This window comes from Haemorhous mexicanus, chromosome 21, assembly GCF_027477595.1.
Source record: "Haemorhous mexicanus isolate bHaeMex1 chromosome 21, bHaeMex1.pri, whole genome shotgun sequence".
In the NCBI taxonomy this organism is placed as follows: Eukaryota; Metazoa; Chordata; class Aves; order Passeriformes; family Fringillidae; genus Haemorhous; species Haemorhous mexicanus.
This window is the reverse complement of record NC_082361.1, coordinates 5,911,042-6,035,485: the sequence shown is the minus strand read 5'-3', so window position 1 is coordinate 6,035,485 and position 124,444 is coordinate 5,911,042. Positions and strand designations below refer to the sequence as shown.

The 124,444-nt window shown below is 55.9% G+C and overlaps 12 protein-coding genes across 30 annotated transcripts; 9 read left to right on the top strand and 3 right to left on the bottom strand.

The window, feature by feature from the left end:
• The first annotated feature begins 1,227 nt into the window (after positions 1-1,227).
• On the top strand, positions 1,228-38,350 carry EEIG1 (estrogen-induced osteoclastogenesis regulator 1). 4 transcript variants are annotated; one of them, XM_059864865.1, is made up of 12 exons: positions 1,228-1,385; positions 3,007-3,637; positions 21,985-22,105; positions 22,431-22,460; positions 25,943-26,059; positions 26,537-26,583; positions 29,064-29,209; positions 30,320-30,424; positions 30,680-30,869; positions 31,058-31,179; positions 32,287-32,356; positions 33,242-38,350. In XM_059864865.1, exons 2-12 carry the CDS (start codon positions 3,492-3,494, stop codon positions 33,285-33,287), a joined length of 1,140 nt encoding a protein of 379 aa, XP_059720848.1. In that variant the 5' UTR covers positions 1,228-1,385; positions 3,007-3,491; the 3' UTR covers positions 33,288-38,350. The 4 variants fall into 4 exon arrangements, with proteins under 4 accessions (XP_059720848.1, XP_059720849.1, XP_059720850.1 ...); XM_059864866.1 differs by having other exon boundaries at positions 1,233-1,385; positions 2,943-3,637; XM_059864867.1 differs by lacking the exons at positions 1,228-1,385; positions 3,007-3,637 and adding an exon at positions 10,096-10,151.
• A 1,217-nt stretch (positions 38,351-39,567) lies between these two features.
• DPM2 (dolichyl-phosphate mannosyltransferase subunit 2, regulatory) lies at positions 39,568-42,422 on the top strand. 2 transcript variants are annotated; one of them, XM_059864875.1, is made up of 4 exons: positions 39,568-39,648; positions 40,040-40,129; positions 41,194-41,296; positions 41,577-41,971. In XM_059864875.1, the coding sequence occupies exons 1-4, from the start codon at positions 39,646-39,648 to the stop codon at positions 41,633-41,635; spliced, it is 255 nt and encodes an 84-aa protein (XP_059720858.1). In that variant the 5' UTR covers positions 39,568-39,645; the 3' UTR covers positions 41,636-41,971. The 2 variants fall into 2 exon arrangements, with proteins under 2 accessions (XP_059720858.1, XP_059720857.1); XM_059864874.1 differs by lacking the exon at positions 39,568-39,648 and adding an exon at positions 39,680-39,854 and having other exon boundaries at positions 40,040-40,199; positions 41,577-42,422.
• A 152-nt stretch (positions 42,423-42,574) lies between these two features.
• Positions 42,575-46,078, top strand: ST6GALNAC4 (ST6 N-acetylgalactosaminide alpha-2,6-sialyltransferase 4). 2 transcript variants are annotated; one of them, XM_059864870.1, is made up of 6 exons: positions 42,575-43,065; positions 43,904-43,980; positions 44,211-44,381; positions 44,535-44,947; positions 45,083-45,190; positions 45,272-46,078. In XM_059864870.1, exons 2-6 carry the CDS (start codon positions 43,969-43,971, stop codon positions 45,459-45,461), a joined length of 894 nt encoding a protein of 297 aa, XP_059720853.1. In that variant the 5' UTR covers positions 42,575-43,065; positions 43,904-43,968; the 3' UTR covers positions 45,462-46,078. The 2 variants fall into 2 exon arrangements, with proteins under 2 accessions (XP_059720853.1, XP_059720852.1); XM_059864869.1 differs by lacking the exon at positions 42,575-43,065 and adding an exon at positions 43,495-43,606.
• A 149-nt stretch (positions 46,079-46,227) lies between these two features.
• Positions 46,228-51,024, top strand: ST6GALNAC6 (ST6 N-acetylgalactosaminide alpha-2,6-sialyltransferase 6). 2 transcript variants are annotated; one of them, XM_059864871.1, is made up of 7 exons: positions 46,228-47,331; positions 47,571-47,685; positions 48,531-48,595; positions 48,726-48,905; positions 49,072-49,469; positions 49,660-49,767; positions 49,847-51,024. In XM_059864871.1, exons 3-7 carry the CDS (start codon positions 48,581-48,583, stop codon positions 50,034-50,036), a joined length of 891 nt encoding a protein of 296 aa, XP_059720854.1. In that variant the 5' UTR covers positions 46,228-47,331; positions 47,571-47,685; positions 48,531-48,580; the 3' UTR covers positions 50,037-51,024. The 2 variants fall into 2 exon arrangements, with proteins under 2 accessions (XP_059720854.1, XP_059720856.1); XM_059864873.1 differs by having other exon boundaries at positions 47,571-47,690.
• Positions 51,025-52,640: 1,616 nt separating this feature from the next.
• Positions 52,641-57,472, top strand: AK1 (adenylate kinase 1). 3 transcript variants are annotated; one of them, XM_059865189.1, is made up of 7 exons: positions 52,641-52,747; positions 54,007-54,047; positions 55,180-55,215; positions 55,740-55,903; positions 56,117-56,233; positions 56,755-56,946; positions 57,251-57,472. In XM_059865189.1, exons 2-7 carry the CDS (start codon positions 54,038-54,040, stop codon positions 57,314-57,316), a joined length of 585 nt encoding a protein of 194 aa, XP_059721172.1. In that variant the 5' UTR covers positions 52,641-52,747; positions 54,007-54,037; the 3' UTR covers positions 57,317-57,472. The 3 variants fall into 3 exon arrangements, with proteins under 3 accessions (XP_059721172.1, XP_059721174.1, XP_059721173.1); XM_059865191.1 differs by having other exon boundaries at positions 52,699-52,722; XM_059865190.1 differs by lacking the exon at positions 52,641-52,747 and adding an exon at positions 53,735-53,810.
• Positions 57,473-59,984: 2,512 nt separating this feature from the next.
• Positions 59,985-71,690, top strand: ENG (endoglin). Of its 3 annotated transcripts, none has more exons than XM_059864955.1 (15): positions 59,985-60,143; positions 64,021-64,178; positions 66,273-66,407; positions 66,995-67,160; positions 67,349-67,505; positions 67,676-67,805; positions 68,045-68,216; positions 68,300-68,442; positions 68,575-68,712; positions 69,033-69,077; positions 69,798-69,908; positions 69,998-70,243; positions 70,451-70,514; positions 70,610-70,711; positions 71,079-71,690. In XM_059864955.1, exons 1-15 carry the CDS (start codon positions 60,086-60,088, stop codon positions 71,246-71,248), a joined length of 1,995 nt encoding a protein of 664 aa, XP_059720938.1. In that variant the 5' UTR covers positions 59,985-60,085; the 3' UTR covers positions 71,249-71,690. The 3 variants fall into 3 exon arrangements, with proteins under 3 accessions (XP_059720938.1, XP_059720939.1, XP_059720940.1); XM_059864956.1 differs by having other exon boundaries at positions 71,059-71,690; XM_059864957.1 differs by lacking the exon at positions 71,079-71,690 and adding an exon at positions 70,930-71,056.
• Positions 71,544-77,388, bottom strand: FPGS (folylpolyglutamate synthase). Of its 3 annotated transcripts, none has more exons than XM_059864961.1 (15): positions 77,069-77,388; positions 75,227-75,355; positions 75,068-75,121; positions 74,895-74,959; positions 74,704-74,818; positions 74,540-74,617; positions 74,204-74,265; positions 73,999-74,101; positions 73,823-73,900; positions 73,602-73,749; positions 73,425-73,523; positions 73,097-73,247; positions 72,915-72,990; positions 72,525-72,591; positions 71,544-72,434 (listed from the first exon to the last, which is right to left on the bottom strand). In XM_059864961.1, exons 1-15 carry the CDS (start codon positions 77,084-77,086, stop codon positions 72,007-72,009), a joined length of 1,671 nt encoding a protein of 556 aa, XP_059720944.1. In that variant the 5' UTR covers positions 77,087-77,388; the 3' UTR covers positions 71,544-72,006. The 3 variants fall into 3 exon arrangements, with proteins under 3 accessions (XP_059720944.1, XP_059720941.1, XP_059720942.1); XM_059864958.1 differs by lacking the exon at positions 77,069-77,388 and adding an exon at positions 76,254-76,352; XM_059864959.1 differs by lacking the exon at positions 77,069-77,388 and adding an exon at positions 75,444-75,595.
• A 607-nt stretch (positions 77,389-77,995) lies between these two features.
• Positions 77,996-83,345, bottom strand: CDK9 (cyclin dependent kinase 9). Its single transcript, XM_059864962.1, has 7 exons — positions 83,189-83,345; positions 82,562-82,643; positions 82,048-82,138; positions 80,091-80,257; positions 79,746-79,917; positions 79,515-79,663; positions 77,996-78,634 (listed from the first exon to the last, which is right to left on the bottom strand). Exons 1-7 carry the CDS (start codon positions 83,278-83,280, stop codon positions 78,269-78,271), a joined length of 1,119 nt encoding a protein of 372 aa, XP_059720945.1. The 5' UTR covers positions 83,281-83,345; the 3' UTR covers positions 77,996-78,268.
• Positions 83,346-84,269: 924 nt separating this feature from the next.
• On the top strand, positions 84,270-108,330 carry SH2D3C (SH2 domain containing 3C). Of its 4 annotated transcripts, none has more exons than XM_059864904.1 (12): positions 84,270-84,396; positions 86,295-86,946; positions 91,354-91,393; positions 101,646-101,774; positions 102,065-102,513; positions 104,202-104,326; positions 104,591-105,168; positions 105,409-105,524; positions 105,699-105,870; positions 106,585-106,696; positions 107,328-107,531; positions 107,646-108,330. In XM_059864904.1, the coding sequence occupies exons 1-12, from the start codon at positions 84,357-84,359 to the stop codon at positions 107,819-107,821; spliced, it is 2,793 nt and encodes a 930-aa protein (XP_059720887.1). In that variant the 5' UTR covers positions 84,270-84,356; the 3' UTR covers positions 107,822-108,330. The 4 variants fall into 4 exon arrangements, with proteins under 4 accessions (XP_059720887.1, XP_059720886.1, XP_059720890.1 ...); XM_059864903.1 differs by having other exon boundaries at positions 107,325-107,531; XM_059864907.1 differs by lacking the exons at positions 84,270-84,396; positions 86,295-86,946 and adding an exon at positions 87,907-88,062 and having other exon boundaries at positions 107,325-107,531.
• A 1,166-nt stretch (positions 108,331-109,496) lies between these two features.
• On the top strand, positions 109,497-113,715 carry TOR2A (torsin family 2 member A). The gene is made up of 4 exons (XM_059864908.1): positions 109,497-109,866; positions 110,958-111,133; positions 111,485-111,612; positions 112,149-113,715. Exons 1-4 carry the CDS (start codon positions 109,660-109,662, stop codon positions 112,391-112,393), a joined length of 756 nt encoding a protein of 251 aa, XP_059720891.1. The 5' UTR covers positions 109,497-109,659; the 3' UTR covers positions 112,394-113,715.
• Positions 113,716-114,300: 585 nt separating this feature from the next.
• Positions 114,301-116,746, top strand: PTRH1 (peptidyl-tRNA hydrolase 1 homolog). Of its 4 annotated transcripts, none has more exons than XM_059864912.1 (5): positions 114,301-114,342; positions 114,778-114,997; positions 115,161-115,260; positions 115,883-115,928; positions 116,338-116,746. In XM_059864912.1, the coding sequence occupies exons 1-5, from the start codon at positions 114,328-114,330 to the stop codon at positions 116,521-116,523; spliced, it is 567 nt and encodes a 188-aa protein (XP_059720895.1). In that variant the 5' UTR covers positions 114,301-114,327; the 3' UTR covers positions 116,524-116,746. The 4 variants fall into 4 exon arrangements, with proteins under 4 accessions (XP_059720895.1, XP_059720893.1, XP_059720894.1 ...); XM_059864910.1 differs by having other exon boundaries at positions 114,312-114,393; XM_059864911.1 differs by lacking the exon at positions 114,301-114,342 and having other exon boundaries at positions 114,500-114,997; positions 116,418-116,746.
• Positions 116,747-117,908: 1,162 nt separating this feature from the next.
• On the bottom strand, positions 117,909-124,244 carry CERCAM (cerebral endothelial cell adhesion molecule). Its single transcript, XM_059865195.1, has 13 exons — positions 124,042-124,244; positions 122,391-122,501; positions 122,076-122,193; positions 121,862-121,996; positions 121,569-121,773; positions 121,374-121,493; positions 121,180-121,256; positions 120,893-120,999; positions 120,656-120,788; positions 120,352-120,479; positions 120,072-120,275; positions 118,938-119,174; positions 117,909-118,289 (listed from the first exon to the last, which is right to left on the bottom strand). The coding sequence occupies exons 1-12, from the start codon at positions 124,230-124,232 to the stop codon at positions 118,940-118,942; spliced, it is 1,764 nt and encodes a 587-aa protein (XP_059721178.1). The 5' UTR covers positions 124,233-124,244; the 3' UTR covers positions 117,909-118,289; positions 118,938-118,939.
• Between the last annotated feature and the right edge of the window lie 200 nt (positions 124,245-124,444).

The following is a 124,444-nucleotide window of genomic DNA, read 5'->3' as shown; positions in this document are numbered from 1 at the left end:
TCCCAGCCGCAGCACTGGACGCAGCAGCAGCACATAATAACAGGGAGCCATTTTGATGAAGGGATGTGCCCAGCTGGTTGCCACATCTCACTTGTGGAGGGTGAGATTCCAGCTCTAGGCCCTGCCTCATGCTGCTCCCCAGGGCTCTGTGGTACCTGGGCCTCCCTCCTGCTCGCAGCCAGCCCAGGCACTGCTGGCCTGACCCACAGCCACTCTGTGGTACCCTGAGGGGACAGGATGGCCACAGCGCTGAGTGGCCTGAGGAGCCGTGTGCCTGCAGCCCATGGGACACGCTGATGGGAGGAATGTCACCAGGAGCTGCCTGGGCAAGCCAGGGGAAGAGTTGGCTGTCAGGAGGATGCAGAGATAACATCTGTCACCAAACCACAGAATGGGTCAGGTTGAAAGGGTCCACAGTGGGTCATCTGACCCCATGTTCCTGCTCAAGTAGGGTCATCCCAGAGCACATGGCACAGGATTGTGTCCAGACATCCTGGAATATCTCCAGTGAGGGAGACTCCACAATCTCACTGAGCCAGTGAACAATCACTGCACAGGAAAGAAGTTCTTCCTTATGTTCAGGTAAAACTTTCTGGGCATTGCTTTCTGCCTGTTGCCTGTTGTCCTTGTGGTTGGCACCACTGAGCTGAGCCTAGCTTCATCCTCCAGCAACTCCACTTTAGGTATTTATACACATTAATGAAGTCCCCTCTCAGTTATCTCTTCTCGAGGCTAAACAGGCCCACCTTCCTCAGAGCAGAGATGCTCCAATTCCCTAGTCATCCTTATTGCCCTCCACTGGAGCTCCTTATGTCTCACGACAGATGACTGTGCCATCACTTCGGCCCAAGCAGGGACACCCCAACCGCAGGTCCGTGCCACCTTGGGCTGCTCAGCCTAAAGAAGAGCTCCAAGACACCGTGTGGAGCAGGAAGCCCACCGACCCAACTCCCGCTGAGAGGATACTAAGGACCCGGCTTCCCGCCCACCCCCTCAGGCGGGGGTGGGGCTTATCCAAACCGACAGCCCTCTCCTCCAATCCTCGCACTCTCTTCCCCGCCCCGTGCCGGAACAACCAATCACTACCTCGCAGTGCTCAGCCCGCCTCCTTGCTGCTGCCCAATCGGGCGGCGCCGCTCTCGTTTTCTCGTCTCGAGGGAGGGCGGGTGTTACGTGCCGTCGGTATTCCCAAAGCGCGGCGGCGCCGCTCTCCCCGCGCGCTGCCCGCGCACCGCCTGCGCTATCGGCGTAGCGGCCGCAGTTGGCGTAGCGCTGGCAGAGGCGGCCGTGTCGGGGAGCGGCGGCCGCTGTGCGAGGAGCGGGCTGGAGGAGCGGGCAGGGCCGGGCAGGCACCGGGCCGGGACCGCGCTGGGACCGCGCCGCAGGTCAGTGGAGGGTGCTGGGAAGCGGGCTGAGACCTTCCGTAAGGCAGCTGGTGATGGGGGGCCGGGAGAGGGGTGAGATCGGGCTGCCGCTCGGTGCTCGGGCTGGGAGGGTGCTGAGCTCGGGCTGCAGCCCGGTGCTCGGGCTGTGGGGCCGGAGGGTGCTGTAGCCCGGGCATGGCTCGGTGCTTGGCCCCTGGGGCCGGGCTGCGGGGCAGTCGGGGGTTCGGAGAGCCAAGAGGCGGACTAAGATCTGGGCACAGCTCAGTGCCCGGCTCAGGCAGAGAGCTGGGACCTGGGCACAGCTCAGTGCCCGGCTCGGACAGAGAGCTGGGACCTGGGCACAGCTCAGTGCCCGGCTCGGACAGAGAGCTGGGACCTGGGCACAGCTCAGTGCCCGGCTCGGACAGAGAGCTGGGACCTGGGCACAGCTCAGTGCCCGGCTCGGGCAGAGAGCTGGGACCTGGGCACAGCTCAGTGCCCGGCTCGGGCAGAGAGCTGGGACCTGGGCACAGCTCAGTGCCCGGCTCGGGCAGAGAGCTGGGACCTGGGCACAGCTCAGTGCCCGGCTCGGGCAGAGAGCTGGGACCTGGGCACAGCTCAGTGCCCGGCTCGGACAGAGAGCTGGGACCTGGGCACAGCTCAGTGCCCGGCTCGGACAGAGAGCTAGGTCCTGAATGCCATTCAATGCGTGACCTCGGAGTGCCAGAGGATATGCTATGACCTCACAGTAGCCAAGGCTGAGACCTGGCAGCAGCTCGGTGCAGGTACTGCTCGTGGTGTGGAGCATCGACCTGTCTCCCCTCTCTGCTCCAAGGTGTCTGCGGGACAGCGGAGCCCCCGTGGAGGTGCCCGGGCCCTGGCAGAGCCAGCTGGGTTCTCCCGCAGCCACCGGGCAGGAGAGGGTCTCTAACCACCCACCCACCCACCCACGCAGGCAGCTCCCAGAGTCAGTGAGGATTGTTTACTGCCCGGTGTTCATAACCTTGTCCCTTTGAGATGTTAATCAGCTCCTGCCTCCCTGGTTTAGGTGTTTTGTAAATGTGTAACGAAGTCGCTGTCTCCAGCCCCAGATCTGAGCTGTACAGGGCACGGCTCTGTGCAGAGCCGGTGCCGGGGGGAAGGCAGCGTTCCCGGTGGGCCTGGCCATTGGACAGCCAGATGACCTGATTCGGTTGTTATGCTGTGTAATCTGGAGCAGGCTGCTTGTTTTTTTCCCTCTGCTGCTTTCTCCATTTATAAGATACAGGTGCTAACACTTAAAGCTGGTTGGAAATGCAGGAAAGAAACATATTTTGCATTTCTTGAGACGGCGTTTCCTTCCGCTTATTAGTCTGCACATTAGAATGATCTTGTGCTGTAAACTGCTTCTGAATATGATCACTGAAAATAGAGCAAATTTTTATTAGCTGCTTTGCAAAACAGAAATTACAAGGGGGATGACAACAGTGAAGCTTGCCCTAGGCAAAAAGGGGAAAGAGGATGTTGGGGCTGGGCTAATTGGGGCCATACCTCTTCAGACTGGAATGAGTCTGGACTGAATATTACCTATCCAAACAGGTTTTAGAGCAGGAGGAGGAGCCCAAGACTGGCTGGAACTAATTTACTCATTTCCCTCCCAAAGGCTGACCCAAAGACCTGTATCAAAGAGTTGCACAAGAGATAGAGACTGGAAGCTCTTTGAATGTGCTGCCTGAAGACTTAAGGCCTCTCCTGGGACTTGAGATGACTTCTCACAAGAGATGCTTTCAGGAGGGGCTGTGCTGAAGACGGAGCACTGCAACCTCTAACTGGGACAGCTCCTGCTGGTCTGGAGCTGAGACCCAACTTCCCTCCCTCCCTTTTCCCTTGGAGATGTTGCAGAGATTTAATCTGACCTCTTCCTGCTCACCTGAAGCCTGCCGTGGCGATGATCCCACAGCCAGATCCGACCACCAAAGAGAAGAGAATCGTGCGTTCGAGGCTGGGCCCTCGTTGTAACTGAACTGGAATTTATCCCTGCTTGTGCTCCCACAGCGACTGCCCTTCCTCTGCTTGTCTGTTTGTGCTGTGAGCCAGTTCTCCCTGATCTTGTTTGGAATTCCTGAGCTTTCCACGCTGAATTTGCCCATGGCTTTCTTGATGAAGAAGAAGAAATTCAAGTTTCAGACAAGTTTTACTCTAGAAGAGCTGACTGCCGTCCCCTTTGTCAATGGGGTTCTGTTCTGCAAAATCAGGCTGCTAGATGGAGGAGACTTTGCTAGTTTATCTAGCAGGTAAGACCCTGTCTGCAGACTTGCTGCCTGGCTGTGCTTCTTTCTCTAGTTATTTTTCCCTTGAGTGTTTTAGCATATGGCAACCACTTGCTTACCCCTTGATGGGATTTTAATGTTCTGTTGTAGGGCCCCACATGCCCTATCATTCTCCAGAGCAGGGGAAGTACATAGCTGAGAGCTCTGAACCTGGGTGGTGTTGGCTGATTCGAGCTGGATTGAATTTTTCAGGGATGAGGGGAGGGAGTGGGAGGTCACTGCTCTGAAAGGGGATTAAATCCTCTCTTCTCTTTCCCCCTCCTTGCCCAACTTTTCACACACTGTTTCAAATGCTGTTCTGTATTGCCTTCATGCCTTACTTGAAACTCAACTGTAGGAAACTATGTCTAAGCAAATCAACCCTTCCTAACTTTGCTCTCCCCTTTGATACTGAATTTCTCTTCTTGGTAAGGGTGGAAGTAGTTTGTTTTGTATTGCAAATTGCTGTGCAAGGGAGAACTGCTGCCTGGAGTTAAAGTTGTCAGTGTCAAAGACCCAGTTTATCTCCTTGAACTGATGCCATTGCATTTCCCATTTCAGAGCAGCAGTGTTTTCTATGTCATGTTGGGATCGTTCTGCTACACATATTCTAAGGTTCTGCCATCCTCTATTGGCATTCCTCTGCCTCCTTCAGGCAGGTCTGTCCCCACTCTTGTAACTAATTGCTAATAAAAACTTGCTTTGTTTCCAGCTATGCACACAGATTATCACGAACAGTATGCAAACACAAATTCCATAACAGCCCAGACTTGCTTTCTGCTTCAAAATATGAAGGAAGCCTTCAGTGGCTTTCAAAACTTGTTTTTTTTTACTTTCCTGAGTGACTGCTCAGTTTTAAAGGCACAGAATTAGTTTGTGCTAGCTGTTAACTGCTTTATCCCAGGACTAAGGTCTGGTTTTCCTCTTTGTAGTGCTGTGTACTGAGCTTTCTCATTTCAGAAGAGAAGATTTTATTGGGCAAGCATAAAACATTTCTGTCTTGCAAACAGAAGTGTTAGGGCAGTGCTCAAAGCTTGGTTTTTTTTTTTTACCCAGAGGCACGATGCAACCTCATCTGAAGTCCATAGAAGCCGAGGGTGTGGAACACTTCCAGAAATGGACTTTGAATTAATTTCTCTTTTGAAGAAAATCTATCAAAAGAGCTTTTCCTTAGTGTTCTCCCCTGAGGCTAGATCCTTGGGTTTGGTGGAAGCAGTTTATCTAAGGAATTCAAACGGTTTGTGAACTTGGAAAGAAATTAACCCTTTCACTTCCTGGAGTCATAACAGAGTAAGTGGCACTGGAGGGTGTCTCAGGAAAAGCTGTGCAGAGAAATGTCCATTTCCCTCTCCTTGTTGTCCCTGAAAGCAGCTTCTGGGAGCCATCCCTCGGGTTTGCTGGTGCTGCCAGCCGTGTGGGTTGTTTTCTGAGCTGGCTGGGGTTCAGTAGTTCGCTCAGCGTTGCAGATGTGTTCCAGCAGCAAAATCAACTGTAATTCAAAACCAAACACATACATGGCTCTGAAACGAGCAAAGGCAGGGAGGGCTGGGGGGTTTCCCGCCTTTCCAACCTGTCTGTGCTCTAACTGAAAGCACATGGAAACCTGTTCCTGCTTGAAAAGTTATGGGTCTCAGTGGTATTGAGTCATTTGACCTTTTCCAAATATTTTTCCCTGTTGCAGTTAGAGAAACTTCAAGAGGGATGAATTTCCAGAAGAGTTACTGTGTGAGAGGCTCCCAGGTCATGCCTTGGCTTTGCTCTGTGCTCCTCTCTTCATTTCTATCACCTTTTTGATACTCACTGGGAAAGGTTAAAATACTGTGTATGTGTTCTGTTAGAAATCTGTAGGTTGTTTAGAGTCTATGATTGTTTCTCTGAAATCAGCCACTTCCAGAACTGATTGGGCTCGAGGTTGTAATGTCTGGCAGGTAATCTCTTGCGAGCTGCTTATGTCCAAGATCTGGTGTTTGCTCTGCAATCGATTTGGGCTTCTGTGTTCTGGGCTATTTGGAGGTCTGTGGCTGTGATGGAGCTGAGCTGTAGCTCTTCATGACCATGACTTTTCAGAGAACTGATCTGAATAATGTGTCCCATGTCATCTGGAGTCTGTAAACTGAGGTTAGAAGTAGGTATAGGAACACTTCACAGGAAACGTTAAATCAGTTTTTGTAGTTGTCTTTTGGAGGGAGGAGTGTTATACAGGAACCTCCAGAGACAGATTTTTCAGGTTATTTACAATAAGCTTACTTGACACCTTATGCATGTCTGTGGCAGGAGGTGGGAATATGATATTCCCAATGAGTTCCAGGTGACACTGGAATCATTTTGACCTGGGGCAAGGCGGAAGCAGCGGCCTGTACTGCTGGCTCCCATCAGCCTGTCCTGGTCCCAAGTCCAGCTCAGCCTGGGTTGCACATACAGAGCTGCCACAGCCTGGTGCTCTGGCTCTGGTGGGACACACACTGGGCTTGGGATCCCCTTCCCAGACTGCTCACTCTTCTGCCTGGAGGGGAACCTGTCTGAAATGTGTTCAGACTAAATGCTCTTAGGAATTCAAGGATGTCTGGAAAAGGTTCAGGTCCTGTCAGCACATTCAGCTTTGGGGATCTGCCTCTCCTGGGTTTTCTGGTTTGTTTGGGTTTTTTTAAATTATTATTTTCTTGCAGGCAGGTACTCTTATTTCCAATCTTCCTGTGCTCAGGCCTTGCATTAAACTATAGGTATTTTAATGACTGAAGTTTCAGCTGTAAGTATCTTTTGGCTTGTCCTTTCCTCTCCCTTTGTAAAGTTTCCTTAGGCTATTCTGGGGCTTCTGAGGGATAAAACTCACAGGCTTCACTTTACAGTGCTCTGTGTTAAAAGCATCTATTGTGTCTGTGGGTTTATCACCTTGCAGTTGGATTACAGAAGTTGGGCATCTGAAAAGGCATCTGAGCCCGGTGTAGGCCAGGCAGATGCTGTATTTCCCAATATATTGAGAAGTACCAATATATTCCTTGAATATTTTTAATCCAGATACTTAAATAGCACAACCACTAGTGAATTCAGTTGCCTCCTGAGTATGTTTAAAAATAGCAGGCACAGAGAAGTAGGGATGTATTCATGGCAACCGTTTTTGTGGAGCAGGTGGGCGGCTGCATTTTGTACCAGTCTGAAGCTTTCTGGGGGGTTGTGCAGATTTGTTCCTAGAGAGATGAGACAATAAATTCATCAGGCAGTATCCCATCTGTGGATCAGTGCAGGCAGGAGCCTGGGTGTCCAAAGGAGTGCCTAAAGCTACAGGCTGATGTAGTAAGTTCATGTACATCTTTGGGTATCCCAGAAGAGGAAGACTCAATTAAATTCTCCCTCTCTGCTTACAGTTCATGTTGAGTGACAGCCAGATGCTCTTTGCCTTGGTGCTGAGTGATTTCTGGCTCTGTGTTGGCAGCGAGCGTTGCTGGCACACAGCATGAAGGAAGTGGAAAGCCAGGTGTTATCCACAGACTCCTGACACCTCATCCTACATTGTTCTGTTAGCCTGCCAACAGTTTCACTCTGGTATTTCTGGATTTGAAGGAAGGGATTGTACTCTGAAAGCCCCTGTCTGACTCTAGAGGAAAGACTGTTTTGCATGAGTTGAGCAGCTTTGAGGGCATTTCCCACCTTCCTCATTGTCTTCTGAAGGCACCTCAGACTGTATTTTTTTTTTGAGACCATGCTTTTCCAAGCATCTGCATTGTTTCAGCTTGGTTTTCTGATCCTGGCCCTCGTTGCAGCAGTTTGAAACAATGACTGTAGCTTGTCTCCTGCAGCCCTGCCCTGTTTGCATGTGGGCTGGATCTGGGAAGCCCTGACCCTTTTGGGGTGGTCTGACCTCCAAGTGTGTCAGTGCTGCAGCCTGAACCCACAGTGTTCTTAGCCTGCAGTTTTTAATTGGGTCAGAATGAAAGGCCACTTCCTGCACTGCATATTTGATTTATTTTTTGGGGGTGTAAAGCTTCATCCAGAATACCAGAGAAACACTGATGTTTGGGAAGGCACCTCACACTGACAGCTCCCTGTGCACTGAGGTCAGCTTTTGTGTAAGTGTGGCTCTGTCATCATCGTGTAGGCACAAATGAGCTGAAGCTGCTTGCTTTTGGCAGCTGGTGGGATAAAAAGCATCGTAATACCTTAGTGATAAACAGAACTTATTCAGCAGGGCATAAATAAAGGACAGAAGCATTGCCCTGCTAACACAGGGATGGTGATTCAAAACATTTTGTGAAGGGAGGTGCAAGTTGTGCCACCTCCAGAATGCAGCTCTTGGTGGTGGGAGTTAGAAATCAACTACATCACTGTCTTTACATAAATAGTCATTGTGCCTGACACTTCAGGTAATTAAGCTGACCATGTTTAGCTTTTTCAGACCAGAAAATCGTTAGCTGTTTGTTTAATGTGAGACTGAAAGACAGGTTCAGCCTGGTTGAGATCTGAGTCTTGACTACTGTCTGCCTTAAAAAGCAAGGGTTAGGTAGCTAAATAGTTTCTTCTAGAGTCCCCAAGAGGGAAGAAAACTGGCTGTAGTGAAAAGGGGATCACTTGCTGAGTGCTGCCGTTTGATTCCAGTGGGATTGTCACAGTTTAGTAGAGCAAGGAACTTGATTGTGACTTAAAACCATTCTCCCAGTTCCATATTTTAGGTGAGGATGTGCTTGGCTCTATCCTCTGCTAGAGCATGTGGTTTGTTAACGTATTTTAGAAGTACTTTTGTTGCAAATGTGTCTGGAAATGCAGACCTTCCCTACATGTACAAATACTCCTATTATACAGATCAATAGACTTAGTTTTAATGTTCCAGAGGAGCTTCACATAACATCCTTCCTTCCTGGCAGAGCCTCAGGAATAGGCTGGGGGTGTTAATGAGGAAGTGATTTGAGTACAGCCTCTTGAAGTGATTTGCAATAAAACATTACCTATTTCAAGATAATATTCAAGCATGGTACCTGCAGTGCCTTGCATTCGGAAACAAATACAGAGAAACTAGACAGCAAAGATGAAAAAAAGGGGGTTCATTCCAGGAGTGCAGCTAAATGTAGGTGCAAGTTGTGAGAGCAGAAGCAGTGAATGAGGTTTAACCTCTCACAAGTTGAGAGTGTTGGTAAAATTGCAGAAGTGTTGGAGCGCCGCAAGGTCCCCAGCACAAACCATCTTAAGTTGTGCTCTGAGTTTGCAAAGCACTTCTGTCACCTTTCCTGGCCTCTGGCTGCTACACCTGCGGGGTCTGACAGATGCTTTGGAGCAGGCTGATTTGCTTTGTGCTGTACTTGCCTCTTCCTGTCGCCGGTCACCGCATCGAAGCCTGTCACAAGACTGGCAGAATTACGTTCAAACCTTCCTGCCACAGGAGCTGTATCCTGTTGGGTAAAGAACAGTCTCTGTTCATGGCCTGGCTCTGTCCTGCCTGCTGTGGCTCAGGCAGAGGCTGCTCTGCTGACCAGAAGCTGTGATCTGAAGTGCTGTAATTGATATGCTGTGTGTACAGCATCAGTAAATACGGTCAGATACAGGCAGCTTTCAAACTTCCCCCTCATCGCCGACTCTGAGCTGGCATTGCTTTGACAGCTGACTCTTAGCAACAGCCTTATCTGTGTGACTTAGGCAGCCCTTGGCTCAGAAAAATTACTCATTGAGAATTAATGTTCTACTGGGAAACCCAGGCTCTGTGGCCCACTTAATTTGCAGGGTGACAATACCATCAGTTCTGGCTGAGAATCAGGGTAGGTAGGTGAGAGTGGCCCTGTTCCTTTAAGACATGTATTTTTTCCTGAAATACAGGGAAAGGCCTAAAGGGCTTCCAGTCTCTTTATTCTTTGTGCTTTTGAGCTGCCATTAGTGTTGACTCTAGCTTTGTAGCTGAATTTCTGAGGAATTCATGCGTGCCTTCGGCAGCCTGTGGTCTCTCTGCACAGCAGTTGGTATTTTAATAGGCCATAAGTTGCCAGTGGCAAGTTGTTCTGTTACCAGTTTTTAGATAAATGAGGCAGGTACAGATTTATTTCTTATTATTATTTTATTGCAGGAAACTACATCTGGTAGTGTTTCAGGAAAGAGGCCAATGTCTTCTCAGATCAGAAACCTCCCTCACTTCAGGCCTGGCAGTGTGGGATGGTGAACTGTGCAGCATCCACCTGTGTGTGTGGCTCTGTGAGGCCTCATCCGTGCGAGGACAGGCGGATGTGGCTCTGTGCGTGACCTCCCTTCTTCAAACAGGATATGTTCTGCATCCTCTGTGGGCTGCCAGCTCTTCTCTTGCTTGCAGCCTACTCTGAAATGGATCAGAAATTATTTCATAGCTGGGTTATTGTTTAATAACCAGAAGCCTTTAGAAATTTCCTGGACCAACATTTGGATCTGCTTATTTCTTCTTTATCATCCTGTGAACATGTGTCAGTAATCTGTGCTGCAAAGGTGATCATTTCAGGTGTTATTTCAGGATGTGTCAGCCCACCCCAGTACCAGCTGCTTGCCCTGCAGGGTGAGAGACTTTATTTTTTTCCTCTTGCAGTTTATTCATATTGTGCCAAGTGCACTTGCTGGGAGACACGATGCACGTCGCTGTTGTAACTGCAGACTTGGCATCATGATCCCTCTGGTACCATACAGTGGGACTCAGCATCTCATTTTAGTGCCTGGGTTTGAAAGGCACTTCCCACTAGACAAACAGTTGTGCCAGTGTTCACTGCATGAACAGCCTTCTTGTTTGGTGTATTTTTAATCTGATGAGCAAGAAAGGGAATTGTTGTGCACGACTCGAAATCGCTGATTGTCATGGATGTCATTGTCACATGCTTCACGTGGGTCACCCCTGTAGCTCAGTGGATTAGGCCAAGGAGTTGGGGTGGAGTTATGGGGATGAGGAAGACAATGAAGAGGAAGCACATGGAGACTAAAGGATTAGGAGTAGGCAGGTGTGGAAGAGACAGGATGTTCTACATAAGCAGTAGCATGTATAGAGGCCACATTCCCTGCAGATAGCGAGTAGCTGAGCTGGCAGGAGAGCAGGATTATGCCTTTCCTTTGGCTGGACTTATCCTACCTCATTGGTGGGAGGAGGCCTTGAAGGAGGTCCTATGTTGCAGTAGGAGATAGGATGAAGCTAAAAATACTTTTACTTCTGTATGCTGTACTTTAAATAAGAAATAAACTGTCTGTTCAGCCTGAAAGCACTGTCAGTGCTTACATGGGAGGAAGGAAGAGTGTGTGCATTTACTGTCCTGGAAGGGCTAGAAAGCTGCAGGACTAATTAGCAATGCAGCTTTAGAGACTTACAGAGGTCATGTGGTTGGGTTGTCTTGTTCTCTGTCTGGTCACTTCTGTTTCCAGTCTTTAAGGGATGATATTGTTCATCAAAATAAAAATGTGAATGGCCAGGAGAGGAGGAAGGAAGCACTTCTCTGGAAAAAAAGGCATAGGGAATTTTTTTTAACCTGGCATTGTATCAGACTTTGAGGCTTTATCTATTCTTGAGACAGCGAAGGTAAGGTGGGTACGGCATCATGGTGTTCTGTGGGTTTTTGTTTGCATCTATGTAGGTTGAGGAGAGGGTTTCCAGTTTAGTTGTATTTCCATCATGCCTATTTCTCCTGCTAGTTCCCATTCTTCCCATCCTCACTTAGGCTGTGCCTTCATGTCAGAGAATGTGAGGGAAGCCTGTAGGATATTTATAATTCAGCAGTTTTTCCAGAGCTGTTAATGCTCCATTGCTCCAAGATGAAGCAATACTATTTGCACTTAAGGCAGCCTTGCTGTAACCAGTCAGCTCCAGCTAGTGCAGCCTCCTGCTTCCCCACTAAGCAGTAAGGCTGAGCAGAGGTAGTCTGCTTGCCTGTGTTACAGATTAATTATGCAGTAACCCCTCTGCAGGAAAGCTTTCCCTGGCTTCTGTCAGTGGCCTGTTCTGGTAACACCAGGGTATTGCATTTATATAAATGTCAAATTCTTTCAAGCACAGTGTTGCTCATTTGTACTTCAGTAGCCTGCAGTGCTCTTTGCTGCAAGGGAAACTGTGCTGTGGAGGAGTGTATTTCCTACAACTGTTGCTGTGCTTTGCTGCCTTTCTGCTTTGTTGAACACCCTTTTTGTGCTGGATAGGGAGTAGCTGATGATACCATGGCTCCTGCTCTCTTTACGGTCTGTTTCTGATGTAGGTTTGTTGCGCTGACTTTTCATGCTGTAAGTGCAAGCACATCTGTTCTCTCAAAACAAACCTGTTGTTTTCCCTCCAGAAGTGATGCAGTACATCTCCAATGTCATTTGCTCTCAGCAGGGGAGAATCAAGTGAGCATGTCGGAATACAGCTTGTGGTGACAGCCACGGAGGAGGTAAAGCCTCACTGATCCTCTGAAACCTGCTCCTGCAGTGGGATCCTGTGCTCACATCTCCCAAGGCCTTAACCAGCACTTGCTGCTGACACTAAATGCAGAGCTCTCCCAGATTCTGCTTTTAAACCAGATGTAATTTATGAAACTACCTTTCTCTCATTAGGACAAGTGGCACCATGAGATATTGGTCATTCTTAGAGAATTGTGTTTGTCTGCAGCTCTGGCTCCAGAGGAGAAAAATCAACTCTAGCTGCTGTGTCACAGACTATTTTATCTCCCCTCTTGCTGGTTCTGACACTGAAACTGGGGCAGAAGGGAAGGGAGAGTTGGGAGAGGCTGAGTTAGGAGTGCCAGCCCATTGCCACTAGTACAGTGTTGAGTCAGGGGTCAACAAGCTTTGCTCAGCAGCCTCTTCTCATTTACAAACCTCTCCTGCTGAGTGGCCTTTTTGCTGATAAACACCAGCAGTGATAGATATTGATGGAGGGGACAGAGGTTCAGGGAAAACGTGTTTGAACCTTGCCCATAAAACCAGTCACCTGGTTTGTACTGCTGAATGGTGCCTCTATAAAGGAGCCATCCCAAAACACCTGCGTTGATCCTGGAATGAAGAAGTTGTTGTTAATATATAAAGCCCTTCTCCTGGGCTATTGTATTTGTTTTGAGTAAATGTGTACTCTATAGAAATGACTCATAGGGAAACACGTCTGAGCATGGTTGGGTGTTACCTCTTGGGTAACTAAACCTACTTTTAGCACAGGGTTGACTTGAGGCAGCTTATTTACTGAAAGACTCTTCAGCATGTTCGAGCCAAATTGCAGTGATGTTACATCATACGGTATAAATGAAATTATTCCAGAAATGAACTTGGCCTCATGTGCAGGTTAATTTGCACTATAAAGACCTCTCTGGTACAGCTACATTGGCAAACTCTCCCAGCTGAAGCAGGGTTGATATTGGCAAAAAAAGTCACTTAACTATTCTAGCATCGTTATGTCTTCACGTGCCCTAAACCTGCCTTAGAGGCAAAACCGTTTTGTCTGCACATCACTTGTGTTAGTGATGTTGTTCCTAGTCTTGTGTTGCTTTCCTTCTGTGTTTTCATTTGCCAGTGTTACAATCCCAGCAAAGCCTTGGCCTATTGAATTGACCCATGTCTGGATTTTTCTCAAATTTGGGGGCAAGTATTGAATTTTTTTGGTTTTGAAAGGTAGCTTTTTTTCTTTATAAGTAGCTTTTTCTTCATAAGAGTGTCTTGTGTTCAAAGTTAGCTTTCTTGCAATACAGACTTGTAGCCATGTCTTGTGCCCTGTGAGGTGGGCATGTTATCAGAGTTCTCCTTGGTGGAGTTTACATTGCTGTCTTTCTTCACTGGGAGTTTAAATTTAGTCAGCAAAATCCAAATCTGGAATCTCTCAGAATGACAGCTAACACTTAGGGGATGAAGAAAGTTTATAAATATACACCAGCAATGGATAATCAGCGAATCTTCATGTTACATCTGTGCTCTGCCAGAAGTGAAAAGGCTTTCGAGAAAATCCAAGTTGTGATACATAAACACATATTGGCTCAGAAATTTACTGTATTATTCTACCTTAATCTTGTAACCATCTGTAGAGAGCAAACTTCAGAGTTTTTCTGTAGTGTTTGGGACCTTCTGAAACTTTGTCCTCAATCTGTTAGAACCAAAGAGGAAATTTGAATTGTGATTTGTCCAAAGGGTAAACAGGCCCTGAAAGAGTTGGGTTTTTCTTCACCCTGTTTTAAATTTTGTGGGGTTTACTATATAGTTTATGGTAATGAGCCTGAAGACCCCTCCTTCTGTGCCTTCCACCCCCCAGTAACAGGGAATTCTCTCAGCTTGGTTTTTTTCATGCCCCTGTGAGCTGGCTGGACGGGAGGTGTAGGTTAGAGCTCATAAGAGGTAAGTTAGTTAAGTTGCCCTCATGCCTGTTTTAAGCACATTTGATTGTTCAGTGGTTGTAGTTGTGGAATATTAGATCTAAGAGGTATTTAGACCCAGAGTTAGACAAGTTCTTCAAAGCATGCTGGGTGTGAGCTGCAAGATAGCACAAAGCAGGAGGAACAACACATGTGAGCCGGGCTGGGACCACTGGCATACAAAACCCTGAGTGTGGAGCTGGTGGCTGACCTGGGCAGAGCTGATCTGGTTTCTTCTGAAAGTTAGATCCTGGTGGATTTACTTATGGGAGGAAAGCACTGGTGGTGGGCTTGGCAGCCTGGCACATGGCTCATTCTTGGCTAACCCAGCTCCGACAGAGTCTATCAGAACAATGGAAGTAGGAGTTGTGTGGTGACTCAGTGCACGATGAGAGTTCAAAAAAAGCAAATGCGTCTTTCAGCATTCAATACGCGCATTATTACAGACTTGTGCTTTGGTAACTGAGTCATCTATCCAGTTATTCCTTCCTTTACACTTAGGAGTTTGGTAGTTCTTTGCTTGTGATGTTTTTGCTCCTGGCACACATCCCTGGCCTCAGACCAGAAAGAGCTCGTGCTCTGTAGATGTGGCAAGAAGTCCTTGGATATGTGTTGCTTTGGGTTGGTCTGCCTTAGCACAGTGTGTAACAATAGATTGCATAGCATTTACTGTTACATTCCCTTCTTGGATTTGTTTTCCTGATGTCCAGCTTTTCTTCTTTGCTTCCAGATGACAGAATGTAAATTACAAATACCTCAAAGCAGAGTGTATCTGCTGGGCATGTCCCATCCTTAAAGTGCCATATACCCATCCCTTGCTGCTTGCAGCCAAGTCTGTTAGAATTATTTCTCCGTTCCTTCTCCCTGTTCCACCCTTGCTTACCCTTCCAAAACTTATCTGACTGTTCTATAACTTAAGTTCTAAAGGGTCATTTTTCTGTGACTTACTTTCTCCATTTGGCACAATTTTTGTTTCCTTATGCAGCTTTTCCTGTAGCACTTGGTCACCAGCTGCATGTGATTTTTTTTAATAACCTCCATTGTTTCATTTCTTATAGTATTTTTAACATAATTCATGTTAGGAGGTGCTTAATAGTTTTAAGATTTAGATACAAGGAGTGGTTGGAAATATTTCCTCTAGAATAACTCCCAGTGGTTTGAGAAGCCCTGAATGTACTGGAGAGCCTGGCTGCCTAGTGCAGTGATCTGGAGTACATGGGATGCACTGTGCTGGGAAGCTCTTGCCTGTGGGACATAGTGCATGAGTTGCAGCATTTCATGTCTGTCACTTCCAAAATACATGTCTGGGTTCATGTGACTGGAGTGCAGACGTAACTGAATTCTTTTCAAAGAAGCTGTTAATACATAACTAGGGATGCTGATGCTGGAGGGTTTTGTTCTGACTGACTGCCACTCCCATTCTCCAAGAGGGATTATCACTCCCTGGCTTGTGCTGGTGGACCTTCATCAAGATTGATCACTGCCTTGGAGGGAACTGTAACACACAGTTCCAAAGATGTACTTTACAGAAATAAGCTTTTTCTGGAAATAAGGTTAAAGCCATCAAAAGTCAATCCCTTGCCTGCTAGATACCAGCTTGCTCCTAAGGGTGGTATCTAAATCATTCTTTGAATACTGTTTTTATTTCATGCTTGCCTTATTGTTTTTGCTCCAGTTCTTTCCTCAGCTGCCTTTCACATACTCAGTGCTGTCATCATCATGCCCTGTCCCCTAGTGAAGCTGCCTTGACTGTTCCTTAGCTTGGTTTCTCAGTTGTGGCTGGAGTTTCTTCCATTAGTTTTTGGGGTTTTTTTTCCCTGTACATTTGCCATTAATCCTTTTTCCTGTACTTGTCTCATGTCCAGTCAGGCAGGGATTAGGCAGTCTGTGCTCTTAACTGCATAAGTGGAATCTGGTTTCCTGAGCTGACTTTCCCCTACTCTTCCTTCCCTGTTCACTCCTCCCCAGCTGCCAGTGAGCAGCAGGAGTGAATGTATGTCCATCTCCTGCTGGGAGGTAGGACTGAGACAGCAGGTGAAGCCCTGCAGAAGTTTTGGAGCTTGCCTTGTTCTCCCTCAAAAAAGCTGGGTTGTGCAATTGGGTCATTCTAAAAGCATTGGTGTACATGTTTAGCATTTAGGGAGCCTTTACATATCACTGCTCTGGTGCAAATGAAGAACTGAACAAGTGTCAGCTGATGCCACAAGGGAGATGAGGTGTCCTTCTTCACCAAGGGCCATTGAAATGGGTTTGCTGGGAGTTCAAAAGTTAATTTTGTGAGTAGGTTGGTAGATGCAGTGACCTTACTGCTGAACCCTTGTTTGAAACACTTGCAGTGAAACATCCAAATAAGACTTGTTTCAAGTGACAAAGGCTTGCTTAGTTCTCTCAGTAACACAGTCTGCATCATCTGTCTCTGAGCCATTTTTCCATCATAACTGCTCATGTCTACTGAACAACAACCAGCACTTGTCAGCTGGAGAATACAGGGTTGTTTGCAGAGGGGGAGACGTCCAGCTCCTTGGGTTGGCAGTTGTTCTGGCCAGTGATGTAAGCTCAGGCACAGCAGAGTGACTTTATTGTTGGGAGTTCCCTGCAGCCCTTGCACTGCTTCTGCTCAGGGAAGGCAAAAAACCCCTCTGTGCAAACTTGTAAGGCATAGCCTCCAGGTTAAACTAGGATTTCATGCATTGTGTATCCAGCTGGTTTTGTTGCTGTCCCCCAAGGGATATGGTGTGTCACTTCTCATTCCTGGGATGTGTTCCCACTGAGCTTCCCAGCACCTATTGCTACATGGTGTTTGCTTCTGCTTCCCTGCCTGTGTTTGGCCTCTATGAGCTTGACAGCAAAATCGAGCAGATGCTGGCAGCCCTAAGTTTCACTGATGTGACCTGTTCCTCTGGTGTCTGCCCACAGTGCATTCTCCTCACTGTGGATTCCTCTCCTTTTCCTTGCCAGGCATCTGGATGGCAAAGCCTCAGAGCTGCATTTTTCTTTACTAATGTGTGTACTGCCGTGAAGTGCCCTGTCCTAAACCCATTATTTGGAGATACCTGCAGGTTCTGCTTTGTAACTCTAAACCAGCTAATGGCTAAATGAGGGCTTGCTGTGTATTATATATGTATGTTCACCCACTTTTGTAATTTCTGTGTTTTATAGGCAGTGATTAGGCATTGTTTGTAGCAGGACCTGCTGTGTTTGTAGGATGGGATATATTTTGCTGTGCTGTGAACGATGGGGTGTTCTGGTTCCTGAACATCCTAGAAAGTCAGTTTCAAAACAGGCTTTTCAGGGAATTTTCCTTGCACTTACCAAAGGTCTCTCCTACAGCTTTGCACTAGATAACCTAGTTAAAATAGTAACCATCTTCTCTGGAGCAAAATGCAGGATTGTTCCAGGCTTTTCCAAGCTGCAGGAGCGTCAGTGATTCTGCTCTAATTCAGCCTTTGGAAGGGCTGGGGATTAGATGGGACTGCTTTAACTGTGTCTCTGCAGATGAAAGCAGAGCTCTATGAAGGAATGTTGTAGAAGATGCCTTTCAGGTGCAATATGCTGAAATAATGTGGTATTTTGTTTCTCTGTAATTGAGGGGATTGTACCTGCATTGCAGGGATTGTGTTCCCTTACTCCCCAAAAGACACACTGCTGGTGTGTCAGGGCCCCTTGAAGGGCTGTTTCTCACTGCACTTAAAAGAATCTGAGCTGGGAGTTGGCTTGGCAGCCTCTTTAAAATGCTGTTATCTCTCCTGTGCCTTATCAGATAAGATGCTGCTGCTCCTGCTGCAGTGGTGAACCAGGGAGGAGGGTGCAGAGGACTAGGTCTGCTGAGAGGGGGATTAGTTCTGCTTGAAGGCTCTGACACAGATCCACATCTCAGAGGGGGGACAGTGAGCATGTGGACTGAGCATCAGAAAAAGGAAAGCTTACCCTTCCCCTCTGTGTAAGGAGGAGGAGTAAATCTGAATAAGAAGCTTTGTGTGTGCTTATCTCTATACTGTCCCATTTAGCCTGAGGTTTTCCCACATTTGCCCCAAACATCAGACTGAGACACATTGCTCTAGTGAAATGTTTGACATTAAAAGCTATTTTTTGTTGCTGTAGCCCTTTCAGTAAGGCTGTGGCCCTTTTATGACACTGTCTTATGTGTGACAACTGCCATAAAGCAGGAGTGAAACATCTGCTTTTCTAAATGCTTCAGCAAGGCCAAAGTGTTTCAGCGGGTGGTGTGTTGGAAGGTTGATACCCCCAACTCAGCTCTCAGTCTGTAAATAGAAGTTTTAATCTCTGCTCTAGTGTTTCATTAGCTGGGTTTTCATGTGGGAGAGAGGTTCACAGTAGCCCAAGATAGCATGGGTTGTATATGTGGCCTTTTTCTAGATTGTTTGCTTTACCAACTTGAATTCAGAGTGAGCCTTGTAGCTTTCTGTAATAGTGCTGGTCTGTCCGTGGCACTTACACCACAGCGGGGAGCCATCTCTTCTTTAAGGTCTGTTTGTTGTGTGGTTTTCTGCCTGTCTCCAGAGCTGTGTGTGAGATCTCAACTCAGAGTGGTCTTGGAGGCTTCCCTGAGTTTGCTGGTGCCTCTCCAAAAGCAGGTAGAGCAGTGGGTCCCTGCTGTGCATCATTCCCTTTACCTGAATCCTCACCATGCTATGGTGAAGCATCTGCCAGCTGTTCTTTTCCTGGTGAATCTTCTCTCGAGAGGTGGAATGATGGATGAGGGATGCAAAAAGCTCTTCCTCGAGCTGGAGGTAGATGAGCAGCTCCAGGATTAGAAAACCACACAAAGCTCTTCCCAAAACTCTGCTTTTCACAAAAGCTGCCACAGGATTGCACTGGTTTATTCTGAGGAGGTATATTTAGGTCTGGAAAGTGTAATTACACAGCTTTGAATAAGTCTGAAGTCAGAAGAGGGCAAAGCTTAGCTTGGCAGAGATTCAACCTTCTGGGAATCTTTTTGCAAAATGATACAGACAGCTTTTTTTAAATAAAACTTCTGAAGACCCGTTGAATTGGCACCTAGACCTGGCATTGGTGTGAACTATTTCTGGTTCTCCAAATACAGAGTGAAACTTAAAAATAGACACTTCTGGTTTTAAGCTGTTCATTTCTGCTTTACTTTTAGTTGCCTTGTGATTAGGATGAAAGAAAACTTCTCAGTGCAGCCCTCACCATGCTTCTTGGGTGTTTTTTTGTTTCTGTATGGTGGTTCATAATTGTACATCAGAGAATATTCCAGGGCTAAATACAAAACTGCTCATCATCTGAGTTCTCCTTTTTTTTTTGTCCCTTTTTTAGTGTTCTCTAATTACCAGCCTAACGATAGCTTGAAGGGAGGTGGGTAGGCAAAGCCCATTTCTTCTCCATATGCCATCTTTTGGAAATGTGGAACTAATTTTTTAGAGTTCAGTTTGAAACAATAGAGCTGTTGCTTGTTTGTCTAATCATACAGACCCAGCCCCCACCCTTTAAAATAAAAAACCAAAAAAGGTTGAAAATCATTATTGAATGATTGTGAAACTTGTGACTGGAAAGCAGCTCTGGGTTTTGTCTTCTAAACTCCTTCTTGCCATGTGCAGGCTGTTCCAAAGGCACAAAACCCCTAAGCTGTGTCTGCACCTGCAGCTGAGGTTCATGGTCACAGTGCTGTGGGTAACATAACACCCCCAAATCCTTTTCCTAATCCCTTGCACTGTGTGGTATCTACAGCAGTTCTGGAAAGCCAATGTACATCCTTAATAAGAAGCAGAATGTCTGTTAGGGGAGCTTAGGCTAAAGGCAAATTAGCCATGGAGCTCTGTATTGCTAATCAGTACTTTTTACCACGTTTGGAAGTAATTAGCCTTCATTGGACTTAGCAGCATCCAGCAGATGCTTAATCATGGCTGCATTGTAAAAGGAGCAAGAACTCCTGAGTAAGGAAACTAAACTCACATGCTGGAGCAGTTCTTGATCCCACGGAGGATCCTGCAGCTGTGGGAGCCAGGCATGGGCTCTGGGAGCTGGAGGGAGCATCCCACAAATGCTCTTGTCTGGCAGGAGTTAGAGCTCTGATCAGGGCTGGGAGCAAGGTGTGCTCCAGTGTGCTGCTGTCTGACTGAACAGCTTTCACTTGGAGCTGCCTTCCAGCATTCCCTTGGAGCTCTGGTAGCTCAGTAGTAGCTTTAGCATTAGCCTTGTTTTCTAGAAAACAGCAGTTCCTTCCAAAGGTGACTATAATGCTCCTAAAGTAATTAGTGTTTCCTGCATCCCCCTGTACCTGCCTTGTGTTCCTGAAGCATGTGTTCACAGGTGGTTTTCCATTCTGTTGCCATACCTTTTCTCATCTGTATCTTGAGTTTTTCTTTCCTTTAGGTCATTAAAGATGATTATTATTGAGGCAGGTTTAAGGCACCCATATTTGAAATGTAACATGCCTAATTTGGCTGGCATGGTGAATATTTTATTATAGACAAAACCTTTTTAATCCCTCTGGATGTGTTTCTTCCTCCTGTCTGATAGAGCTGGGGTGAGTTGAGTGAAGTAATGAGAACCAGAGCTCATCTTGAATTAATAATCCTGGATTCAAAGGTATTTTTGGCACTTGGATGTCTCACTTTTTACTGACTTCAATAGTGAGCCTGAGTTCTGTCTGGAAGGGATTTAAGTTCCCTGCCTTGAAGGAATTGTTGCCTTCTGTTTTCTCTTGTTTTAAACAGGGATGATCAGCCTTTATCTGCATTACAGAGGATTACAGGTTTCAGGTTTTTTGTCAGCTACTCCTTTTCTATTCTCTGTGTCTCCCTTGCTTGGCACATTTGGTCCCACAGAATGTCTTGGAGGACCAGCAGGGACCTCCTGGCTCAGGATTGAGTCCCTGGATCTGTCCTCTTGGGCTCACCTCGAGGTTGCCCTAATGGAATGTGAGCTACAGCTTCTTCCCCTTCCTTCCCAGGAAGAGGAGGCACTACCAAAGCTGATCACTCTCCCCTTTGCCACCAGTCCCTTTGGCCTGGGTCAGATGGTGGGAAACCTCCCTTTCCCTGCTAAAGCAAACAGTTTATCAGCTGCCCTTGCACCTTTGTCCTGTGCTAGGAGGAGAGATAAGAGTCAGACTTGCTTGCTCACAGCTGTCAGCAGTGCCTTCCCTTCCTCCCCTGGCCTCATTACTTTGAGAACTGAACTGGCTGAGGGCCAAGCTCTGAGCCATAAATGGATCAGGTCCTGTAGAGGCTCAGCAGGAAACTAGAGCCCTGTGGAAGGACCCACACACCTTGTTTCCAGGCTCCTTTGAACCAGCTTCCTTGGAATTGAAAAATCCAGCTTCCCCTGAGGGCTGTGTGGAAGCCAGTGCTGTAGCTGAAGTGATTCCTGCACTCAGGGAGGCTTCTTCTCTTCCTTCTGCAGGCTCAGGCTAGGCCAGAGCCATGTGTTCTCCACTCAGCCTGGAGATCAGGATGGTCTGCTCAGAAGCTGTGCAAGCAAAACCACCTCTTCCCTGGCTGAGCCCCTGCAGGATTTGAAGCACAGTGTTAGCTTGGTGTGACCCTGTCTGCTTGCACCAGGAGCATTCCCACACGTGTTTGTCTTCCTTCAAGCTGGCCATCCTCACTGGCTTAGTGCCAGCCCAAGGAGCAGGGAGGGACAGGCCATCCAGGACACAGAGCACTTTGCTGTGCAGAGGCTGTACAAACAGACATGCTGGAGGGAGATAAGCTTGTGAACCTTCAGCCTAGTTCAGGTATGGAGATTTGCTCCATGCAGGCTGGACGGTGAATGAGCTAAACCAGCTGAGCAGGAAATGTCAGAGCTTGTGAGAGTTTTAAAGGCAAATTCTGTTGATGAGATGATTAGTATTTCTGTAACCTGGGTGGATTTTACCTGTATTGACTAGTGAAAAGCTTGATGCTAACTTAACACCTTTGTGTGGTTCAGTTTCAGGTTAACCAAGCTGTTGCAGAGGATCTTTATGAGCTGGGATGCCAGTCATTTAAAAAGATACTTAATAGCTGGTCTTGATTTGGCTTTGTACCTTTATTTGAATTTTTTTTTTCCTCATTCTTATAGAGAGGAAGTTCAGGAAAACTGTGTCCGCTGGAAAAAGAAATTCACCTTTGTGTGTAAAATGAGTGCCAACCCTGCCACGGGGCTCCTGGACCCCTGCATCTGCCGAGTGTCTGTCCGGAAGGTGAGCATCCAGCTTTGCTTCTGCCAGGTAGCACCACCAGTGGCATACTGGCAGCTGGTTACTGACTGCTTTTTGGCAGCAAGAAAAATTATGTGGACTGTGGTGGGAAGGAAAGATTGTTTGGGACAGGATATGCTGAAACAGAGCCTCTCTCTCCAAGAAGAGTCCTTGATGGAGGATGGGAGCAACCAAGGTGGTGGTAACCCTTGAGAGAGAGGCTTGTGAATCCTGAGAGCAGATTCCAGAACTGAGTAATGACTTTCCCCCTGTTGCCCCAGCACATATAATAGCTGCTTTTCCTGTTTTGTTTTGTTTCCCAATATAGGAGCTGAAGGGCGGAAAAACCTACTCAAAGGTAAGAGCATAGAAAGGGCAAATGTAGCAGAGTGAAGATGGTCTTGTCTCCTGCTAGTGCTTTACACCCATTAGAAACCAGTGGCTGCTGAGGGGACCAATCTGGAGAGATGTTCATTAGTTCTTAGTTTGAGTTAAGAGATTTCCCAAGAAACTCAACTTGCTGGGACAGGATCCAGATTGCACTGGATATGGATTTGAGATGGGGGTTGGAGAGATGATCTGCATGTCCTCAAACTTTGGGGAAGTTCTGAGTCAGATGTGAACTCTCTGGCTTCTGGCAGCATGTCTCTAAAGAAACAGACTCCAATTCTTTTCTCCAGAGCACAGCAGCCAGCTGGGGCAGGCACCTCACTGCCTCAGGAGAGCAGGCAGGAGCCTTCAGCAGAAATCACTGCCTGCCTGAGCACAGGAGACACCAAGGCAAAAGCCAAATAGATCAGCAGGGATCTTAGTCTTGGTTTCTCTTCCTTGCATTTTCTTGCCTGTGCTATGGGACAGACAATGGGCCACCCCCTTCTCCTCCTTGTGCTGGATCAAGAGACAATGTTGGCTTAGAAGCTGAGCTCACACAGTGCCCAAAATGATGTTTGTTTGAAAATGAGTCACTGCTGCTGGCTTCTAACAAACAGATGCTTTGGTCACACACAACCATGTAAGAATTCCTTCTCATCAAAATCCTTTCTGAGGCCATGGGGGCAACTGGCTGTGAAGGGTCTACTGCACTAGCTCCTGTGTTCTGCTGTGCTGGGTGGGAGAAGGCAGTGTGGCATTGTTCCTTTTTTGTTGCTAATTAGGACATGGTCTCTAGGGCCATTAGTCTCTCACTAAATTCATACTGTGGGAAGATTATTCATTCTGCAGAGCTGCATGTCCAGGGAGAGCAGCATAGCTGGAGGAAGAAACATGGCAAATGCATCAGCCTTTGCCTCCTGCAATGTCCATCCTCAAGCTTTCTGCAGGATTTTGGAAGGCAGAATTAAAGGAAGCCTGAAGGCATGTTTCTATGGTGGATTTAACCTGGAGACCTTATTCAGGTCATGTTCTAACCTACTTCCCTTTTGCTCAGTCTCCAGTTGTGTTTAGTGGTGTTTAAAGGAGACTGACTTCCTCCAGCCCAGAACTGGAGACCACGTCTCAAGTACTTGCTGTCTCTTGGCTGGCATCTTGCTTGGTCTCCTGTGAAAAAGACAGATGTGTTCTCTGAGAAGATGATCTGAGGCAGCTCAGAAATGAGAGATGTCACACCAAACAAGAATGATTGCAATCTTGCCCAGTGGACCAGGCTTGTTCCAGGCAGGTTCTCATGACAGAACTGATTTGGGCTACCTAATGTTTCTGGCAGAAGTTGTGGTGCATGTCCTTGCAGCTATTTTCCCATTTTACACCACGAGTCCCCACCTTTTTAAACTATCTTAATTCAGCTGAGAACTTCTCCAGTCACAGCAGCAGATGTAGAGGAAGATGAAACTTTGAATGCCCTCTGTACTTGGTCCCCCACCAGCAGGGACTGAGGGTGATGGGGCTGTTTGTGCTTCAGGCAGTTTCCAGTGCCTTGCACACCTTGGGGTTTGACGTGAATGTCACCTCGGTGTCAGGGGTGACAGAGCGGAAGACGACAGGAAGGACTGATAAAGCAGAAACTCTTTCCCTGAGCTGGAAGAAACACCATCAGCTGGCTGGAAAACTGAGGAAACTATTCTGAAAGGTTATATCTGAAAACATCCTTTTGTTAAGGGATCTTTCCTCTATATACTGGGAGTCTGCTTCCTGAAAGTGCTTCTGACCTCAGCACACCGTGTGGGCTGCTGGAGGGTTCTCCCACTCTGTGCTCCAGTGTTGATCTCCTCTCAGAATTCAGTGCTGTGATGGAGGAAGAGGGATCTGGGTCTGGGCCACCCCTGTGCCATGCTGTTCTCCTGGTGTGGTGGTGCTGTGTCTTTGTCACAGTGATGGATTGCATCTCCCTCTGTGGCTTTCCTCTGTCCTCTTTATCTCTCTAAGAGATAAAAATTTTTTCCTTATTGGTTGATAATTAGCAAACAGCATAGCCCTTGCTAGAAGAGACAGAGAAATTTCTGCAGCAAGAGCTGAAGAAACTTGCATTAAAGGAAGTCTTAAGTGAGAAGAGAGGGAGAAAGTTTTTTTTTCCCTTCTTTTTTGCTGATAAAAGGTTCCCTCTCTATCCCACTTTTTTTTTATTTGCCATCAGAAGTTCCCCTTTGAGAATGGGATGAAGGAAGCAGCTACATTAATCTTGCTGCTGTTTCCCCCTCAATCATATATCTTGATCAGGCTGTGATTCTTGACTTGGAACAGTGGGAGCCAGTGTTCCTCTGGCAGTGACTGTTTTGTTCTGGTACTCTCTATCAGCTTCCTCAGCTGACAGGGGCACCACAATTCCATAGGATGGTGCTACTGTTGGGGCTCTCTGTTCAGTTGACATCCAGCTGTCAGCAGCAGGGCAGAAGGGATGTGCTGCAGAGCACAGAAGGACCTGCTGCTGCTCCACCTGTGTTCCCTGCTCCCCTGGGAGGTGACCTGCTGCTGCTGTGACGCAGATGCTCCACGCCTGGATGCTTTGGCCACATACCGAGTACAGCATGTCCTGCTGATCAGATGAGATGGGGCACAACTGCCTTCTGTTCCTAAAGCTGTGCATAAAACAAGCTGTAACTTTTTCTTTGAAACACTGTGTTAATACACCAGGGATTAGGGCAGGAAAACAAAGGTGCTCTTCATTGTGTGTGTATTTACTCTGGAGGGATCGGTGCCCTTTTTGAAAATGCATGTGATCTTCAGCTTTGTCACCTTCCCTGTTTGCTTCCCATTTGTTAGAGAAGGTTTAGAGAGCTCACAAATAAATCTCTCCAAATATTTCTCTTTCCTTCTGCCTGTCAAACCAACCCCTTGCTAGTTAAACCTTAGCAGCTCTGAGGAGGAGCTGCCCAGCCCAGCAGCTGCCTCTGAGGGGTGAGGCACAGGCAGTGCCACATGGCCCTGGGCCTCCAGCTCCCCGTGCCCATAGTCTGTTGTTTTTTTCAGGATGGTGTCACTTTCCCCTGTAACAATATCCTTTCATCTCCTGGTTCACATGCTCCACTGCATTCTGGGATGGCCCGATACAAAGAGTGCCTTATTGTGTTTGTGTATGTGTGATTCTGGTTTTTTCCACATTGTTGACCTAGTGCCTTCCATGTCCTTGGTTATGCAATGGCTGCAGGCTGGTTAACACTGTCCTGGCTACCAGCACTACTATACATCCTTCCCCCATGTGGGCTTGGCTTCCTGAAGGCCTCCAAGTGTCCATCCAGCTTGGGATTAGGAATGTGACCCTGTCTGTCCTCAAGAACAGGGAATCTTCACAGCCACCACTCTTTCTTGGCTCCTGTTTTCTCCCTTTGGTCTGTGAGACACTGTGTATCCCTTTATGGAGTAATGTCTGTTCTCTCACCTTCCCCTCCATTGTTTTCTTGGCTGCAGCTGGGCTTTGCTGATCTCAATCTGGCAGAATTTGCAGGCTCTGGATCCACTGTCCGTTGCTGCTTGCTGGAAGGATATGATACTAAGAATACCCGACAGGACAACTCCATCCTAAAGGTACAACAGCTAGAACCTACACAGCAGAAATCCTGCTTAGGGCTTTGGGGAGATCACAGTGCAGTGCCAGGCCTGGGAGAAGGTCCTGTTATGTACAGAGACAGGATTTGGCTCTTTTGCTGCTAGACTGACTTGGGAAGCTTCCCATTATCAGAGTTGCCCTTTGATAATTTGGCATTGATTTGGCCAAGCAGTGACCCTTGACAAAAAAGCCAGGAACAGGAGGGAGGGAGATGTTACAAGGCATTGTCACCATGGCCCAGCTGGTGTCCTGCTGAGCCACTGCCACTTGGAGTTACTGATGCCAGGGATTTGGGGCAGGGAGGGAAATACTTTGCTAAATCCCTGAAGCTGATTTCCCTGGGAAAGGAGCTAGATCTGGCTGATCTTTACACCTAGCCCTTGAGCTCCTGGCTGCTGTGAAGTGAGGAGCTCAGTGCAGCATGGCTGATGATGTGCCTTGTGTCCCCTCTCCAGGTCACGATCGGAATGTCCCTGCTCTCTGGGGACCCCTGCTTCAAAACGTGAGTTCCTGGCTGGTACCCCATTCTGGGCAGACACTAAAATTGATGAAGGGAGGGGAAAAGATGCCCTTGATATTGGAAGTACAGTAAAACTGGTTGAATCAACCAGAAAAGTAGAGCCAGCCTGTGCTGTTGTTTTGTTCTCTGCTCTGGCTTTCCCAGCTCTGATTATTGCTGTGCACAGGATTTTCCCTGCTGGTGCAATTTAGGTTTTAGAAACCAGTAGATTTTGATTACAAACTTCATGTTCTGCATAAAGGATGGAATTTCTCATGGCTCTGGGTTTGGTTTCACTGACCTCCAAGAGGAGAAAGGTCAATGAAGAGAACAGTCTTGGAAGTGGACACGCTTCAGCACATACCATGGGGGATAAAGATCTCAGATTGAAACAGCAACAAAAATACTTCAAGGCTGAATCATTTTAATTTTTTTTTCTACAGGGCTCACAACTTGTATTAATTAGCAGAGAAATTGCAGTAATGTGGGGGTTTTTTAATGCATAATGGTAGGAAAGAATAAGTACAGTTAGGCTGGGGAGCAGTTTTGCTGCTTAAAGAATTGTTGGTTATTCAACAAATATCCTGGCCACATCTTCCCTCCCACCACAGTGTAGCATCACAGTCCCAGCCCTGCTGTGGTGTGCTGGAAGGTGTGTGACTGCACAGCAGGGCTGCCATGTGCCCAAAGGAATATTTCATGTTCTCTCCCAACAGTATGAGAGAAGAAAGCTTTACCTTGAGGCCAACTCTTGTAGATCTAATTTTAGGAGCTAGCTTGGAGTGCATAAATTAGCTCAAATTCTTGTTAAAAATGCTGCATAATTTTTGGTAGCTTTGTTTTGTGAGTGGCTTTTCATAGTGCTGCAGTATTTTCTGACACTTTTGAACCCAACATCAGTGTCATCTGATTCTGAAGAATTTCTGCTTCGGAAGAAAGAAAGTGTAATATAGAAGTTTTGAGTATCTTAAACCATAACTTTATAGCAGTAACAGATGTTCTAAATCTATGGTGCTGGGATGTCTGGTAATAATGTCTTACAAAAATACCTGTTGCTCCTTTGCAATGGAAGCAAGTCCCACTATTAGAATGCTTGAAAATTACACAGAATAGGATATAAATATCCATTTAATGTAAGTAGGCTCAGTCTGAAAGTCAAACCTAATTTTCTTGAAGGATTTTTGCAGTCATTCCCACTTTTCCCTTTTATGTTGATGATGTGCAAATATCTAAAAATAGAAACTTTGCATGTGGAATAGTCCTTGATCAGTAGAGCTTCTGGTAAATGACACTCATTAGAGGGTTAGGCAGGAATTAAACTGTGCTGGGAAATCACTTCCAAGCACTGATTTTTTTTGCTGCACTCCATGAACCTTCTCCTGCTGGGGTTGTTGAAAGGGGCAGAGCAGCTGAGCTGACAGACCAAGGGGCTGCTCCCACAGCTGCTGCAGGAACCCTTTGCTTGCTTAAGGTTGTAAAAGCCTTAAAAACCTGTGAAGTTAAGTCCCCAAAGCACCTGGGTGCATGCAAATCACTGATAAGGTGATTAGGGAGGGTTTTTTCCTGGTGAAGGCATGCTGTGAGTTTCCTGAAAGCTTTATAGCCATTCAGCTGCCCACATTAAATATTCTGTCTTCCAAAATACTGCAAAGATCCCCTCTCATGTAACATCTTCCCTCAAAGCTCTGAGAGAGACAAAAGATTTTATTTCTCACTCTTCACTTAAAATTCATAAAATGATTCTTTAGTTCCAGTTCAGACTTCAGGCTACAGAGGGGTTAGGGCTCCAGCAGGAATATTCACTTTGCCACGCTGCACATGCTGTGGCTTCCACCCAAAAGCACTTCTGCAGGAAGGGAGGGGGCTCCAGGCACTCACAGATCTACCCTGCAGTCAGCATTTACAAAGGGATGTTGCAGGCTCACAGAATAACCAGAAAAATAATTCTGACAGCTGGAAAAACACTTTAGTCTCACTGAAAAGGAGTTTAATAGTCAGTTAAAAAAGGGAAAGGTTATTTGATTGTTGTAAAAGTGCTCTCATAAGGGTACAGGGTTGCTGGGATAAAAGGTTTCATTTTGGCCAAAGAGGTGTAAGAGAAAGGAAGCTGGACTTGAGAGTGGGACAGCAGCAAACTGGTTCCTGTTTGTGAAGCCAGCTGGCCAGTGGACACATGTTGGGGGTGAAAGGGCAGCTCTGGATGGTGTCCTGGAGGACACTGCAAGTTCTGAGCCTGCTGTCCTGGATAAATGAATGAATGGCCCCTTTTTGCCTTAATTTACCTCAAAAGCTTGGTTTTTCGTGTAATGCAGTCCAAGGTAGGGAAGACACCAGTCTTGAATGTGGGCAAACAAAACCCAACATCCCATTTGAGCTGCTGGTCAGAGGGCTGCCAGCTTCCTTCTGCTGAGAAGGTTGGGATGGACAGAATGATGGCTGCTCCCTGCCTGGCAGTCTGTAACCTCCTTCCCTTCTGATTGCAGGCCTCCTTCCACTGCCAAGTCCATCACCATCCCAGGGCAGGACTCCACTCTGCAGCTGACCTGCAAGGGCGAGGGAACCAGCAGCAGCTCCTCCACAATTGGCTCCCTGCGCCAGGCCAAGCCAAGAACTGCCATCCTCAGCTCAGGTCTGAATGCCCCCCTGGAGCCATGCCATGCATGGCTGTGCCTGGACACTCCTTTGTTTTTCCCAGCAGTTGCAAGCACAAAAACTCTTTAATTTTTCATGTTTTCCCACACCCATCCTCAACCCCATTGCTCATTCAGAATATTGAGAATAACAAAGCCATCTAAGTGTAACTGAGAAGAGGAAGGTTGAATATTTGTCATGTGCATATGGCAGTTAGTGGAGATAAAGCAATTTGTTCTTTTTGCTGGGGATTTAATAATTCATGCACTGCACTCATCCCTGCTTTCCACTGTGTTCAATGATACTTACCATTGTTCTGCACTCAGCTATTCTGTTGCTCAGACTTATCTTCTAGAAAAGTTCCTCTGAAAGTTTTAGAGGTTGGTTTAAGGTCTAGTGGCCTGGTTCCAGCTGCTGATGCAGTTCTTTGCCTTCTGTATGAGCCTGTTTTCAAGGGCACTGCATTTTCACATCAGTTTTTTTCCTTCCCAGCACATTCCAAATGTGCAGGCAGATACACTGCACCAAAATAGCACTTGAGCCTCATCCCCTCAGTTGACAGAGCACGTGGTGCAAGTGGTGTTCTTAAAAAGCTGGCTAATGTGTTACATTTGTGCACTTCTGGGTAAGCTTCCTGCAAAAGAGACAAGCAGGGCTAGCAAAGGAGAAGGGCTTATGCTGAAGTGTCTGTATTAAATTCAGAGATTATTTAAATGGTATAGGCTCCCTTACAAGTAATAGAAAGGGAAAGGTGGTAACAGAAGCACCCAGAGGTTGCAATACTTTACTGCCAGTGGCCATCTGATGCTTACTTGGTCTTAGCTTGATGCTTTTAACTATGGCTAGTTTCAGACACTGCTTGTCCTTCTAGATGCTACAAGCCCCCAGAGATGTTTGTAAATTCACGTGCTGGATAGAAATAGTGACAAACTTGACAGCTCACTGTGGTCTTCCCTACTCCCTGGGTGTTTCTAAGCCCTGTGCTGGCCTTTACAGCAGGGCTGTGGCCTGTAGACTGCCCTTTACCTTGATCTGTCATTCCAAGATCAGTCTTCACTCCCAGCTGATCAGTGGTTAGGTGTTAGCAGTGTCCCCTTTTCCTTGGCAGGTGTCCCAGAAGAGTCGGATCAGAACCTGTCCAGCCCAGAGGAAGTTTTCCACTCAGGGCACTCACGGAACTCGAGCTATGCCAGCCAGCAGTCCAAGATCTCTGGTAACCACTGATCCCCACAGCTCTGCCATCCCTTTTCCTTCCTGCAGCAAGCCCCTGTGAGAGTGATTTGCAGCCATCTCTCTCACCCTGCTCTGTAATACCAGCCTCCTGTTCAGTCTCTGCACATGAGCTCACAGATGTCTAAACCTCTGTGTGCAGGAGCAGAAGTGCTGCTGTGGAGCTGCCCTGGCTGTTGGCTGTGCTGCCAGGAGTGGGAGCAGCAGCAGCTGAGGTTTGTGACCCCTGTGTTGGCAGGTTACAGCACAGAGCACTCCCGCTCCTCCAGCATGTCCGACCTGACCCACCGCCGGAACACGTCCACCAGCAGCAGCGCCTCCGGGGGGCTCAGCATGACTGTGGAGTACCCTGAGGGGGAGAGGGAGCACAAACTGGAGAAGCCACCTCGGCCCCCCAGACCACCCCTCCTGCTGGACAGACCCTCCCGGTGAGTAACAGTGGAGCAAAGACCTTTCTCTGGGAAGGAGAGACAGAACCTGCTCCTTTGTCTTCAGGCAGTAGTGGAACAGATTGTGGCCACTGAGGAGGAGGCTGTGGCCAAGAAAAGCAGGGCAGTATGTAGAAGTCTGTGTCTTGAAAAGCTGAGTAAGTTTTTCCTGGATTTCCTCTTGCCAGGAGGAAAAAGGATTCAATGGAGAGTCACCCAACCCGAGTGGATGACACCAGGATCGATGCTGATGATATAGTGGAGAAAATAATGCAGAGTCAGGACTTCACAGATGTCAGCAATACTGAAGGTGAGAGGAGAAGCCTCAGAGGGGATGTCTGGCTTTTTCTTTTGCAGGGCTGCCAAGCGTTTACAGTCAGATCTGATCTGCCATGGGCTCCCTTCTCCTTTTGACAGCTATTTGCTTTCAGTGCTTGCTGGGTGTTTCTGTGGTAGATAAAACATGTGGGTTTGAGAGCTGCACATGTATTTACAGATAGCACTTGCTGTTGTTCCACACATGACAGCAGAGATTGAATAGTAGCTCAGACATGCAGGGAGAGAGAGGAAAAATACTGATTCTCAGTGCAGTGGAGAGCAGTTGCATCAGCTGTCTGCACAGCTCTAGTGGCCTTTGTCCAGGGTCAGGCCAAGGGTATTTATCTAAAGAGGAGAGCACAACTGGAGGGAAGCAGCACATCTCTACAGACCATGTGCTGGTGTTCAGGGCTGTTGCAGAGCTTAAGAAGGAGTTTTCTCCATTGCAGTCACAGCATCTGTTAGAAGAAAACTAATAATGTAACTGCTTTTGTTTTCAGTTTCATTTTCTAGTTTAGCATAGAAATCGACCTTTCATCTGATTTTTTTTTTAATCTGAGGTTTTCTGTTAAGTTTTAGACTTGAGCCTAGCTTGTTATCTGTGCATCATTAATTTACCATTAGTCACCTTAAATTGTTGCACATGGCAGCTCTCTTATCATGTGGGGAGTTCTACCTCACTCAGTGTGGGTTAGAACCAGACTGAATGCAGCTGCCTCTCACCAGCAGAACAGGCTGAGTTTCTCCTCCAGTAACTCTACCAAAACAGTGTGAGGCCCCACATCTTATCTGTTCAGATGTGTATAAGCTGGCCAAGAACTTGCATCCATGGAATTGCCTTAAAAGAGGCAGCTGGAGGCGTATGACTGAATTAATATCTCTGCCTTTATTCTTCCAAAGCTGCATGTTGTGGAGGCTCCCCTTTGGAGCAAGGAAAGGGTTCCCAGGGGCTCCATGACTGTGGGAACACCACCAGAAAGTGTGGATGTGCATCTGCTGAGACACACTTGTTCTATGCTGATTGTGTGTCTGGGAGGGGAGTTCCTGGCAGCCTCAGTAGTTCTGGATTTTGATGTCTGTCTTCCTTTTCCACCTGCAGACAGTAACCTGAGGTTGTTTGTGAGCAGAGACGGAACAACTACGCTGAGTGGTATTCAGCTGGGAAACAGGTAGGTTTCCCAAAAGGCTGGCAGCCAGAGGGGCCCCGGAGAGATTAGTGGGCTCTGTAGCTAGGAAACTTCCACTTTTTGCTACAGGAGGGATTTCCAAACATCATGTGCTACATGGTGGCTTTATTCCCACATTACCAGCCCTGGGATCCCTTTGGTGGCAGGCTGCAGTTGCACTAGAGTATGAGTGCAGTTCTCAGCAGGAGCTCAGAGGGATAATGGGATCCTGGTTGTTAGACCCAGGAACAGAAGTGAGGAGTGAAAGGACAAAATGGTAGAGGCTGGTTCCCGTTTGTTCCTGAAGGAGGGAGCTTTGCCTCCTGCTGGCCTGCAGCAAAACTGCAGCAGAGCGGCGTTTATTGTCCCTTTTCCCTGCCTCTTATTGTCCCTTCTCCCTGCCTCTTCCATAATCATCGAGGGCTTGTTCTCTCATGAAAGCCTTCTGAAGCAATAAAACTTTTTCTTGCCACTACAGCACTTAGCACAGCTCTTGGCCAGTTGTGTTTGAGGCTTTGTTGCATCTTTTCATTGAATTAAAAAGAGCAGTAATGGTAGTACAAAGATGTATCGAGCTGGTAACAAAACTGGGAGCAGAGCAAAGCCAGGCAGGATGGCTGTGTTCTGGATAGGATACTCCCCCTTTGCTGTGTCCTGTACAGAAGGGTTTGAGTGTCACACTCAGCTCTCTCCAGTGCTCTGTTGTTGACTTGCCACCTCTTTGTCCCCTCTGTTCCAAGGACTGACTTCCCACGAGGCTGACTTGTTACTGGCAGTGTTCTGGGTGGGCTTAGAAGATGGTGTTTGAGAGTGGAGAGCACTGAATCACAACTTAGTGGCTAAAATGACTCGAAAATAACCAGCCCCTCTCCCCCTCTGCCTCCCCAGGGTCTCATCTGGAGTTTACGAGCCAGTGGTGATTGAAACCCACTAAATGTGAAGAACAGGGTAGAGCTGCTGGACACAGGCCCCCTACCCAGTCTGCTGCCACCTGGATGCCAACCTTTACCTCTCTTCATGCAGCATTCCAGAAGGGATTTCTCCACACCCCTCCCCGTATGTTTGCACTGCAGAACTACTCCAAGACCACTCCAGAACATGCACTTTCCCTGCATTGGCATTGTCCTTCTCTGCTTCCTGGTCCTTCCAGTGCATGCCTTCCCCTGTTCCTGCTCAGACACAAGGTGTCTGTGGGGCTTATCCTTGGGCTAGTCCCAGAGGATGTTGCTCATCTGCATCCCTCATTCCACCCATTCACTTGCAGCAGGGGACTTCTCAGTTTCTGTCTCCCCAAAACATTGGGTTATACCACTGTGAACTCTTCAAACCACTGGGGGTGGGAAAACCATTCTAACCAAACCCAGAGCTGCTTGTTGGGGACATGGTGACATGGCCACTTGCGGGATGCTTTATTCCATTGACTCTGCAAGGGAACATCACCTCCCAAAGCAATGGTTTTACTGAACAAGGTATGCTGTGGTGTACACTTCACCTTCCTATCCTCACATCCCCAAACAACATCTTCTCATAGGAAATACTTCCCAAAAGTGCATTTCAGAAAACTCTACTGCAATCCAGCTGGGAGTTGGTGAACGGTTAAATGTGAGTGCTCATCACACCACTGACTGCAGCAGCCCTTCCACTGCTGGGCATGGAAGGGGGTGTTCATCAACTAGCATTAGCAGGAGCACTTTAGAGCTTAAAGATTTTACCTGGAGGAGGCTTCTACTCACAATTCCAGGAGTATAATCTGTCTTTACTGGACTAATTCAGCAAATAGTCCAGTTGGAGCTTGGAATACAAAGCCTCTTTCTTTTTTTTTTTTTTTTTTCGTTGTTGTTTCACTGGCTCAGGAAGGGAACTGCCCTTCTTGGACTGTGAAAAGAATCTTGTCTGACAGCCCTTCCCTGGGCCAGAGCTGGATGCAGTTGACTGCAGTGGTCTCTCTATTGAGGTGGTGATGTCAATTGCCTCTCTTGGCCTGGGCCAGTAAGGGATTTGGTGTTGCTTGGCCTTTCTTGCCTTGTCAGCAGAGACCTGTGCCTGTGCTGGTTCCTTTTGGGGCTGGGGAGAAGCTACTGTCTCTGCCTTCAAGGGTAGAGGGGGTGTTGGCTGCTGCATTAGCCACAGCAGCTGTTCTGACCTGCTCTGTGGTGAGTGAACTCTTCTGACAAGGCTTCAAAGTGTTCTCTGGTTGATCTTTCAATTGCTCTTCTTTGGGTTTGGTTTCTGTAGTTGTTTGACACTTTTCCTTGCAGTGTGTAGCAGAGATGTCGATCCCTTTCAGCTCCCACTTGGAGATTTCTCCTGGCAGCTGAATTGCCAGCGAAGATCTGGGCAGCCCCAGGCTGTGGGCCAGCAGCAGGCTGTGCTTGCAGCCCTCCCTGTACAGAGCCCCTCAGCTGATAAGCTATTTCTGTGTAGTGCCCATTCCTCTTTTGCCAGTGTTCTGTGGTAGCACTCAGCAGCCATGCCCTTGGAGCAGTTCCACTCTCCAGGACCTGGCTCCCCTCTGGCACTTGTGTGTGTGTGTGTGTACAGGCACACACTCACTCTGCTCAGCAAGGAAAGACTTGTAACTGATCACGTTGTTCAAATTCTTAGTTATTGTAAAGCCTCTTTTAAAGGAGAAAAAAAAACATTAACTGTGGTCTCTTTGGCCAGAATGCATGCAGATGAGCTGCTGGAAAAGGGAATCTGGCAGAATGAGAAACAAGGAATGAAAGGGCCTTGATTTAGCTTTTTTTTTTTTATCCTTCTAGCTAAGGATGCTGCATGGGGAGGGTGCTCAGCAGTGTGGTAAAACTATACAGTTGCTTACTCTGTTTTGATGGTTTCTCTCTTGGAGTCAAGAGGCTTCTTTCCATGTTTGGACAGACCACATATAGGATATGCATCTTTTCCACCCTTTCCCTTCAAAGGGAATTAGATTTGAATTAGGGTAAAAAGGGGATACAGACAACACCTTGGTTTGGTTTAATGTAGGGGAAAAGTGTTGGATCTTTTGAGACTGTTTAGAACAAAAGCTCTTTCACACTTGCTAGGTTTTTTTTAATGTTGATCTCTTCTTCATTCAGCCTGGGTAGGTTTGGCACTCACTTGCAGGCTGCTGAGCATCCTGCCCTGTTCCTGGGGTGCCACGTGTCTGCTGGAAGGAGAGAACTGCTTGTCTTTCTCTCTCCCTGGGGCAGTGCCAGAGAGCCAGGCCTGGCCTGACCGTGCTCAGGTCAGGGTGAGGGCAGAAGGAGGCTCAGGCAGCAGGGGCTGTTCTGCCTCTCTGTGGATGGCCCTGCAGAGCCCAGGGTCTGGCTGCTCCCCAGGGGCCAACAAAGCCCCTCAGGAAATCAGATCCAACCAGGACTTGAAAGGAGCGAGCATAAGCCAGGAAACAGGCTAAAACCCTGCTCATTTTGCTGCTTTGCTTCTGTTCCCATGAGAAACAATGGCAGTCACTGTCAGAGCAGTTGGGATCCCAGGGCATTCTTCTGGCTTCTCTTGGCCACAGTCGGCTGCTCTGAGGCACTGGCAGCTCGGCGTGTCACGAAATCAGTGGGACAGAGGCAGGAATATCTTCCCAGCAAAGCAAGAGGAGAAGCAGTTGAGCTTTTGAGAGCATTGGTCTCTTCTTCCCAGGCTGGCAGAGGCATAACTTGTTCCACACATCACTGTGGCCAAGCTGGGCATGTCTTTGGCTTCTCTTCCAGTGGCTTGGCACGTCACTGCTTGCATTTCTGATAACTTGTCTCCACATTAGTCCCTCCACAGATTCTGATCTTTGTGTGGCTTTTTAGCTCTCCTGCCCCTGGTTTTGAGTGAGTAAAAGTAGTCCTGGTCATCCAGCCTTGTGCAGCACAGCTGGGGGACCAGGAGCAGACGTGGAGGGAGGAAGGAACAGTCTGTTCCTATTTGTAGATCCCGTGCAGAGCTCCTGCTGTGCATCCAGCACAAGCAGTGCCCAGCAGTCCCTAGGCAGCTGTGGGCACCCAGGGTGGTGGCTGTGGGGGTCATGGCCCTACACATTCACTGCTGCCTCAGGAAGCTGCATCTCATGAGCACTTTTTTCCTTGTGGCATCCCTGCTGCCTCTTCCTTGTTGGACTTTGAACATTTAAGAAGTGAATCAGTTTCCAGACCCAAACCGCTGGCTAGTTTCCTTTGGGTTATTCTTTTTTGTTGTGAAGTTTATGGAATTTTTTTTTTTTTATACAAACCCAGCAGGCTGGTGTTTTTTGACTGCATTATTGTTTCATTGATATTTTATTTCAGGGGGGCTTATGGGGGAATGTTCTTCCCCACACTATTCCCCTTCTCAGGGGATTCAGAGGTGGCTTAAACAAGTAAAAGAACCTTATTGGCAAGACTCTGCATCCCCTGGGTCTCTGATGCTGACGAGCAGGGCTACTCATGCCTGGCTGGCCCTGGAGAGCAGAGCTGGCTCTCTGCTTCAGTCTTGGGATCAGGCAAAACATGGTGGGCTCTGCTCCTTGTTTCTAGACCTTTAGTTGGTGGAAGCACATTGCAAAGCATTAGGAAATTCAGTGTAACTTTTTTACTAACTTCTTTTCTTTTTTTAAAACCAATATAAAACTGAGTGTCCGGAAGAATAGGCTTAGTCATTACTTGGTGAAGGAGATGGATTTCAGTTGGAAATTGTGATGGGAAAAGGGAGGAGAAGGATGTTGCTCCCTCATCATCTTTTGTATGGTCAGCACTTTAAATGGGGGCCTCGTGCTGTTCTGACCCTTGGAGTGATGGGCAGCAGGCATGTGATTTCTCCCCCCCTCATTGCCACATCACTTTGCCCCCTGCAGAAAGGTTAACAAGCCCTTTTAAACGTTTGCTTCAGTTTTTAGAGGGTTCCAAACCAGGTGGAGGTCTGAAGAAATAGTATTTCATTCTCATATGAATAGGAGGGGTTGACTTTTTATTTATTTTGTTGTTGCTGTTTCTTTTTAAGCGGGTGGCAGTGCAGCTGGTCTCTGCACTGCTGCCAGGAACCTCTGGGAAAACCTCACTCCAGGTACGCTAGAGCACCACAGTTAAACCCCTCCTGGTGAGGGGCTCCCCCTCCCCTCCTGGCTGCCTTACCTGGGGGCTGCAGACCCCCCTCCACCCCTCCTGCCCCTCCCTGCTGCCCCACCTGGTCTCTAGCTGAGCTCTTGCTCTGGTGACTGAGCCCTTTGGACAAGGCCAGTCCCCAGGGACAAGTTCCTACAAACTCTGCCTGGTTGCAGGTGTTTGTCCTTGAAAAGCCACTTCCTGGCTGCGGGGAGGGATTGATGAATGCAGAATTCCCCCCACTTCCCTGCTGAGAGCTGTGTCCATCAGCCCCCTCCCTGCGCCCCCATTCCCACTGCCTGCAGAGCAGCAGGAGTGGAAACCTGGGAAAGGAAAAGGAATTTTGGGATGAAGCTCTGAGCGAGGGATGAGCCTGGTGACTTGCCTCAAACACATGGAATAATGGTAGAGCCCATATTTTTGTGGGGGGAGGGAGGGGAAGGGGAGATCATGTTTTATTTTCTTGAAAGTGAATTGAGCTTGGTGACCTTTGGCTGAGGCGCACTCGATTTGTATCAGATTCTATAGAGAGATGGCTGATATTTTTGGAAAGGGAATGGGTCTATGCAAACTTCCAAAATTGCTTGAAAGATAGTTTAACATTTTTTTACTTTGAAAATCTAAAGATAAATCTAACTTTTGTCTTAAAGCAGAAGTGCGTTTAGAAAGAGAAGCTACTTCCACTGCTCTATTTTGATGATGATTCTTGGAAAGTTTGGGCTGGAGGGAATGACTATTTTTCACCATTTCTATCTTGCTTCTCTAGTTTTTTTGTTTCTTTTTCTAACGGAATGCTGTGCCGTCTTTGATTCAACAGATCGTGTTTGTATTTTCTGTATCTGGTTCCTAATGTAGAGAAATAACAAATATATGAGGAAATCAGTATAATGTCAAATGTTGTTATGGTTTGGGGGAAAAATAAAGGTTTTTTGGTACTTCACACTGATTCTTCTTGCTCTGTTTCTTGTTTTAAATGCTATGGGGTGAGAAGGGCATGCTCAGGCCTGGAATAGTTTGGTTTTGCCTTCTCAGATTGCTCTGGCAGCTGAGAGCAGAGATCCCTGCCAGCCCTTCCCTGGAGATGGAGAAGGGGGCTGGAGAGGGCAGCACAGCACCAACCCCGTGGAAGCAGCACTCCCAAGAACGGTGACACTTGCCTGAGTCACCAGCAGTGCCCTGTGCTCTGTCCCAGCCTAGGCTTGGCCTAAACTGCCTCTTCTGCTGGGCCTACCTCACCAGGCTCGCTGGGGGATTGGGGCCACAGCCCAGCAGGACACGAGGAATAAATATCTCTGGATCCTCAGGGCTTGTGCCTGAATAGCCCCTCGCCCACTACAGGCTCACCCTCCCCTTAATGGAGGGTGAGCCAAATTCAGTGCCCAGATACTCATCACTGATGGCTGACAGGGCTGGGGAGGAACAGGAGCCCTGGGAGGAAGCAGCTTTTGCCTCTTCCACCTTCCCAGAGCCTCGGCCACACAAAGGCCAGTGCACCTTTGAGTCCCAAGCACATTCTTCCCTCTTCCCTTGTTTCAGGAAGGGGAGGCAGCCGTATTCTATTATTCTATCTTTTGTGTTTGACCCTTGGCTGTTTGGTCTCGCTTGTTCCTTTTGTCTCGCTGCCCCCGGGTCTGTTTGGAGGAATGGCAGGGGCCTGGGATGTCAGTGTCCCGAGGGCTGGAGCTGGTGTCAGGATCCATCACCACCTCAGGTCCCGGGCACAGGTGCTGGATGCAACCAGAGTGCCCCGTCCGCAGGTGAAGGCAACGGTGCGGGAGCAGCAGGAGCTCGGAGCGGTGACAAGGGTCTCGGGCCCGCGGCTGAGACAAGGAAGGCAAGGAACCCTCCATTAACGGGGTGCTGAGCGCGTTCCCCCGTGCCAGCCCCGCACCCGGACCATCCTCTCCGAGCCCGGCCCGTTCCCGCCTCTCCCCCCCCTCCGTTCCCGCCGCTCTCCCGGGGGACCCGGCCCGTTCCCGCCGCTCTCTCCGGTCCCAGCCCGTTCCCGCCGCTCTCTCCCGTCCCGTCCCGGTCCCGTTCCGATCCCGTCCCGGTCCCGCCGCTCTCTCCCGGGCGTTTCGCGGCTCCGGGAGGTGACGGAGCTCGGGGCGGGGCCTGGCGCGCGCCCCGCCCGCCGCCGCCGATTGGCCGCTGTCGGGGCGGGGTTGGCGGACCGCTCGCTGATTGGTGGTCGCGCCGGAAAGGCGGGGCCGGCGGGGAGGAGGCCGGGGCGCCATGGTGAGTGCGGGCCCGGCCCGGAGCGGGACGGCGCGGCGGGGGAGGGAGGGTCGGTCCCTGCTCGGCCTGGTCCCTGCTCGGCCCGGTCCCTGCTCGGCCCGGTGGCACGGGGGGCTTGGGCCGAATCGCGGTCCGGAGCCCTGGCCAGATTCCCTGACTGGAGAGAGTGGGCCCGGCCGCCGCCCGGGAGCGGTCCCTGGGATGCGGTGTGTGAGCTGGCTCTGGGAGCTGCCTGCGGCACGGCCCGGCCGCCCGCCCGCGGTGCATCATCGCTGGCGGTGCCCCTGCCCCGGGCTGTCCCTGCCCGGCCCCGCGGTCACGCACCCAGCCGCAGGAGCCTTGAGCCGCTCGGGCCCAGGCGTGGGGATCCCGCTCTGTCTCTCCTTTGCAGGCCACAGCGACGGACCAGCTGGTTGGGTTTGGCTTGGTCGCCTTCAGCCTCGTCCTCTTTGTTTACTACACCCTCTGGATCATCGTACTGGTACGGGATTCCTCTGGCCAGTATAAGCCCAGTCACTCCATACTCAGGTGTTTCCCCGCCCTTTGTTCAGGTGATGATGTGTCTGTGTGCCCGAAGGACTCTTGACTTCTGGGGTAAAAATCGTAGGGCACATCTTCCTCAGTGTGCTGGCACTGTCCTTGTCCCATCTGGGTGTTCCTGGCCTTGCCTGGGCAGGACCAAACTTTGACCGTGGTGCCCACCTGCTGTTCCAAGCTGGGCTGACCCAAACAGGGCTGGATGAGCCATTGGGAAGAGCTGAAGCCTGCCTCTGATGGAGGTGTCATCAATGTCCACATCCCCCCGATTCCTGGTTCTGGTGGGAGATGACAGAGGGAGATATAGAAAGACAAATCTTAACAAATCTGGTAGGGCAGACAAGAGTTTGGGGAATGCAGGGCTCTGGGAAAGTGAGGCTGCCCATTTCTGGGGACACGTCAGCTGAGGTTATTGGTGATTTTCTCCCTGGAAAGAAACTCCTCCCCACGAGCTTTCCAGGTGTGAGAGGCCAGGTTCAGCCTTGGACTAATGTTTGAACTCGCACCAGCTTCCCCTCCAACTCCAGGGGTTTGAATTCCCCTCTTGCATTGCTCACTCTGCTGCCCGATCCGTGTCAGTGCTCCCGGCATTCCCAGAGCTGTAGGAGCGTTCCAGTCCTCACAGTGCTCCCTAGTGTCCAGAGCCTTCCACGGCCTCTGCACAGGGATCCTGCTGGGATAACCACGGAGCACGGTGTCAGCTGCTCCCTTCTGCAGGGCAGAGAGACAGGGACAGGGATTTGCTCTGTTCTGCCCCAGCAGCTCTGCCCGCCCCGACTCCCCGGGGCTGTGGGACCCTGTGCCAGCCGCAGAGCCCCTCCTCATTGTCCACGGAACACCAAACCCTTCACTGCCCACCCACTCTTGTCTCTGTGTCCGAGCCCCCTGCAGGTCTGGACACCCTTTTTTAGCCATCTCACATCAGGCATTTCCATGTTTCTCCCAAAACCTCGAGGCTGCACTCGAGGTGCTGTGCCCACCTGCTGACTCCCCTCTGTGTCCCTGCAGCCCTTCATGGACAGTGACCATGGGATCCACCAGTTCTTCCTGCCTCGGGAATATGCAGTTATCATCCCCGTGGCAGCCGGGCTGCTGCTGCTGCTATTTATAGGTGAGAGTTATTTCTGTGGTTCTAATTAGAAACTTCTACAGTAGGAAGAGAGAAGAAGGTTGCTAGGGGTTTAGCTAATGTCTGACACTCTCTGTGGTTACTGTTGCAGCTTAGCCTGGCACGGGGGCTGTGTTTGTGTGTGATTTTTGGCTGTTTGAGCTTCTGGACAGCAGAATTTTCTTGCTCTCCCTGATGAGATTCTTTTTGTCATTGCCAGGTGTTGTAGAAGTGCCTGGAATTAAAAGTTTCCTACCTGAATTGGTTCTCTCTGTCTTGGCAGGTGTTTTTATAATGTTTTTCATGTGGAAGAGCAGGAAACATACCAAGAAATCAGACTGAAGGCCCAGCTGAGGAGATGAGGAGGTGCCCACGCTGCAGCATCATAGCCAGGAACAGACTTTTCCTGCAGCTCCAGGCAGACATCTCCAAGGTGTCAGCACTGAGCTGCTCCCACGTTCCTTCCTGCAGAGACTAAACCTGTAGTTTACAATTCACTGACCAAAGAGAAGCAGGATTCATCCAAGGCTCATCAAGAGAGGGACCAGAGCCCCTGCTGAGGGACCTGCTCCCCAGCTGGGGCTGCCCTGCCCGCTCCCTGGGCACTCCTTCCCTTCAGCTCTGGCTCGGCCCAGTAGTTTGCTCCTTCTGGGAATTTTATTTAAAAGTTTACCTACAGTTTGTGGGGTTTTTTTGATTCTAGTCTGAAAGGAGAGAAATGAGACTTTGGGCTTGGAAAGGACAGGTTTGCCTTCTCCATTTGCTTCTGGAAGGGCTAATCACAGTGCTGGGGGCTCTTGCTCTTCTGAAAAGGGACTCCCATGAGGCTGGGTGTGCAGAGGATGCAGGGACAGTGCTGCTCCCTGTGTCCCACCAAGCTGAGGGGGTGGTGAGATGTCCTGGATCACAGGGAAGTGTTGGGTGTGGTTCCCATCACAGCTCTCAGTCCTGGCTGGATTCTTGCCCTGGACAGGGCTCCATGTGCCAGTCAGGCTGGGGCTGAGCAGGCAGGTGTGGTGGCAGTGTCCTTCCCCTGGGGGGTTCCTCTCCTGGCAGCAGCTGCTGCCCTGGCAGCTCCCCTGGACCATGGCAAGCGGGACCACCCTCAATAAAGGTCTGTAAGGTCTCACTCCCTGTCCTCTGCCCATGCCAAGGGTGCCACAAGCCTGCCAGGGTGGGCTCAGCTGCATGGCCCTGGCAGTGCATGGCATCCTGCTGAGAAGGTCCTGCTGGTGAGGTCAGGCAGGCAAGCACCAGGGACAACCTGGCCAAAAATGCTGGTTCTGCCATGCTTGGGGCTGCTGTACCCTGCCTGGAGAGGGCAGATCTGGGGCACTCCAGCCCTTCTTGCATGTACTGTGAACTTCCTGCCAGCAGCACATCCCACAGTCTCCCATCCTGCTGGTGGCTTGGGACACCCCGAGGGCCACAGCTGAGCCTGGCTGCAGGAGCCAGCAGAGGGTCCAGAGGTAAGGCTCTGGCTGGGGGTTTGTTTCCAGGTCTTGCAGAGGCTGCCAGGCCATGCTGAGCTGTTGAGCCTCTTGCTGCCCTTCCCTGCTGCTCACCTGCTGGCCAGGGCTCAGCCCATCCCACAGGTGTGGTTTGGAGCTGGACAGAAGGAAGCAGAGAGTGGAAGAATTCAGTGGTAAGTGAGCAGCTGCCGGTGTGACGTCCTCCTCTGGCCTTGCTTCCTGTGCAGGAGCCCAGTGCTGTCCCTGTCACTTCCTCTCGTCCCAGGGCTGTTCAGGACAGTGTGGGGGATCGGTTTCAAGGTTACATCTCATGTTTCTTTATCTCCAGTGGGAGAAATCCGATGCCCCCCCAGGCCAGCAGGCAGCTCGCTCTGGGGACACTTCCCATGGCAGGAGGGGCTGCAGGTGATGGGCCTGGGGCCATTGGATGGGGTCTGAGCTACCAGGGTCTCACCTGCCCTGGTCCCACTCCTGAGCCATCCCGGATCTTCGTGGTGTCCCTGGGCTCATCGGGATGTGAGAGAGCCGTGGGGACCGGGAGGCTGCAGGACCCCCCGAGAGGGGGAAAGAGCCGTGGGGACGCTAGCGAGGCACACGGTGGGGAGAGAGGCGGGGATCGGTACCGGGACACACGAGCTGGGTGCCGTGGTCGGTCCCGGTGCGCCGGGCACGAGCCCACGGGCACGGGCGGGCGCGCCCCGGAGGAGCGGGGTCGCGGGGCGGGGCGGGCGGGGGCGGTCCCGGTGCCGGTTCCGGCAGTGCCCGCTCGGCTCCGCCTCCGCCGCGGCCCGGCAGCCCCACTCCGGGCGGGATGCAGGACCCGCCGGTGGATCCCGGCTCGGTGAGTGAGGCCGGCACCGGGAACCGGGGATGCCGCGCCGGGGAGACACCCCGGGCCCGAGCCCTGCCCAGCGGGGCGGGACCCGCGGGGCACGGGGGGAACTGCACACGTGGGGCACTCCGGGGAATGGGAATGGGAAAGGGAATGGGAATGAGGATGGGGGGGGAGATCCCGGTAATGGCCTCGATAATGGTCCCGGCACGAGGCGTGGAATGGAACCCCGGGCGTTGGGGACCGGGGCGATCCCGCTAGGCGGCCTCAGCCCGGGCGCCGCCGCTGAGCCCGGTCCGCTTGCAGGGTGCGAGCCCCCACCCTCCCGGTGACCCCCGGACCCCGCCCGGGGATTCGCCAGCCCCTCGAGGATGAAGACGCTGGTGAGTACCCGCTGGGGCAGGGGGCGAGGGGCCGGGGCAGGCTGTGCCCGGCTGCTGCCGGTGCCCGCGGGCGGCTCGGAGCCCGTAGGGCTGCAGGGAGTGAGCCGGGCCCGGCACCCCGCACTACTCCCCCCAGCACACCTCAACACCCTCCGAGGGGCAGCTCCCTCATGGCCGCGGGGCTGGTGCACGTGGGCAGGCCCGGAGAACTCCCCCCGCTCTGCTCCTAGGTCCGGCTCTTCCTAACGCTGATGTGCGCGGCGGTGGCGGCGGTGCTGTACATCCTGCTCTGCTACCACACCCGCGTACAGCGCTGCTGCTCGGCCCCGGGGCTGCGGGACAGCCCCGCCACGTCCAGCGTCCGCAGCTTCCAGGGCTACAGCCGCGTTCCCGACGGGAAGGTGCGTGGGGATGGGGCAGCGCTGGGGCAGCGCTGGGGCAGCTCGGCCCACCTGTGCCTCAGTTCTCCTTCCTTTGGGAAGGGCAGGCAGGGGCTGTGGTGTATCCAGCTGCGGCGGGAGGGAAGGAGGAGCTGACGGTGTCTCTCCCCACAGCCGCTGGAGCGAGCGCTGTGCCGCCACTGCGCCATCGTCTCCAGCTCGGGGCAGATGCTGGGCTCGCAGCTGGGACAGGCCATCGACAAGCAGGAGTGCGTCCTGCGCATGAACCATGCCCCCACCACCGGCTACGAGCAGGACGTGGGGGCACGCAGCACCATCCGGGTGGTCTCACACACCAGCGTCCCGCTGCTGCTGGGGAACCAGCCCTACTTCTTCCAGCAGTCCCAGGAGACCCTTTACTTCATCTGGGGGCCAGCAAAAAAGATGAACAGGGAGAAGATGGGCTCAACCTACCAGGCACTGGTCAAGGTGATGGAGAAGTACCCTCAGCTGCAGATCTACACCCTGACCGAGGAGAAGATGACATACTGTGACGATGTCTTCCAGAATGAGACAGGGAAGAACAGGTACTGCTGGCTCCTGAGGTCAGGAGGTCTCATCGGGTCCCCCTCACATACCTGTCCCCCATCAAGCACCCATAGTGGTGGCACTACCACGCGGGTGGGTTCCACCCACTCCAGTGTGACCACGATGCTTTGCAGGATGAAATCCGGCTCCTTCCTTAGCACGGGCTGGTTCACCATGATCCTGGCCATGGAGCTGTGCGAGCAGATCTGTGTCTTTGGCATGGTCAGCGACAGCTACTGCAGGTGTGGGGGGGTGGCAGGGGCAGGTGTGGGGTGGTCTGGTGTCCCCCCAAGTCCCACACTCTCTCTGTCCCCTCCTGCCAGGGAAAAGAACCACTCCAGTGTGCCGTACCACTACTTTGAGAAGGGCCGGCTGGACGAGTGCAGGATGTACCTGATGCACGAGCAAGCTCGCCGGGCTGGGCACCGCTTCATCACCGAGAAAGCCATCTTCTCCCGCTGGGCCAAGAGGAGGAACATTGTCTTCAACCACCCATCCTGGGCAGGCAGGTAGGGCGCCAGCCACGGCGTGAGGCGGCAGGAACCTCGGCAGCAGGGCAGCTCTCATCCTGCAGCAACACGTCTCAGCTCTGCCAGTGGCACGGTTGGACACTTTTGCCAAGCCCTGGAGCAGGGAGTCTCCATCTCTGCAGCAGCGGTGCCTGTTTCCCAGCTGGTGGATGGGCTGGAAAGCCCCTGTTGGTACATGGGAGGCATGAGCTGGACCCATGCAGCCCCACCAGCTCCAAACACCTGCCTGGATGGTGCCAGGGAGACCTGGTTTTCTGCTCTCTCTACTAGGAGGAATATTTAATGCAGGATTAGACACACTGCTGGACTCCAGCAGGACATGGGGCAGAAATGCTCAGCCCCTCCAGGGCCACAAACTTGTGCCTCTCACAGGGATGAAGCTCTGCTGTGGTCCTTGCCCCACTTGTGCCCTCTGGACAGTGCTGGGTGTGGGATGCAGGCAGCTGGATCCAGGCTCTGCTTTCTGCTGCTTGGTGCCTGCAGCCCCTCAGCTGGAAGCCCTGGAGCCACCTGTGCCCTAGGGGCTATGAATTGCCTTGTCACAAGTGTCCTTGGATTCAGACCAAAGCAAACGTGGCCATTAAAATTCTTTTTAATTCAGTGGTGCCCCTTGCTGTGCCCCATGCTGTGCCCCTTGTGGCTGCAGGACAGGACAGGGAGTGAGGGAGGGGGGATACTCAACACCTCGTCACAGGCTGACAGGCTATAAATAAGAGGGGGAGGTGACAAGGGGGTAGAGCTGAGCCTAAACTTGGAAGAGGGTGCTGAAAGCAGCTGAGGTTATTTGGAAACCAGCAGCTGCATCTCTCAGGATGGGTGCTGGGTCTGGGGTGATCCTCAGTCCCACAGAACTCAGTGCTGCAGGGCTGTCACAGGGCACTGGCAGCTCCCATGTCACTGGAGAGATGGGACATGCTATGGGCCAGTGCGTGGCCCTGAGCCCACAGCAGCCCTTTGAACATGAAAACAGATGCCACATGTTTGGGAGGGTCTGGTGCTGTCAGAGGGGCCAGGGGCGAGAGGAGGAGCAGAGATGAGAGGGGGTGCAGTGAGGAGCAAGTGGTAGAGGAATTAGGGGTGCTGCCAGGGCTTCTTCCTGCAGGGCAGGGCAGCAGAGGAGCCCATGGAGCTCTTAGCCTGCAACCTCAGCTTCCACGGCTCTATGCAGGGCAAGGCATCACCCGCACAGCAGAGCCAGAATCGCTCTGGATCGGCGTCAGGAATGCAGGTCCCTGCCAGCGGTGGAGCTCTCCCCCTGCCCCACGAAACCCCCCCGAGCGGGGCCCTGAGCTACCGGGCCAGCGCGGGGGAGACCTCGGCATCCCAGCAATGCGCTGCGCCCGGCAGCGGGCAGGCGCGGGGGCTGCTCCTGGCACGGCCGCGCAGCGCTGCCCCCCATCCCCTCTGCCCGCCCCTGTGCCCTGGGGGACCGGGCAATCAGTCCCGGTCTTTCCCGGCGGCTCTCCCGATCCCGAGGGCGGCACTAGGATCTAGCGGCTCTCCCCATCCCCGGAGGGCGGCACTAGGACCCGGCCGTGCTCCCCCATCCCCGGAGGGCGGCACTAGGACCCGGCCTGGGCGGCGGCAGCGGCGCGGTCGGTATCGGCAGCGGTATCAGCAACGGCAGCGATATCAGTAACGGCCGCGGTAACGGTACCGGCATCGGCAGCGGTATCAATATCGGCAGCGGTATCGCTATCAGCACCGGTATCGGGGCGCACTGCGGGCCGGAGCGGCCGGTGGAGCTCTCGCGTCCCCGCCGGGCCCGTTCAGCCGGTGCAGGGGCGGAACGCCCCGTGGCCGGGCGGGAGAGCGGCCCCTGCCCCCGCGGCCGGTGCTCAGGGGATGGAGGGGTAGGAAGGGTCCGGGGATGGAGGGATAGGAAGGGTCCGGCTCCCTCCCGTGTCGCCGCGGCCGGGGATGGGGGGATGCTCCCCGGGGCGGGGGAGGATTCGCACGTAGGAGTGGAGGGATGTTCGCACCCTGGGCCGGGCGGGTTTTCCCTTCCCGGAGGGCGGGAGGGTTCGCGTCCGGGCTGGGGGACCCGCGGCGGAGGAGGGGGCCGGGGGTCTGAAGCAGCCTTCTCCCGCAGAGCGACAATGTGAGCCCCGGTCCCGGCCATGGCCGAGCCCGCCGGTGGGGCTGGGCAGCGCCCGCCGCCCGCGGGGCGCAGGAGGTGACGAACTCCTCATGAGAGCCCCCAGCAGGTAAGGTAAGGCCGCGGGGTCCCGGCGGCGGGACCCCTCCATGGGGTTCCACGTGGCCCGACAGCTATGGAGGGAGTGAAGTGGGATCCGGGAGTGGGGGTCCCACAGCGTCCACAGCCTTTGCACGACGAAACCCCTCAGCATCACCACGCCGAGCGTGGCCTGGGCTCCCCGGGCAGGCTGGTACCTTCTGGCACCACCACCGGCCCTGAGAGCGTTACGAGGTGTCAGCTCCCCCAAGGGGTTGATCTCAGGCTGTTGCATAATTTTCCTTGTGACAATTAGTAAAGAGGCTTCAGTGGTTTTTAATTTCCATTTGCTCGGAGCACTACAGGAATGGCTGGGGCTCACTAACCAGGGCTCCCAGAACTAAACTGGGTCAATCCACTTGGAATGGAAGTTAAAATGGGTTCCAGGGCTGGAGAGGTCCCTGCAGGTCTGCTGGATGTAATCGCATGCATGCACTGAGTGGAGCGGGTCTCACTTCCTTCCATTCCCTCCTGAGCCAAGGCTCCTGTGGCAGTGGTTTTAATGGAATTTTACTGCACGAGCAGCAGGTTGACTCTCCCTAACCCTGCGGTTTGAGTGGTTTCATCCCCAGGAGGGGAGGATAATCCTCCTGGACCCAGCTTAACGTGGGGATTCCCCAGGCTGGGTTTGGCTCTTCCACATCCTTGAGTCTGCCTAGCCTCTGTCAACAGCATTTCTTTCCCCCTCATAAATTCTGGGGGATTGTTCTCCTCTTCAGAGGGGGACATGGTGACTCGTCCTGTGTACCTGTACCCCCACCAGCCTGGCAGCCTGGGGACAATGGGCCAGGCTGAGGGTGACCACATGCCTTGCAGGTGCTCGCGGGTCGCTGGCGATCGCTGTGTGCTGAGGCTGGCACAGAGACATGAGTGGCAGCGCGGTGAGTGCCGGAGAATCACCTCAGGGATGTCCTGGGGACAGCAGGCATCCTGCTGGAGATGCCTTGGGAGAGGGATGGATGTACCCCCGTGGGGTGGGGGCAGCGGCTGATGCTGTCCCCCCGCCCGCAGAGCCAGCGCGCCGCCGCCCTGGGGGTCCTCTTTGCCCTGATCATGTTGCTGATCATCTACAGCTCCGGCAACGGGAGCGAGGTCTTCCCCTACAGCCGCCTGCGGGGCAGAGCCCGCCGGCCCCCCGACCTCAAGAAGTGGGGGGTGAAAAGCGGGTACCTGCCTGTCTGCGGGAACAAGGTACGGGCTGGGCGGCAGGGCTGGGCCCGGGCGGTGACACAGGGTCTGTCCCTCTGCTGGCATCCAGCCCAACTGTCCCCTCCCGAGGACAGCGACTCCGCGGGGAACAGTACCCTGTCCACGGTGACACCAAAAGTCACCTGCTGACGGCACTTGTCATCACCAGACCCTGTCTGCCCGCTGTCACCAATGCGTCATTGTCACCAGCTCCAGCCACCTCCTGGGCACCCACCTGGGCACGGTCATCGACGGGGCTGAGTGCACCATCCGCATGAATGATGCTCCCACCACGGGCTACAGTGCTGATGTGGGCAACAAGACCAGCTTCCGTGTGGTGGCCCACTCCAGCCTCTACCGTGTCCTCAAGCGGCCCCAGGAGTTCGTCAACAAGACCCCAGAGACCATCTTCATCTTCTGGGGGCCGCCCACCAAGATGCAGAAGAGCCTCCTGAAGATCATCCAGCGCGTCTGCGCCTCGTTCCCCAACATGACAGCCTACGTTGTCTCCCCCGGCCGCATGAAGCAGTTTGATGACCTGTTTCGGGGAGAGACAGGGAAGGACAGGTACCTCAGAGCCACCTCTCGTGCTGTGTCCCCCTTTCTGCAGGTTCCCAAGACAGAGCTGACTCTTGGAGCTGCTTCATGGGCTGCAGCATTGAGCTGGGGGTCCCTGAAGCACAATGGGGACACTGAGGGGGTCCATTATCCACATCACCTCTCCCCTTTCATCTTTCCTGTTGTTTTTCCTCTCCAGGGAGAAGTCTCGCTCATGGCTCAGTACTGGCTGGTTCACCATGGTGATCGCGGTGGAGCTGTGCGACGCCATCCACGTCTATGGCATGGTGCCACCCAGCTACTGCGGGTAAGGAGACCCCCAGGGCCCCACCCCAGCGCCCTGACCCCACCATGGGACTCACCCAATGTTTCTTCGCCCCCTGCAGCCGCCACCCCCCACCCCGCCGCCTGCCCTACCACTACTACGAGCCCAAGGGCCCCGACGAGTGCACAACCTACATCCACAACGAGCGGAGCCGCCGGGGCAACCACCACCGCTTCATCACTGAGAAGAGGGTCTTTGCCAGCTGGGCCGGCCTCTACAACATCACCTTCTCCCACCCCACCTGGACCTAGGGGCTGCCCCACGCTGCTGGGCAGCTGGGATGGATGGGGGTTCCCCTGCATCCCCCTGGGAGTGGCGGGATCAGGTGCCACCAGCTGCCTCCCACAGGACCACTGCTGTGTGCATGGTGGCTCCTTGCCCCTGGGATGTGTTGGGTTTTGAGCTGGTTTTTGGGGGCCAGGTGGTGAATGTAAGATCTGGGGTGTCCCCGCTCCATGTGCAGGATACTTGGGTGTGATATCCTGCCCTATCCTGGTCCATGCACATTGCAGCCCCTGTGAGGCTATAAGGGGTTCCAGGTCCCCTCAGCTCAGTTTTGGTTTGCACCACTTCTGGGGTCACCACAGAGACTCTTTCCCCAACTGTCTGGGTGAGGAGACCCCTCTTGGAGCTCAGCCCCCTCCCCTGCCATACCCAGCCCATCATCCCAGTCCTCAGTCATCCTTCCCACAGCAGAGCCCCACAGTTTTTGGTGGGACCCCAAGGGGGTGACATTACCACCCTCCCTGTCCCAGCACCCCAAAAACACCAGCCCTTCCAAGCACTGCTGTGCCCCACACTTCCAAAACCTTTCCTAACTGAAAGATGGGGGTTTTGGGAGCTTTTAGGGGCTTTTGGCTTTTTTCTCCTGCTTCTAATCCTGGGGTTTCTACTTGGGTTTCCTGGGTGAAGGAGTGAGCAGAGGCTGCTCATTAGTGGAAACAAAGGACCAACAGCTGCTTATAAGCAATTTAGAAGTGGGTGGCAGTGGTGCCTCTTGGCACCCTGTGGCTGGGGCACGACTTTGTTACTAATTTCTCAGCAGCAGAGAAGTTGATCTGGGGAAAGCAGCTAAATATGGTGTGTTTGGGTGCTGAGCCTTGGCAGGAATCCATTCCTCAGTTTCCCTCTGGCTGTGGCTGGCGTTTTGGGGGGCTGGGTGCTGGGGGAAGCAGTGGGGCGCCCATGTTTTGTAATTGTTTGTACAGGAATAAATATTGCTGCAGTCTGTTACCTTGAGCCCTGGCTGTGGATGGGTTTTTGGGTATGATGGCAGTGACCCCTGGCAATACTGTCCCTGGGTACTCAGGAGGGGGCAGCAGGGTGACCAGCATGTCCAGGTGGGATCCATGTCCAGTCCCTGACTGACTCCAGCTCTGAGAGTGACAGGTGTCAACTGAGACCTCCCCGGCTTGTGTCACCCCCCGCCAGGTGCCCTGGGGTCACAGGGTCTGAGGAAGGGGTCTCTGCAGCCATAGAGGAGGAGGAAGGGCAGGTAAGTGCCAGGACTGGGAGATCACCATTGCCTCTCTAAAGTCTGGTGACATGGAAGGGCTTTGCCAAGAGATGGGCACAGAAAGGAGCAGCACCATGGCACTGGCTCTGAGCCTGGTCTGGCACATCCTGGCAAGCTGTGGAGGGGCAGCTGCTCATACACGTCACTGGTCAAACAGATCACCCCATCTTATGGGGTAGACAGCATCTGCAACCACTAAAGCTCCTCTCCCCCCTGCTGAATTGTAAGAGGAATTTGAGATAAGATAGAGGCGGTACTACTGTCTGAGAGGAGAAGAATGTGTCACTGAAAATGGACACAAAGAATCCACAAGGAAAGCCAACCAGGTAACTGGTGGATGGGATCAGCTCCAGCTGGGTAGAAGGTAATTCTGGCAGGGAGAGATCACAGCCACGGACTAGACTGGAAGAGAGACTGAGCATGGGATTAATTAGCATTAGAAGAGAGGGAATAATTTAACCAATGGAATAAAGGAACTGTGTAGCCAATGAGCATTAATGCCTTCATTTGCAAAAATGTATAAATAGTGAGAAGTTTTCAACAACCTCGGGACCCCCACCACCACGAAGACCAGGGTGAGGAAGAACCAACGGGATGCTGAGGGATCCAGGGGTGGTGACAATCTTCTGCTTGACCGATCTCTCTCCCCCACATGCAGAATCCCTCTTTTCTATTTATTTCTCTACCTCACATTTTATTGTTAAAAAAATCTGTACTATTGGCTTTGGCATCCAGCATCTCTCACTGAGCAGATGTTAACAAGGACACAACATCCGCGGGGTTTTACACCCCTGGAGCTGAGGGAGAGGGGTGTGTAAGCTGGGGGTGGGGGCATGGGGACATAGGGGTAGGGTGGGGACATAAGGACGTTAGGGACAAGGGGGGTGACACTAGGGATGGGAATGGGGACATGAAGATTGGATGGGGACATTAGGAACGGGCATAGGGATGGGATGGGAGCATGAAGGTATTAGGGACAAGGATAGGGACAGTGGGGACATGAATGGGCACATCAGGGACAGGGATGGGCACTAGGGATAGGGATGGGGACATGAGAACGGAATGGGGGCAGAAAAGGGGAGGCGACACGAGGACAGTGACACGAAGAGCATTCCCGTCCGAGGAGCTGGGGGCGGAGGCGCGGGGCGCCCCGGAGACCCCGGACCCGGCCGGGTGGGGCTCCCCTCGCGGGCGGACCCGCACCCCCGAGCCGTGAGGGTTTAACCGCGCCCTCCCCGGCGCTGCCCGTGCGGGCGGGCGCTGGCACGGCCGTGCCGCCCCCGTGTCCCCGCCCGTCCCTCCCGGTGCCCCCGCGCCGCCCGCTCGCGCCGCCGGTGCCGCGCGCTCCCGGCGTGCCCCGCGCGCCGCCGTGCTCTATAAATAGCGGTACCGGCGGGCCCGGGCGGCGGCGGCGGGGCCAGGTCGGTGCGGGACCCCCGGGGCCAGGTCGGTGCGGGACCCCCGGGACCCGGGCGGGCACCGCGCCAGCGGCGGGCCCGGGGCAGCGCGGGGGGTTTGGCTTGGCGCTTGCCGGGGGTGGCGGGGGCACTGCAGGGGCAATGGAGCAGCCCGGTGCGGGGGCCCGAGTCCCCGGGAGGGGCTGCGGCGCGCATTCCCCTTCCATTCGGTGGGATGGGAGGGGTGGGTTGGAGCTGGCGGTGGGCTGAGATCGCTGGAGCACCCCTCGGTGCAGCCCGCAAGGGCCTTGGCTGGGGAGGCACAGGGCCACCCTGAGCCCCCTCCCCACCCTGTGTCCCCTCCCCAGCCCCAGCCCGAGCGGGTCAGCGCCCCCCCATCGCCTCTGGACCGGTCACCTGCGCACCACCCTCACCTGCACCCATGGGACCGCGCTGGATCAGGCACCCAGCCCGCACTGAGGGCCGCGGCTGCCCGCAGCCCCCTGTCACCCCACCAAGACTGCTGCCAGCTGTCCTGGGGCTCAGCACACCCACAGTTAGGGACCCGGGGGTCCCGCGCTCCCCGAACCCCTGGGGGACATCTCAGGACTTTGTCCCCGCAGCGCCGGTGGGATGTGACCCGGTGCCGGTTTCAGTCCGGCCATTCTTAGCCCCTGCCCTTTCGAGGCTGTAACACGACCTGTCAGTGGCTGCGGGCTCCTGTGGCCACGGGATGCCCCCTCCCTGCACCCCGTCCAGCCGGTTTGGGGTGACGCACCGTAGCCAAGCAGGTCGGGTGCTGCGGGGCTGGGTGTGGGCAGGTGGGGTGGCCAAACACGCCCTCGAGCTCCTGGGGGTGCACTGGGGTGCTGCACCCCCCTCCTTAGGACACCCCCCTAAAGCCAGCCCGTGGGGAGCTGGGGGTGCTGCCTCCATCCCTCGGTGTTGTGGTGGCACCGGGCATCCCAAGCGGGTTTCCTGCTGTCGGGCAGCACCCCAGGCACTGGGATGTGGGCAGGGCAGGGGAGGAAGCCGGCAACGTCACCACGCGTCACCCGGCATGGGGATGCCCTTACCGCAGCCGGATGCGGAGGGTGACTGCTGGGAACCAGGTGAGTGATGGCCGCAGAAGCAGGGATCCCTCAGCACCCTATTCCAAGGCCGAGCCAGGAATTGTGTCTTCTGTCCCATCCCCCCAGTCTAGCCTTGGAGCTGGGCACCATCATGGCCAAAAAGGGAGATCCTTTTTCTCCCCAGACTCTTGGTGACCTGATGTGCTGAGTTGTTTATGCTTCTCTTTCCTGGCAGCCTTAAGTGCTTCTGTGCCTGAACCAGCAGCATGGCGACAGGTGAGTGATCCATCTCCCTGCATGCATTCCAGCTGCCTCCATCCCCTCAGTGTCCCCTGCATCCATTCCCTCTGCATCTCCCTGTTTCCCTTGTATCCTTTCCCTTGGTTGCCCCCTGCATCAATCCCCCCTGGAATTAATCCCCTTGGTCCCCCCTGCACCCATCCCCTCTGCATGCCCCTGTCCCCCTTTTATCCAACCCCTTCGGTCCCCCCTGCATCCATCCCCTTGGCCCCCTGTATCCATCCCCTCTGCATTCCCCTTCCCTCCCTGCCTCTGTCCCCTCTGTCCCCCCTGCATTTGTCCCCATTATGTGCAGCCCTGGTCCTCTTTGCATTCCCCCCCTCCATGTGCCCCTGTGTCCTTGCCTCCCTCTCTTCTGTCCATCCCCCATGTCCCTCCAGCCCCCCCACATGTCCCACATCCCATTGGTCCCTGCCAGACTCTTGGCTCCATCCCCAGCTCTGGGGAGTGCTGGGTGCCAAGGAGTTGAAATTTCATCCAGCTGTAATCAGGAGATGGGAAAGTAGCCCCAGAGCAGCTCAACTTTATTTTTAGCTCTGCTTCCCCCTTTGGCATCACACCCTGGCATCGCCCCACACCACGGCTGGTGCACGGACCCCACAGGTGCTGAGAGCCCTGTGCCAGGTGCTGGGCAGGGGACAGGGCCACTTGCACATCGGCCACCAAGTCCAGGGACCTGCCCTGGGGTCCAGGGACTGCCGAGGTTGTGCCAGGTGCTCGAGGTGGCCGTGCCACCCGAGCCTGCCTCGGCCCCTGTTAGCCCAGCGGGGTGAGGAGCCGGCCACGGGGATGGATGCGGCCAGTCCCTGCCTGCAGTGGAGCCGTGGACAGTGAGCACCTCTGGGACACCACGTGGCACTGGAATTCCAGCCCCATGGTCGAGGTGCCATGAGGTCTTTGTGCTCAGACGTGGCCACACATCCCAACCTGCCCAGGTGACCAGGACACACGTCTGCTTCCCTCTCCATCTTCCCCCCAGGACTCTCCTGGATCGGTCCCCTCTTTCCCCAGGGATGCCTGCCCTGGATCTGGCACCCCCTGGGGACACCTCATGCCCTGATGGACCTCTTGGCTTTTGATAATTTTTTTTTCCCTTTCTCTTTTCCAGAAAAGCTCAAGCAGCACAAAATCATCTTTGTGGTGGGTAAGTCTGTGTCTGGATCCTGTCACTGGTGGGGTCAGCCCAGGCCTTTTCCCTGTACCTCTAGGCTGGGGAAACAGGGCTGGAGGCTGAGACTGGGCTATTCCCAGGCACTGTGGGATGGCTGTGGCTCCAGCTTGGCTCCTCGAGTCCACATGGGGTATGATGGGACCAGGAGTGCATCTCTGGCCAGGCACTGGATGGCAGTGTCTGGGATGATGTGACAGTAAACCACTGGGGGTTGATGTGACAACAAATCCCTGGGAGGAAATGTGACAAAACCCTGAGTGGTGATGCCCTGGGTGCCATCAGGGTGTGGTGCCCACATGCCAATTCCCAGCAGCCCATGTCACCCCCAAGCACTTGGGCAACCTGAAGAGGAGCTCTGTCCATCCACTTGGTGCTGGGCTTGGGGATACCAACTGACATGTCACTGAGCTCTGAGGGCTCGTGCGTGTCTGTGCTGCTGCTCCCATGTACCCCTCCCTCTCCTTACCCATGGCTGGGGGCACACATGTCCCTTGCAGGTGGCCCTGGCTCAGGCAAAGGGACACAGTGTGAGAAGATCGTGCAGAAGTATGGCTACACCCACCTGTCCACGGGGGACCTGCTGCGGGCAGAGGTCAGCTCGGGCTCGGAGCGGGGCAAGAAGCTGCAGGCCATCATGGAGAAGGGAGAGCTGGTGCCCCTGGTAAGTCCCTACCAGCCACCAGCTGTCACATTATGGGGTGTGCAGGGGTGTCAGTGGGGCCACCACAGTAATGGTTGACACATGGCTCAGGCATCTCTGGCCCTGCCATCCCAGGGCGGGGTTTGCAGCAGGGATGCTGCAGGGACCCAGGGATGCTGGGTGGGAGTCCTGTTGTCTCATGTCAGCCGTAGCAGCTCTGTCCTCCCCCTCCAGGACACGGTGCTGGACATGCTGCGGGACGCCATGGTGGCCAAAGCAGACGTGTCCAAGGGCTTCCTGATCGACGGATACCCCCGCGAGGTGAAGCAGGGAGAAGAGTTTGAGAAGAAGGTGAGGACTGGTGCCGTGCTGTGCTATGCTGGGCCGTGTCACACACCAGCTTAGTACAGGGACTCAATCCAGCAGCAGCCTGGGCTCCCCATCCCAGCAGAGATCACATCCCAGAAGGGTCTAAACTGGGCAGCAGGTCCCCCTGCCTTGGGGACAGCCTGTGCCCAAAGCACAGTGGGAGGGACCAGGGTGTCCTCAGGCTGACAGAGCTTGACAACAGTGCTGACATGATGGTGATGGCAGAGAGCCAGGGCTTGGCTGCAGTGTGCCTTTGCCTTCCTCTACATGGCCCTAGAGGCCACTGGAAGAGTCTCCTGGTGTGTCCCAGACCAAAGTGGTGGGAGGCAGGAGACAGTGTGGGGACATCTCTGTGTCCTGCTGGCCCCCAGACCCATGTGGACGGAGGCAGAAGGTGGTGTGAGGACATTTGTGACCCTCATGCTGACCACCACCACTCCCCCAAACCAAACCAGACCCACACTAACTCAGTGTGGTGACAGCCACGTCCCCTCTGTGCGCAGATCGCACCCCCCACGCTGCTGCTGTACGTGGATGCAGGGAAGGACACGATGGTGAAACGCCTGCTGAAGAGAGGAGAGACCAGTGGGAGGGTGGATGACAATGAGGAGACCATCAAGAAGCGTTTGGAGACCTACTACAAGGCCACAGAGCCTGTCATTGCCTTCTACAAGAGCAGAGGCATCGTCCGCCAGGTAAGCGGGAATGTGGCTGATGCCGGCATCCCCAGCCCCACAGCTTGGGGTTTGTGTCCCAGGGGAGGGGAAGTGATGGATGGGGATGATGAGGGAAGCAGGAAAGCTCAATCCTGCCTAGTTTGGGGTGGGCCTGACCCCTCTCATTCCCAACACGACCCACTCCAAGGATGGCCCGCACCCCTTTGCCCTAACTGAGCCCTGATCTCTTCACCCATGGCCAAAATGCATCCTTGGGAGAGATCCAGTTGCTCTCGGATGAGAGCCCTCGGGCAAGCGCCCCAGCTGTTCCCTCTGTACCCAGCTCAACGCCGAGGGCTCTGTGGAGGAGGTTTTCCAGCAGGTCTGCACCCACCTCGACTGCCTGTAAGCGAACCCCCGGCCCCAGTTCCCCCCAGTGCACTCCAGCAGAGACAGCGGAAGCGGCTTTATCCTGTTTTCGTGGACGGAGCCGTGCGGAGGAAATTTCAAGGACATTGTGTTTGGCTCTTTCCCGTCTCTCCCCAGTAAAGTTCACTTTAATGAATCCAGACTTTATCTTTTTCTTCTGTCGCAGGAAATGAGTTTTTCTTTCCAGAGGTTTTTTTGTTTTTTTCTTCTGCCTCTCTGTCCTCCCCCCAGCCCCTCTGGAGCTGATTAAGGGCAGGAAGCGGGTGTTTATCCCGCCGGGGCAGCGGGATGCTGCGCTCAGAGGAAGGGAGGGAGCATCCCGGCCGCTCGCCCCGGCTTCCCAATCCGTGGCCTGCAGGGAGCCTGCGCCTGCATCCTCCAGCCAGTCCCGGCTGCCCTCGCTCTGTCCTGATTGCTGAACCCCCTCGTGTCTGGGTGTGTGTCCGGACACACAGGCAGCATCTGAGTCGAGTGTGTCCTGCACATGCGTCCCAGCTCTCCCTCTGCCTGCCAGGGGCTGGAGGCGACCGGATTTGGGATGGGGATTTCCAGCACTTTCATGCCCTGGCATTTCCTTGTTTCTGTTGGCTGTCAGGGTTTTTTGGGGTACGCAGTGGCTGCACTGTGGTGGTTTGTAGTGGCACAGTGCCCTGGAGTGGGGTGTTCCCTGTCCTGCTGGGCCTGGACACTCACTGCTCAGCCCTTACCCCAGGGGATAAGGAATGCACTGGGGACACCCAGATAGCCCAGCCACCAGACTGGGTGTCCTCCTGGCTGGTGCCCTCATGGTGGTGAGTCACAGGACCCCAACAGACAGGCAGTTGGGGTGCTGGTGTGGAGGACAGGGGATGTGGGGGCTCCCCAACACCCACAGAACCTCACAGGCACAACACCATAGCAGAGGGGCTGCGGTGGAGCTAGGGAACAGGGTTTACCCAGCCACAGTGAGGGCAGGAGGCAGCAGAGCTGCAACCCCAACAGGGCCCCCCACCACTTACTTTTGGGCTGCTGGGAGCTGGGCAGGGAGCCAGGGGGCTGGGAGGGCAGGAGGGGCGGCAGCGTTGGGGTCAGCCAAGGCCACGAGGCCAAGGAGTCAGAGTGGAGAAAGGAAGCCAGCAGGGAAAAAACAAAACTCCCCAAGATGAAAACCCAAACTCACCAGTCAACCCGACGTCAGCCCCGTGCTCCGGGGCCACGAGCCACTGGCAGAGCCGGGGGCACTGTGGGGAGGCAGGCGGGCAGGAAGGATGCAGCCATCCGGCCGGGGCTGGGACACTGCCAGGACAAGGATCCAGGGCTGGGGCCAGCCAGTGCTTGCCTCGTGCTGCTGGGACAAGGGGGCAGAGGGGTTGTGTGGTTTGGAGCACCACGACCTAAAACTGGGGAGTGGGGAGAGACATCTCGCTTGTGCCTCCAGCCTTCTCTGGATGTGCTGTCAGTGTGCCTCAGTTTCCCCAGGTGGACCTGGGCAGGGAGTGCCCTGCTCCCTGGTACAGCCCTGAGTGCTTGGTGTTGATGTTTAGATGCTCTTCCTCTGGTTTGAAGTCTCAAAGCCATCCCATATGCTGCAAGGGGGGAAGATGCTGGGCTGAATGGGGTGCAGGGGGCTGCACATGTGGCCACCCCACAGCCATGGCCACCCTCCTTCTGTCACACTGTCCCAGTGTCCATCACCAAGGGTCTCTTGGTCGTTGTTCTGTGGTGTCACCGTGGGGAGAGGTGTGCGAGGGACCCAGCGGGTCCCGTGCCGGGTCCTGGTCCCCATCCCCGGGTGAGCACCCGTCCCCGCGGTCCCCAGGAGATGGCAGTGCTCTGTCATGGGAGATGGTTGCTGCTCACCCCGGGTCATAGACATCTCCGGGGACATCGTGGCTGTTGGGGACCGGCGTCGCTGACTTCCTTGGCACATTTCCATTCTGTCCCCATGCCCCTGAACCATGAATCGACCCCATCCCCGGGGACCTGGCCCATCCCCGGCGTGAGGGTCCCAGCCCCACTGATACCTGTGTGAGGGCTCTCAGCTCGGCCAGCAGAGGTGTGGGGAGGAATGGGGCAGGAGTGCACAAGGGGGTCCCTAGAGCCCCTTCGGTGGTGCTCTGCTGTGACCCCCTTGCCCGTGACTCCCTCACCCAGGCCCCCTTGTCCCGAGGGATCTCCTGACCCCAAGCCCACCTGCCAGGTGGGGGTGTCCGAGCAGCCCCATCTGTGCCCTGGCCAAGGGTACAGGCAAGGCAGGCAGTAGTGCTCGGGGGCTTCCACCTGCCCACCAGCCTGGGCGTCCATGGGGTAGCCACCAGCCTGAGCCATGTGGCCCTGCCGGGGTGCTGGCTGGGAGCAGGGGGGGCTGAATGTCGGGGGCAGCCCCTTCCCCATGGCCTGGGGCAGCTCCCCATCCCCATCACTGGCGGCAGCTCGGGAATAATTTGGGTGGGTGGACCCCACCAGAACCCCTTCACTCACTAGTGCCAGCCCTGGGAGGCCCTGGGGGCACCTAGCCCGGGGACCAGTGCCCTCCCCGTGCCCCCTCCGGAGGGGCAGCCCCGCACGGCGCTGTAGGGAAACTGAGGCACGGCGCCTCCGGGGGAGGGGGGTGTCCATCCTCTCCGCCCCCACGGCCCCGCCGGCCCGGCCCCAAGCGCCGCCAGCGGCATTTCCTCCGCCGCGGACCCTCCTCCGAAGGGAGTCGGTTTCCTGCCGCTGCCGCCGCCCGCACTCGGCGCTGGCTCCCGGGGAGCGGCCGCAGGCGGACATGGGCCCCCGCTCCGTCCCGCTCCTGCCGCTGCTCCTGGCGCTGCTCGGCCGCCCGGGTGAGTGGGGACGGGGGCTCCAGGGAACCGGAGCCCGGGGATGAGAGCCGCGGGATGGGACAGCGGGACGGGACCCCCGGGACGGGACAGCCGCCGCGGCGGGACCACCGGTGATTCCAAAGGGGTCCCGGCTGTGTCCGCACAGGCAGAGATTGTCACCCCCGGGAACCCCCCGGGAGAGGAGGTTTTGGGGAGCAGCGTCCATGTGGGAAGGGACAAATCACCCCGATTACCGGAACACGCAGAGCACAGCCCTGCCGCTCCCTGGGACCCCCGAAATCCCGGCTGCGTCACTGGGCGTGGGAGGTGTTGAAGGCGCCGTGGCCGAGTCCTGACCTAGACGGTGGCACACGGTGGGTCTGGGGTGACTTTGGTCCCCATCACCTCGGAGTACGGAGAGGTTGACCAGGAGATGGGGAGGAGAAGTGGGATAAAACCCTTAAATCCTCACATAGGATGTGAGACTGGAGCTGGAAAGAAATGGGAAAAAAACCTTAAAACCTCATTTGGAATGTGGGGATGGAGCTGGGAGTGAGAAGTGGGAAAAACCCTTAAAGTCTCAAATGGGAGGTGGGGGCTTAGACTCCTCCAGAGCAGTCGGGGCCACCCTGAGATCCCTGCACAGCCACGAGGGATTTCAGGGAGGGACACCAGTGCTGATGGAGCCGGGGAACAGGGAGCTGGGGGACTCGGGGACATCGCCTGCTGTCAAGGGGGAAGGGAACTGGGGAGGCAGCAGCCGCCCAGAGAGGCTGGGGCCAGTGGCACTGAGTGTCCGGGCTGGGTTGGTTCCTCCTGGTCACCTCGGGGGCCACTGCTCATGGGTGGTGCTGGGGTGGCCCCACTGCCAGGCTTGATGCCCACTCTCTTATATTACAACACTATCTGGTGGCTGTGCCAGACAGTCCCTGTGCAGTGAGGCTGTACCATGCCATACAGTTTCCATCCTTGTAGATGTACAAGAAGTCCTATGTCCTGTGTAACTGTGAGGCTGGGTGCCCATCCTATAGCTGTGCCACTGTCCCTGCCCTAGAGCAGTGCCATGGTGTCCCTGTCATATGTAGATGTGCAGTAATATCTGTGTCCTCTGTCACTTTCTTCTACAGTCCCCATCCTATAACCCTATATGGAGCCATATGCTCCATATCCTGTGTTGTTGTGCCACAGAGGCCTTGTCCTCCTTGTCTGTGATCTATAGTCCCTATCCCACACAGCTGTGCCATCTGGTCCTCATCCCACACAGCTGTGAAATGTCACCTGTGTCCTATGTAGCGGTGCCATGTCCTTTATATTTGTCCCACCCTATATGGCTGTGCCATACATGCCCTAAGAGGGCTGTACTATATGGGCTGAGTCCTACACAGCTGTGCCACATGGTCCCCACCCTGATGTGTGTTTCTGTGGTCCCTGTCCTATTTTATCTGTGCTATGTGTCTGTATGGTCCCTGTCCTGTGTCACTCTGCCGTACAAACAGGCCATCTCCTCTGGCCATACCACCCCTAAGGTATGCAGCTGTGCTATATGGACCCCATCCTGTATGACTGTGCCATATTGTCACTGTCCTATGTAGTTGTGCCATGTTGTGCCCATCCTGAGTGTCTGTGCTATATGGTCCATGTCCTGCGTACCTGGGACACACGGTCCCCATCCTGCCTACCTGTGCTACTCACTACATCCTGTCCAGTTGCTGCTTCTTCCTCACAGGAACCTCTGAGGCTGGGAGCCCACAGTGGGCACAGTGCCATGGCACTGAGTGCCCCATAGCAGTGGGCACAGTGCTGTGGGACTGGGATGTGCAAGGTGGGTGCAGTGATGTGGGACTGGGGTGCTCTTGGTGGGTGCAGTGCCAGGGTGTCTCACAGACACAGCCAGATTCCAGAGCGGGGGACTTTGTGCCCCCCTTGACAAGGGCCAGGACTGCTCCCCGTGGGGTGAGCATGGTGCTGGGTCACCCCTCCCATCTCTGAGGAGAGGCTTCTTGGCACCTGACTTAGAGAGTGGCAGGAATGATGTGGTTTGTGTCAGGCCCAAAGCCTGGACCCATCCACACCATCATCTGCTCCCCAGTGCCACCTCAGCATGGTCCAACAGCCACTGGTGGCTCAGAGGATGCCAATTCCCATCCCCATTCCTGTCCTGGATCAGCTCATTATGCAGGTGCCGAGGCAACACCGCCAGATGCAAGGATGCCAAAGTGGTGCTGCCCATCCCATGGGCATCCTGCACTGCCAGAGCCACCCTTGCCCTGCACCCCACACCCCAGCTTTGCTCTCTTCTCCCAAAACCCCAGGAATTTTCCCCCAGCCCCTGACCCACGGGGGAGCCACAGTGGGACCATCCCTGCTCCCTGATCTCAGTGGCACCAAAGCAAGGGAGAATGCGGGTTGGAAAAACATAAAGTGGATTTTCTTTCTTTCTTCCTTTTAATTTTTTTTTCCCTTTCCTGGAGTACAAAAATAACAGTGCTCTTATCTGATCGCCCCGGCGGCCCAGCTGAGCCCCCTTATCTGATCCTGACATAATGCTGGAGCCCGCTGCCTTCCCCAGGGACAGACAGTGCCCAGCTGGCACCATCCCCTCCGCCAGCATCCCTGCCCTGCCAGGGGCGAGCCCGGCCGCGGCCCCCGGCCCTGCCTGCCTTCCCAGCAGGATGCTGCCCGGGGAGCGACGAGCTGCCCGTGCTCTGCCCGGTAGCGCCGGGGCCGCGGGCCGTGCCCGGTGCCGTCGGGGCAGGAGTGGAAGGGAAGAGGGACGCAGCCTGTGGCGCCCAGATAAGCGGCTGTTTATCTTCCTCCCGATGCTGCCGGCCGCGCGGCCGCCGAGCTGGGGGGAGGAAGCACCGGACAATAGGTGGGCCCACGGCGGCGTCACCGGGGGTCTGTGCCGTGACCCCGCCGCCACCGCCGGGCCACCCCAGCGGTGAGACGCAGGTCAGGGACACCGTGATGGGCACGGCTTGGATGGAATGGCCCTTTGCCAGGCGCTGCATCCCAAAAACTCAGTGACCTGGAGCATCACACCCTCCAGCCCCACTCCTGATAGGGGTGGCTGGGTGCACCAGGAGTTTGGTCCAGCCACCTCCCGGTGCATTGGCTGGAGCCACCAGGGATGGGAAAAGTTGGAGTGGGAAGGGATAGAACTCAGTGGCCACCTCCAAAGCATCCCAGGCACCGTCTCCCCATAGAAAGCCCCTAGAAGCCCAGCTGTGGGCTGACAGACCATGGGGGTCTGTCCTTCCCAGCCCCCTGGAAGGGAGCACCCATGGAGGCAGACGGTTCCTCGGGGCCAAGTTAAGGACAGCCCGGCCACAGCAGGGCTGCCTGAGGCAGAGGAAACTGTCGAGGCACGTGGGGATTTACAGGATCAGGCCTTCAAATGGCTGTTTGCGCTCAGGATTTCCCTTGGCAGCCGCCGGCCGGCCCCGCTCGCCGCACGCCGCCGGGGGCTTTGGGATGGGGCAAAGCTCACGCCTCAGCGCCCGGGAGGATGAGCTTTACAGCCATTTCCATACCTGCGCTTCCCACTTTCCTGCGGCCGGGGAATGCGGGGGGGCTTCCGCCACCGCCCCGGCCTTCGGGGCGGCTGGGTGCGAGTTCTGGCACGGGCAGTGCTGAGCAGGGACAGTGGATTTTTCCAGCCCGGATCCAAGGGTCATTAACGGGGTTGCGGAGGGGGCTGGCGGTGGCAGACGGGCCCGGAGAGAACACGTAGCCGATGGTCCCGGAGGGGCCGTGCTGACGCCGGGCTGGGGGCTGAGGCTGAAGGGGCGGTGCCGGCGCTGGCGGAGATTCAGCCCCCTCCTGCATCGTGTCCCCCCACGCTGTGTCACCCCACATCCGTGCGGCGGGGACTGACAGTCTCTTGTTTTCCGTCCAGACCCCGGGAGAGCTGAGGGCTGTGACCTGCAGCCGGTGACAGCAGAGCCACCCATCACCCTCTCCTATGCCACCAGCACGGTGCCCTGGGGCTGTGTCAGCAACAGCTCCATGGGCACTGACCATGAAGTCCATGTGCTCAGCGTCAAGTGGTCCAAGGTGAGCAAGAGGGGTCACAGAAGTTCTTACACTGTCCTTCACACTGTCACCACAGCACTGTCATCCTGTCACTGTCCTCAGCAGGCAGAGTTGCCCAGCTGTGAAAACCTTCCTCTAATTAAGGAGCAGTGGATTAACCTCCTCCATGGCCCCTTGTCCAAGCGTCTTCTCCAAGCACAGCCTTGGGCATCTCTGCCCCTGATGGGAATGTAAAGACTTTAGAGGCAAATTCTTTAATAGCTCTTGCTGCCAAGGCAGATATTCCTGTGCTGGACACCTCAAGACACTCCATTTCCCTGGGAAGGTGGTCTGGCTCTGCCTCAGGAGCTGGGCACAGCCACGGGTACCCAGTGGTGACCACACTGGGGAGGGAGGGAGGAAGGGATGGAAAGTGAAAGGGAGGAAAGGACAGAAGGTAGAATGGAGGAAAGGATGGAGGAAGAGATGGAAGGAGGGATGAAGGGAGGGATGGAGGAAAGAGTGGAGGGATGAAGGAGATACATCCTTTTAAGGTGTCCAAGCGAGCAGAAACCTGTCTGCCAAAATTGGCATGACCATGCTGAGGGGTGATAACCACACTGAGGGAGCTTTGGGGCGAGGGCGGTGTCAGGGCTGGTGCTGGCACTGGCTGGCACTGTTGGGTGGGTTTGCATCAGCTCACGGGTTTGCATGGCAGCTCTGCAGGACAGACAGGCTTCCCTCGCACTGGCTGGGGCCCAGCACCCGATTTTGGCCCAGCCCTGGGCCACCCGGCGCCACACTCCCCCCTCCCTGCCACCTCCCAGCTCTCCCAGTTCTGCTTTTGGAGCAGAGGGGGAGCCAGACCACGAGGCACTGGGGAGGGTCGGTTTCGCAAGGACCCCTCTGCCCTAGCCTGGTGTAACCTGGCCTTAGCATCCTGGATGAGTGCCAGGGCCGGGGGTGCCCCGGGGTTGTCACCAGCGGCAGCAGGGGACACGCACTGATGTCACGGCTGCGGCGCTGAGCCCCGCGGCGCACGGGGGAAGCTGGGCAGGGACACGGCTCCACTTATAGAAGAATTACTGGAAGCTGCATTCTATAAGCAGATCCCCATGATGAAAAAAAAAAAAAAAAAAGGAGAAGAAAAAGAAAAAAATAACCCGAAAGGCGGCGGCGGGGAGTGCCGAGGCTCCCGCCACTCGCGCAGCCAAACAATGGAGCGCCACAAAACACGCGGCAGGAAAAACAGCCGCCAGCTCCTCCCCAACGCTCGGGGCCACCCAGGGTCCCTGGCCACCCACGCTTGCCACGGAGCCATGGCCAGGCCGGGATGCCCATGGCCTCATCCCACTAGCCCTGTGCACAGCACTGGCAGCAGCCTCCAGTCCCTGTCTGGTTTTCCCAGCCCTCTCCTCTCGCCCTGCTCAGAACTTTGTGAGCCGTTATTCAGACAGCAGTTGCCAAACTTAGCGCCTGGAGTTTTGACTTCCCCATCCGGATTTCCGGCTAGAGGCAACCAGGCAGTGCTAGCCACGAGGAATGGTGTGTGCCACCTCTGTGCCCAGCAGTACGGACACACCTGAGCCTGGAGCGGCTGCACAGGGCTGGGATGGGGCTGGGAAACCTGCCAGGGGGATGCCCCAGGGTGGGGGTTCTCCAGTCTTCAGTGGGAGATACCCCAGTGCCTACAGTGAGGATGCTCTGGTGCCTGGAGCTCTGGGGATGCTCCAGTCCTCAGTGTGGGGATACCCCAGCCCACAGTGGGGTCACATTCTCACACCCACTGCAGAGATTACTTAGTCTCTAGTTCAAGGACGCCCTGGTCTCTAAGAAGGGGGTGCCTAGACCTCACTATGTTGGGTCTCCTGGACACCAGTGTGGGGATACCACCGTCTTCCAGGTGGGCATCCCGCTGGTCCCTTGCTTAGGGGAGCCAGGGCGTGTTTGTCCTGCCAGTGTAGGTACACATGGCATCCCTGCCCCTAAACTCAGCCGTGGCTGTCTCTTGCATGGCTCATCTCAGGGCCAGCCTCAGGGCTCTCCCTGCTCCCTCTGGCTCCGGGGGCAGCCAGGAAGGTGACAGCAGCTGGGGCTTGGTGGCCACAGTGGTGACACTCTCCTCTTCCACCCCAGGTCTCTCCTGTCCCTCTGACAGTGGCAGTCACCCCACAAGCCGATGCCTGCAGCCGGCCAGCAGTGCTGATCCTCCTCTGCACCCGCTGCTTTGCCACCATCACCTCCCCGTGCTCAAACCTGATCGTCCGCACCGTGAGTGCCACAGCCCCACAACGGGAGCAATCCCGGGGGGCAGCAGGGCTCGGGCCACCCATGGGGATGTTTGAGGGGGTCACTGGTGGAGACTGGTCCCTCTGATCACCAGCCATGATGCTTGTGGTGCCCCAGGGAGGAGGGGACGCTCCTGAGCATTGCTGGCGGCACTGAGCACTGGGCTGGCCAGGCAGGGGATGACGCACAGGGCTGGAAAAAGCTCCCATTTCCTCCGGCCGGCGGGAGGAAGGTCAGGGATGGGGTTTGGCTCCAGCGAGCTGAGCCGGGGTCGGGCGCTTTGTTAGCAAAATAAACCTCCTGCTTTGTTTGTGGCTAATAATAAAGTGGGCTGAGCCCTCCGTGTGCCACCAGCCACTCTCGCTGCTCCCAGCTCATGGCCCCAAAAACCCCCACTCATCCAGGGTGACCCCCAGCCCAGGCTCCAGGGACACTCACCTGTTTTAGGTTCACATTTTTATCCTGCACACAGAGGGGAAAGGTTTTCCTTGCTTTCCCCATGCCATCCTGTGAAAGGGAGGAGTGCACCTTGCTCCTCACCCCGGCTTAGGCTGTCACTTGGCCCACAGGACGCCCGCCTCAGCCCGGAGAGCACCATCAGAGCACCACACCCTGAGCCCCCCATCGTCTCCAGTGAGGGGCAGCTGCTGGCCTGGGCTCTGGCTGCCTATGGGGGCATCACATCCTACAGCGAGCTGCAGGACCCCCGCAAGGTCCAGCTCCGCCTGGGAGAAGGTGTGTGGGGCTGGGGGCTAGCACTGAGGGGCTGGAGTGGGCAGGAATGGTCTTCCTGTTCCAGAAGGGTGGCAACCTCCTGGGGCACAGTACCTTCCCTGGGGAGATGCCATGGGGACTGATGCCCCTGGCCCTGAGCCTCTCCCACCGAGCCCAGTGTGACTTTGATCACCCTGCTACCTACACAGATGCCCACAGCCCTCCAGAGTGCATTCCTCAGGAGAGCTTCAATGCCGTTCTGCACCTTGAGACTGAGGTCTTCTTCCACGGGGTGAAGAGCTGCTCACGCAGTGATGCCCAGAGCACCAGGGCTGCTCACATCATCCATTTGCAGTCGGAGCCCAGGTACCACAGTGGGCCAGCAGTGGGACCCCAGGGGTGGGACAGGCAGTGGGATATGCTTGGAGATGCTTGGGAAGGTGTTGGGCTTCCCAAAGGCAGAGCCCCACATCCCAAGGTGGATGTGGGACCAGTTGGTATGGAATGCTGAGAATGGTGGCCTTGTGGTTTTGCAGCTCGTCCATCACAGAGGGGAACCTGTCTCTGAGCTGTTCTCAGAATTCTGATGGCAACCAAATCCTCATCCTGCAGAGCAAGGCCAATTTCACCTGGTTCCTCTCCACCAAGTGCAACATCCAGTTTCTGGTATGCTGAGAGGAGCATGTTTTCCCCACCACCCCCACCAAGGGGTCTGCCAGGTGCCTGGGAGATGCTGGTGTCATGGGGAGGGTGGCAGGAGGGCACCTGGAGACATTAGACATGGGCAAGTGGCAGCCCCCTTGCTGCAAGCCCTCATTACTGGGATGAACCATGCCTTGTGCACCTCCAGCTGTCCCTGTCTCCACTTAGCCCCTCTGTGTTCCCCCCTTTCCTCCTCACTGCAGGTCTCTGGGAGTTACATGATGCCCTTTTTCTCAGCGCCGCTCCCTGGGAATCCCCTGCCTGACACAGAGCAGGGCCTCATCGCTGAAGCCTTTGAGAAGAACTGCAGTGTCATTGCCTCCTACTCCGCCATCCCTGCCAGCACCCACATCAGCCTGCAGATTCATGAGCATGGTGAGGCCCCCAGCAGCCCAGGGCTGGGTGGGGTGGGGGGTTCCACCACTCCCACTCAGCCCCCCCATCTCCCTGTCCTGCAGAGACGGTCGAGACGCCTGTGGCTGCCACCCCCATTGCCATCACACAGCCCCCAGACTTGCCCCACCAGGTGCTGCTCACACTCAAGCCCTGGAAATGCACAGATGAAACCATGGAGATTGTCATCGTCAGGTCCTACCTGGAGGTGAGGAGGGTGGAGAGGGGTGCTAATGTCCACCAAAATCACTCAGAAAGTTCATTTTCCTCTGGGTGCTTGGGGTGGGTGGCACAGGGCTGTACCCAGTCAGTGGTTGACTACTGTGTGCTTTCCTCCCAGCCCATCAAGGACGTGGTGAACATTACCCTGAGGGACATCAGCTGCCAGGCAGAGAAAAATGCCACCCACTTCATGTTGAAAAGCCCTCTTAGCCATTGTGGTACCTCACTGGAGGGCACGGGCTATGCCAACAATGAGGTGAGAGGGGGGTTAGCTGGGGGTGTTGCCTCCAGCCCCACCGATGGCCCATGGGCTGGGGGACTTCTCCACCAGGACCTCCTTGCTTTTGCACGGCAGCCCAGGGCTGAGATGGAGGGCAGTGTGTGGGTGGGACCATCCCATCCCATCCCATCCCATCCCATCCCATCCCATCCCATCCCATCCCATCCCATCCCATCCCATCCCATCCCATCCCATCCCATCCCATCCCATCCCATCCCATCCCATCCCATCCCATCCCATCCCATCCCATCCCATCCCATCCCATTTGACTGACCCAGCCTTCTGCCTTCTCACAGCTCATCCTCAGCCTGGCCAAGGATGCCGTGCTCCGGAGCGTGCGGGTAAGAGCCAGGTTTCCCAGCATGTCCAGGGGTGGGGAAAGGTGCAGATGGCACTGCCAGCTGGGTGCTTATAGGGTTTCGTGTTGCTGGAATGGCTCCCGAGGTATTAAAGAGTCTTTTTTCCCAGCCCTACGACCGAAGAAGTTGAGATTGCTCAGTTCTGGTTTTCAAGGTTGTTTATTTTCCCTTATCTATTACATTCTTTTTCGGACCTGCTGAGGTCTGTCCAGCAGGTCGGGTTGAGGCATACTGACTGCCCTTGGGGTGGTGCTAGTTTTTTGTACTAGAAACTACCTGTACTTTATTTACAGTAATTTTCCAATACCTATCACCTCTGTTAGACAGTCTGTCTCTACTCTAAACCAATCCAAAAGTGCCACCATCCCAGCAGAAGATGGAGGACAAGAAGAAGAAGAAAGACAGGACACACCCAGATTCCCCCATCTTGCCTCTTGAACTCCCATTCTAAAAACCCCAAAATTCTACTTTTTCACCCTGTGACAAATTAGCTATCATTCTACTCAAACTCTTGTGGTTTGTGGATCCTCACACAAAGTTGGTAATTGTTTCCATGGGTTAAAATCGAAGGCACAGTCTTCGACTCTGTGCCAAGGTCTCTGAGCCCCTTGCAAGGGTCTCGAGCCATCCAGGGCAGTCAGAGAAATGTCCTGGGTTCCAACAGGTGCTGGGTGCCCCCTGAGTGCTGCCCCCCTCTTGCAGGTGGGCTTCCAGTGTGAGATCCCACGGGAGCTCTTCCTGCGCCTTTTCCCCACCGCTGACTTCAAGGCACCGCAGACGGAGCTGGAGATCAACAAGGAGGCCTTTGTGCAGGTACTGCACGTCCAGTGCCCAGGCTGGGGCACTCCAGCCGTGCCTGGGCCAGTGACCCTGACGGTGTGCCCCGTTCCCACCCCGTGCAGGCGTCCATGCGGTGGATGGATCACCCAGCCGACCTGCAGCTGAAGGAGTGCTGGCTGGTGGCCTCGGAGCGGGAGCCGGTGCTGCTGGTGCAGGGCGGGGAGGCGCGGGGAGCAGGGGTGACTGTGCTGGAGGGGCCCCCCAGCAGCCACGGGAGGAAGATCTGGCGCTTCCGCTTCACCTACAGCATTCCTGAGGGCGGACGCATCCCCTTCTCTGCCACCCTCAAGTGCAAGGCCGGCTTGCAGGTCAGTGTAACCCCCTCCCCGCCCTGGGATGCCAGCAGGCTGGTCCCCGTTGGCAGCAGCAGCCTGATGGGTTTGTCCCACACCGTTGGGTGATGGAGCCCATCCAGGAGCAGCATTCCCTGGTCTGCAGAGTCTGGGGGCCCCCACCTCTGCCTTCCTGCAGGGGTGCACATCTTCCCTCTCTCACCCCAACCTCCACCTCCACAGAACGACACCATCTTTGAGAAGGTCCTGGAGGTGAGAGTGAAGGATGCCTGGCGGCCGCTCAACTGTGAGTTCAGGGCAAGGGAGGTGGTCAGGATGGGAATGGGAGGGGGAGAGAGACTCTCTCGGTGTGGCAGTGCTGACAGCCTTGTCCTCCCACAGACCGTGGGCTGGGGCTGGGTGCTGTCCTGGGCATCACCTTCGGCGCCTTCCTCATTGGGGCACTCCTCACTGCCGTGCTCTGGTACATCTACTCGCACACCCGTGAGTATCCACCACCCCTGGGGACCCCCGTGCTGGGATGGGGGGGTCACGTGCATGTCCCTTACTGGGTTGCCCATTTTTCCCTCCTGGCCAAAGTCCCCAGGTGAGCCAGACACCAGGCTGCTCCATTGCCTCAGAGTCCCTCCTGCTTGTCTGGGGCCCCTCTGCCATCTGCCCTCCTTCCTGCGCCTAATGCCCTATGCTCATCTCCATCCCAGGGGCTCAGGGGTCAGCTGGGGAGTGATCCATGAGGGCTGGAGGGTCCCTGGGGCCGAGCCAAGGCCACCACTGTTCGCCCTGAGTGTGGTTTCCCCTTGGTGTTCCCCGTGGCGGGCGGTGTGAGCCAGGTCCCATCTCCAAACTGCAGCCGGTTTCCAGCACGGCGCCAGCCTCGGAGAGCAGCAGCACCAACCACAGCATCGGCAGCACCCAGAGCACCCCCTGCTCCACCAGCAGCATGGCCTGACGCCCCCGGGCCCCCCCAAGCCCGCACAGCCCCCGGCCAACGGACTTGGGGAGCCAGCCCAGTGCCATTAAGCTGATTTTTTGCCCCAAATCTCAGGCCAAGCCCAGAGGGGGCCTCCATTACTCATTCAGTGAATGCTTTGGCCCCCTGAGGGCAGCCCACACCGGGGGGGGGGCACCCTGCAACCCCCCTGGGCTCCCCCGCTGCAGTGGGGAGGCAGAAAGAGCAGCTATTGCCAAAACCTCCCACAAGGCTCCCCATCAAATGGGGGGGGAAGAAGAAGTGGGTGCCCCCTGGACATGCCCCAGCACTTGGGGTGACCCCCGTGCCCCTCCTGCCTCCCCCCAAGGAGGCAGCAGGCACCAGTGGGAGCAGCAAGAGGTTTATTTGTGGAGGATGGTGCAAGGCTGCTGCCCTCCCACAGGACGATGGGCAGAACCCACCACTCCCCCCAGCTCCCCGTCCAAGTTACAAACTCTTATCAATAATAATAAAAACCTTCCCTATGTTAAATTAATTGTGCCCTGACGCTGAGCCTTGCCACAGCTTGAGGCTCCCACCTACCAGGCACTGGACCTCATCATAACCTGGGGCAGCCCCCCAAACCCTGGGGGTCCCCCCAGTCAGACTGACTAGGCTGGGGATGGAGACCAGGAGCATCCCCCCATGGACAGTGTCCCGGGAAGGGTACAGGCAGAAGGCACTGGGGTGAAAACAGCCAAGCCAGGATGGGGTGGGGGGTCCCACATCCCCCTCCAGATGCCGCTGAGCATCACTGGGGGCAAAACTGGTGCTTCGTGTAAACAGAGGTGCCAAGCCCTGAGCCCCGTTACTGGGACAGGGCGGGGTCGAGCAGCCGGAGCGCTCCTCCCACCAAGTGCAGGCTGCCGGTGACCAGGACCCGCACGGCGGCCGCCTCCCGCAGCAGCACGGCCCCGCTGCTGGCTGCGGGGTGGGGGTGCGCCCCCGAGGCCGTGGGGGCGGCCAGCTGGGGGTCCCGGCCCTGCGCCACCCACCGCAGCGCCTGTGCCAGGCACGGGAACACCAGCGCTGGGGAATTGAGGGGCCGGGGGGCTGGGGGCACCAGGAGCAGGGAGCCTCGGGCGGGGGCCGGCTGCAGCAGCCCCCCCACCCGCAGGGGGGATGGGAGCCAGGGGTCCTGCCCCACTTTCTCCTCCAGGAGCCTCGTCCATGTCCGCTGGTTCTCCAGGCAGCGGGTCAGGGCATTCTCCAGCGTCACGTTGAAGTTTTGCTGGTCTGGGAGGGATGGAGACAGCAGTCAGGGATTGCGGGGAGCTGGGAGGGATCAGAAAGGGAAGCTGGGGACCCTGTCTCCCCATCACTCACCTGCATTGTTGGCTACTGACACCTCTGTGAAGTTGGGGCAGAAGACAGCATAGTCAAAGTGACAGGGCTGCGGAGACAGGAGGAATCAGCACTGTGGGAACCCTCAGGACCCACCCATGGGATTTCCACTGGGGCAGTCCCACACCAGCGGGGTTACAGAGGATGGGGCAGGGGATGATCCAAGTCCCTTCCCCACACCCAGGACTGTGAGACCCCTGCAGGGGGCAGATGAGGTGGGATACAGCCCAGAACAGCAGGATGGGCAGACAGACAGATAGGGTGCCAGCTCCACCTCGTGGCTCCCTGCACCCACAGCAAAGCAGGTCCCAGGACCAGCAGAGAGCCCAGGCACCCGGGGACAGTGACCCCCTAGTGTCCCCCAAACCTCACCACCAGCAGCTTGAGCAGCGCCGCCGTGTCCCGGTCGCCTGTGGCATTGAAGAGCAGCACACGCACCTCAGAACCACTGCAGGGAGAAAGGGCAAGTGGCCTGTGCCCTGTGACCTGCAGCACCACCACCACCCCCCCACAATGTTGTGCCCCCCTCTGCATCCTCTGCATCCTCTCCTTACTCATGGGGCTTGTCCTGGTTGAGGGCGGCCTGGCGGAACCAGCGGACGCAGGCCTGGATGCTGCTGGTGGTGTGAGCTCCATCCAGGTACCACGTCACAGGGCCGTGGGACAGCACCTGAGTCCGGCCCAGCCACTCTGTGTCCCGCAGGCCTGGGGGAGCACACGGCATGGCTGGGACACCCATGCCCTCCCCAGCACCGGTACCCTGTGGGAATCCAGTGTGGGGCAGACTGTGCCCTCCAGCCCAATGGCACTGGCTGGGATCCAGCATGGCCCCACAATGCGCTGGGACATGGTGAGGGGGGTCCTGGCATGGCCATACTGCACCTTGGATCATGGCATCGGTCAGCTGGAAGGCAGGAGCCAGTGGCACTGGCCCCCCCAGCAGCTCGGTGCTTGGCAGCCCCTCCTTCAGCTCCCCAAGACCTAGGCAGGACAGGCATCCCAGTGAGCCCTCAGGAGCCCTGGTGGGGTCTGGCCCCTCTCCCCATCCCCCTGCCTTACCCTGGCAGCCGCGGCGCTGCAGCCACGTCCGTGCCAGCTGTAAGGCCAGGGCAGCGTTGCAGCGCTGGTGGGCACCTGCCAGCCCCAGCTCCAGCGCCCGGCAGCCCTCCTCAAAGTCATCCAGCTCTGGGCAGAGGTAGAGGGGACACTGTGGGGAGAGCAGGCTGAGCCCCCTGCCATGGGATGGGGTACCCCCATCCACACCCCCACCAGCAGCTCACCTTCCGCTCCTGGGCTCGCTCCCTCAGCACCTCCAGCGGCCGCTCCGGCTGCGCCACGGTGAACGCCGGCACACCGGGCTGGGAAGGATGGGGTGCTTAGTGACATGGGGTGCTTAGTGACATGGGGAAACACACCCCAAAAACACAAGAGGAGACAGAAGACCAGATCTCCCTACCTTAAAAATGCCCCCCTTCTGCCAGGCGATCTTCTCCATGGTGTCCCCCAAGATGCTGGTGTGGTCGATGCCCAGGGAGGAGACCCCACACACCACCGGTGCCCTGGGAATGCAGCATAGCAGTGTCCCTGCTGTTCCCCCCTACACTGTGGGGACATCAGGCCCTGGCAGCCCTGGGGACAGGCTCAGCCCTGCCAGCTCCTACCTGATGATGTTGGTGCAGTCATAGGTGCCACCAATGCCAACTTCCACCACTGCCAAGTCCACCTGGGGACACAGGGACATGAGCCATCAGAGCACCAGCAGGAAACGCCCCCGTGGCTTCAGGGATGTGGGCAGAGACAGGTCCCTGCCACCAGCCCTTCCAAACCCACATCTGAGCACACCCCTATTTGTGGAGGCATCATCCACCTGGCACAGCGTCCTGTTTACAGCCACGACAGCCTCACTGATCCACACAAATTCTGACCCAAATTCCCCCTCCCTGAGGTCCCCACCAACCTGACATTTCTGTCACACGCTGGAAGCCACCACCACTGACCTTCTCCTGCAGGAAGACGTGGAAGGCCATGATGGTGAGGAAGCGGAAATATGCCGGCATGCTGCCGTGTGCTGGGTCCTGCCAGGCAGAGCAGGGTGAGCACATGACCCCGGGACTGGGGGACCCAAGGGAGGGAGAACCCCCAAAACCCCTGCTGGCCCCACCTTGGTCTCCTCCAGGCGGTTGTAGACCAGCCAGAAGTACTTGTTGAAGAGGTCCTTGCTGATGGGCTGCCCATTGATGCGGATCCGCTCGCGCACCTGCACGAGGTGAGGGGAGCTGAGGGTACAGAGCAGGGGGAAGAGTTAGGCACAGCTCCACTGGCCCTTCAAAACCCTCCTGACCCCCTGCCCACCTGTAAAAACCTGTCTTCAGCCCGTAGTTACGGAGGATGCATTCAGTGAAGGCGCACGCTGAGCCCTGAGGAGACAGCTGTGTTAAACCTCCCGTTCCAGAGCAGGGGCAAACAGAGCCACAGACACCAGCAGTGCCCCCTGAGCCCCCCACAGCACCGCCCACCCGCCTCACCTTGCCCTTCGTCCCCGTGACGTGGATGATGTTCAGTCGATCCAGGTCCTCGACCTGTAAGAGTTCAACCACCCTGTGAGACACCCACAGAGGCCAGCACCAAGCATGGTGGCACTGCTACCAGGACCAGGGGAACAGGGACGGGGATCAGCCCTTCACCTTCAGTCCGCTCCTCTCCAAAAAGCCCTGCATGGCTTCCAACTGAGCCTGGGGGTCACCACGCTCCCGCTTCACCTGCTCCAGGTAGCTGGCATTGGTCTGCAGGGTGTTGAGCATCCGGATTGCATCCTGGAAAGACACCCAGGGCAGTCGGGATAGTGCCCAACATAGCAGCCTTGTGGCCACTCTCCCCAGAGCCCATTGCACCCTGACCCACCCCTTCGGGCTCAGTCCCCTCGGCGGTGTCATTGGTCACCCAGGCCGGCAGCATCTCTGCCATGGTGCCGCGGGGATGCGCCGGCAGCGCCAGATCGCGTCACGGGGCCAGGCTACTTATGGGCAGGGGTTACCCGCCCCTCCCCAGGCGCCCCTTGGCCCCGCGGTGGGGCACGGGACCGTCCCGCGCCGGCACCCAGCGCTGCCCACTGGGACAAGGTCGCCGCCGGCCGGAGCGGGCAGCGCTCTGCTGCTGGTGTTTAATGAGCGGCGCTAATGAAGCGGCAACGCTGCACCGGCACGGCACACCTGAGAGGTCACCATTGTCACCGAGCCCGCCAAAGCCACGCTGAGGGGACGTGAGCCTGGCGCTGCACCGCCGTGTGCTGCAGGGGGGACCTGGCAGTTGGGACACCAACCCATGTCCTAAGTGTGGGGACACCACCCAGGCAACGGACAGGCAGCGGCACTGACACCGAGAGCGCTCAGCTCTGCCGAGCGGGACCGCTCCACGCCGGGCACCGCCGCCATCCCCACGACACCTGGCGCAGCCGCGTGCGGCCGGGACACGCCGCGACTACCGCTGCAGGCCGGGCTCCCCCGCTGCTGCCGCGGGGCACGGCGCTTTGCGGGGTGACCCGAGCACAAAGCGGGGGCACTTGGCGCGTGGCAGCCGGTACGGCCGGAGACCGCGGGGGACGGCAGAGGGGGTCAGGAGGGGACGAGGTGCGTTGTCGCCGCCCCGCGCGGCCCCGCAGCCCCACCGCTGGCGCGGCCCCGTGCCCGCCCGGCGCGCGGCCCCGCGCGGTACCTGGTAGTCCGTGGCGGGGGCGCGCGCGGGGCGCGTGCTGAAGCGGCGCCGCCCGGCCCGCAGCGCTCCGCGCAGCGCGCGCAGCCCCCGCGCCACCATCCCCGCCGCGTGCGCGCCGCCCCGCGCAGACCGCGCGCGCCGCCAGGGGAAGGGGGCGGGGCCGCCGCGCCCCCCCCGGAGGCCGCCGCCGCCATCTTTGAAGCTGGCAGCGCGCGCCACGTCGCATGGGGAAGGGGGGAGCGCCATCTTTGCGAGGGGCAGCGAGGCGGCCGTGTCCGTGGCCACCCGGATACCTCGGCAGGGACACCGGGGTCCCGCCCGCCCCGCTTGGACGTAGCATCAGGCACGACCCGTCTGCCATGTCACCACAGGGACATGGCCCTACAGCTCCCACCGCCCAAGCAGGGGCACAGGGTCCCCCGGAGCTCCGCAGCCCCCGCCCGGCAGCATCGCCCCGGCCCGGAGCCAGCGGAGCCCCCGGGCTGCCCGCAGCTGCGGTGCTGCTGCGTTAATGGACGGCAGCGCTGCTGGCGCGCTGAGCCCCCCAGCTCCCCAGGAACAGGGATCTCCGGCTGCCCGAACCCGCACTGCCCTCGGGAAGGCCCCATGCTGTTGTGCAGGCTCCCATTGCTGTCTCCGTTTAGGCAGCACAGCGACAGGAGGCTCACACCAGCTGTTTGGGACAGGACCATGTTTATCCACAACGGCACAAGTCAACTGCCTTATTGCTCATAACCGACTATTTTTCCAAAGAAACAAAGCCCCCCCTCCAAAAACAGACACTGTTTCAGAGCCCCAAACCAAGACAGAGTTACCTTGTACGACTCCTTCATCAAGCCTGAGAATGGCCCCACTCAGCACCACTTCCTCGTGAGACTTTACCAATGGCTATTGTCAGTAATTGTTAACAGACAAGTTACCAAGTGCCAAATGCTATCACCAGCTGCACACCTCGAATCCTGGGATCCTGGCATTCATGGGGCTCAGGGAGAAGACGGCTGGCTACAGCTGATAGCCATGGGACACTGAGCAGCTGTGGAGGAGCACTTGCTCTCTATGAATTGATCCTGACATAAAGTGTGCACTGGTGATCCCAGTGGGTCAGGCTAGTCACTGTACCCAAAGGAGGCAGTGGTCTTGTTCTAGTCTCTCATGCAAAGAGCTCCAGGAGAGAGCAGGGGACACATGAGTGTCCCCCTGCTCCCAGCACAGTGTGACCAGCCCTGCCACAGTATCCTGAAATCCCTGCAGACAGCAGGAGGGCAGGTCTCACCTGAGGCACAGGACAGTGCTTGGCTGCAGCAGGTTGGGTGTATCCAATACGACTCCCAGTCATGGTTTGCAATAAAGAAAACATGGATGCCATGTGCTGTCACAGAAACCAGCTATCCTGGTCTCCTGGCTACATGGAGCATCCAGCTCTGCCACCCATCTCTCTGGTTTGCCCAATAAGCCCTTTTTTAGGCTAGATCCCAGTCTCCAGGGAGAGCTAGTCATGCTGTCTAGGGTGATTCTGCCTTTCCCAAGACACATCTGATGACTCAGAAGCATCTGCCTCATCCTTCACCAACGCTTCAGTGCTCAGAGCATAATCCATGCAGGAGCTATGACAGACCAAGAGAGCTGAGACATCTCCAAGCAGGGCCCAGTTTGGTCCAGGGCAGTCACTCCCAGTCCTGCCAGTCCCGCTACCATTTGCCAAGAGCCCCAGCATGGATGGAGACACTTTTTTAAACACCAGATCCATAACAATTGATCTGCAAGTTTAATGTAACCAATACAGACTTTTGGGGGGCAAAAACAAGCTCTGAGACAGGAAACTGGAGGGAAACAACGTCGAGCCCACAGGTATCACCTCCCCAAGTCACGCAGCTCTGCAGTGGCCGAGGAGATGGCCAAGCTCTGATAACACCATCAGTCAATTCACCTTGAAAAAAGTCCTTTCCTAGACAAAAAGACCTTGCCAGGACATCTCCACTTAACATGGGGAAGCCCAGCCAGGACCCCGCCGGATGTCAAAACACTCTGTCGAACTCAGTCTGGTTGGTGGCCGCTGGGTTCCTGCCCTGGTTCGCCGGCTGCTGGGGCATGTGCCCACCCCTCCTGCGTGGTGGGGCCAGGTACTCAAACATGGACTGGTTGTGGGTGGACAGCATGTTCTTGAGGTCTGAGGGCATGGGGTCTGACCAGAAGAAGTCGTGGTTCAGGGCATCGTCGCTGTCGATGCGCTGGGCGGGGTCCAGCACCAGCAGCTTGTCGATGAGGTCGAGCGCGTAGGGGTCCTTGACGTAGGCCTTGAGGCGATCCTTCACCTTCCGCTTCTGCCCCTTGGGCAGATCCAGCTTCTCATACAGCTCGTACTTGTCCACGTTCGGCCAGACCTGGCAAAGGGAAGGAAAAGGGGTTGGCAAGAAATAGTTATGGAAAGGACAAGCCATTTTTGGTTCAAACACCCTCAGGCAAACCAAAATAACAATTCTATTTTATAACCTCCAAGCTGGCAGACATTGTTCTCACAGCAACAAAGAGGCACTAAAGGTCTGGAGACATGTGGATAACTCAGGACAGTCTTCCTGGTGTGGAAACGATGCTCAAGGATTTTGGTTCCCCCATGAAAGAACTACTAGAGGGCATGGTTATAGCCAGCTACCACATCAGAAAGATCAACTGACAAAACTGATTGCTAAATAATCACCTGGATGTGGCACCTTTTATCCTTAGAAAGCAAAGCCTGCTGCAATCACCAGCACTTATCTCAATCTGGGAGAACCACAGCAGGTAGCTACTTGCCAAAGAAAGCGCCTCCAGTGTATTTACATAATGACTGTGACAGCAGGATGAGGACTCTGCAGCTGCCAGCGCAACATCCCGCAGATCCCAGTCTGGGCTGAGATCCCTCAGCTTGCTCTCCACAAGAGGGCAGGACGAGCTGCTGATGAAGGAGGAGCTGGGAAGGGGCCGGGTGCTCACATCAGAGCTGAGCTGATGCCACAAATCTCAAGACAGAATTCTAGAGGCTTTTCAAGGTGACCAGCACAAAACACCTGAGAATAAAAACCCTCACCCTTCTTTAAGCAGAAATTGAGAGTGTTTGTCTGAGAGACAACTGCAAAACGCAGGCTAGAGATTCTCCAGCCTCCCTGCCAGCAGCAGGCACACTCCACCACTGAGAGCATACAGCAGCCAGCACACAGGGCAGGGAAGAGGCCCGAGTGCCTGGTCCCAGACTCTGCCCACACTCCTGCTCTGCCCAGCCCTCACCTCCGGCGTGATGGATCCGCAGAGCTGGCTGATGAGGGTGAGCTGGTGCTGCTCCGTGTTCCCCTGCATGATGGGGCTGCGGGTCCACATCTCTGCCATGATGCAGCCTGCACCCCAGAGATCAATGGGGGGGCCGTAGTCGCGCTCCCCTAAACGGAGATGCCGAGTTAGTCTCCCAGAGGGCTGGGCAGGGCCAAGAAGCCGGCAGAGCCCACCCAGGGCTCCTCCTACCTAGGAGCAGCTCTGGGGGCCGGTACCACAGGGTCACCACGCGGTTGGTGTAGCGGTTTGGCTGGCTGTTCTTAGCCAGGCTGAAAGCTCGAGCCAGCCCAAAGTCTGCCAGCTTCAGGACTCCATCCCGTGTGATCAGCACGTTCGCTGCTTTCATGTCTCGGTGCAAGATCTGTGCAAGGACAGACATTGAAGAGTTAAGTGACTAAAGTGCCCTCCTTGGGTGTCAGGCTGCAGAGGTGGGAAACAAGGATTTCCCTCCAGCCTGTGCTAAGAACAAGGAGCAGGTGTCTGCCTGCTCCTTGGAAAGCCACCCCCTGAGCAGAGCAAAGTCTGTCCCATTACCTTGTTCCTGTGGATGTAGTAAAGTCCATTCAGGAGCATCTGCATAACTTTCTTGATCTCTGACAGCGTGAACTTGACATGGGCGTTGCTGAGAAGGCCAGCCAGGTCGTGCTCACAGAAGTCAAACACAAGGTAGATGCTGCCCTTGCACCGGTTGTATGGAGAGGCTGCAGGAGAGGCACAGAGAGGCTGTCAGTGAGGGACCCCTTGTTGGGTCACAGCTCCTCCTACCTCCCACCACCCTGCAGCTCATACAACACCCCCTACACAGAATCTCAGGGCACAGCAATACAGAGAACCAGAGAGCCTGCAGGCCTCAAGGTCATTTTTAAAGGAGAACTGAGCAAAAACTAGCAACACAAGGACAGGAGATGAGGATTGGTGCAGCAAATGTCATCAGACAGGCAAGGAAAGGGCATGGCAACCTTTGAAAGCTTCACTTCGTGCTGCTCTGGGCACATAACGGCTGTGGGGTTTCCTCCCTGCAAGCTGTGGCTGCCAGCCAAGCACCAGCAATAGAGGAGGCACCCACGACAGCCCCAGGAAAAATGCAGAAACACAGAAAATCTGTCTAATCTCACATCAAAAAGTGAGATTTTTGCAACCTCAAACAGGATCTGCAAAAACGGACTGATCTTGATCAAAGCAATACAAAACTCCAAGTGCAATTTGAAGCCAATGACAGCAGACTTTAAGTGAAGAAATCAATTTCAATCTTGTTCCTAGAGCACCCACACAAAATGTTTTTAAAAAGAAAGGCTGATTTTCATCAGTTGTAATCAGAAAAGCCTGCTGATCAGCATCTCCAAGTGGAAAAGCTTAGCCCCCACAGAAGCACACTGCTGTGCTCCCCAGCCAGGAGGCTGCCTGCTACACTGGGTTTGCAGTTCCTCACACAGCCCCAGCCCCAAACACACCCTTCCAACGTAAAAAAAGAAAAGTCTCATGTTTGAGAACAGTGAATGAAACAATTCTACTTTACTGCAAACTGAGGTCAAGGTAGATTTGGATGAAAACTGGGATACAAACAAAACATAAAAAGGGAACAAATGACATGTCTACAAAAATATTTACTTTTAGTACGCCAGTCACCCAATCATCACAGCTCTTTTAATCACAGAGTGAATTAAAAATTAACTTAGTCATTGGTGTTTTTACTCATACCTATTCAGACAGTAATCTACACACAATTGAGTACTGGAGTATCTTGAATTTCCCATCCCTAGGCCAGACATTTCTGCCTGTTCAGTGACTGGACTTTTTAAAAAACACCAGATACTAGTCAGTTTTATTTTTATTTCACTGACATGACTGGCTAGGGAAGGGCAGGCTGTAACATCAACTGTCACTTTTCAAAGTATTTTTCCAGTACAAATCCATGTGAGAGAATTATATATAAACTCTAGCAGATGTTATATAGCAGTTTCACTGTAAATAGAGCCAGGCCAGGTTGCTGAGCCTGTGAAGCAGTGGGGGCACATGGCATCAGGAGGGAGGGAGGAGGTGGAAGAGCAGCTCAGAACTGCCCATGTGGAGTCCCAGCCCTCCCAGCACAAGCAGTTACATCACCCACAGAAAGAGATGCTGAGTGAGCCTCAGCTGGAGCTGTGTCATCAGCTCAGAGCTCCCAGAAAACATCACAAGCCAACCAAGAGAGGCAGCTCCAGGCTGAGGAGCCTCTGCTCCAAAGTCTCCCCAGTGCTGGTTCATTTAAAGCCTCTCAGAAGGGAGTTTCCCAGCACAGGCAGCATTTCCTGCTACAGCACAGGCATATCCCTGGCAGGACTACAACTCATTTAGAAACTCTTCTCCAAGATAAGTGACCTGCACCCCATGTCACAGGCAGGAACAGAGGCCCATGCTCAGCTAGACCACCCCACTCCCAGCACAAGATACCAGCCTGCTCAGCAGGGCTCAGAAAAGCCATCAATAACACAAGGGAGACCTTGCAAAATACCTTTGGTCCTGCAGATTTCTATGAGGTTCACCACATTCTCATGTTTGAGCAGCTGGAGGATTTTAATCTCTCGCAAGGCTGTGATGGGAAACTGGAAAAGAGAAAGAGAATGGGGGTTGGAGGTGCAGGAGGCCAGGCCACCTCTGCCAGAGAACAGGAGAGGTGTGACCATGCAGCTTGGCAGGTCCTGCCCTCCTCTCCTCACCTTCTCCATTCACATCAGGACATGGTACAGCCCAGCCTGAGCTGCAGAACAGCCTCTCTGGCTGCTGCCTTTGCTGTTTAAGCTGTTAACTCTCTCCCCAAGCCCTGAGCACGTGCTTCACACATCACCCAGCTCTTCCACAAACACAGCCAGCGTGGAACCCTGTGCTGGGAGTCCCAGAGGAGAATAAACACACAGGAAGTGTCACTTCCCAGCAGCCATCCCATGCAGCACAGTCCCCTTGCTGCTGCCATGTGCCTTTGCAGCCCAGGTGACAAGAGGCCCAACCCAGCCATGCCCCACACTTACCCCTTCCTTCTCATTTTCCATCAACACCTTCTTCAGTGCTACTTTCTTGCCTGTCTGGCGATGTTTGGCTTTGAAAACTTCCCTGTAAAAAAAAACAGAAAAAAATCCATAAGCAGCACAAGGGGAAAGGAGCCAGGTGCCCCTGACAAGGAACAAGCCCAAACAAGACACACTAAAGCATTTAACAAAGAACTCTGTGCTGAGCCAATATAGCCACATTCCCCGTGGGCCAAAGGCCCTCAAGATTCACTGAACCAACAGAGAGCCCAGAGCTCTTGCAGCTTTATAAGGATTTTCAGTAATATAGCACATTTTGAGCAAAAAATTGCACATTTGGAGCCAAGCTGAACATCTGGAGCCAAGTTACAGGCCCCCACCCTGTTTTCAAGGTTAACTCTGCTCTGCCAGAGCTGGGACAGAGCGGCATCTCAGGTTGGGGAAAAGAGGTTTCAGGAGCCAAACTGGTTCTCTGAAGCCAGAGGGGTGACCGGGGAAAGGACACGCGAGCAAGGAGCACCCCAGGCAGGCGCCGATGGGCCGCGGGGCTGGGCCCCGGCTGCAGGCTTGAGGCCGGGGAAGTCCGGGGCCGCGCCGGGCCAGGGAGGACCGAGGCCCGCGAGCACTCACCCGAAGGTGCCCTGCCCGATCTTGGCGAGCTTCTCGTACTTGGAAACCTCGTCGCAGAAGGGGCACTCGACCATGTCGTACTGCTTGGCCATGGCGGCCGCGCCGTTGCCACAGCACCGCGTCCCGCCCGTTCCGCCACGTGACCTGGTGACGCCGTCACGTGACCCAGCCGGCGCGCGGGGCCTTGTGGGTGTTGCAGTCCTTGGGGCTACCGCCATGTTGTCCCTCCTCGTGGCCCGGGCGCACCGAGCGGTACCCGGTGCCGGTGGCCCTAAAGCGTCGTGTGTCCCCTGTGTGCTTAAACACGTCAGGAGTTAAACAAAGCTTCTGCTCCTGCGGCTGTGACGTAGGGAGGCCATGGCCAGGCAGGAGGACTCCAGGGTCTGGTTCAGAGGAGCCTGAGTTCCTCCCTTGGCCATGGCTGTGTTCAGGTGCAGCACAAAGAGCTCGATCTCAGGCTGTTCGAAACTGGTCCCCAGGGTGGACAGCACCCAAGGACTGAGGTGTGGCAGAGGTGACTGCCAGCATCCTGGTGGTGGGAACCACCATCTCCCTGGGAATGGGAAGCACGGACACCGGACCCCTGCTGGGTCCGCGCCACCTTCTCCTGCATGGTGACACTGTCATGGAGCACGTCAGTGTCCCCAGAACGAGAGAATGGCTGGAGGGGAGTGCTCCTGCTGGCAGCGATGCCACCCGGCTCTCACCCCACAGAGGCTGAGCACCAGGTGTGCATGGCAGAGTCCTGTCTGCAGGGCTGGAGCCTCATCCATAGGGCTGTCACACTCCTCTGGGGCTGCCGCCTTCTTCCATGGGGCTGGCACCCTCTGTTAGGGCTGCCACCTTCCTCTAGAGTCAGCACCCAGAGGTTTTTGGTTGTCCACATCTGGCAGACATCCCCAAACTGGGGTGCAGAGGTGGCTCTTGAGCAGCCAGGCAGGTGCGAGCAGCCACGGGGAGCGCAGGAGCTGTGGGGACAGTGTGAGGGCAGGCAGGGACAGCAGCAGGGCAGGGAGCAGAGGAGAGCACTGGGGAGGAAACGCCGAGCGAGCGATGAGTGACTGCAGGGTGGTTGCAGGGGCGGGCAGGAAGGGAGGAGCGGGCAGGGAAGGGCTTCACAGTTACAGACTTGTCCCTCTCGGTCCCCTGGCCTCCGAGCAGCGCGGCCATGGCCGAGGGCCAGAAACGACGGGGCTTCAAGAAATTCAGTAAGTGACCACAGGACAGGGTGGGTGGGCAATGGGGTGCTCACCTGGACATCTCGGTGGGTAGGAGGATGTGTGAGAGTTGGTGTTGAGTGTGTGCTCACATGCTGTCCGGGTCATCCCATCCAGGGATGTTTGGAGCTGTGACAGGCTCTGCTTTCCTTAGGAAACTCATTGGGGTGAGAGGCTTTGGAGGTTTCCATCCACAGGGCTGGGTGCTGGCTCAGGAGCTGGGTGCTGGGACTGGGACCACTCTGCTGCAGCCCAGCCCCGTGCTGGATGCTGGGATGTGACCAGAGGGATGCACAGCAGGGTTTGGGGGCCTTCACTCCTTAAATCACACCCTTCAGGGTGCATGGCTTGGGTACAAGCTGGTGCTGGGGGCCAGGGGTGGCTAGGACCCTCACCCCAGGGTGCTCCTGCAGCACAGGGATGGGGGTGACACAGAGGACCGGGGAGGGAGCCTGGGAATGGGTTCCCACTGACTCTTCAGGGAGGAAGTGCTCGATACCCACCGGGAGCGAGCTCTGCACTTTCTCACAGACCTCAGCTTTCCCCCGGAGCCCCGGGGGGAGGCTGCAGTGGCCTTCACCCCATTCCCAGCACTGGGCTGTGCTCTCTTGCATTCCTGCCGCGGGGCTGGCGCCAGAGGGGGGCTGGTCCCTCCCCTCCCCCGGGACCCCTCCACTGGCCAAACCCACAGCCCCATCCCAGCTGGGATTTTCCTTTGTGGTGGAGTGCTGAGGAAATGGGGAAAATCCCCAGTGCTGCCTTTCCCACCTTTCAGCAGCCCCAGGAGCAGCAGGTAGCAGAAGATGCTTGGACTCCAAGAGGATGTTTTAGCACAAAGTAGTTTTGCTTCTAACTGCACTCAGGCCATGAGGTTTCTGCCTCGCAGAGGGGCTTTTGGGATGCAGCCCCTCCACCCTGTCCAGCTGCAGGGATGCCCCGCAGAGCCCATGGGTGGCAAGTGGAGGTGGGAATCCGAGCTGAGCAGCCCGGGACACCCGGGTCCTTGCTCAGAACCTCTGAAACGTGTCGCTTCCTGCCCCGGCAAATCCGCCGTGCTTCACAGAGCCCCAGGGCAACATCAACATTGCAAAACCCCCAGAGGCACCCACGGCCGGCAGGGAAGCACTGCTCAGCAGCGCTGCAGCCACAGGCTCGCTCACCCCGAGTACTGACACCGGCACCATCCAGGGCTGCGCCGCAGCGACGCTCAGAGCTGAGCTGGGGCTGAGGTGTGAAATGCAAAGCCGCCCTCCGGAGTTAAAAATACTTCTCTGGCGAGCATGTTCGTGCTCAGCACTTGCAGGTGGCAGCGGGAGCAGGCGAGGGGCTGGGCGAGGAAGTGGGGAGGTTATCTCCCGCCCACAGCAGCGCCCGTGGCTGGTTCCTGCTTCACCCTGCACCTGTGGGCAGGTCACAGGCATCCAGGACCCCCATTCCCTGGGGAGATGCCACGTGTCCCATTCTTGCATCCTGCAGGGCTGCCCTGAGGCTGTGGGGATGGGCAAAGCCCTGCCCAGAGTCCCCTGGAGGAAGTGGGCAGGCAGAAATCATTTCTACAGTTGCCTGCTCACCGGGGTTGGGTGTTTCCTCCACCCCTCAGCTGTGGTGGGAAGATGCAGCTGCTAGATTTGCCAGGCACAGGAGACTTTTCCACCCGGAGGGACCAGGGCAGAGTTTCCAGGTACTCAACAGAGATGCCTCAAGCAGCATCATCTACACCGCAGAGCACAGGGATGTCACGCCAAGCTGGGCCTGCAGATGTGGGTGTAACACAAGGCTGCATAGTGCCCCATGCCCAACCCAACCCAGGAGCAGGGGCTTTGGGACACTCCCATCATCACACCGTGCCAGCAGTAACCCCACACTCATCATTCCTTTCTCCTTGCCAGAGTTTTTCAAGTTCAAAGGCTTTGGGAGCCTGAGCAGCATCCCCCGCTCCTTCACCTTCCGGCGCGCCTCTGTGGACCCCAGCTCTCCGGACAATCTCAGACCACATCTCCCACCTCCCCATGGCTTCCTGGGAGAGCCCTTTGACAGCACCCAGGATGATCTCAACACCATGCCCAAGAGCCCTGGCCCCTACGCCCAGTCGTCGAACATGTACTCCCACATGGGCACCATGCCCAGGGTCAACCTGGGCAAGGCAGGGAAGAGCCTGGGCAAAGACAAGAGTAGCCAGAACTGCTGGGAGAAAGGGACTCCCAACAACAAAACCCCCCAGACAGCCCCACTCCCCAGCCTCAAGTGCCCTGAGATGTCCAGCACCCCTGACCCTGGCACAGACTCACCCTTGGCTGCTGGACAAGCAGAGCAGGAGGAGGAAAAAGCTGAACCTGGGGACACCCTGGAGGCAGCAATGGCCAGGACAGACCAGGAGCCTGCGGGAAATGTCTCCTGCCCTAGGACAGAGGCACCGAGCTCCAGCCTGGCTCCAAACCCCAGCCAAACCACAAGCCCTGACACAGCAGCTGGGGCAGAGACCACTGATGGGGATCTGCTGGAAAAGGGACGAGAGCATCCTGACAAGATCTCCCCAGACAGGTATAGCCCTTGAGGTTTGCCCTGCCTTCTGCCCCCTTTTGCCTGGGGACAAACCAGGGTCACTGCAATGTCCCCCCGTGCCCGCGGTGCCAGCGGGATGCACCTGGCCGGTGGGACAGCACAGCTGGAGCATGGTCAGGTCAGCGGCTCCATGGGAACGAGGTTTCCTGTGGGATTTCTGCTCCCTCCTGTTTCCGGACGGGGTGGAAACATCTCGCAGCCCCGCTCTGCCCCGGCATCTCTTTGTCCTGCGGCGGCTGCGTTCCAGCACCAGGATGTGCTGCTGCGGAGAGCTCACACCAGCACTGTTACAGCCTCCTCCTCCTCTCACTCTCCTCTTTCCCCCCCCCCCCCCCCCCTCTATCTTCTCCCCCTCTGCCGAGCAGCACAGCCTCTCCCAAGTTACAGGGGCAAATCCTGAAACCAGACACTCCGTCCCCATTTCATGACCTACCAGTAAAACCCCACTCTGGGCACAAATCCCCCACTCCAGGCACAATCTCCCCCTCCGGGGGAATTTGGAGGTTCAGCCCTCTGAGATGACGGATGGAATTTTTGGAGAGTTTTGACCGCAGGATCAGCCAGAGGGATTTTTATCCCCCAGCCCCATGGCATCTCTGGGTGTAAGGGGCCAAATGCGACCCCAGCCCAGGAGGGTGTGCGGGACTGGGGACACAGGCAAAGGCGACTCCAAATTTCTCCGGAAAACATTTCTCCTCCTTTCCCTGGCCTGACTCTCCTCTCTCTGCACTCAAGTGGCCCCTGATGTCCCTGCTTCCCCTGCACCGCCCCGAGGCCGGGGGCTCCTTTTCCTGACACTGAGCGTTCCGGAGGTCCGGGTGGTCCCGGCAGCGGGGTGAGGAGGAGAAATTCGGCGGTGGGAGCCGGGCTGTGCCGACCACACATTCCTGCCGGCCCGAAGGGTGGGCCGGAGGAGGGCTGGGACGGGAAGGAGGAGGGTCCGCCACCGCCTTGCGCGCCCCGAAGTCCCGGCGCTCAGTGCAAGGCGGGAGAGCGCGGGAGAGCTGCTCCCCATCCCCGAGCACGGCGCTTGCTGCATCCCGCAGGGCCGATGACAGCGCTGGGCAGGAGGTTTCCCACCCTGGGACAGGGCAGGTAAGGGGTCCTGGTCCCCGGCCACCCCTCGCACCCCGGCACAGCGGAGGGGATGGGAAGGGAGAGGCTGGGAAGGGGCTTTGCTTGGGGCGGGCACAAAACTTGGAGGTAGGTGCCGGAGCCGAGCCGCTGCTCAGGTGCCGAGGCCCCCAGCCCGTGGTGGTGTTTTCCTCAGGGAAAGCTGCTGGAACCGCAGCAGACCCGGCACCAGGGGCTTGGAGGTTTGGGGGGCTGGTGGCACTGCCACATCCTTCTGTGAGCACAGAGTGGCAGAGTCCCCAAGGAGGCTGCAGAGGGCTCACCCAGACCCTCTGTCTCCCAGAAATTACTTAGATCCCAAGCCAGTGTGGCTGGGAGCCAAGCAGCAGTGGGACATGGGTGGGTCATGTGGGTGTCTTGAATCTGGGGAGTGGGTTCCCAAAAATTGGGGGCCAAATACATTTCTGCATCTTGTGGGGCTTCCCTGATGATGGGTGTAGCCTTGCTGCTTGCCAGGGAAACTGAGGCACGAGAGTGACCAGAGCAGGTCATGGCATCAGGGTTATTTCTGCTCCTCCACACTCTAACTCGGAGCCCCTGCCACAGCCCCTGGCTCAGGGAGCGGCCGTGTGCCAGAGCCATCCCAAGGCCAGGCCCTGTTGTGGGGTGGGTGGGAGGAAGTGGGACCGGGATAATGCTGAGCCCCAGCCCTTCCTCCTGTACAGGCACATCCCTGGGGTTGGGGACAGTCTGTTCCTGCCAGGCCATGGCAGCAGCATATTCCCTGGTGGGAGGAAACAAATATGGCCCTGGGGCACATTTCCACCTGGCCCCCGGAGTATTTCTGGTAAGGACAGTCCCCAGAAGAGGGTGGGCTGAGGATGCTCCTGTGCAGAGGGCTTTCCCCGAATCAGGCCTGTGAGGAGGGAAACTGCTGCTGTGGGACAGGGAGTGGCACGCAGCCTGTGGAGCTGCTCAGAGCAAGGTGGTGGCCGTGACTCCGGCAGGGACACGCTGACTAACGGGAGGTGGCCGCTGGCAGGTCCCAGGGCGGACGTGACTTGGTTTCCCCGTGCGCGGCCGTGCACAGGGCAGGAGAAACGCCACTTCCCGCAGGCACTGCGTGACACTCCCTGCACTGCCAGCCAAAACCCCCTGCAGGCAGCTCCACAGAGCAGGAAACTGAGGCACGAGGTGCCACTGGGGTACAGCCTGCACCCCCAAGGAAAGCAGAGCCTAGGCTTCAGACCACGGCTGGACTCACAGGATCCTCCTGGACTGTTCCCAGCAGCCAGCCCAGAGCTTGGCACATCTGTGAGTCGTGGTGATGCCTTCCTGAGCCCAAAGGGAGCAGCCACCCCACCAAGCCCCCACTACCCAATACCCTTGCTGCAGCTCTGGGTCTCAGCAGCTCAGCCACGGCCGCACTCTAAAGGCAGCCCTGGAATTTCTCCCAGGCTCTCGTCTGCCCCCAAAAATGCCGTTTCCTCCAGGAATGTGCAGAACCAGGGGGGCTGCGGTCCCAGCTGCTGCCCTTCCCCGGCACAGGGGCCTCTCCTGCCCGGGCTCTCCAGCGTCTCCCAGCTGCTCCCATGCTCCCGACTTCCTGCCCAGAGGCCCCCCGTCCTCCTGCCGGTTTTTCTCACGGCTCTCGCAGCACCAGGCAGCTCTGCAGCCTGTGAAGGGCAAACAGGCTGGAGAGGCAGCGCCGGGGTGGGCAGGCAGCCCACAGCTGCCTGGGGGAGTCTGCATCCATCCCCGCTCCCAAATGCTCTGCTATTTTCTTCACCTCCAGAAAAGGATGGGCTTGATTTCCAGCCCCTTTCCCCCCCCCCCCAAGCTGGACACCAGGGGATGTGGTCTGCAGTGTGGGCTTGGGGAATCACAGAATCGCTAAGGTTGGAAAATACCACTAAAACTGAGTCCAAAAGTCAACCCGGCCCTGCTGTGTTCACCACTGCAGCGTGTCCTTAAATGCCGTGCGTGAGGCACTGGAAACGCTGCTCCCGCAGGCACTGCCTGACACTCCCTGCAGACCTCTCTGGCAGCCCTGCCAGCTAAAACCTCCCCGGAGGTAGCTCTACAGGGGGGGAAACTGAGGCACGAGGTGCCCATCCACACATTCTTTAAAGACTTCCAAGGGTTCCAGAAGTGGGAGTTGTCTTCTGGATGGTTGGACACTACAAGGGCCTGATATAGACTCTATCACAGCCCATTGTAATGCCGTGGGGGATGTCCAGTGGAAAAATGTCTGGCAGTGGTTGCCTCTGCTGTCCCTGCTTCCCTTTGGGGAGGCCACCAGACACCACCTTCTACCTGAATAGAGCCCACAGAGGAGGAATTTGGCTCCCCAGGGTTGCTACCAGTGTGGGTCTCAGGGAGAAGTTGTGTGCAGGACCCTCAGCAGTTTCCCGTATGTGTCTGACGTATGTGTCCCTTCCTGGCGGGGAAGAGACATCCCAGGTCTATGATGACCTTGGATTTGGTTATTCCTTAGTTGCAGCTGCCTGTCCTGGTGTGGCAGCCTGCCATTCCCAGGCCCCTGCTGCTGCCTTGTGCTCAGGCAAGCAACTTTGGCAAACAGCAGGATGTCCATACTGAAGCTTGGCACTGGGGAGGCAACAGGTTCTGCATTCTGGTTAAAGACATCTGGATTTTTGTATTTTATTCTGAAAGGTGAGGCCTCAAGATAGCACATCCCAGCTCAGGCTGTTACAGCCTCTCTCCTTTTGAACTCTCTGTTCCTCTGGGACTCTTCCATATGGACACTTATCCGGACCTATAAGAGCATGAAAAGCAGTCCCAGTCAGGACATCAAAGTTCAGACCTAGCTTTGGTGGGAGTTTGAATTCTGTAGGGTTGCACAAAGCCATAAAGTCAAAAATGCTTGTCTGGGTGCTGTGTCCCAACAGCTGCTTACTGGGAATGCAGCTTTGCCAGGTCACAGGACACAAGGCCTCCCACCTGGCCATGTATCCCACAGCACTGTGACCTGCGGGGACCCTGGCCTGGCTGCTGGGTCTCCCTGGTTCAGCTCACACGGTCCCAAGCCGATTTGGGGCAAGATCCTCTAAAAAGGCTTCATTCTCCCCTGATCGCATTAGGGAGGATAAGCCCTGTGCTGAGAGTGGGCACAGAGCAGGCAGGAGCAGTGCTGGGGCCCTGGGAACCTCTCCCAAAACCATGGCCATGCTCTTGGCACTGTGGCAAGACAAGGGGCACAGACCCAGCTCCCTCAGCTGTGCCTTTGACCTGCATGTCACAACTTAAGGCCTTTTACTTATGTATTTTTATTGTTCCTCTTCCTTTTAGTCACCACGATGGCCTGGAGTCTGGCAGTGAATACGTGAAGGTAAGACACAAAGTGTGATCACATCCTGTCCCAGCTGGGTGCCAGGGGTGGAGAGGGGATGGTGGCCCTGGAACTGCCCAGGTCTTACACCAGCAAGCTGCTCAGTTCTTCCCCCCTCCTCCCATCTGGGTTCTCTCTTTGGCAAGGCCAGGGAAGACAGAGGGGACACAAACCCTACGTGGTCGCCCCAGTGCTGTTCCCACAGGAGCTGCTTGCATTTCATGTTCCCAGATACTTGTGAACGCCCACAGAATCAGCCTCCTCCCTCCGCCCCCACGTAAAGAAACGGAAGGGTTTGAGCCACTTTCGTGGCTGTCACATGAAAGTTGGTGTAAATCTCTCCAAATCTTTTGCTTATCCTCCAGCAAACTATTAACATTCCTGAGGACTCTTCATGTCTGGCCAGAAATTCATTAGTGAGGCGCCTGGCTCTGGAGGAGAGCAGCCCTTTTGCAGGAGGCTGCTGGCACAATGGGGTGCTGGGCAGGCACAGAGGAGCGGTGGCAGGGGTGCTGTGAAGTTTGGGCACAAAGCATTGAAACCCACTGAAGTGACAGGGTGGTCACTGCCATGGCATGGCCTTTGGAGTGTTTGTTTAAGGAGAGTTGGAGCTTCCTGAGTCCAGTTGCCCAGTGGGGATCTAATCTAGTCTGCCACTGGGCAGATGGGGTTCTTGAGAAGTGACTTGAGGTGCCCAGCTTGGGTGGTCTAATTAGCACAGAGCTCTGCACCTTCATTTTTTTGACTTGGGGCTTCTGCTGGTGGCTGTAGCCAGACATGGAAATGTGGGAACCCCCTGTGGCAGCACCAACTGGCAAGCTTGGGAGAGAGCTGGCTGGACCCTGAGCTCATCTGCCGCTTCCAACAGGGGTCACCTCCCTGCATGTCCATCCCTGGGGCTAATGAGGACCCCACATGCTGAGTCTGGCAGCTGGCAGCCTCTGGGCAGTGAGGTCAGATGAGGTTTTTGTTGTGTAGCAGAGTGATCCCACGGGTGGGATGCTCTCCTCTCTCCTCTCTGTGCCCTTAAGCCATGTGGGACTGGCAGAATGGGAGCTCACAGAGCTGCAAGTGGGACGTGTGCCAGGACAACAAAGCTCTGACTGGGTGTATTGGGTCTGGCTGTGATGTAGTTCATTTTCCCCTGCAAAGCCAATACACTGGCCTCTGCAGGGCAGGGCCCTGGTATGGGGACCTGAGGATATGCAGAGAAACTCCTGCTCAGACAGGCAAGTCCTGTGATGGCCAGGAGGGGGTGAGGGGAGGAACAGAATAATTGGGGGTGTTTTCCCTGGCATTGTCAGTGTGTGCACCCAGAGATGGACACATTTTATGGCTCATGATTTAGTAGACTGAAACAACACAGGTAGGGAGCAATGGATATGGCTCTGCCTTTGGGATCAAGTACTTTTTGGTGAGCCAGGAGGAGAATTGCCTGCCATCCAGTTAGATCCCAGACCTGAGCTATCTGGCCTTTATTTCTCATCCATCCCCATGGTGTCCAGAAACAGCCCAGGGGTTGTGATTTATACACCCCTTCCCTTTGGTCAGAGAAGCAACTGATGGCTGCAGTGACAGCAGCTATTTTAGTCAAATCAGTAATTATCCAGAGTGTGAGTGACCGGGATGACAGGGACACTCCAGCTGATTGCAGCGCTGTGCCTGGCTGGCAGCCTGTGCAGCTGCAGGGTGCTCAGCACCCAGCAGTGTTCAGCCCCAGATCCTGCAGGATTTAGGATGGGAAAGAGGCTGCTGTGCCTGCCTTTGGAGCAAGGGAGGATGGGGCTGGGATCTGCCACTGGTTGATGTAGCTGGGAGGGAAACAAGCAGAGGGGAAACACTGGTGAGGGGTGAGCAAAGGAAAGACAGGAAGAAAAGAGCCAGTGAAGGAGGGAGTCAGGAAGAGGGAGAGGATGTGTTGCAAAGCCCTCATGAGCAAAAGCTGACAGGCAGGTCTGTGTCCAGGTGTGCACCAAGGATCTGCCAAACATCAGCCTTTGAGCTTCAGCTGCAAAACGACCAGGGCTGGTGCTCCTATCACCAAGCCTGGCCAGATTGGATGTGCAACCGGGAGCTAGAGAGTGTTGGAAAGCCAGGATCAATAAGCACTTGGTAATTAATGTGCTTTAATAATAGCCTAAGGGCTGTTATTTCCAAGCTGCCTGGGGATCTGCACGCCCAGCTCTCTGTTTCAACATCCTAGCTACCCCAGCTTTGCCCTTTGTGCAGGTGAAGGAGCTGCAGAAAGATGTTACCCTTCAGGAGAGCAGCAAACAGTAAAGCTGTCACATGTCCTATGAGAGCTCAGTCAGGGATTTTCAGCTTCCCTGTGAGGAGGGGCAGCACAGTCACAGCTGGAGGACTTCACCCTGCAGCACCCCATGAGGCTCCTGCTCACTTGTTGGTGAAAGCCTCAATAGGAAACCATGGGGAGAAGCCCCCTCACAAGGGAGAAGCCCTGGCAGGAGGATGATTCACCATTGCATCTTTTTGGAGCAGCATGTCCCTGCACAGTGCCATCTGCTCTGTCCCTCAGCCCCAGGCAGGAAGCGAGGAGGAGAGTCCCTGCCCATGCTGGTGGGGCTGCAGGCACCCATGGGACCCGTGGGACCTGCTGCCCCATGTTCCCTGCCCCCAGGCTGTGTGCTGCTACCAATTCTATGCCTCAGCCCTGTCTGTCTGTTCAGCCGTGCTGCTTTCCTGTCCCCTCTCTTCCCTGCAAAACCAGGGGCAGAGTGAGAGCCTGGCCAGCGCCTTTGAGCTCTTTGTTCTGCGCAGAAGGGCTGCTTGCTCAAGCAGGGACCTGTATCTCATCAGCCTCAGATGCTGTCTCCTTTCCTGGTGATGTGAGGGGCTCGTTTGAATTAATTAGCAGGAAGGCTGCAGGGTTCTGTGGTCGGTGGCAGCAGGAATACCTCTCCGAGGTCACAGTGTTGCCTGGGAGGCGTGGGGCTCCTTGGGCCGGGACACGCTTTGCAGATGGGAGGGTGAAGCCCCCAGTTACTGAAGCACAGCCAAATCCAGGCCGTGCAGTGCCAGACAGATGTGGAGGAAGAACAGCAAGGTGTATGTCCCTGTCACTGCCAGGGCTGAGGGAGCCCCTGCCTGTCTCCAGCACAGCTGCTGGCAGTGGGTTCAGGCAGGGTTTGGGGGATTTATTCAAAAGTCGAGGCTGGAGCACAGCTTTGAGTCATCAGTGCTGCCTTGCACATCCCATACGTGATACTGGGGCCTTAATTAAACCGAAGCAGAGCCTTAATTAAACACAAGTCAGAGACAGCCTACATAGGAAACAGGCAGCTGGCTCCCCGCCATGTGAGGTGGGCACTGGTGTATCTCCCAGAAAGGTATCACCATGTGGGGGTGAAGGAAGACAGGATGGGCAATAGGGGACAAGGCTGCCCCTGACCCACAGGCATCACTGCGGAGAGCAGGCAGATTTGGGATGGGGAGAAAAAGGGTGCTGGGTCCCCTTAGGGTGTCTGATCCCCTCAGAGGAGCCAGTTTCTCTCAGAGTAGCGGTATCCAGGGGTGCTGGTTCCCCTCAGGGGTGTCTGTTCCCCTCTGAGGAGCTGAGTCACCTCAGAGGAACAGCCCCGCTCAGGACACGGGTAACCGGGGTGCCGGTTCCCTTCAGGGTTTCCCGATGCCCTCAGAGGTGCCGGTTCTCTTCAAGGCACAGGCAGCCGGGGTGCCTGGTGCCCTGAGGGATGCTGCTTCCCTTTGCAGCATAGGATTGCCGGTTCCCTTCAGGGGTGCCTGATCCCCTCAGGGATGCCTGTTCTCTTTGCGACATGGGAGTGCCGGTTCCTCTCGGAGGAGCCTGTTCTCAGTTCCCCTCAGAGCCCAGGCAGCGGGGGTGCTCGATCCCCTCGGGGATGCCGGCTCCCTTTGTGGCATGGCAGCGTAGGTTCCCCTCGGAGGAGCTGGATCCCGGTGCCCCCGCAGGGCGCAGACAGCCGGGGTACCGCTTCCCCCCGAGGTGCCGCTTCCTCGGTTCCCTGGAGCCGGGGCGGCCCCCAGGGGCGGGCCGGGGCGGAGCCGCCGCACCGAGCCCGCCCCTCGCAGCCGACAAGGGATGAGGTAATCGGGGAAGCGGCTGAAATTGAAGCCCGGCGGCGGCGGAGGCAGCGGCGGTGCAGCCCGGGCCGGGGCAGCCCCCGCCGGGCGCGCCGCGCCATGACGGAGCGGTGCAGCCTGTGGAGCGCCCTGTCCGCGGCCGCCTGCTGCTTCTACCGCGGCTCCTTCATGCAGGTGCAGGTGAGCGGGGGCGGCGGTGGGAGCGCACCGGCTGCCCTGCGCTCGGCGCGGAGCCCTCGCCGGGCAGCCGCACGCGTGGGGCAGCGGGCGGGGAAGCGTGCGGGGGACCCCCGGCCGTGCACCCGCCGGGCGCTCTTTCGGCCCGCGGGAGAGCGGGGGAGCCTCCCTGGGGAGCCCTGCGGTGCCCCCGCTCACACGAAGCTGGTGCGGGCTCAGCGAGGCGGCATCGAGCGCGGGGTGAGCCGAGCACCGGGTAGGGGGGCAGAGCTCGGCCCCCCTGCAGCCAGGACCGCGCAGCCAAAGCCACCCCCAGAGCCAGACCAGCGCTTTGACAGGCAGAAAAGTCTCTGCAGGGAGCCCTCACCTGCGGCAGACCTCATGAAGGGGAGCATTTAGCATCCCCCAAAAGGTGGCATGTGCCCGGAGCATCACTGAGCACAGGAGGGAAATCGAGCCCAGATGAACACTCAGCTTTTTGGCCCGGGTTTCCATCTCTGTGCTGCACTGCACAGGTCTGACTAGTGGGAGAAAGCTGGGATCCATCTGTCACCTGTCCTGTGGTGGTTCCAGCACTGCCACTGTCTGGGCACAAGTCTAGGTGTCCTATTTTTGGACTCTGGCATTTGCACAAGGGGGACATGGTGGTGGGAATTGGTTCCCTCATTTACTGAGTTTGAGAGCAAAGGTGTTTAGGACTGCAGGAGCCAAGCAGGCTCTGGTCTGAAGCACGAGCTGTAGTATACTGCAAGTTAGAAGGGAGCCGGCAGCCAAGAGAGCTGGCAGTGTTATTCAGTTCTCCTGCTGAGCGAGGTAGGTGCTGAGCTTTAGAGATTATTCTGGGTAAGACAGAGCCCAGAAGCAGCATTTCAAGTCTTGTCATGATTGCGGCTGATCTCAGCGCAAAGCCAGGGATTTTGATTGCTGGCGGGGGTGAAGAGGGAAAAGCAGCAGAGCTTTTTCCACTTGTCCAAAGGCCACTGAGCAACACGGGGACATGCCCTTGGGCTGCACATTGCAGGGGGTGAGTGGGTGCTTTCAGCCAGCTGCTGCCAGAACAAGGGAGGGACAGGTGAGCATCTGGCTCTCGTGTGGGGATGAGAAGGGATGAAGGGCACTCCATCCCAACCCCAGAAAGAGTTAAAAGTGAAGCCCTAAGTGCTCACCTGGCTCTGCCAGATCTTTCACCATCTATTTGTGTCCAAGCGTGCCCAGCAAACACACACTGAAGTCCCCATGAATGACTGGAGCACTTCCAGCTGACAGCCGCATCCCTGCTCACCGCCAATGGCGGTGCACCCAGCCTGGGAAGCACTGACATCATTTCTGGCCAATAGCAGCTCCGAAAAGGGATGCAGCAGCAGCCGCTGCCGCCGTCTTGGAGTGAGATAAGTAAGATATAGATGGATGGAAATGTGTGTATACACACACACCATCACTGCATTGGAGACCTGCTCCCCCGGGGTAGCAGTAGCAGCATACTCCACCGCCCCGCCACACAACCTGGAGTGCTTGTCCCACCTTAGAGCACCCAGATGTTCCTGGCCAGGAACCCCAGCTGCACCCCACCCCTGCCAGTGAGGTAGAATCGCTCCAGAGCTGACACAAAGGAGCACAGGCAAGGGGAGAGGAGACCATGAGGGTAGCCAGGACTAGTCCTAGGAAGGGCTTTGAACTCCAGAACAAAGATCTTGAGCCAAGATCTGCCTTCAGTGGGGACTAATGAAGATATGACATAACCAAGAGATGCCTTCAGTCACCTATGGGGTGGGCAGATAGGCTGATGCTCTCTCAGAGGCCATATAGGTTCCTAGACTCATTGCAAGAGAGAACAGAGGAACAAGGGTTTTCTTTTCCATATGGATATCAAGATCAGCAGGACAGACTGGCTCACAGCAGGACATGCAAACTGAGAGCAAGCCCATAACAACCAGGGGATTGTTTGTGGTGGGATTTTCTCATGGTCACGCAGGGTGGAGTAATCATTTTTGGGTGGTGCCTGGACTGGTAAATGCAGCAGTCCAGCATCAGGCAGGCAGAATGGTTCTTGGGTTTGCTGTGATGCTCAGTAAGGATGTTTGCTCCAAAACACATTACTGAAGTAGCCCATTGCCAGGTGTGGAGGAAGAAGAGAAGACCCCTCGTGCAAGTCTGTGGCTTTCCCCAGGCACCTATTTCCAATGGCTTGTTACTCCATTTCCTCACAGTTCTGCTTCCCAGGCCCCAGAGCTGCTCCTGCAGCCAGAGCAGGGGTGGAGATCTCCAGAAGGAGCTGGGATTTCCCTAGCCAGCGTCCCAGCACAGGGTAGGCAGCATGAGCAGGAGGGAGAACAGATGTGCTTGGTGCCTTGAGGTTAGTCAGATGTTATCAGCAGGGTGGGGTGTGAGTACACCTTGCTCTCCAAGCTGACTTCATCCTCATCTGCAACTCCTCCAGGTTGGGAGGGAAGAGCAGGAAAGCAGAATGGAAATCACTCCAGTTTCATAAGATTACCTCTGCAAGGATAGAAAGCCAAACACCAGCCTTTGAAGCTCTCCTTAGAGCAGGCAGAGTGACAGCTGCTGGTTTTATACACACCACAGGCATCAGCACCCTCCATCTCTGCAGCTCTTGCCCTTCCACTACCAGCTCCAGTCCTTGTCACTCAGCTGGGAAGCATGTCCTCCATCAAGAAAGCAGCACAGAGAGTCAGGGAAGCAGGCAGGGATGGAGAGCCTCAGGAATTGCCTTCTCCTGGCAGCTTCCCCATTGCATGGCTGTTACAGAGGATTCCCCAGCCCCAGGACTGTGAAACAGCCCATCGGGGCACTCTCCTTTCTCCAGCCGAGCCAGCTTGGCTGCTGGTTGGGATTCCTCAAGCAAAGCTTGGCATCATCTCTGGCAGATTTTGAGCTGGTTTATCTGGTGCGGCTGGTTTGGAGAACTGCTCTAATCCCCATTTTCTCCTGCTCAGCTGAAAGATGCCTTGGGGTTCTTCACGCTGGAGCCCAGCATCATGCAATCCAGCCAGGTGCTAATGGGAGTCCAGGCTTTTCCCCACACCCAACCCATAGTGTGCAAGAGCTCACATGGGGCCATGCATGGTGAGATGTTCCCTTGGCACGGCTGGGAGCGCCAAGCGCTGCCTTTCAGCGTGGCGCTCAGACATCCGCTCACACCCTGCTGACAGCGCCTGGCCAGCCCTCGCCAGGCCGTGCCATGCCAGGCCATGCCAGCGCCTCGGCACCTGGCCAGCTGGCAGCTGCGAGCCCGGCTCCTCCGAGACACGCTCCCGACGGAGTGGGGGAAGCTCGAGTGCTGCTGGAGGGCTCGGGAGGAAACACAGCCCTACACAGCACCAGGCTCCTGGGGAGCCCAGCTCCTGCACAGGAGGGGCAGCAGACAGCTGATTTTGGCAGCATGGAGTAGCATCAGAGACTCACAATAAGGACTGGTCTCAGTTACGTCACACCAAGGAAAAAGGCTCCCCGTGATCAGTCTGATGCTGCCTCCCCAGCCTTTATAGCCTGACAATCACTCCAAGCAGTGGCTTCTTGGTGGCCATGCAAATCAACTACTCAGACAAGGACTGAAGGGACAGTGCCCTCCACGTGGCTGGAGAAGGTGGCTCCTGACATCCTCTGCTCACAACTAGGCTCCCTCCCCCATCTGCAAGATGCAAAACATTCCTTGCCTCTCCCAAACCTCCTGTTCTCTCCTGCTAGCTTAGCTCATGGCTCCTGGCATGGATGCCAGCCAGCTGCTGCCCAAATCTGGGCTTGGAGACACCGGGCACTGCTCAGCTGGCCTCGTGTTTTTGTTACCCTGCACATTTGCATGGGGAGGATTTGGAGGAAAACCCAGATGTACAATGCTGAGCAGAACAGGCACTAATCCCTGCTCCAGGGGTGGTGGGGGGAGAGCTGTAATCCAAACTGCTCCCAGCTCAACTCTGATGGCTTTCACCTGCACAAACAGCAGAGGTTCCTGGGGGTCCCTTGATGCCCCAGAGTTTGGGGGGAACCGTGTCACAGAGAGGGTGCTGCAGTCAAGGGTCCCCCAACACCCCTCGGCAAAGCCAGGTCTGCTCTGTGGCAATGGATTTGTCACCATGGAAACAGCATCTGCTCGGCCTAGGCCCCCCAGGAGGCAGCTGGACCCCTGCAGCATCCACCAGCTACCATTTATTTTTAATCGGGCTCAGCAGCACCGGGTGGCTTTGTCTCCAGGAGGGCCCAGAGCAGCAGCAAGTGCTCAGCTCCCTGCAGCCCTTGGTCAGGGAGGGAAATCCATACATCCCTGCAGCTCCAGTCAACAGGACCCTCTCACAGGGAGAATAAACATGGTTGGGTGAGCAAGTCAGAGTTCAATCCACACTGTTTTCATAGGCTGCTTCCACTCTCCCACCACCTTTGACTTGACAAAAGCTGGGAAGGGAGGAATAAAGGCAGGTCCAGGCTGGTGAGGGCAAGCCCCGAAGAGCATGGTCCAGGGCACAGGCCCTTTGCCACTGCCTCCTTCCATCTCCCCAGGCTGGAGCAGGGTCCCCAGGACAGGATCTCTGCCTGGTTTGGTGAATGAATGCAGCTACCAGGGGGGATGGAACATCTCCTCTGGGGAAGGAGAGGCCTGGGGTCAGGGTCCTGCTGAGGGACTCTGAGGGGTCCCAAGAATGCCACAAGAGCAGTGGGTAAAGGCAGGAGAGCAGTACAGTTCTCTACACTTTCCCTTTCTCACAACCAGTAGAGGAGCAGAGGGAATCCATACAAGGCACAGAGCATGAGGCACTGGGCAGAAAGTTCAGCTCCAAGGCAAGTCCCTGAGGTGCTGGCATGAGGCTGCAGCCCCCTGTGCTCTGGGGAACCAGCTGCCACACAAGGTCAGCCGTGAGTGCCAGCCTGCTCCTCTGGCAGTGCCAGAGCAATGTCAGCAGGGCTTCAAGCCCATGCCTGTCCTGGGAGACAACACCAGAATCCTGCCCCAACAGGCACTGGGGAGCTGGGCCAGCCCTTCACTGCCTCCTTACAACTGGCACTGCCACCAGAGGGGAGCCAGGCCACCAGCCACCCTTGCTCCTGGGAGCAGAGGAACAGGGCACCCCAGCAGCCCCATCCAAGCTTATTAGTCCATGGCAGTGGCACACATATCCCCCTCTCAGGACACCACACATCTGGGATATGGAGGGAACCCTGGGGTCTTGGCTCCCAGGCCCTGCTCCATCACTCAGCTGTGTCGGTATCACAGTAGGATCACCTCAAAGCCACTGTGTCAAACAGAACTGGCCTTGTGAAGCACACAGGAACCCCAAACCTGTGCTTGCATCCCCAAACATCCCCTGGCTCCACCATGCCAGCAGCTGCTGGGAAGGAGGGAATACTGGCCCAGCAGCAGGCAGAGAAGGAGGCAGGCAGGCTCCAGCCAACAGACACATGAAGCCATCATCCCTTATCTCTCCAGGGGAAAGGAGGGGGCAGATTGCATCTTCCAGGCTCAGGTGCACCAGTGCTGGTGAAAGCTAATTTCTAAAAGCTAATTTCAATGCAGAAGGTTCCCTTTACATTTGTCATTACTATTTATGCTGCCATCAGGCTAAACACAGTGAGTTAACCCTTTGAAAGAAGAACTGTGGTGGATATATAAAGGAAGAGCAATAATGCTTTCTTTTTCCTCCTGAAAGAGTGCTTCTCATGGCAGTTCAGCCCCAGAGATGTTTAAGGGCTTTTCTCCTGCCCAACCACGGGCAGCACACCAGGCACAGGGTGGCCAGGCACAATAGGGATGTGCCACCAGGAGCCCCTCCAAGTGCTGCTGGTGACAGGACCTGGCCGTCGACAGGCACATTACCACATCCTTTGCCACAAGCAGTAATCCTCACACACAGCTGAGTTACCTGGCCTTTGGGGACAGTTGTGCTCCTGGCAGGTGCCACAGTCCCCACGCAGGGATCCTTCCAGCCCTTCCCTCCCCAGTCCCTGCACTGCTGCACTGCCTGACACTCTCTCTTCTCCTGTGCAGTTCTCCAAGGAGAAATACATCCTCGACTCATCTCCAGAAAAGCTTCACAAGGAGCTGGAAGAGGAGCTGAAGCTGAGCAGCACTGACCTGCGCAGCCATGCTTGGTACCACGGCCGCATCCCGCGGGAGGTGAGAGGGGGAAGGTGGGTGGCTCCGGGCACCCTTCCCTTGGAATGTTGTGGGAGAGCACTCTGAGGCCACACAGAACCACCGGCCTCTCCTCCTGGGAAACATCTGCTCAAGGGCATCATTAGCTCTGAGCTGCCTGATTTTGCCACAGCAAATGCCCTCTTGTGGCTCAGAGCTGGGGGCAAGGGGATCAACCAGTGTCCAAGATAACACCCCAGCAGAGCATCCCCTCATGCCCTGTGGTCCATCCAGCGTGGCTGTGGCTGAGCTTTGCCCTGTCCCCCTGACAGGTGTCCGAGAGCCTTGTGCAGAGGAACGGTGACTTCCTGATCCGTGACTCGCTCACCAGCCTGGGTGACTACGTGCTGACGTGCCGCTGGCGCAACGAGCCGCTGCACTTCAAGATCAACAAGGTGACAGTCAAGTCCAGCGATGGCCACACCCATGTGCAGTACCTCTTCGAGCAAGAGAGCTTTGATCACGTGCCTGCTCTTGTCCGCTTCTATGTGGGCAACCGCAAGGCCATCTCAGAGCAGAGCGGGGCCATCATCTACTGCCCCATCAACCGCACCTTCCCCCTGCGCTACCTGGAAGCCAGCTACGGGCTGGCCAACGGCAAGCATGGGGGAGCCCACAGCCCCTCCAGCCAGAAAGGGGGGCACATCAAGAGGAGGAGCATCACCATGACAGACGGTCTGACCGCAGACAAGATCACCAGGGCTGAGGGCTGCCCAACCAGGTGAGCTTGTAGTGTCGTCCCAGCTCAGCTGAGCAGAGGATCGGCCTTGGGAAAGAGGGAGGGCATGATCAGTCACTGCTGTCTGGGTGCAGAGCAGAGGTTGGGGATCAGGGATGGAAGAGAGAGACCAGCAGAGGCATGGGGGAAGAACCAGTACTTAGCTGGAACTGAGTTTTTCTCCCAGGCTGGCTGCCAGCCATGCTGAGCTACCACAGCAGACACCCAGTGAGCAGACATGACTTTAGTATCTCAGGCCAGAAGCCAGAGAGTGTTTTACAATCACCCAGTCCAGGATTACCAGCATGTCAGGGCTTGTTAGAGCCATGGAGCTGAGCTTTCCCAGGCAAACATGAGAGGAGAGTCACTCCCAGACACCAAGACAGCATTTGTTGTTTGGTTTTGAATGGCCCTTTTAGTTTCAGAGCCCTTTCCATTCAGCATTTGCAGGGAGTTACCAAGCAGAGCTGAAAGCCTGATGGGCAGGAGGAGACCAATGGGTCTGTGCTGATGGAGTCTGCACAGACCCTGGATCACAGCCTTCACAAAGCTGAGCTGTTCACATTAACCTTGGCCAGCTGGGCTTCTCCAGAGGTGGAGGAGGAGATTTCCTTTGTATGGCTCACTTTTGGCAGTTCCAGGCTGCCCAGAGCCCTGCAGGGAAGGCAGGGCCACACACATATCCTCATATGCAGCAGCCAAGGGCAGACCCATCTACCCCTGCCTCCAGCAGGACACAGCCTGTTGTTAAACCAAGCTGCTTTCTCACCACCCTGACCTTCTAAGCCCAAGGGCAGGGTGAGAATGCGCCAGCAGAAAACAGGCAACCAACTGTTATGGCTGGGAAAAGGAAAACACCCAGACTTCCAGAAGAGCAGAGATCCATCACTCTTTCCTCATCACTCACATTTTTCCCAAATCCCTTATCACCACCACTGCTGTCCCATTCTCCTCCCACTGCTGAGGCACAATGCTCAAGACCAAACACATCACAGCAGCCTAGCCCTCACCCACGGCAGGGAGGGCAGTGAATTACCTGCCATAACTCCTTGCAACCCTCCCTGCACTCAGCATGTTTTGCAGCACCATTGACACACAGTGTTTGCATCAGGCCACCACTTGCTGCCCCACCAACACAGGATCTCAGTGCTTGTTAGGTAACTTCCCAAGTCCCATTTCCATGCACTTTCCACCTCTCCTAAGCTTTGGGTCAGAGCAACAGCTCACCTAACTAGCCCAACACAGCTCCCAGGTAGAAATAGAGTAACACAGTGTTAGATACCACTTGGCAGCACAACCCCAGGAAACTACTCTCCATGACTTCTTTGCTAGATCCACTTCCCCACAGCGCCCTGGAGCAGACCAAACTCATCCCATCCCAAGTAGCTTGGCATGGCATATGGTTGCATTGCTCTGCTCTCCTCTGTAGGACCAGGGTCCCTGCAGGCAGGTCTGTCTGTGGTTTGTGGGGGTCAGTGGGTAGTGACTCCTTCTGCTCCCAGTTGCTGCAGGGACTACCCGCTCACTGCACCAGCTGAGCTTGTTATGGGTAGTTGTAGAAGGAGGTGATGATGCAAAGGAGGTGATGATCCAAAGGAGGTGTTGGGGCAGCAAACCCTCATCCCAGGCTCTCTGTGCTTGCCTGGGCCCTGCTTTAAGGGACTAACCTGTGCCCTCTGCCCCCTCCCCAGCGTGTCCCTGCCCCACCACAGAGACATCATCCGCAACTGTGCTGTCAGCGTGGACCAGATCCAAGACCTGCACTCCCCGATGTCCCCCATCTCTGAGAACCCAGCATCACCTGCCTACAGCACAGGTAGGCATTGCCCCTCCATCCCTCTGGGGACAGTGGGGCTGTGGATCAGCCTGGACTTGGCACTGCTGTGATACAGGGACCTGAGGAGGGGAACCTTAGGGACAGAACCTCAGCCAGCCCTGGGCTGCATCATTGTGCAGCTGTCCTGGGATGAAGTTGTTATTTTTAGGAGAGAGGTTTTGCCTGAGCCCCATGTCCCTGGGCTGCTTCCTATGCGTGTGTGCATCTTCAGGCTTTGATAAGTGTCCCGTCTGCTCCCTACAGTCACACGGCTAAAGCCGCATGCCTGCCAAACATCTGGAATCACCCCAGCCTCTCCGGTCATAAGAAGGTCCAGCGAACCCCAGCTGTGCCATGGGAACAGCAGCAAACCTCTTCCAGACCCTGCCCACAGCTCCCATTCCACTCCCTGCCATGGGTACGCCCGTGCCTCCCCCTCTCCCTCCGTGAGCAGCTACAGCGACCCGGACACGGGGCACTACTGCCAGCTGCACCCCAGCTCGCCCATCAGCAGGGACAGGCCAGCCCACGACACCAAGCAGCTGCCAACAAAGAGCTACGTGGAGAGGCTAAAGGTGGAGGAAGGACAGAGAGGGACTGTGGAGAACAGCTCTGGGGAAACAGAGGCAGGGCAGAGGCTGAAAGCAGAGCTGGACTTCAAGGGCTTTGTACCCCCCACCATGGAAACAACCTCCTCCTTCAACCCTGCTGCCTTCCAGTCCCTGCTCATCCCCCTAGATAACAAACCTCTGGAGATGACTGTGCTAAAGAAGGTCAAAGAGCTGCTGGCAGAGGTGGACGTGAAGACACTGGCCAAACACATCACCAAAGTGGACTGCCTGGTATGACCAGGGCCTGGAGGGAGGGATGGGTACCACTGCCCTCTGATGGATCTGGGCTGGCAGGGATCAGTGGATCCCTGAACATGAGACAACCCCTGAGCATTGCAGCATCCCTGCTGGGCTCTGCCTGGTGTATCAGCCAGAGCAGGCAGAGGCTGGGCTGGCACAAGAGGCTGCCGAGGATAATTCATCCTCTCCTCAATTAACAAAGCTCTAATCAGCTTTCACCTTCCTTGCCAGGTTGCCCGGATATTGGGTGTGACAGTGGAGATGCAGCGGCTCATGGGGGTGAGCTCTGGCATGGAGCTGCTCACCCTTCCCCACGGCCACCAGCTCCGCCTGGACCTGCTGGAACGGTACGGCACAGCATGGCCAAAGTGAGCCCACCGGGCTGCCCTGCACGGCCTGCTCCAGCTCCCCTGGGTGTTCCCAGCCCGGCACAGGGCAGGGGAGAGGAGGAGCCCTGTCTAAGCGCCCAGAGCATCCCCCCTCCCTGTGCTGACCCCGCTCTGTGTCTTGCTCCTTGGCAGGTTTCACACCATGTCCATCATGATCGCTGTGGACATCCTGGGCTGCACAGGCAGCACGGAGGAGCGGGCAGCCCTGCTCCACAAAACCATCCAGCTGGCTGCCGAGCTGAAGAGCACCATGGGGAACATGTTCAGCTTTGCAGCTGTAATGAGTGCCCTGGAAATGACACAGGTACGGGGATACTCCTTTAGTGCTCATGTTCTGGGCTCAGCCCTTGCTCAAAATGCATCCCTCTCCCTGTGTCCTGCAGGCTCCAAGAGTCATTGGGATGGGTGAAAGGGGAAAATGCCCCGGGTGGGAGGCATGGGGCCACATCCGCTGGGATGCAGGCAGGGAAGGGGAAGAGACATCCCCTCCACGGAGCAGACAGCCTTGTCCCGCCAGGATCCAATTGTTTTTCGGTGGTTGGGCTCTTTGTTTTGTGCTGGGCTCTGTTCCTGGGAGGAAATGAATCTGCCCTCCGGTACAATACAAATCAGTCTCAAGGCTGTGGCAGCAGCGTCTCTGGGCCACACTGCTCCCTTTGGAAGATGAAAGGAGATTAAAATTCAATTTTAAATCGAGCCCAGCTGGGAAGTCTTGCTTCCTGCCTGCACAAAGGAGGTGGAATGGCTGCCCCCTCCCTGCATCTCATCTTCAAGGCCGCTGCGACGCAGGGAGGTTGCTGTCCTGGGGCACGGGCAGGGGAAGAAATCCTAAGCCCAGCCTCAGTGCCAGAGCTGTGCGGTGTCTGGCCATGAGCACTGGTGAAGGAGGCTGGTTTTGGGAGCATCAGGCACTGTTGTGTGCAAGGCTGGGGACTATGGCTCCAGGGTCAGGCTGTTCTCCCTGGTGCCTGGAAGCTGTGCTGCCCCAGCACCTTCTACCTGCCCCATCTGCTTTCAGATTGCCCGGCTGGAGCAGACCTGGATGGTGCTGAGGCAGCGGCACACAGAGGGTGCAATCCTCTATGAGAAGAAGCTTAAGCCATTCCTGAAGAACCTGAATGAAGGGAAAGGTAACAGGAGCAGCTCCCCTTGTCTCACTTGCTTTCTCCTTTCCACGTTTGTCTGGGCAAGGCGTCACTGTTTGAGAGCTCTGACCCTCTCCCAGCTAGTGCCAGACACCCTCTGGCTGCTGAGCCACCCCAGCAATCAGCAGAGCCCGCCTGGCCTTGTTTGCCCCTTCCTTCCCAAGGAAGCATTTCGTAACTAAATAAAACCAGCAGCTGAGCCAAACTGTTGTGCTCGCATGGCAGTGAGTGCCAAACCAAGGGACAGGGCAGCCAGTTGGAAAGATGAAAAGCCATGTGTCTCTAATGCCTGGTGCCCTGTGGTCTGCAAACCTGCTCCTCATTGCAGCCCTGGGAAATGCAGCCTGAGCATGGCCATCAGCTTTCCCTTCCCAGCACAGCCAGAAACCCTGGCTGGGAGGAGCTGTGTTGGACAAGGCAATGGCCCCAGGCACAGCAATGGAATAGACACAGCAGCTGCTGTGTCCAGCTGAGCCTTGAAGCCTCTCCTGGGAGCATGGTGGCAGCCTGGTGTCACAGCAGCATTTGGTCACACGAGCACTCCGCAGGGAGATGGGGAGGGGGACACAGGTCACGGGGCCATGTGGGGTCCTAAGAGTGCCTCTCTCCCCAGAAGGGCCACCGCTGACCAACACCACCTTTCCTCACATCATACCCCTCGTGACTCTCCTGGAGCGGGATGAGGCTCTCACGGAAAGCCCCGAGCCCTGGGAGGCCACTGACAACGGCGTGGAGGTGGTCATGGCCCACCTGGAGGCAGCACGGATGGTGGCCCACCATGGTGGGCTCTACCACACCAACGCTGAGGTGAAGCTGCAGGGTAAGCACTAGTGACAGCAGAGCCCCTTTCCCTCTGCCACATCCCTACACCAGGATGGAGCATCCCACAGGTGTAGGGGCTGCCATCCCAGGGAACTGACTCTCCCTCTTGCAGGTTTCCAGGGCAAAGCGGAGCTGCTGGAAGTCTTCAGCACTGAGTTCCAGCTGCGGCTGCTCTGGGGCAGCCGTGGAGCTGAGAGCAGCCAGGCTGAGCGCTACGAGAAGTTTGACAAGGTGCTCACTGCCCTGTCCCACAAGCTGGAGCCAGCAGTGCGCTTCAGTGAGCTGTAAACCCCCCAGCTCCCAGCCTGCATCCCACCAGTGGCTGTGGGGCAAGGGAATGGACCAGGCACCCAGCATCAGGAGGAGGAGAGATGGCCCAAAAAGGCACAGGCGTGGGTCGGCAATTTTGAGACAAAGAGGAGGAAAAGCAGCCACCTCCAATCTACCACCCACCTCTTCAGGACTCAACAAGCCAGGGGTCCACACTGCTACTCCGAAGAGTGGGGACACTGTCTGGGCCAGCCAGCACTGGCCTCCACACCCAGCCGTGCCGAGGTCTACACGGTGCCCCTCACCTCACCCTTTGGTTTTGTTTTTTTCCATCTCCATCTTGCCCACAGCTGCTGGATCCTGGGTGTAAATATATTTTCATGATTACTCCTTGATGTACAGACTTGTGAAGGACGGTCCTTGTTGTAAATAATTAGGCTTATTCATTTTGTCATGTAAATACATGTACATATCTCATGGGTTTGGTTCTTACATACAATAAACCTTTATCCCGTTCCTCAAGGGGACCTCCCTGTCCTGTGGGTGTCATTTAAAGGAGCCCCCCCTGGGGGAGCAGAGCATGGGAAGGGCTGATGGGGGGAATCACCATGCTGAACCTGGCTCCAGACCCCATGGTGGCCCAATGATAGCCCTTCTGAGGAAGGCTGTGTGGTGTCACAGAATGGTGCAGGTTGGAAGGGACCACAGTAGGTCATCTGGTCCCACCTCCCCGTGGACTCCATGTCCTCTCTGGACAATCTGTTCTGGTGCATGGTCACTGCACTGTAAAGAAGTTTTTACTTGTGTTCAGGTGGAGCTTCCTGGGCATCAGGTTCTACCCATTGCCTTATCTATCTATCTATCTATCTATCTATCTATCTATCTATCTATCTATCTATCTATGAGCAGAGATGCAGGATCACCTCCCTGACCTGCTGGCAATACTCCTCCTAATCCACCCCAGGATCCCACTGGCCTTGTTGGCCCTCAGGGCCGACTGCTGGCTCACAGACACCTGCGGTCCACCAGGACCCCCAGTCCTTTTCTGTAGAGCTGCTTTCTGGGTCAGCCCCCAACCAGTACCGGTGTTCGGGGCTGTTCTTTCCCAGGTGCAGGACTCTGCATTTGTTGAGTTTCAGGAGGTGGTTCTCTGCGAGAGGGTCGCAGGTCCCCCAGGCACGAGGGGACATGGGAGGGACAAGGGGCACAGGGACCCTGCCCAGCTGGGAGGCGGGGCGATACGGGACAGGCCCCGCCCTCTTGATACATGACCACGCCTCTTTCATATAGCTGGGTCTTTCTGGGCCCGCCTCCGCGCGGGGCACGCTGGGAATTGTAGTGCGGGCGGTGCGGAAGCCGCGGCCGCCATGGCCCCCGGAGCGGCCCCAGCCCCGGTCCCGGTCCCGGTGCTGCTGGTGGTGCTGGCAGCCGCCGCCCGCCCCGCCGCCGCCTGGGACCTGTGGGCGCTGCGCTGCGGCTTCTCGGCGGACTGCGAGTGCGGCTTCGCGCCCGACCTGCGCGGTCAGCGGGAGCGGCCGGCCGGGAAAGGGGTCTGGGGGCAGGGGGACCCTCAGGGGCGGGGGCGCGCAGCCGCCGAGGCCGGGATGCAGCAGGCGAGGGGGTTCCGGGAGCCAGCGAGGGTCTCCAGGAGAGCCTGCCCGGGGGCGTCCCTTGGAGCGGGGTCTCTCGGCCATGCGGCAGCCGGGGATGACGGGGCCCAGCGGGGCGGCCCCCAGGGACGGGACAGGGAGCGATGACAACCTGCGTTCTCCAAGTCCTGGTTTCACTTCCTTTCAGGTCTGGAGTTCGACTTGGCCACGAATCTGGTGGGGCAGCCCCTGGTGAGGCAGCAGGTGATGAAGGGGCTGAGGGAATTCCTGGAGAACTCGAATCCAGTGAAACCTCTCGTGATGTCCTTCCACGGCTCCACAGGAACAGGCAAAACCTACGTGAGCTCCATGCTCATCCGCTACCTCTTCCAGAGGGGGCTCCAGAGCCCCTATGTTCACCACTTCTCCCCCATAGTGCATTTCCCCCACGCTGAGCAGATAGAGCAGTACAAGGTAAGGGACGCCGCTCAGCAGTGCCACTTCACCGGGGGGTTTTGGCTGTGTCTGGGTTGATCCTCAGTACATATGCATTCAAGCTGTTTCCTGAAGTGCAGTAGGAATAAAAGCTCTTTGTTTTTCCCTCTCAGACAAACATAGCTGAGAGAGTGGCTCCATACACTGGCTGAAGGATGCACTAGTAACTGCAATATACTCCGTTATTACTTTCGTCCTCTCCACAGTAGTCCCTGCCCTGATCATGTTCTCCTTCTTAAATATTTACACAGTTCTTTGAACACACAAATAAAAGTGCTTGGCTTAGATGAAAGGCACTAAAATTTTCCCATTGCTTTCCAAACAGCCTGATGGCTGTAAAAACCTACATATCACTAGACTTGTAATCCCCTCCTCACAGAGCACACAGCTCTCTAACGGCAGCTCCAGACTCTCCATGGTGCCATTCTGTCTCTTAGAGCTGAGAAAAGAGAGAAATCAAAATGCCAGATTTTCAGCAGAGTGGGAATTCAGCACACCTGGACCTTTAGCTTCTGGACGTTTGGAGAAGTTATTTGCTGTATTGTGTCCTTAGAGGAAATGCTTTTGGAAAAGTAAATCCCTTCCTGGCTGAAGTGCTTCAGTTAGGAGTTTCACATGCCCCCAGGCAATGTGAGTGGTTTTGTGTAGGCTAGGAAGTACCTTCAGCCATGATAAAGAGCTGTTCTGGGTCAGTGCAGGCACATGTTTCTGCATCAGAGCAGGAGCTGGCAAGAAGCTGGGAACTGTGTAGATACAACAGGGAATGAGAAGAACGTGGGGAGCTGTAGGAGTCTGAATCTCCAGCTTTAGTGTGCTGCCTCCTCCTTTAAATCTGTATAAAAAGACCTACAGTGGTTAAAAAAGGCTGGTAAACAGCCACTGTGTGAAACCCAGAATAAAGGGGCCTCCCCAGCACTGGGTCTTTCAGCTCCACGTGTGTGGTGCTGTGCAGGGACACGCTGCTCTCAGCACCTTTGGCTGTGCTTGAGCTCCTGCCTCAGCCTTTACTCTGGGGTGTTTGAGCCTTCCTTGCCATCTCACTGCCTTACACTTGGTGGGCTTTTTCCTAGGAAAGCCTGAAGCGCTGGATCCAAGGGAACCTGACCAACTGTGGACGCTCAGCGTTTCTCTTTGATGAGATGGACAAGATGCACCCAGGCCTGATTGATGTGATCATCCCGTTCCTGGGGCCCTCGTGGGTTGTGTACGGGACCAACTACCGCAAAGCCATCTTCATCTTCATCAGGTGAGAGAGGCCTCTCCATGGGGAGGCCATGGAGGCCTCTTCCAGCTCACTGCTGCTCGTTTGGGCAGAGATCATACGTACCTCAGGGCACACACTAGCTTTGCCTTTCCTTCTCTAAGCCTTGAGCCTCTACAAATGCCAAGAGATGCAATCTCACTGTGAACAGACAGGTCTGGAGAGTGTGTAAAAGCCTCCTCTGCATGTTATTTGGCTGCCTCTACAGAAGTTATTTTGGGACAGGCAGCTGGGACAAGCTGCTGGCTTGCACTCTGCAGGCTGGTGGGTGTCAGGTGCCACCTGAGACACCATTTTCCTGGTTACACAGTGGATAAGGCTCTCATTCTTGTGCAGCAATGCAGGAGGGGAGCAGATCAACAACGTGACATTGGCTCTGTGGCGTGCCCGCAAGGACCGGGAGGAGATCAGCTTGCAGGACCTGGAGCCAGCCATCTCCAAGGCCGTGTTTGAAAACCCTGAGAGTGAGTTCATGGAGCTGAGCTCCTCCTGTAGCCCCACAGCCCAGCACAGGCAGCCAGGCTTGTTCTAGGAAGCCACCCACACCAGTTGCTACCTCCCAGGCAACCAGAAAGGGATAGGGGGGTTTTGAGGGATTGGAACTGCGAGCCCCTTTAGGTTTCCTTCCTTCTGAGCCAGCAGACCTGTTGCCATATTTAGCAAAGTTCTTGGGAGACAAGGTGTGTTTGCAGCTGGGAGCTGGCAGACAGCACAGCACACTTGCCAGAACAGCACTGAGCTATATCGATCCCCCCTGCCTGCTTGCATCTCCTTGCCTTGCCCTTAGCACAGGGAGCAGAGCTTAAATTCTGACAAGCTAAATCCCCCCATTTCTCCAGGGAGAAAGGCTGTTTGGGGGGTAGGTGACAACTGATGGGTTCAAAACCAGCAAGATCTCTCTTCAGCAGAGTATTTTGGCTTCACACAAAGCAGCTCTTTAAATTGCAGGGACTGCAGAGCCTCTCTGAAGGTAAAACCTTCTCTCTCTTTCCTTGTGCAGGTGGCTTCTGGAAATCTGGGATCATTAATGAACATCTGATTGATTTTGTTGTGCCTTTCCTCCCACTGAAGCACCACCACGTGAAGCAGTGTGTTGTCAGTGAGCTCATCCAGCAAGGCCTCGAGGTACGCCCGGATGTCGTCCAGGAAGTGGCTGACAGCATCCCCTACTTCCCAGAAGAGGAGAAATTATTCTCATCAACAGGCTGCAAAACAGTGGCCTCTCGCATCAGTTTTTTCTTCTAGTCACTGGCAAGGGCCTCTCTCAGATCCATAGTGCTAGAAAGCACCCAGGGCTGGTGGGATGTGCAGTGGGAATGGTGTGTCACTCCCCACAGCACAAGTGCTCTCCTGCTGAACTCTCTCCAGCTCCAAGGAGTCCACTGCAGGATGCAGCTGCAGGACCAGGTGCAAATTATGTAATTTAAAGCACTTTACTGATTAACTCTTGGCCAGGTAAAGGTGGATCCACCACCTGAGATGTGTGACGACATGGGGAAAATGCTGAGAGGGTCTGCAGTGTCAGGGAGGTTCTCACCCTGTCAACAGCACCCCTCCACAGCTCTCCCCACTTCTGGCAGCTGTTGATATCCAATACGTTAAGATTCTGAGCCCACAGAAGAATATTTCTTCCTTACAGCATTTTAACAGTTTTTTTTAAAACCTTTTTAAGCATAGCTGTGCCTCAGCTCCTTGGCACAACATACTGGTGCTGACTCCTGTGAACACCTCAACATGGCAACCAAGTTTTCTTTTCAAGGAAGTTTTAGAGCCACCCACATTCCAGTTTCCTTTCACTGTGAATAGGTGCTTGGCAGTTCCAACACCAAGGGAGGGGGGTCATGTGGGAGAGGGGAACACCTGATCTGCCATGAGCCAAGTTCTCCTACTACCCCTTCATCCATCTTTCCCCAAAGGGCCAAAGGATTTCCCTGTAGCAAACCAGAAAAACGTCAACAAAAGACTTCTTGCTTGTTTTACCAGCCGTGAAGAATCTCATCCTACCTCCAGGGAAGCCCACAGTGCTGCTAATGGTTTTGAAAATTCCTTTTATTCAGTGATGGTTTCTACAGCAGGGTTGGTGCTATGAGCTGTGGAGCTTCTTGTACATCCTTCTGCTGGTCAGACCTTGCAGGCTTTGGCTGGGCCAGCAGCCGTTCAGCTTCTGGGGAGTGTCACAGTGGGGGACTTGGGGACAAGTTAGAGAAGATTAGTGCTCCAAACTGCCAAGCCTGGGATGCACAGCCTGGCTTTGCCCTGATTTTAATATCCTCTATGCTGTTATGGAATAAGAGGTCAGGGGAACCAGAGTAATTCGCTCACCAGGAACAACCTGCTCAAGGGATGGGTGTAAGGACACTTGGCAAAGCTTCCAAAGCTCTGCTTGTTCCCTGTATGGAAATGAGCTGCCAGTGCTTGGGACCATTCCAGCTCCAGGCCCTGAGCTTTGGGGGTTTTAGACACCACCCAAAGGCTGCCCAAGAGCTGGCCCAAAGACAGAGGCAAAAATTCTGCCCCTTGCAAAAATATGAATTTCTAATTTTAAAATAAATCATCTAAGAATGAAACAGTTGAGGCGTTTACACGTATTCCTGACTGCAGGTAGTGTGGAAGTACTTGCAAGGTGACTAATTTCCAGCACAGTGATGTGCTGCTGGGCTGGGGAACTGTCCCAGTGCCCTGGAAGAAAGCTGTGCCCTGCTGGCAGGGTGAGGACCCAGCCAGGGCTGAAGGATGGCCTGGGGGAAGGTGAGCAGTGATGCGTTCTCCCATCCAGCCGTGTGCCAAGGGGGGGCACGCCAGTGGAGACCGAACGGGCACAAACACACAAACCACGGGGCCCAGCCCTGGGCCTTCGCTGCTCCTGCGAGTCCCTCGGGGAGCCTCTCAGAGCTTCTCGCGGTCTTCTCGATGAGAGGGGCGGGTTCCCAGGCCGCGGCCCCCAGTAGCGCCCCGTTAACGCACCTCGGCGTCCCCACCACAACCATCTCTAGGACGAGCCGGCCCGCAGGGCATTACCACAGCGGCGACACCGCCCCCGGCACCGCGAGACCGCCCCCGGCACCGCCCGCTAGAAAGATGGCGGCGCTGCCCGTAACCAAGATGGCGGCGGGGGCGAGGGGACGTGGGCGGGGCTTCGAGCAGCGCAGTGGTGTGACGTCACGCGGGCAAGGAGGGCGATGCTGGCGGCGGAGGTGGCGGGGCACGCGCGAGCGCTCGTGGGGCGGGCGGGGCCGCGCGCCATGGTGAGGGCGGGGGGAGCGGGGGCAAGGAGGCCGTGAGGGCAACGGGGCTGTGGGAGCAACGGGGGGAGCTGGACTGTCGGGGGAACGGGGCTGTGAGGAGAACAGGGTGGGTCAGGACTGTGAGCCGAGCAGACGGAGCGGGGCTGTGAGGGCAGTGCGGTGGGGATCAGGTCATGGGCGAGCACCAGGGCACGATCAAGGCTGTGAGGGAGGCACGGAGGAATGCTGAAGGGAATGCTGTGGGGATTGAGGCTGTGAGGACCCAGCCAGCTGTGGAGAGCGTGGAGGGAGCAGGTCTGAGCCATGCTGGAGGGGATCAGGCCTGTGCAGGGGCCAGGGGCCTCACGGTGGCCCGTCAGAGCCCTGCTGACACCTGTCATGCAGGTGGCCGGCCTGGGCAACTACGGGCTGCGAGGCACACGGCACAGTGTGGGCATGGAGGTGCTGGACCAGCTGGCCCGGCAGCTGGCGGTGGCCGAGGGCTGGCGAGTGGACAAGCGGTGCTGTGCTGATGTGGCTCTGGCCACAGCCCACGGCCTGGAGCTGGTGCTGCTCAAGCCACGCAGGTTCATGAACCTCAATGGGCTCAGCGTTGCCAGTGCTGGTGAGCAACTGAGTCACCCCCAAAGCCTCTCTTGGCACCAGCCCCCTATGACAGCCCTGCTGTCTCCCTGCCCTCCACGACTCACTACAGCCCCGCTCTGCAGAGTCAGGGCCTGGTGAGTCTGTCTCCTCTAATTTCTTAGGTTGTATTTCTGTTTTCAAAGCTGAGATCTACAGCCTTGGCCCTGGAGACATTTACCTGGTTCACGATGACCTGGACAAGGCCCTGGGCAAGGTGGCAATCAAGCTGGGAGGCAGCGCAAGGTATGAGGTAGCCCCAGCTTCCTGGTTGTGTGAGCTGGTTTGAGGCTTTAACATGCCCATACAAGATCATGGGCTGTTCTTGGCCCCATCCCACCAGGCTTGCAATGTTTCAGCTCTTGTCCTGGGCTCGATCTATTGCAGAGGCAACAGCTGGCTGTTTGGGCAGCCTCCCAGTTCCTGCCCTGGCAGGGAGGGCAGGGAGACTCCTGGAAGCGGCTGTGGGCTGGATTCAGCCCACTGACAGCACCACATGAGCTTTTTATAACACTCTGCCTCCACTGTGCCTGCCCAGCACCAGTCATTTAGCCTAGGAAAGGTTCCACTGTGGGATGGGGCAGGTACGATGCTGGGCCCCAGTGCTCAGTCACACATGCACCAGCTGTGGCAAGAGCCAGCACACACAGAACGTGCTGTCCCAGCCCTGCTTCCCTAAATCCCCCAGCCAACTGCTCTGAGCCCCTGGGGCTGCAGAACCAGGGGCTCAGAGCAGAACCAGGGCTGCAGAACCAGGGAGTGCAGCCCTTGGCTGGGACCACATTCCCACACTCCTGCAGCAGGAGACCCAGGGCTATATGGGGAGGGTACCTCTTACAAACTGTGGGTTTTCTCTTTCTCTCCCAAGGGGACACAACGGGGTCCAATCCTGCATCAGTGCTCTGCAGTCCAACGTGAGTGGGTGTCAGGAGAAGGGGATCAGTCCTGTGCCCCCCTCAATGCATGGCTTGTTCCCCCCCTCCCATTTTTCTGATTCCTCTTAGACAAGCCCCCGCTCCCTTTTTCCCCTTTTTCTCCTTCCCCTTCTTCCTGGAGGGCTGTTGTCTGTTTGGCCGCCTTGGAGGACATGGAAACAATTAGCTTGAGTTGCTCTGCCAGGCCTGGCAGGAGCCTGGGATCTCGGCACGGCCCAGCTAAAGCCTCTTCCAAAATTATGTTTCTTGGAGCAAGCACTCAAAACCACCTGGAAAACATGAGGAGCTGCTCCCTTGCTGCCCAGCCCCACTCTCAGCACTGTCCCCTTGCCTAGCTCTGTCTGAACACTTGAGGGGAAGCTCCCCAGCTCTCTTCCTTTCTCCCCAGGAGATGACCCGGCTCAGGATCGGCATAGGGCGGCCAGAGGGTGACGTGACAGTGCCTAACTATGTCCTGTCTCCGTTCAGTGCTGGGGAGCGGGAGAAGCTGGAGCAGATCCTGGCCCAGGCAGTGACCTGCCTGCTGGAGCACATCCAGAGCCGAGCACCTACAGAGCCAGGGGACAGGGGCTGACACAAACCCCCTGTGACCCTTGTGGCTGATGGGCAGGGTGCTGCAGGCACTCCAGAGTGACCATGGTGCAGAGCAGAGCTGGCCCAGCTGGGCAGCCTGGCTGGGAACTGGGGCAGCCTCCTTCCATGCCCACACCAATCCAGGCAGCTCATGTCCCACTTGAATCCCTGCAGAGGCTTCATGCCTCAGTTTGGCACAGAAATTAAATAAACCGTCACCCTGACTCTGCCCTGCTCCTGCCTCTCTTCCATGCGCCGCTTGGCAAGCTTGGGTTGTCCTTGGCACTGCAGCTCAAATCCGTGCCCCCGTCCATGTTCGACCAGCACAGTCTGGAGGGAGGCTTCTAGTGAGAAATGGGGAGCAATAGGAGCTACTTCTGTAGAGTCCAAAGGCACTTCAGCTTTGCTGAGAAACTGGCAAGCACAGAGAGCCTGGAATCCCATAGCGTGCTGCTCTGACTGAGCTGCAGCAAGTTTCAGAGCTGGCCTCACAGTGTTTTTGAGTTCAGTGGTTTTGGCTGAAACTGCGGAGTTTCCAACAGCTGCAGGAGTTCTGGCTTCCTGCAGACCCGTTGCGGGTCTTGTGGAGAGCACAGACTGCAGCAGTGTGTCCTCACCACTGCTGTGTCCCAGAGTCCTGGGTGTGCCAGCATGTCCTGCCCAGCTCTGTATCCCAGGAACACTGAGACACCAAGCAAAGACAGCTCCTCTCCTGCATCCCAGCAGGATGGAACAAGCATTGGGACACTTGCTGGCTGACGTATACCACAGCGTTTCTGTCGCTTCCATCCTCTGCTCCAGCTGGCACCAGACATTCTTCTGCTCCATCCCCAGCTCCTGAGCTCCTCCTGGAGCACTGAGGCTGCCTGGACCAGGGGAAGAGCTGGGAAGCAAAAATGTGCCCAACCTGTCACCCCTTCCTCACCCATGTCTGTACTGGCTGGGACCCTGCACTTGAAGAACAGGCACTTGGCCATCTCCTCCCTGTTCTCCAGGAAATCCGTTCGGATCTTCAGGTCCCATGTGATCTGGAGCTGGTTGTTTTCCTTCCAAAGGTCCCTGCTGTAGCTGTTCAACCTGCCCCAAATTATGCTTTTCTGAATCCCTTGGTAGTCTCAGACATCTCTCTGGGTGTCTGCTACCAAGGTCTCCACCTGCTGCTCCATCACCTCCACTCCCAGGGGAGAGCTGAGCTCCGTGAAGATGCCACCCACCTTTCCCACCCAGACCCCAAGGGTGAGATTCAATCTTCCTCCCCCCACCTCTCTTCTTCCCTCTCTTTCCCCCTTACAGATTTCATTCCCAAAGTTCCCAGATGGGGGAACTGCCAGACCCTTGCCCCTGCAGCACCCCTGGGAACTTGGGGCAATTCCAGCACTCAGCACATCAGCTCAGTCTGCTTTAATCCTCCCTGGGCTTCCACCCAGGCATGGCATGAGGGGCAAGCCCAGTCAGTGGCAGGAGGCCACCATGTGTGCCAGCCCAAAGTCCATTCCCCAAAGTCCAGGCTGGTGGAGATGGCAGAGTTGGCATCACTTGGGACTGTCCTGGAGATGTGTCCTCAGCAGAGACGGAGCACAGTGCTCCTCTGGTCTCTCCACTTGGCAGGGAAAGGCTTTCCTGGGGCAAATCCTGCCTCGGGTGGATTCATGCAGATTTGAAGAACCCTGTGGGGCTCTGTCCAGGGCAGCTGCATCTCCTGAGAGGGAGCAGGCAGTTTAAGGTCCTTGCCCATGGTGCTCCCAGCTGGATCACAATCCCTCATCCCTAGGAGGCACGGACACAGATATTAGTGGTCATGGCAGGAGCAGCCCAAACGTGTTCACGCCTGCAGCCGAGGCAGTGGGAGGGCTGTTTTCCAGCCTCCCCCGATCTGGCAGCTCCCAGGGCAGTTCTGCTGCCAGGACAAGCAACCTCAGGCAGGGAAAGTCTGACCCAGTATTAACCGTGTCTATGCTGCCCTGGGGCTGAGCCAGTGTGGGTCACCTGCCTGTCTACATGACCACAGCCCCAAGGAGACCCACTTCTGAGGGGAGCAAGCAGTGCTGGAATGAAATGTTCCCCTGGGAGATGCCCCAGCTCTTTCCACACTTTTGCAGCAGGAAAAGGAGCGTTCTCCCTTTCTCATCTGAGGGGCTGGGGAGCAGCATAGACTTACAGAGATGGAGGGCCCTGTTCCCATATCCCCTCCAGCCCAGTGCAGCCCCACATGGGACATCTGTGTCACCACCCCTTTCCCCACCTGGAAAAGACAGTCTGGTCTCTGTTTCCCAATGCTTTGAGTCTGACAGGGAGAGCTGCTGCCCCATGACAAAAACAGCCTAGGCATGTGGGACACGTCTGAACATGGCACATGCAGGGAGACACTCCCCAGCTGCTCTGTCCCCTGTGCCTGGGTCTCAGGGCCTTGCTCACCATCAGAGCTCGTCACGGGCCGTGGAGCGGAGGTGGCCAGCGCTGCCCCGTGAGTCCCTCAGTGTCTTCTGTGAGCCAACCCAGTCAGTCTTCTTGGCATCGTCATCCCAGATGGTGGAAGTCTCAGTGTCACTCAGCCAGTTGCTGTCCCCAGCATAGTGAGTGGGATAAACCAGGAGGGGGTGAGCTGAAAACACCAGCAAGTCCCGTGGGGAGAAGTGCCGCTTGTAATCCTCGCTGCGGAAAGGGGAGCAGACCCAAGAGAAAAAACTGGCTTACAGAGCATGGCACAGAGGAGAAAAAGCACTGGGAAAACCAAATCAACCACCTGGGGAAGGCTCCGTGCAGGGCAGGGGATAGGGAGGGATGTGAAGTACCAAGAGCCAGGGAACACTGGGCAGGGACTATGGAGGGATTACAGAGAGGACAGGACCTGTGGCTCCCCACCAGCTGGGGCCGGCTCTTGGCACAGTGGGTCTCTGGCACAGCATCCAGCTGGCCCTGAGACAGGGCTGTCTGATGCTGTTATGCCTGCAAGCAGGGGGCTTCCAGCTGCTGCTGGTGCACATCCAGAGCCCTGATCTGTCCCTCCATCCACCTCCAGCCTGCCTTTTACATGCCTGATCCGTGTGTTTGTCCATCATGCTCACTGGGTTTCCCACCCTTTTCTCCCAAGACACCCACCCATGGTGCTCACTCACCCCCTAAATTGCCTCCCCCTCCCCAGACAAAGCCTTACTGCTGACCCCCCTGCCCAGAGAGGGGCATGAAAGTGCTCCAAATTGGGGCTGAGACCCCCAGCCAGGGGCAGGGGACCACACAGCCCCCCAGCAGTAGGGTACAGGGGGCTGCTCCCTGCCACATGCCATGGGGCCAAGACACTGTGCAGAACCCACACCAAGGCCCAGCTCCATTCCCATTCCCCCACCCCATGCTGGCAGAGGGCCATTTTCCAGCGGCCAGTGGCCAGGCAGCGGCGGGCTGAAAATGAGCTCATGCTACAGATGTTTTCCTCCAGCATGAGTAACGCCTGCAAGGGGGGGAACTGGCTGAGGTGGTGACAGCAGAGAAGAAACACATTGTCCCACACTGGCATGGCCAGGCCAGCACCCTCCTGCACAATCAGCTCCTTACTTGGGGTGCTTGTCATACATGATGGGCAGATACTCGTCCACAGGCAGCATTTTGGAGAGGGGTTTGGTGGCCAGCAGCTTCCGTGCCCCGTGGTGGGAGATGGCGTAGGCCAGTGTCCAGTACGAGTACCCAGCCACCACCAGGTTCCGCACGCCTTCCACAGGTGCCTCATCCTCGTCGTTCACCTGTTTCCTCCCCAGGTAGCTGTGGGGTGGCCAGGGAACCATGAGAGCCAGTCTTGGGGACCCCCACCCCACATCCCCCTGGCCCCAGCACCTACATGAGGTCCCAGTCCTGCTGTGCCCGCTCCAGCTCCTCCATCAGCCGCTGCAGCCGTGCTGGGAAGGCAGCCTCGAAGCGCACATCATCCTCGAAGACCACTGACCGCTCCAACCCCCGGGACACGATCTGAGGGAGGGCACAGAGGTGCCAGCCTATCCCAGCACCACTCTGGGCCATACTGGGGCCACTGACCCTGCAGGACACCCCTTCTCCCCAGATCCTCCAGACATCTGTGATGCTCACAGGGTCCCTGCCCACTGCTGGTGGTCCTTAGGGACCCCACGGCCGCTGTGGCCCCATACCTCCTTCCAGATATTGTAGTGGCTGAGGAAGCAGCCAACCTCGCCCTTGGTGAGCGTGCGGCCAGAGAAGGGATCGTAGTACCCAGGTAGCAAGTCCACACCCAGCACCTTGATGTCACTGCTGTTGAGGGTGCTGCAAGGTGAGGGGCTGCATCAGCAAGGTGTCCCACCAGATACTCCCTGTCCTCTCCCCAGGGTGACACCAGGAGACTGGCTGAGTGGTCCCCCCATGGTCACCTGCCATCCACAGCATCCACCACCTGTGGAATGATCTCCAGCTCCTGCAGGGATGCCAGCATTCGCTGCCGCCGGTCTGGCCTCCGCACCAGGTTGATTAGGAATATCTGGGGAGGAAGAGGAGAGCCCCAACAATGGGGCATGTCATCATGGGGGACACCCAGGCTGCCTGGCTACTGCAGGATGGGGACAGGGGCTCAGCCTTTGCCATGGATGGATGCAATAGAGAGATGTATGCAACCAGAGGGATGGACAGGGGGACACGAGCGACTCCACTGAGCACTTACTTCATCAAAGCCCATTTTTGTGAGCGGCCTGGGCAAGAGAGAAATGTGCCTGGAGCGCTGCATGGGTGGACCATCCACTGTGGAGAGAGGAGACACTCTTCAGTAGAACCCAGATTCCCCTGGCTGGGAGCTGGGGCTAACAGCCCTGTCAGGACCTGGAGGCCTCCAGGACCTCTCCATCCATGAGTACTCACCCATGGCCTCCAGTGTGAGATGCACAAAGTTGGCATGATCATCCTCCAGCGTCTGGTGGGCCTTCACAGGAACATTGATGTAACCAAAGTGGTGCTGGTTGCACACATGGACCTCCACACCTGCCAGATGAGACAGGTGAGCAGCACAGCCCTCCCCCCAGCCCCTGCACCCCCCAAAACCCCCATCACCCTCACCAGCCTCCTGGCAGGAGTAGGCAAAGACAATGATGTCATCGAAGGCCCAGGTGTAGTTGGGGTGGGGTGGGTAGAAAGCCAATTGCAAGGTGTCCTCCTTCCGCAGGTCGATCAGGAAGGTGGCATAGACCATGGGCACTCGGAAGCAGCCCACGCGCTGCCGGTTCTTGGTGGGGAAGTAGTCGGCTGTCCGGCGATAGAACCCCTGCGGTATCACACGGCACAGTGCCTCCATGGCAGAGGCTCCTCCACCATGGGGGTGTCTCATTCTGCAGGGCTTTCTGGGTATGTACCTGGGGTGTGATGCCACACCAGAAGTTGGAGTAGAAGGTCTGCGAGTCCAGCATGGGGGCCACCACTGACTTGTTCTGCGCCATGAGAAACTTGAGAGTCTGGTTGTTGGTCAGGATGCTGTCAGTGTCCATGAACTGCAGAGACAGCACAGGTTCTGGAGACATGGAGAAGCCCACCTCAGCCCCCACTCCACCAGTGCCCCAAGTCCCTTACCAGGATGTAGTCTGCCTGCTGCTCCCGGGCATACGTGAGAGCTTCCTGCTTCAACTTCATCACATTTTCATAGCGTTTGTCACTCCAGTGCTTGGGACCAAGCTCATCAGGGTAGGAGCTGGGCAGGGGGAGGCAGGGGTTAACCTCACTCGCTGGGAATGCACAAACTCGGTGCAGGCTGTTTGTGCCGGCAGGCTGAGTCAGCCCCATTCCGCTGAGCTCCTCCGGGTCGGGTCGCTGGCCAGGGAGAGTTGATGCTGCTCCAGGAGCCCCTCAGCCCACACCTGCCCCCACCCAGCACTCACCCAGCCTCACCTGGGCTCCTCTTGCACCTTCCAGACCACCGAGTGATAGTCCTTCCCCACCGCCCCCAGCCACTCCTGCAGCATTGCTGTCGTGTTGTCCGAGTTGTGGTCTGTTGCACACCTGGGATAAGGGGACATCAGCCTCTGGGGGTCCTTCTCAAGGGACAACCAGGACCTCACCCTGCACTAGAAATGCTCATGGGACCAAAAGACTGAGCCAGTGACAGACCTGCTTGGGAACATAACACGTAATTTGAAGGAACCAAGGCTGTGCAGGCAGGAGGGGAACACCAACTGGTAATTTCTTCCTCAGTGCCACCACCAGCCAGGCTGTTCCACAGCTCACCCTGCATCCCAGTGGCAGCCCTGGACATGTTCTCCTCACGCCAGCCTTGTGACTGCCCACCATGAGCACTGAAGTACAGCCCTTTGTCCCCCTGTCACTGCACCCCACAGTACCCCTGTGCATCCCACTGTTCCAGCAGTGAGAAGAAAGGACTCAACAGCAAAAAATCCCCCTTCCTGAATATTCCCTTTGCTGGGCACAATCACCATTCCCAACTGTCCCACCCGTCCTCAGAAAAATGCTCACAGGGAGCCCAGCACAGACAGAGCTGAGCCCACCTTGCACTGGGCCAAACCCCAAGTTCCCACACTCCTCGACCTGTCAAAGAGCCCAGGACATCCCCCAGGCACTGGCGTCATGGGGATTTGACAGATTTAGGGGAGAAGGCATTATCTGTATCCCCCTAGCTCCAGGGGCTGCTCTTGAAATTCCCTACGGCCGGGGGTTCCCAGGGGGTGCAGCGGGTAAAGGTGAGGACGCCCCTTCCCCTTCCCCTGCCGCAGCTGACCCCCGCCCCAGCCCCGCCAAGATCCCCGGCCAGCCCTCGCCTCAGCTCCCCCGCAAAAGCAGCTGCAGAAAAGTTTCCGACAAGCTCAGGCGAGAGACGGCAGTGGCTCAACAAGGAGACAGTAGACTCCTCTTCCAGCCAACCCCCAGCACGGTAAAGGGGGTTTGGGGGTGTCTTTGGGAAAGGGGGCCTGAGGGTGAGCCCTGCGGGGAGGGGGAAGGCAGCGCCTGTCCCTGATGATGCAGAATCCCCTTGTGCCCCGGGGTCCAAGACCTCATCAGCCCCACAACTTCCTCAGGGGAATGGTGAGGGTCCTGCCCCTTCGCCGTGGGGCAGCCTGAGCCCCTCTGCTTCCCTGCTGGGTCCCACACAGGGGGCAGAGCCACCCCTAACATTGTGGGGCAGGGGACGCTGCTACCAGCGGGGTCCCTGTTCCCCATGAAGGTCCCTGCCCCCTAAAGATCCCCATTCCCCCATAGGCCCCCATTCCTTCGAATCTGTTCTGCACACCCAAGAGCCCCCAGTTCCCCTACTCTCCCTAGTTTCCCCCCCGCACTGTCCTCCGTGTCCCTGCTATCCTCAGCTCTCCATTCCCCTCACAGTCTCCCTTAATCCCCGGACCCTCCTTCCCCCCACTATCCGCATTCCCCGGGCTCCCCGCTATCCCCGCGGTCCCTGTGACTCCAGCATCCCGGCTCCCCCCGAGATGCCCATTCCCCCACAGCCCTCTCCTCCCCCAGGATCCGTGCTACACTCTGCCCGCTCCCCCCGGCGTCCCGGCTCCCCCCGGGGGTCCCGCTGCCTCACCACAGGGCGATGCTGCCCGCGGGATAGTCCAAGCGCTCCAGGGCTCCCAGGCAGTGCGGCAGCGAGTGCTGCGCGTTCCGTGCCAGGAGGGCGAGTACCAGGCGCGGTGGGGCTGGCCCGGTGCCGGTCCCGGTGCCGGTCCCGGTGGCCAGCAGCAGGAGCAGGGCGCAGAGCGGCCCCGCGGCGCCCATGGCGGAGGCGGCGGGCGGGGAAGGGGCGGGCTGGGACCCGCCGCGCTCAGCGCACCCCCCGCCCCCGCCCCCGGCCCGGCCCCGCCGCCGCAGCAAGCCCCGGGGGCCAGTTTGGGTCGGGCTTCCTTAAATAGAAGCGCTATCAGTGCAGAGCCCCGCCATAGCCCATGGCTGGGGGGCGAGAGACCGGGGACACTCCGGGACCCCCTCCC

What these genes read in the sequence shown, in the direction of transcription:
- DPM2 (XM_059864874.1), top strand. An exon ending in TTTCCCCGCCCTTTGTTCAG is followed by an intron (nt 40,200 to 41,193) that starts GTGATGATGTGT and finishes GTGTCCCTGCAG; the next exon opens with CCCTTCATGGACAGTGACCA. An exon ending in GCTGCTGCTGCTATTTATAG is followed by an intron (nt 41,297 to 41,576) that starts GTGAGAGTTATT and finishes CTGTCTTGGCAG; the next exon opens with GTGTTTTTATAATGTTTTTC.
- CDK9 (XM_059864962.1), bottom strand. Translation starts at nt 83,280, where the DNA reads ATGGCCAAGCAGTACGACATGGTCGAGTGCCCCTTCTGCGACGAGGTT. An exon ending in AGAAATCTGCAGGACCAAAG is followed by an intron (nt 80,258 to 82,047) that starts GTATTTTGCAAG and finishes CCTCTCCTGCAG; the next exon opens with CCTCTCCATACAACCGGTGC. An exon ending in ACTACATCCACAGGAACAAG is followed by an intron (nt 79,918 to 80,090) that starts GTAATGGGACAG and finishes GTCCTTGCACAG; the next exon opens with ATCTTGCACCGAGACATGAA.
- TOR2A (XM_059864908.1), top strand. Translation starts at nt 109,660, where the DNA reads ATGAAGGGGCTGAGGGAATTCCTGGAGAACTCGAATCCAGTGAAACCT. An exon ending in AGCAGATAGAGCAGTACAAG is followed by an intron (nt 109,867 to 110,957) that starts GTAAGGGACGCC and finishes GCTTTTTCCTAG; the next exon opens with GAAAGCCTGAAGCGCTGGAT. An exon ending in CGTGTTTGAAAACCCTGAGA is followed by an intron (nt 111,613 to 112,148) that starts GTGAGTTCATGG and finishes TTCCTTGTGCAG; the next exon opens with GTGGCTTCTGGAAATCTGGG.
- EEIG1 (XM_059864865.1), top strand. Translation starts at nt 3,492, where the DNA reads ATGGCTTTCTTGATGAAGAAGAAGAAATTCAAGTTTCAGACAAGTTTT. An exon ending in GCCGAGTGTCTGTCCGGAAG is followed by an intron (nt 22,106 to 22,430) that starts GTGAGCATCCAG and finishes TTCCCAATATAG; the next exon opens with GAGCTGAAGGGCGGAAAAAC. An exon ending in AACTGCCATCCTCAGCTCAG is followed by an intron (nt 29,210 to 30,319) that starts GTCTGAATGCCC and finishes TTTCCTTGGCAG; the next exon opens with GTGTCCCAGAAGAGTCGGAT.
- SH2D3C (XM_059864903.1), top strand. Translation starts at nt 84,357, where the DNA reads ATGGCCGAGGGCCAGAAACGACGGGGCTTCAAGAAATTCA. An exon ending in ACGGCCGCATCCCGCGGGAG is followed by an intron (nt 101,775 to 102,064) that starts GTGAGAGGGGGA and finishes TCCCCCTGACAG; the next exon opens with GTGTCCGAGAGCCTTGTGCA. An exon ending in CGCTGAGGTGAAGCTGCAGG is followed by an intron (nt 107,532 to 107,645) that starts GTAAGCACTAGT and finishes TCCCTCTTGCAG; the next exon opens with GTTTCCAGGGCAAAGCGGAG.
- ENG (XM_059864955.1), top strand. Translation starts at nt 60,086, where the DNA reads ATGGGCCCCCGCTCCGTCCCGCTCCTGCCGCTGCTCCTGGCGCTGCTC. An exon ending in ACAAGGAGGCCTTTGTGCAG is followed by an intron (nt 69,909 to 69,997) that starts GTACTGCACGTC and finishes CACCCCGTGCAG; the next exon opens with GCGTCCATGCGGTGGATGGA. An exon ending in GTACATCTACTCGCACACCC is followed by an intron (nt 70,712 to 71,078) that starts GTGAGTATCCAC and finishes TCCAAACTGCAG; the next exon opens with CCGGTTTCCAGCACGGCGCC.
- ST6GALNAC4 (XM_059864870.1), top strand. An exon ending in GCCGCGTTCCCGACGGGAAG is followed by an intron (nt 44,382 to 44,534) that starts GTGCGTGGGGAT and finishes CTCTCCCCACAG; the next exon opens with CCGCTGGAGCGAGCGCTGTG. An exon ending in AATGAGACAGGGAAGAACAG is followed by an intron (nt 44,948 to 45,082) that starts GTACTGCTGGCT and finishes GATGCTTTGCAG; the next exon opens with GATGAAATCCGGCTCCTTCC.
- ST6GALNAC6 (XM_059864871.1), top strand. An exon ending in TGCCTGTCTGCGGGAACAAG is followed by an intron (nt 48,906 to 49,071) that starts GTACGGGCTGGG and finishes TGTCATCACCAG; the next exon opens with ACCCTGTCTGCCCGCTGTCA. An exon ending in GTGCCACCCAGCTACTGCGG is followed by an intron (nt 49,768 to 49,846) that starts GTAAGGAGACCC and finishes CGCCCCCTGCAG; the next exon opens with CCGCCACCCCCCACCCCGCC.
- AK1 (XM_059865189.1), top strand. An exon ending in AGGGAGAGCTGGTGCCCCTG is followed by an intron (nt 55,904 to 56,116) that starts GTAAGTCCCTAC and finishes CTCCCCCTCCAG; the next exon opens with GACACGGTGCTGGACATGCT. An exon ending in GCAGAGGCATCGTCCGCCAG is followed by an intron (nt 56,947 to 57,250) that starts GTAAGCGGGAAT and finishes CTCTGTACCCAG; the next exon opens with CTCAACGCCGAGGGCTCTGT.
- CERCAM (XM_059865195.1), bottom strand. Translation starts at nt 124,232, where the DNA reads ATGGGCGCCGCGGGGCCGCTCTGCGCCCTGCTCCTGCTGCTGGCCACC. An exon ending in GTGGATGCTGTGGATGGCAG is followed by an intron (nt 120,789 to 120,892) that starts GTGACCATGGGG and finishes CTCACCTTGCAG; the next exon opens with CACCCTCAACAGCAGTGACA. An exon ending in ATGTATGACAAGCACCCCAA is followed by an intron (nt 119,175 to 120,071) that starts GTAAGGAGCTGA and finishes CCCTTTCCGCAG; the next exon opens with CGAGGATTACAAGCGGCACT.
- FPGS (XM_059864958.1), bottom strand. Translation starts at nt 76,352, where the DNA reads ATGGTGGCGCGGGGGCTGCGCGCGCTGCGCGGAGCGCTGCGGGCCGGG. An exon ending in AACCAGGACAAGCCCCATGA is followed by an intron (nt 72,991 to 73,096) that starts GTAAGGAGAGGA and finishes TTCTCCCTGCAG; the next exon opens with TGGTTCTGAGGTGCGTGTGC. An exon ending in GTCAGTAGCCAACAATGCAG is followed by an intron (nt 72,435 to 72,524) that starts GTGAGTGATGGG and finishes CATCCCTCCCAG; the next exon opens with ACCAGCAAAACTTCAACGTG.
- PTRH1 (XM_059864909.1), top strand. Translation starts at nt 114,697, where the DNA reads ATGCTGGAGGGGATCAGGCCTGTGCAGGGGCCAGGGGCCTCACGGTGG. An exon ending in AAGCTGGGAGGCAGCGCAAG is followed by an intron (nt 115,261 to 115,882) that starts GTATGAGGTAGC and finishes TTCTCTCCCAAG; the next exon opens with GGGACACAACGGGGTCCAAT. An exon ending in TCAGTGCTCTGCAGTCCAAC is followed by an intron (nt 115,929 to 116,337) that starts GTGAGTGGGTGT and finishes CTTTCTCCCCAG; the next exon opens with GAGATGACCCGGCTCAGGAT.